The sequence below is a fragment of the Panthera leo genome, chromosome B3, assembly GCF_018350215.1.
Source record: "Panthera leo isolate Ple1 chromosome B3, P.leo_Ple1_pat1.1, whole genome shotgun sequence".
Classification (NCBI taxonomy): Eukaryota; Metazoa; Chordata; class Mammalia; order Carnivora; family Felidae; genus Panthera; species Panthera leo.
Genome location: NC_056684.1, coordinates 14,715,169 through 14,859,347, shown reverse-complemented (window position 1 = coordinate 14,859,347; position 144,179 = coordinate 14,715,169). Strand labels below are relative to the sequence as shown.

Sequence of the window (144,179 nt, the reverse complement as noted above, 5' to 3'; positions counted from 1 at the left end):
GTGAGAAGAGCGCAGAGAGAAGGGTAAATCATTTTATTAGTGTGGATAAAGCCCAGAGCACACTCCGGGCTGGAGTGTTTTAAGATGTGTCTTCAACGGGATGAAAAGAGTTAGGGAAATCGATACGGAGTGATTAGAAGCCCCCGGGGTGACGAAGGGGGCCCAGGCTTTCAGGGATTTGGCGAGGCTGAGAAGGGGGAGCAACCCTCGAGGGGGGCGGCCGGACCACCGCCAGGGAGCTCCCGGGCGCAGGCCTCCGTCCCTCCCTACTCGACGGGAGACGCAGGGGCGCGGCAATCCGCAGGGAGTCGGCCGAGGCCCGGCTCCTGCGGGCCGCCGCCGGGGGAGGGTTGCGCGGCCGCCACGGGGCCAAGGGCTTGGGAGCCACGGGCTCCACGCTGCGGGTGACAGTGGTCAGGTGGCCGCCGCAGTGGATCGCAGGCCCGGCGCGGGGACGCTGGCAGGTCCCCCCACAGCGCATCTCTCCAGGCGACCTCCTGGAGTAAAGGTGTGACCCAAAAGGGCTGCATTTTTCCGCCCCAGCCGCGACCCGCAGCATCCTGGAACTTTCTCCTTGATACATCTCTGTCCCTCTCCTCCTTTGATGTTCCTAAAGAGGACGCGGCGGCCCAGCCCCGCTAGCTGCCTGTCCCTCCCACCCACCCAGTGTCTAGGGCGGCCGCCGGGTGGCGGAACCCGCTGCGGACCACAGGGCTAGTGGATTCCAGGTTCGGGGCTCCTGGACAGGTGGGAGGAAGTCTGAGGCCGACGAGGCAGTCGGGGGCTGGGTGACAGACACCAGCGAAGCCCCCAGGACGTCTCGGTTCCCTCCAGGGCGGGGAATTAGCTTTGGGGGCTTCAAGCCACGCTCCAGCGGTGGAAATCGGTCTGTGGCCCCAGGGCTGCGTGCAGGAGCCTCAAGTGGCAGAGGGGTAAAGGCTCGCAGGGCTCGCTGAAGTTAGCCAGGCTTTGGGGGGGAGTTTGCTGGGAGGGTGAGGAAACCTTCTCCCCAAACTCAAGCAGCAAAGTCCTGGCGTGAAAATGGCTTTTCACTTCTAGAAGCGGGCGCCTCGCTGGTGACTGCGAACAAACCTCGAGGCTCGACACAGCTGCAAATAATCAAGAAGACACTAATTTTGGGGGGGGAAGGAGGGGCGGAAGGTGAGGCAAGGGGAGAATCTGATTCGTTTCTTCTTCCTTTTCGGACACCTGGCCTTTTCTTAAAAATCTGCTCTTGCCGAAAAGCGGATAGATTTATTTATTTATTTACTTACTTATTTATTTATCTATTTATCTATCCATCCATCCATCCATCCATCCATCCATCCTTCTTCCCCCCAAATTGCTCGATTTTCTTGGCAGCTTGAGGAATTCAGTTCAGGTCGCCCTGCCTGGCCCCTCAGTGCAACAGGAAATAGAACTTCAGATCCAATTAACCGTTTTCCAGAAGGGGTAGTTATTATTATTAGTTTTCAATATGAATCCTAATGGATTGGCGCAGTGTGTTCAGGTGTGAGGCGATTGGTGCCTGGAATCCCTGGCTCGGTGAGACTCTAATTCTTGCGATGTTAGCTGCAGAGTATCTGGACACTGGACACCTGGACACTGTCAGGACCCCCGGTCTCCATTAACCCTTCCTGGTCTTGGCCAGAGCGGAGGTTAACTACACTCATGTACCAAAGGGGCTGTAGCAAAGAAGGGAGAGAGAAAGGAGGAGGAAGCGGAGGAGAAAGGAAGGAAGGAAGGAAGGCAGGGACGAAGAAAAGAGGGAGGGGGGCGAGGGAGGGAAAATTCGCCCTAGTTGCAGGGATTTTCAGGCTCCCTGCCCTTCACTGGTCTCCCCCACCCCCGTCCTTCCTAGGAAAGCAGGTTTCCATTCAGAGAGACAACAGTCTCATCCATCAAGGAAGCTCACTCCATGAAGGTGGACTTTAGGGAATAAGAAAGCATAATGTAGTGAAATATTTTCTTCCATTTAACTGACCACCCAGTTCCCTTAAAAAAAAAAAATTTCTAACATGTGTACAACAGTAGAGTATTGCGGGAGGGGGTTTAACCCCTCCTCCCCCCAAACCCACTACATATCTTACCTTCTTTCATTTAAGTAAAAGCTAATTTAGAATCTTGCCAGTAGCCAAATTATAGCCACAAGATCTGGATGAGATTAGGAAAATATTCATTCTGCTGGCTTCAAACCTGGTGGCATTTTAATGGGTAGTTATGTAACAGTTATGTGCGTGAAGGTGTATGCACGTGGGTGTGTATATATTCTTAGGGTGTTAGAAGTTCCATGATGGATTAAAGGTTCATATACTCAAGCATTAGATAGAGGCTGTCACTCATGTGTACATGCTGGGGGTCTGGCAGAAAGCAGTGCAAAAAAGAGTTCTGAATAAGCTCCTTGGAATCACTATTGTTGAAATACAAGCTGAAGCAAGTTAGTAATGGTAAAGCTATTGTGCCTTGCAGAATCATAAAAAGGCACTTCAAAGTAAAAATGTCAGTTTTCAGGGTAGTAGCTTTGGCAGGCCACTTAAACAAAAGGTGAGCGTCTTTTGCCTAATGTAGGTGTTTTCAACATTCCACCCTATTTTACTTCTCAGTGAATTGAAGAATTAAAAGAGGAGAGGTGCTACATACAGATGCTAGCATAAGGGGCTTGTTGCCTGTGTAACCAAGTCTCATGTGGGCTATACACGCTTTTAATATTATCGTGTAAGGCAGCTCCTGATGAGAAAGTTCTAAAGACATCTAAAGCCATGTGGACTCCAGTTCTCAGAAGTGGACAGAGTGAGGAAAGATCATCTAATTCCATGTATGTTTCCCCCCTTCTCACAAGAGCCTGGTTATGAAATTTTCAAAATGACAGTTCATTTTGGGTATGTCACAAAAAGCATGAATCAAATGACATCAAGTGCCAGTCATTTAAATGTGAAGGGGTTAGTAAGGCACATATCCAGAGAAATTATTGTTGCTGCTTAGTGGGATCCCTGTACTTGAATCAAATGCAAACAGAACAACAAAGGGGGGTTATCGGATTTAATTTCCTTTAGCCACAAACTCAAGGTGAATTTTGGAAGGAGAAAAATAATGGAAGGAGCAGTTTTTATTCTGTTGGTTTTGAGGAGGCAAAAAGCAAAGTTTCAACATAAAGCATAGACTTAAACAAGTGCATGAGCAGAGACACATCGCCAGGGGATAAAAGCACTATGTGTGAATTTCGAAAACATAATTAATTAATTACCAATTGCCTTTCTCCTCTTAAAAGGCTGATTTCCTGAAATGTTGAAGGGACACATGAAAAAGACAGGACTTCTGTCCAAAATGAAGAGGAAGATGTTTCACATAATGTTCAGCTTCTTGACCACAGGAAGTTTCATCCTGAGAGTTTACAAAGTGTAGTATTTAAATAGAACGCACACTGGCCCTTTTATTTTGAATATGGGATAGAGAAAGCTCCTTTTCCCATCTGTCCATTACAATTTATAATAAATTAATCAACCTTATCTAAGAGATTACGAAGCGCTTGACTGAGGTAAATTGATTTAGATGATATCACTTAAAACAGTTTAAAGCAAAAGTGAAAACATAAGAGGAAGGGAATATTGGCCTCCGTGAAAAATGTCACATTGGGTATTTCCTGACAGGACCACATCACATCATATGTCAGAGGCAAGTTAACAAATTAGGCAACCCTACTTCTTGGCAGAATGTATGTTAATAGCTCATTTCCTGACTCCAAAAGTTATGCAGATTTTCATTTTGCATATACTTTGCTGCCATATTACCCATACAGTTAGAAGGAAGCTAGCATTGAAAAATGTAAGGGGGCTTGGGGGGTGAAGGGGTGGGGCTAAAAAGTAATTTTTTTTCAGTCTCCAAGACTTCATGCTTATTTCCTCATTGATTCTTTTCATAGGATATTGCTTAATTTAATGGCTTTTAAAATCATATACTATCTTGCTGGAGTCTACATTGTTTATAAATAGAAAACAAAATCAAACGCAGATCTTTTTCAGAAAGTGCAATTGACTGTTCAGTTATTGAAGAACTGCTATTTAAATTTCCTAGCTTCTACTTAAAACAAACACGCTTACACACATCTAAACCTATTCTTCTTTGCTAACAACTCTTAAAATTGTTGCGGGCATGGCTGTGGATGAATGTTTTATAGAGCCTTTAACTCTCTTTCTCTTTACCCTGGAAATGCATTTAATGTGTCTTTTGTGCTTACGTGCTTTAAAAAGCATTACTCAATATGCAAGAATTATTCACCCTCTTTTAAAAAACCAGGGAATAAAAAAACCTGAGTCTAGGAAAGAGGTGTGATGTTTACTTTGAAGTTTCAGGAACATACGAAGTTTTCTTAATAAACTAGAAGAAACTGTACCCTAGATAAACCTAAATAGGGCAGCTGTGGGGTACGGTTATACCCGTGTCCTTCCACCTTCTTGCCTTTGGCACTAAGGTATCTGGGTTTTTGTCCTCACACACTGTCTATTGTTAACAGAGTAGGTTTTGACATTAAAAAAAAAAATTCAAGTTGTCTTGCTTTTATAGCTGGATGTATTATTAAATTAAAAATAATATTCATTTCTGTGTTCAAGTTTACATGTCTAGGCAATAATGAGGAGGTGAGATTCTGCAACCCCCCCCTTGCCTCCCAAAAAACAAAAACAAAAATAAAAGCATTACATAAACACACTAAAGAGAGATAAAAAAAAAAAAAAACCAAAAAAAACCAACACCTTAGGATTCAGTGTGTTGGAAATACAAGCACGCTGTTTTTACAACGGAGCTCGTAGTAAGGCTTTTTTTCATCTTAACTCTCCACCAGGATATGACAGTTCGGTTTTATACACAATTTATGATTTTTAAACCAGTTCTAAACAACATATCATCACAGGAGTGAAGGAAGTGACGGAAGATTTGAAAAATCAGCTTCCAAAAGAAAAAAAGAAACACAAATAAGAGGCAGGGCACGGTGGCTCGGGTCGGTTTTTCAAGATGTTATGCGAGTTACACTGAAACATCACAATAACATGCATTCTCACTGAGGGTAGAGCAAGATGATGATAGCAGAAAAAAGGAAGAAAAAGATGCCTCCCCCCCCCCCCCCACCCAATAAAAGCCAAACACAAAAACAAGCCCCAATCCTACACCCCACATAAGAAGCCCCTTACCACTGGAGGGAAAGTTTCTGTGTGACTGTGGGTCCTGCCAGAACTCCCAGTTGGTCTACTTTTTAAACACGCCAGGCAATGGTCACACCCGTCAGCAGCCTGGCCGCCTAGAGAAGGAAGCAAACTGTTCCCCTGCAGATGACCTACCATTTCGAGGTAAACTTTGAAAGCAACTGTTGAAAGTTAACCTCTCCTTTCCGAAGGAGGTTTGCAGAGGCTGGACAGTGAGAGCTGGTCTAATCAATTTTATTATTTTCTAAAGTCATTCCTAACTTTTATGATACTTCCCCCCCCCCCCCCTTCCTTTACTATCTGTCTTTGTGCCTCGAGGGCCAGTGAAAGAACAGAGGGCAGATTCTAGATTGCTTTCAGAGTTTGCCTTCTCTGATGATGGATTACCATGTCAATTTAAACGGCATAGGATTAATTTGTTTCAATGATTTCTCTTTAGGCTGAATGCCAGCCGTTTTTCTATCTCTCTCCCTGCTCTTGAGAACAACAACAACCAAAAAAAAAAAAAAAAAAGCCTTCTTTCCATATTCTAAGTTAGGAGACAATAATGGAAATAGACAAGTTAGGTGTAATGTTGCAACACAGTTATAGGTCTGAGTGTTTTTATCTCTGCCTAAGAGGCTGAAACATACAGTCAGTCACATTAAAATGAAATTGGACTGAACATTTATTCAATAAATACTTGTCTTGTAGATAATCCAGTGCGGAGTGCTTTTGACACATAAGGACTTAATTTGTCTTGGAAAACAAGTTATTAATATGGCACATTTAAACTTGCCACCTACAATAAGGTTATTGAGATCTATAACAAACTCAAATGATCATACACACGTGTGCGTGCGCGCACACACACACACACACACACACACACACACTTACTAGTAACACGTATGTATTTCAGATCACATAGGGACAAAAAAGTTCAATGAAGTTAGAAATGATTCCCTTCATTATGCAGGTAATATCTAACCTTTCCAAAGTAGGAATGTGTCAGGGAGTCTTCTCGTTTGAAAGGTTTCTGAAGTGCACAAGAAAAATGCTGTTCAAATCCTATTTCTTTGCAAGACCAAGTCCATTATGAGGTTGAAAATGGCACAAAAAAAGCACTTAGGTGCAATCCAAAATCAAACACTCCCTCCACATTTTTTGCCTTGACTAACCTCGTAGCCAGAGAGAGCATGTTGCCTGTAGAATAAAGCCAATTTAGGTGAAATAATCTATTCCTAAAGTGATTATTGTATTTCTTTCTCTAATGGGAGGTCCCCCAGCAGATGCAAAGGAATAGGAGAGGATTTTACCCTATGGAATGAATCTGCTGAGTAAATGTGGCTATTTGAACGCGGGGCTACATTTCCATCACCCTCTTTTCTTAATTGCCTCTCCCTTTCTCAGCCTTCTTCTGCACTGAAATTTAACATCATAGTTCAGGATAACAAATTGCATTCTGAATATGAACACAAATGGATCTTACAGCCTTCTCCTTTTCCTAAGCCCTCTCAAAAGCACTGGCGGGCTTTCTTTGAGCAGGGTGTGCTTTCTAAGGACATATGCAATCAGAGGCCAGTGACTGTCAGAACTGGAATCTATGCAATTTTCATTTGTAAAAAAGTTGTTGGTTGTTAACCTTGGAGGAGATTGTGCATCTCTAAGAAACCGAATCTTTGAGAGCTCTCCCTGGGAAATGATGTTACACATGAGCAGAAAATCCAGGCAAGAAAGGCTAATTGAATGAAGAGAGAGAATTAGGTTAAAAAATAGAGTACAATCTAGTATCACATTTTCAGTAGTGTAACTTGAAATGAAGGTGTCTTCAAGTCGCTGGTGATGCCAGAGTGTTTAGATGTTGGCCACAGATGGGAACACCTATTGAAATGTGTCTGAAGAAGATTAATAGGGCTTGTCACTGTTGGGAAAGCACTGCTTTGCTGTAAATTTCTACCAGCACAAGATGAATTACCGATGAACGCTCACTTATCAACCCCATCACTATCGTTCGACACTAAATCAAATTGAGAAGTTATCTGCAATCAGAAAATTTCTTTTTAAAATAGACATACACCTTTAGGCCCCAAGCCCTTTAATAATCCCACTCAGAAAACAATTCCCGAGCCCACGATGCTTCTTTAGCTGAAACAAAATTGTATCTCAATAACGAATATGTTTTTAAGTTCACGTGCAATGGGCAGCTAGTCAATAGCAAAGTTTGATAGTATTTTAACGAGGGTGTGAAGGCTTCTCAGAAGCCTGCGTTTAGTATTTCGTGCAGTGCATTTTCTTTGCTTCGAGATATCTCTCCCCCTTACTTTGGAAGGCAACGAGGAGAGTGGGTGTGCTGTTTTCCTGTTCTAAACCCTGTCCCTGTGAGCTACTCATGATCTAATCCTCTGGTAAGGTAAAATTATGAGAGAACCACATGCTTAGGTAGAGAACAGTAGAATAGGATTAAAAGGATAACGGTGATAATTGAGGAAACGCATCTATCCTTTTATGATTTAATGCTGTTTTATGTCTAAGGTGGCTTACTCGAGAAATAAAACAGTGGCGTTATCTCTTTTATGATCTGCTAACCAAGTCCAGGCAGCCGGAGGGTTTCCAACCTAGGAATAATAATGTTTGAATACGACCATGAACCCTTGGGCTTTCGGAGGGTTCCACCTGTTTATACGTTGTCTCACATTCACAGCTCACTGGATTGTCACAGAAATTCTTCACAGGCCAATACTTTGAATTCCCATTCTGCTGCTGAGTTGACTGAGGCTCAGAGAGTTATCTGAGGCCATGAAGCTAAAGGGAGCACAGCCAGAAGTCTTTTTTTATTTTTAATTTGTTCATGTTTATTTATTATTGAGAGACAGAGCATGAGCAGGGGAAGGGCAGACACAGAGTCTGAAGCAGGTGCCAGGCACAGAGCCTGACGCGGGGCTCGAACTCACGAACCGCGAGATCGTGACCTGAGCCGAAGTCAGACACGTAACTGACCGAGCCACCTAGGCTCCCGACAGCCAGAATTCTTAACTACGATTCCTAGGTTCCTTTCAGGGTCTCTCCGTGGCGAGTCATTATGTAAATGAAGAAGAAGATAATGACAATGAAACTAATAGCAGGTAACATTTACTATAGGCAAGAACGGGAAACTTCTACACGTGTCATTTCATTTCACCTCGATATATTCATATATAAGATATTCATTTTAATCTCTATCCAACTCTCGGAGGTAAATACAGTTATTATTTCCATGATCCTAGAGCCAAAAGAACCCGAGTCTTAACAGAGTTTGGGGACTCACCCGAAACTCACATTGCCAGTAAGCTGGGGACGTGTTCCGCAAACCCAGGAAATCTACATTTCAAAGCCACTTCCCTGGACTATGTTCCCGTTTCTAATTGCAAGGGATCTTCAATGCTATGGGGCCGTCACAAGAAATCCCAGTGATTTTTGGAACGCGAAGTCCCTCAGACTCTGAGACAGTTTGTCATAGCAGAATAGACCCTGGTTTGGAAATAAGGAGACCTGGGTTTAAATTCTAGCTTTACCAGTTACTGTGTGACCTCAACATCTTTGGTTTTTATTTTCCTCATCTCTGAAATGGGAGGGTTGGAGTTAATGAAACTACACACATGGGTTTTGGGTGCTTTCTTCTGTCATGGCGTCTGAGAGGAAAGAAATGAGGACCCGGGGCAGCGGCCGTGGTCTGAGGGGGTGAGGGGGACGAGTAATGTGTAGGGCACTTTGAGAAGGTGTCACTAACATCTCTCCAACTGGAGACACTCAGCTTTGGATGAGGTCTCTGCTTTCCTTCTCTCCGCTTGCTGAGAGCACTGAATACTTAAGACAATGGTAGTTCTTTAGGAAACCAGACAAGAAAACTTTCCCAGAGAGAAGAGGAAAAACCCGAGGTCCGGAGCCGTTAGGTGACTTACATAAGGTCACCCAGCTGATTGGTGACAAGGTGAAAGTAAGCCCCTTTTCTCTCAGCCCCCTAAACCAGGAATCCACTCCCAGTGCCCCGCCCCCCCCAAAAAAACATCTTCCCAATTCTCTGCTCCTCATTCCACAAAAACATACTTCATTTTTAATTTTTTTTAATGTTTACTTACTTTTTAGAGACAGAGCGAGTGAGCGAGCGAGCGCACCAGTGGGGGAGGGGCAGAGAGAGAGGGAGACACAGGATCTGAAGAAGGCTCCAGGCTCTGAGCTGTTAGCACAGAGCCCAATGCAGGGCTCGAACCCACAGACCGTGAGATCATGACCTGAGCCGAAGTGGACCACCCAGATGCCTCCACAAAAACAGACTAGATCATCTGGCCATGGCTCCATTATGACTGTTACTCTATTTTTTTTTTTTTTTTTTTTTTTTTTTTGAGAGAGAGAGCACAATCAAGTGCATGCTAGCAGGGAAGAGGGGCAGAGGGAGAGAGAAAAATCTGAAGCAGTCCCCACCCCGGCGCAGAGAACGACACAGGGCTCGATCTTGAGATCATGACCTGAGCCTAGATCAGGAGTTGGATGCTTAACCGACCGAGCCACCCAGGCGCCCTTCTGTGACTCCATTTTTTGACATGATACGTTATGTGCGTTATTACTGGTTGTAACGTGAGCTCTTCCTAAATCTCTCCCACAAATAACTTTTCATAAAATCTACTAAGTTAACCAGCCAAACAGTCGCAGCTGCTATGAAGAATCACACAGTAACAGAATATGCTGTAATCTCCATTAGGTCACTGTAATATTCCAATCTGTATTTATTACAAGCCTCCTCTGATGTATACATAACCAAACTTGCTAGATTTATATTCTCTAATGGTTCCCCAATGGGAAAAACCTGTGTTTTTTTATCTTCCTTTTCCTGTCCCAAATCACCCTTCCACATACATTGCCTGCTTTGGGAACCCCCGTCTGGGTTTCATCAGAAGTTGCAAGACAAAATGTGCATTATTAAGAAATATAAATATTTTCAGAAGCAATCAAAAGGATGAAAGATTGATTCAGCATGTAGATTGGACCTAATTCGAAGCAGCTTTGTCCTAATGAAAGCTACCGGGATACCGAGTGAGGAGCTCTTGGTGGCCCCCAGTTGGAAATTCAGACTCCTTAGGATAATCTGTCAGGATTGCTCTTGCTAGGTTTGCTGAAATATTTTTTGCGAGGTGTATTCTCTCGTGTCTGGGCTCTGTCACCTTCCTTGCCACCCTTAGGGACTTGTGGTAGTCATCTTTGAGAAATCATGACTAATTCCTTCTCTTTCGAGTTGGGATCAGTGAGTAGCTCCCTTTTTCACAACTCGGAAGTTGGCTTAGCATTAACTTTCATAAGAACACTTTGGCCCGGAGGCATCTGTATTACAATTTCTTTCTTGGCTTAATAAAAGGTATCACATTATCTACCTGGTCAATCTCTATTGGCTTTCAAAATAGAGACATGGAAAAACCTAATAAGCCTCATTAGGATATCTGCTTTAAAAACAACAGGCTGCCTCATTTAGCATGTTGCTTTGAAATGTCCCAGCAGAACTGGGTGGTCACGGCTTGAATACAGGTATTGCTAATTTGGGATCTTTGTCAGTCTGGTAACTCTGGGGGGGGGGGGGGAAGCCTAATGTGTAGGTGGAATTTTAATACACAAGGGATCAAACCCTGATTGTTGTATTTTGTTTTTGTTTTCTTTCTTTCTTTCCTTTAATCCCACTTTTTGTCCACATGGCCATGTGTGAGAGATGGCTTGATTTTCTTGATATGGTTCACCCATCCCCAGCTGGGATTCCAAAGAAGGCTGAAAATGTCTTTAAAATCAACACAACTCAGGGAGCCTGAGAGAACAAGTTTTCCTTTGTTGTAGGGTATAGTATTATTTGCTGTAGGTTTTTTGATATACATTCTAAATTAGGCCTGCAAAGGCATGCTTCATCTTTAATTCATCACTCTCAGCTGAAAGAGATTAGCAATGTCTAGCACGCACCCCTCGTATGGTGCTGACCTCATCAAGTATGGCCTGAAATTAATTAGCCTCATTCATTCCAAATGGAAAAGGATAATGGGGCAGCATTTTAGACATGACCATCACAAATTGTTTGCAGCATATTTAAAAGGCCCCTATTTTCAAACCATGTAGATTAAAATTCTTTCCAGGGCCAGACTTATCAGGGACTCAGAGCAAAGCCTGGTCAGGTTTCGCGTGTGTACGTTTGTGTGTGCGCATGCGTGTGCGAGGGTGCGTGCCTGCCGGGTTGTTTATTGTGTGTTAGAGCCTGCGTGGAGATGGGTCCGTGTTGAGCTGGTTTCGCTGTCCGGTGTGACACCTGGGAGAGTCGACCAGCCCAAATCTGATGTTTAATGCTGCTTTAAACGATCCAGTAATAGAATACGTTAGTGGATCTTTTTTTGTTGTCGTTGTTACCATGGAGGGGGCACGCCAGCACAAACTTTGCTGCTATTTTCCAGTAAGATGCTATTCATCCTCGAATTTAGAAACAGAAAAGCCTCGTAAAGAAATGCTTAATTTTTCTATCTTGAGTTATTTTTGAAGCTTTCTATGACTTTTCCCAGTACTTATTGTCTGATCATCCTTCAAAACATGATTGAGGACTAACTTGGATTAGAGAAATACTTAAATTTACCATCTTTCTAAGATTAGCTGATTTTTTTTCCCTTTTGGGGATTGACTAAGGAAGGCCCAATTTCTGAATATCAAAACTGCTTTCTTTTCTAGCCAAAAAAATCTTGACCGGGGTTCTTTGGGATTCTCGAAGATGTTGTAAAGTTTATTTTTATGAGCGGTCATTTGGGGACTACAGATTAGAAGAAGAAGAAGAAGAAGAAGAAGAAGAAGAAGAAGAAGAAGAAGAAAACCATGACATTTTGTGTTTTTAGATTTTGATTTTTAAAATGTGGTCAGTTTATGAAAAGGTATTTGCAGTATTTGGGGAAATTTTATCCAGGGCACATTTCTTCAGGGAAAAAAAAAAATTAAAAACATTTAATCCCAGAATAACTTTATTTAGTTAAATGAAGAAATAGATGTTCAAAGTAATGTAACTACAATGCTTCCTTCCACTTAACGGTTGGAGTGAAAAATGCGCTTTGAGGCAAATAATCTTTTTAGGGGTCATTGATATATTAATCTCCATATGTAAGTTATTTAAGATTATTTGGGCTTATAATAAAAGGGAAAGTGGAAGCATGTTGCTGTAAAGGTAGGATTTAGAAATTTCTCTAAGCTCACTCTTGCCCAATCTTCTCATCCCAGAAGGCCCCTTTATCTAATGGGCATATATCATTTATATGTACAAGATCATCAGTCACAAACTGTGAACCTATCATTTTGACATAAAAGATCTATCCTTAAATCTCCTCAAACCTCTAGCATATAATTTGAGGAAATTGGCTAGTTTAAAGTCTGGGCTTCTGACTTCTGGGGGATGAAATGCAAAAATGGAGAAAGCTTAAATTGTACAAATTTGATTCTAAAGTCACAGTTTAACTGAGCCAGTGATAAAAGATGATGCAGATCTTTAAGTGTCCACAGAAATAGATAATTTTGTTAATTATCATCTGGTCAGGTTGGGATCTCATGGCCAACAAACACAGTATGTTATAAAGAGAAATATTTGCCAAAATAGCTTGACTCCTTCAAGCACATGTTACCCCAAATATATTTTCCTTATAATTTTGTATTATCAAGACAAAGAAATGCATGCCTTCGATAATATTGCAGTTTGCTCAAATACCATACAGCATGCCTCAATTTGTATTAAAAAAAATTTTTTTTATCAACTGGGGTGAATATGGCAGAAAACCCATAAATATAAGGATTAAGGCTGCATGAAATTTGAGTTCATTCAAATGACAAACCCTAAGTAAAACCCGGATGAACTTACCAAATTTCATTTGCTATCCACCTGAAACTATAAATCCTCTTCTGGCATTTGAGAGTAGAAAGGAGGTTCACCTAAAATTCAAACCAGGTTTTCCTGAACCTGACCCAGACTCACTAACTTTAGGTACACTGGGGTTCTGTTGTGGGTTCACAGTGAAACTTTCATCCCGCTTTAGCTAATGATGAACAGATGATGCACTGGGGAAGAGAACCAGAAGATGGTTTTGACGTTGCTGTTTGTCTCTCTCTTTTTTTTTTTTCTTCACATTTCCTGTAAATTTCAGAAGTGGGGAAGAATAGCATTTGAAGCAAACTTTCAATGTGTGTGGAAAGATGACCGCGTATGAGAGACAGAGGAAGGACTGACAGTGAAACGTACATAGGATTGTTTGAAAAGGAGGATCCAGATGGAATATCGTTCACCAACATTTCTTGAGTGCTTGCTATAATCAGGCACCGGTCGAAGCACTTTATGTAGGGTGATCCAACACGGTTTGCCATCACAGTACCGGACAAACACTATTATCTCCATTTTGTTGATAAGAAAGAGCAGGCACGGGGAAGTTACGTAACTCGCCCAAGGTTACATTGTTCCGAAAGGGGATTTGAACCCCAGAACGTCTGGTCCTGGGATCTCTGCGCTTCAGCACCTCCTGACCCCACAGAGGGAATACAATTATGGTGTTGTTTGGAAAACAAACCGCCACAGACTAGGAATGAGAGAGAGAGATCTTTCTGTTTTTATTTTTAGTTTAAAAATTTTTAAATGCTTATTTTTATTCTGAGAGAGAGAGTGAGAAGGAGCAAGGGCAAGTAAGGGAGGGTCAGAGAGAGAGGGAGAGAGAGAGAATCCCAAGAAGGCTCCACGCTGTCAGTGCAGAGTCTGATGCGGGGCTCGAACTCACGAACCCGTGAGATCATGGCCAGAGACGAAATCAAGAGTTGGATGCTCAACCGACCGAATCAGCCAGGCGCCCCATTTTCCTGTTCTTAAACTACTGAGAACGGTAGTAAATTTAATGGGAAAAGCCAAAGGAGAGAAAGCTCGCTCTTGTCTAACCTTATCCCAGAAGTGGGAAGGGAGTTGACATCCCAAATCTCCCATAAGCCTTTGCTGAGCTTGCACTTGGAATGCTACATATGTAGAATACCTTAATGCTAAGGTGATAGAGATAAATGGAGTGGAATTTAGAAAAAGTACAAGAACGACCCAGTGAGAGATTGGGGAAGAAAGATGAAAACAAACAAAATAACTAAGTCAAACTTGGAGAAGCATCAGTTAATGTAGAACTCAACAGGATTCTAGACACATTTACAGGAGAAAGGAAGGGCCTAAAAATGTCATGAAGGAGATTGGAAATCGGTGAAACAGCAAGTCTGCGAGAAAAGCAAATTAAGGGAATTCAGATTTGTGTCAATGTCTTGCCGGGTCCATAATGCAAGCTCTGTTTTCTTGGAATACTGAAGCCCGAGCTAGAGATTTCACAGGAAAGACAGATTTTCTTCCCCGCCTTGTGTTGTTGAGGCTTAAAGATAGGCTAAAACACTATGGCTTAAAAACCGTGCCTGGGTAGCTCAGTGGGTTAATCGTCTCACTCTTTTTTTTTTTTTTAATTTTTTTTTCAACGTTTTTTATTTATTTTTGGGACAGAGAGAGACAGAGCATGAACGGGGGAGGGGCAGAGAGAGAGGGAGACACAGAATCGGAAACAGGCTCCAGGCTCCGAGCCATCAGCCCAGAGCCCGACGCGGGGCTCGAACTCACGGACCGCGAGATCGTGACCTGGCTGAAGTCGGACGCTTAACCGACTGCGCCACCCAGGCGCCCCTCGTCTCGCTCTTGATGTGGGCTCAGGTCATGACCTTGCGCTTTGGTGAGTTCAAGCCCCGTGTCGGGCTCTGAGCTGCCCCAAAGCCTGCTTGGGATTCTCCCTCTCTCTCTTCCCCTGCCTCACTTGCACCGTCTCTGTGTCTCTCAAAATACATTTTAAAAACTTAAAAAAAAAACAAAAACAACAACCCCACAATTGCTTTGTATCATCGTAATAGGTGGCAGGCCTCCATAACTTTTATATTCACCTTCTCATTTCATTCTTGTGATGGGTTTGCGAGCTATTTATCACCCACTTTATAGATCTGACAACCGAGGCTCAGAGAAGTTCTGTTGCCTGCCTGGGCTCACACAGCCTGCAGTCCCCCTGAGTGTTCCAAAGCCCGGTCTCTTCTTAGAACACCCCACTGGCTTCTCTCACACAGCCTTCCTAGGGCTTTGCCCAGAAAATGATGTCATAAAACCACTGGTTTTCGGCCAAATTCATTACGGTGCATTACCCTCAAGGAACGTCCCGATAAGAACACATTATGCCAGAGTGAGACATGGGCCGGCTCCTGAATTCTGGCTGGCATCCTCTGAGAGGTGGCCCTGTCTGCTCAGCTCTTGCAGGAGCTTGTGCATGTTAAGTAAACACACCGAAGTCGGCTCGGGTGTGGGAGCAAGTGATAGATGAATGAACATTTGAAAACGGAGTGGAACTCTCGAAGCAGGCCCAAGCCTCCTGTGTTTACAGGCCCCCGAATGGAATCACCTGGCTGTTTATAGGAGTGTTAGCGCTGATGAGAAGACAGCTCACGCTCCAATCTTTTCCCTGCCAAAGGAGAAAAGTTCCAGGTTCTGTAAAAAAGTATGGAGAGCATCGGATTTGAAAAGTGGCAACAGCATTTGGGACCAATTACCCAGATTAAGAGGCAACAATGCTCTGTTTACGTTTTGCAGCCAAGACCCCGTTGGCTTTGGCCCACAGACTGGAGATTGAAAATTATAGCAATTTTGGCCTAACTTGACTTCTCTTTTGACCCGTGTGTCTCAGTGTAGGAAAAAGCAGAGAGAAGAGGTTTGTTGAGGGGTGCCTGGGGGGGCTCAGTCGGTTAAGCGTCTGACTTCGGCTCAGGTCATGATCTCACGGTTCGTGGGTTCGAGCCCCGCCTCGGGCTCTGGGCTGATGGCTCAGCATCTGGATCTTGCTTCGGATTCTGTGTCTCCGTCTCCCTCTCCCCCTCCCCTGCTCATGCCTCCCCGCCCCCAAAAGAAATAAACATTAAAATAAAATTAAAGAAAAGCCTTGTTGCTGTTGGCTGTAAAGTGGATGGGGAACGGAGTATTGTCTTCTAGGTAAGACATTGAACACGTACATCCCTGCATGTGAAAGCATGGGTTCTTTTATCACCGGATCCTCTTATCCAGACGAGGGTCCGACCGGGTATGATGTGTCAGGATCTGGTTTTTCAGCTTGCTACTCCTCCAAAATCATTTTCGCAGAGGAAGTTAAAAAAATAAAAGCTCTCTGACGTCCTTTGCCTGATTCCCACAGCACTCCGGTTTAGCCCCATTTGCCAACGTACTGAGGATTAATCAGTAACAAATGATAGAGTGTGAAATCATGCCATGAGCCTGCACTGCTGAGCATAGTCAGACATAGATAGTGGCCAAGCCATGGCGGGCAACAAAGAGGCACCGTGTGGTCCCCAACTCAGAAGCTGGTAGGGATTTGAATCATTTGGGCTTGAGACTCAGTTTGCTCCCTTTCCAAAGGAGGACCAGTTCCCACTTTGCGCAAACGCGATCGATGATTCCAGAAGTTTTTTGAAAATTTTCGTCCTTCTTTTAACATAATCCTGATGTTAAGGGCTTGACCTTGCCGGGGGAAGGGAACCACAAAGGTCAAACAGCAAGGAGGAGAAATGGGGGGCACAGGCCTGCCAAACGCAGCGGTGTGGAAAAGACAAGCCGTTATTTTGCCGATAGCCGTAATGCGTATGTGCTCAGAGATTTATGATCTAACCGCTCTCAGTACCACATTTAGACCATTGGAAATGTCCCAGGCAGGGACTGAGCTCTTCTTTTCAAAGTTCTATAGGGAGGGGGAGCACCTGGGTGGCTCAGTGGGTTAAGCGTCCAAGGTCAGCTCAGGTCACGATCTCTCCGTTCGTGGGTTCGAGCCCCGCGTCGGGCTCTGTGCTGACAGCTCGGAGCCTGGAGCCTGCTTCGGATTCTGTGTCTCCCTCTCTCTCGGCCTCTCCCCTGCTTGCACTCTGTCTCTCTCTCAAAAATAAATAAACATTACAAAAAATTTCAAACTAGCATTAAAAAAGAAAGTACTATGGGTTGGATAGTTATTTAGATGAAAACGTGATTGACGTGGTGGTCGTGGAGTGTTACGGGAATCTTGGTGTCCAAAGCATTTTCCTCACTCAAGAATCAAGTGTCCACTTAGTGGAGGCTGTCTTCGGAGGCAACTCCTATTTGGTGCCCTTCCAGTCCCCTCCCATGTCAACCATATTTTTCTGATAAAAACTGATCAACAAACAACAGGGATTTTCCTGACCCTGGTTTATCTCAATAATTTACCACTTTCTGCAGTGTCAGAGCCTCCTGACACATACAATTAACTCACAAATTAACTGAGAAATGATAGTAAGCTCTCAGCTAAATGATCTAGTGGCCACGGGGGACCAGACCAATTTTCTAGAATAAGGTTAGGGCTAAGTTGCTCTGGAACAATGCTAAGGTTGGTTGTGTAGAAATAGTTACTCAAGTGTGAGCAGGACTCTAGGTATGAAAGGGGAGATTTTATCTGTCCCTGATTCCATTGGTTACTCAGTCCTGCGATATTTCTTCATCTATAAAGCAGGGGTAACTGGTTTTAAAAAAATGCTTTGGAATTCAAGGCTTTGTAATGGAATCAAGAAGTCATGGCGTCTTTTCCTTTGAAGGAAGCTTGGAGGACACCGGTCCAACTTTTCGCCGAGGCCAGAGGTCTGGAGATGGGCAGATGGTCAGGCTGACATAAAGGTGTGATGGTCTGGGCGAAGGCTGCCAGACTGGTCAAGGCCAGCCACCCAGGAGATGGGAGGGGCAGGGTTGACTCTCTCCAAGGCTACCGCTGTTGGGAGCTTTGTTTTTAGAAATTTTTGTTCCTTCTATGGAAGCAAAAATTCATGTCTCTGGATTATCTTTCTACTGGGTTGGATTCTGTCTTCAGAAGCTATACAACTTGACCTCGTTCCTCTATCATATGACAGACCCTCAAACACTTGAAGACAACTTGCCCTTTCCCCACCCTCTCAAAACCACCACTGAAAAAAAAATGTTTATTTATGTATTTTGACAGAGAGAGAGAGAGAGAGAGCATGCGAGTGAAGGAGAGGGGCAGAGAGTGAGGGAGACAGAATTTCGAGCAGTCTCCATGCTCAGCAAGGAGGCTGATGTGGGGCTCAATCCCACGACCGTGAGATCATAACCGGGGCCAAAATCTGGAGTTGGGTGATTCACAGACTGAGTCACCCAGGTACCCCACCGCTTTTGTTTTATTGGCGAAATTCTCTGCTTCCCACATATGACCCGGACTCGGAGGTTTGGTCTTCTTCGGTTGGCTTTGGTTTGCCAGATTCTCTTAAGTGTCCGGAAACAAATAAAATACTTAGACATCTCGCGACCAGCGCCGTCCACTAGGTCCTGTGACTGGCTTTACACAGAGCCGTGAGCCAGGGAGGAGCCCCCATCCCAGGAGTCAGATCTCAGCCATCTAGGGCTTGTACAGGGGATTTATTGCATTTAAGAACGTCTCATGTTTATCCCCATTAAATTGCATTTTGACTTGGCTTTTTGGTAGCTTACAGAGTCTGTCTCTCTCATCTTTTGTTCCTTTACAAATTGACTCCCACTTTTATTATTTTTTTTGAGTTAGCTCCACCCCCAACGTGGGGCTTGAGCTCACAACCCCAAGATTTAGAGTCGCATGCTCTACCAAACGAGCCAGCCAAAGTGCTCCTCTTTTACAAAGCGTTGCCCAGTTATTGATGTAAATATTGCAGAATCCTGGGTTTCTGGAGTTACTAGGATCTTTGATGCCCCTGGTAATTATACTGAAGAGAGTTACAGGTTTATTTCTTCCATAGGCTCATAAGCAGTGATTAATGGTAGGGTCTCTGGAAGTAGATTTGCCTGGGTTTAAATCCTGAGTCTCCTGATACACCAGATGTGTGACCTGGGGCATGTGGCTTTAACCTGTCTGTGCCTCAGTTTCCTCATCTGTAAATGGAGATGATAATGTAACTATCACCTATGGTAAAGCGAAAGGCACCTAACATGCACTATTTATCGTGTAAAGAAAGTAAATCAAGACAAGATCCCTAAGGACGGGGACCACGTATAGCTGTATCTCCAGAGACTTGTGCTGTGCCTGGAATATATTTGGGGCTAATGTATTGGGTAAATGGACAACAGAGGTGCCGCAGCGTTTTAGACACTGATGCAAGCAGGGAGTGTAATCAACGCGATGGCCTCTAACGCTAACAGATTTTCAGTGTTACTATAAGAAAGATCTTGACGCGGGAAACAGGTTGGATAAGCGCATTCAACCTCAGACCATCATCATGGTGGTGATTTTGCTGCTAAGTTTTCCGTGAAGGATCATCCATGTCATTGTTGTCTTTATTGATGTTAATCTGTTATGCCTCCATTTAGCATGGAAGGCCAGAAAAGTCACATACACACTTAGGTCCAGTCCCCGGTCTCAACTCAGGCAAAAAAAAAAAAAAAAAGAAAGGCTCTGCTTAATTTGCTTGTACCAAGCTGAGAGGAGACACTGTCTATTTTTAGCGCAGGAAGGAGCTCAACCAAAGAATGCTAGCGTCCCTTGGTCAGATCCGCACGTGGTTTCAACTTTTGCAGAGTCCCCAGCATTGGGCAGACTCATTCAGAACTCCATGCTAAAATAAATGAAATGTTTTTAGACATCATCCATGGCCTGGAAGTTTCTGCATTCCCCTACCTCTCCACTAACACCGAAACGAAAGTGCCAACCAACATCAGGGTAGGTCTTGGTTTACGGGCACAGCGACAGAACGCTCCCCTGGGTTCAGCTTCGGTATATGACATCAGGTCCTACTTGGATGGCGAATTGAAATCGTTCGGAGACACCTTCCTCCCCCCCCCCCCCCCCCCCCCCCCCCCCCGTAATTCCCTTTGAACTTCCATCCATGCTAATTTAAACAGGGTCAGTGTTTTCCTCCTTCTATATGACGACAGTGGAGCTCAAAGCATAAAATTCGCCAGTGTTTTCTCCTTTGTATGTGTTCAATAGGTACCCCCGAAGCAATTACCTTCTGGGAGACGTGGGAGGAGCCACTCTGTGGGAGCAGGGGCCACCGGTAATATGATACGCAGTTGTTGTGTGTCTAAAGTGCTAATACTCTTGACAGCAACCATCCTGGAGGGGTGTAGCAAGTCATTTGAAATTTGTACACAGACTGCCCTCTCCATTACGCCTCGCCCATATCATCCCCATAATCTCCCAAGGCAGATATGCTATTACACTCAGCGGGCCAAAGTCGGCCTGTGCTTACATACACACAACTCCCACTGACTCTGTGCCACCGATGGCACTTCAATGGCACTTGTCAGCGGCATAAAATTTAGCCCGGGACAGCCACAGCCACGGCGGGCGCAGCTACACAGAGAGAGACCTGGCCGTGTATGAGAAAAGGCCGAGGAAGAACAAAAAAGCTGCCGGTTTCCATAAGAAATCTTAGCCCCGGAGCATTCAGAACTGTAGCCCGACACGCACCACCCTCTCCTCGTCCTACAGCCTGCCGAGCCCAGGCTGGGAGTTGGAGGAAGCTAACGCAGAGTGGGCATAAAAAAACAAAAACACACAAAAACAACAACAACAACAAAAAAAAAAAAACAAAAAACAAAAGAAAAGACTTTGAAGCAAAACAAAACCTAAAAAAAAAAACAACGCACAAAAGATCTGCTACAGGGCAGACGTTTGCATCCAACCTTATTATGCGAGGGAAGAATTCCCCATAGGCGGTCCTCAGAACATTTATTTATCAAAACGTAAAGGAACACCTTGGAACCAATGACCCTCTTTAATACAGAGTACTTAAAATACCTAAAGCAAGGGCACAAAGATGCCCAGGTTTTGAAATTTGCCAGTTCGTCCACTCGAGTCCCACAGGGTCATGGGTGTTCTTTTTTTTTTTTTTTTAACGTTTATTTATTTTTGAGACAGAGAGAGACACAGCACGAACGGGGGAGGGTCAGAGAGAGAGGGAGACACAGAATCTGAAACAGGCTCCAGGCTCGGAGCTGTCAGCACAGAGCCCGATGCGGGGCTCGAACTCACGGACCGTGAGATCATGACCTGAGCCGAAGTCGGACATGTAACCGACTGAGCCACCCAGGCGCCCCGGTCATGGGTGTTCTGATATAGGAACAGAGGTGTTGTCATGCTCCCATGAGAATTACCGTGTTAGCCCTTTCATGATGCTGTCCACCATGGTATCTACAGTGATTCTCGGGGACCTCTTTCTTGCTCTTCCAGACGTGCCCACATCACCCCTTAGAAACCATCATGTGTCACTGACCTCAAGCCCAGAATGCGGTCAACTCCAGGATTTCGTTTCTACCCTGAGTACCTGCCACTGTCAACGAGGAAGTCGGCTACCCCCAATGGTTGAAAAGGCTGGAGTTTGGCGAGGAGAGCCTCGGCTCGAGTCCCTGCTCCGTGTCGCCCTGCGCGTGCGTGTGGGGTATGTTGCTTGACCTCTCTAAACCCCAGTCTTCTCATCTGCCTCCTGAGGTGACCCATATCTTCTTCATTGTGGTGCTGTGTAGACAACACCAGAAAAGGTTATGCGGAAGCACTCAGCACAACATAAAAGTTCCACTGAATGAATGGATGCAGCTGTCACACTGTATGGTACAAAGTAGGCACTCGGTCAACTCCTCCTCTTCCTCCTCCTCCTTTTTCCTCTTTTTCCCCACCACGGTCTAATAATAATTTAACGCTCACGCAAGCCTATGTATGTTAAGAAAAATACTGCCTTTAAAGAAAATAACTTAAATAGAATTCCATGAATGACAAATGGCCATACATGTACCAGGACACATTTAAAGCCATGCTCCTCCTTTGATGGTTGTTAGAGGGCAGATGAGAATGATCTATTTAAAAGGAAAAGGAAAAAATAAAAAGGGACCGAACTAGACATTCAGTCAAGTGCGATTAATGACTACTTCCAGTGGCTATTTTAGCTGAGTATAGGAGCCTTGCCTCTCTATCAATGTGCAGTGGTGAAGGGAGACCATTTTAAGAAGTTGAACGTTGAATGCGTGATTCATTCAAAGGGCACAGAGATTTTCTTCCTTAGTTTGGGAAAGACCAAAAGTCGGGCGCAATCCTACTAATGCTATAAAAGTGGTATGCTTCCTGATAATGAATTTGGACATAGAAAACTATCTTTCTCCGGAATAAATTTCGCTTCTCTGTCATTTCTTCATTTTTCGGTTCTCATTTCTTCAAGATGAGGACCCTCGTTGGGAGTGGAATTAATCATGTGTTAAAAAATTGCATCACTGTAAAAGACTTTCACTTATTCGAGAAAAGGTAGTCTAGGTCATATTCAAACACTACTGTGTTCTCGAACAGGAAGAAGTGCAATAGGTTAATTTGAAAAGTATGAATAATTCAACGCAGAACCATGCATTTCTTTTTACGTATTTTCCCATATCAAGCTGTTGCTTTGTCATTGTTAAGCAAACTCCCCGTTGGTACATGTGACTTCCTGAGGTCTCTGACAGGAGATGCGATATTGTGTTTATTAGAATAAAGTAACCATTGAAGTTCAATACATGTGGAAAGACGTTTGTACACGCGCGTGTGCGTGTGTTCGTGTGTGTGTGTGTGTGTGTGCAGGACCTGACTCTTTTCAGTTCACAGAGTAATCTTCTATGGTTTGAAGTTGTAGCTAGGAAATGTTGACAGTGAAAAAAATTGGAACAGGATTTGTACAAAGACCAGAGGATTTGTAGGGCACGTGGCCAAAAATTCGGTAAGTCAAGACGACCCTGCAGCCACTCCTACCTGTGTAATAACATCAGCAAAAATAAAACAGCAAAAATAAAAATAAATATAAGTTTAGGTAGTACATTATGATCTAAACAGAAAATAAAATTGATACACACACTCCAAATATACACAATCAACTCTGTAAATGCTCTTTGTCTCATCAAAGGTAACAGGGGTGCCTGGGCGGCTCAGTTGGTTACGCGTCTGACTTTGGCTCAGGTCATGATCCCACGGTTCGTGGGTTCAAGCCCGGCGTCGGGCTCTGTGCTGACGGCTCGGAGCCTGAAGTCTGCTTGGGGTTCTGTGTGTCCCTCTCTCTCTGCCCCTACCCACCCACCTCCCCCACTGCCCTGCCTGTGCTCGATCTCTCTTTCAAGAATAAATATTTAAAAAATAATTTTAAAAAGACAATAGAAAAATAATAAAATTCAAAGCTGCCTTGTGCCTTTCAACTTCATTTCCTTTTATGTAGGGCTGACCGTGGCGGCCTCTTGCGTCTATCTAATTTTGTGTCTGGGAATCTCGTTGAATAGACTTCAGTTTCGCAAAACAAGGTGGCCCTCGTGGCTCGTCCACATTTTGTCTCAATCTTGCACTCAGCGAGGCGTGGCAGATCGTGGTATCGCATCGGCCCGTCTGGAATCCATTTAGGACACTGTGCATTTCCGCAAAAATTAAATTCCCCGTGAAAACTTAACAGGACCAACAAGAGCATCAGAAAAGCGCTTTTGGGAAAAGCGCCAGAAGTTGAGCGAAAAGGAAGGCAGAATCCTTTCTATCAGGGAGAAAGGGAAGAGGGTCAGACAGACCAGCGCAGGGAAAAGCAGGGCAGGAGGAGTGACACGAAGGAGAGAAGGGAGCTAAATTAGAACGAGAGGCTATGTTTATTAATAACCTTGCTGACCCACGGGCCCCTGACGCGAAATACACTGAGTATTGTTGGGACACTCTGCTCTGTTACTCGCGGGAGGAGCAAATGAAACAGTGTCAGAAATTGCACGCTGTTTGCGAACAGATTTAAAAAGATCCACCACAAACAAACAAACACACCAGCCGGAATAAGGTGAAGCCACAGGACTCACACGCTTGAGCAGGCTGCAGACCAGGTCCCGCTTTATTCTCCTGCAGCATCTTGACCTGAGGCTTCCACGATTCCGGCCGACTAGAGTGGAAAACACACAAGAAAAAAATGTTACCGCCTCCATTGCAAAAATAATGCAAGTCCGTTGTAGAACCTTTGGAAATTATGGAAACACAGGTAGAAGTAAAATGAAAATGACCTATGGACCCATCGCTTGAGTAAAATCGTTGCCAACGCTTTGGTATTTTTTTTTTTTTCTTTTAGCATTTTTTTTTGTTTTATTTTTAATTTTGAGAGCTGGGGAAGGTCGGGGGGTGGGGGGCGGACAGGGGATCTGAGGCAGGCTCCGCGCTGATGTTGGGGCTCGATCGAGCTCACGAATCTCGAGATCGTGACCCCAGCCGATCAAGTCCGGAGCTCAACCATCTGAGCCACCCAGGTGCCCCCATACTTTTCTAATCTTCTAACTCTACTTTTTTATGTGCATGCATGTGTATGTTTGAACAGCAAGATTGACTCCTTGCTATCATCCGTTAGTTTGTCATCTGGCTTTCCCATCGGACAAGTCATAGTAAGTATTTGCTCATGTGGTTAAAACCATTGTAAAACATGACTTTTAGGTTGGCGCCCTGTTTCCTCATTTGTAGGTATCGTGACTCAATTGACCTCCCGTTAGATATTCATATTGTTTATCACTTTTTGCTTTTATAAAATCTTTGTATACATCTCCATTTCCTTTAGAAATGACTGTAGGCAAAATTCCTGGGTCGAAGCCTTTTTTTTGGACTAAGATTTGCAGAGCCCAAAGTATTTATGCCAATTTATACTCCCACCTGCAGTGAACGAGAATGCAGAATTCACCAACCATCATTAAATCTCCCCAAACTAAGATAAGAAATTTAGAATCCAATTATGGTTTGTATTTCTTTGATTATTTGTGATGCTAACTTTCTTCATGTTTCTTGGCTGCTTGGCTTGTTTTGTGTGTATGTGATTTGTCTGTCATTTCCACTTTTACGTATTTAAAAATTTATGAAATTGAGTTTCTGTTAAATTGGAAACCTTCTTCGCATGGCTTATTAACTCTTTCACTATCAGGCACTGCAAACATTTTATCCGTTTTATCATTTGATTTTTAATTGTTAATGGATTCTTAAGGTGTGCGTTTATAAATCCAAGTACATAAATATTTTTCTTTGTTCTTCCTTCCTCTGCTTTTATGTTCAGAAAGACCTTGCACATCCCAGGGTCAGAGAGATATTAATCTACATTTTCTACTGGTATTTTTGTGGCTCTTTTTATTTTTTTAACGTTTATTTATTTTTGAGACAGAGAGAGACAGAGCATGAACGGGGGAGGGGCAGAGAGAGAGGGAGACACAGAATCGGAAGCAGGCTCCAGGCTCCGAGCCATTAGCTCAGAGCCCAACGTGGGGCTCGAACTCACGGACTGCGAGATCGTGACCTGAGCTGAAGTCGGACGCTTAACCGACTGAGCCACCCAGGCGCCCCTCTTTTTATTTTTTTAAAAAAGCATTTAAATCTCTCAGTGGTTGGAATTTATTTTGGTCTGTGTGGTAAGAATCTAGGTACTGAAACCTCATTTGCTTACTGATCTAAATCTTGAATGCTATTGGGTCTTTTTCTGTATTTTTAAAATTTTATTGCATTATCTGTACGCCTCCACTACTTCGGCCAAAACTCTCCCTTTTTCTGATTGCAATTTAAGAGTATTTCATAGAGACGCCTGGGTGGCTCAGTCAGTTAAGCATCCCACTTCGTCTTGGGTCATGATTTCACGGTTCGAGCCCCGTGTCGGGCTCTGTGCTGACAGCTCGGAACCTGGAGCCTGCTTCGGATTCTGTGTCTCCCTCTCTCTCGGCCCCTCCCCTGCTCGCACACTGTCTCTCTCTCTCAAAAATAAACATTAAAAAAAGAATATGCTTTCATGTCCAGCAATACAAATTTGTCATCCCTACAATTAATTTCTGGGTTATGCCCCCCTCTTTGTTATTCCGCACGAACTCATCCAGTTCAAAATGTGAGCACAAGTTACGCATTAATGTGTGGGGACTTGAAGTCTTTAATTCTGAGTTTTCTCATCTACCATTTATCTTTTCCTCCGGATTCCTGCCAAGTTGTAGCTTCCATGTGTAACTTCTCACTACAGTCTCAAGTTTATTCAGTGTTGTTATGAATACAATTTCTCTATTAAATTTCACCACTGCAGAGGAACGTTACTTACTTACATATTTTTATTTGCTATTTGCCACTTCACTGCTTAAATTTTTTTTTTTGAGAGACAGAGAGAGAGCAGGGGAGGGCAGAGAGAGGGAGACACCGAATCCGAAGCAGGCTCTGCACAATCAGTGCCAAGTCCGATGTGGGGCTTGAACCCACAAACTGTGACATCATGACCTGAGCTGAAGTCGGATGCTTAACCGACTGCGCCACCCAGGTGCCCCAACCACTCTTCTGTTTTTTATTTAGAGAGTTTGCCAATTGATTCTTTAAAAAAAAAAAAAAATTAATGTTTATTCATTGTTGAAAGACGGAGAGAGACAGAGCACAAGCAGGGGTGGGGTGGACAGAGAGGGGGACACAGAACCCAAAGCAGGCTCCAGGCTCTGAGCTATCAGCACAGACCCCAACGCGGGGCTCGGACTCACGAACCACAAGATCATGACTTGAGCCGAAGTCAGCCGCTCAACTGACTGAGCCACCCAGGTACCCCCGCTAATCGATTCTTTTGGAGCATATAGGTAACTATTATCTGCAAATAGAGCTAATTTTGCTCTCTTCCAACAAATTATGTCATTTCTTCATCTTTTCCTGTCGTATTGCAAATGATTAGAACTTTCAGATTATTTAAAAACATTCTTTATTTGAAATGCCTCTGATATTTGACTATTAAATGTGATGGCTTGAATACATGGCAGTTTTGAAGAACTCTGGCTTTTGGAAAGTGCTTTTGGCTTCAAATGGCAATCCCCCTCGTCAGCCTTCTGTTCACTGGTCCCCTTGGATGACTCCCATCCCTCCCTGCCCAGCACTGAACAAGTCTTACCCTTTTCGGATGCAAAGACTTTCTATCTCTATACAGACAACCTCATCACTTACCTCCTGAAACTTCTTTTCTAAAAACCCACATTCCTCTGGGGGAGATCAATTCTCAGACCACCACACTCATGGCAAACCTGAACTGCTATCGTTTTGCTTAGCACAGCATATGAGACGGCCAGGCTATTTTCTGCCACCTTCAAAGTTAGCGTCTTGTGGAAGATTTTTTTTTTTTTTAATGGTTGCATTTTGAGAAAACGCTCCACTGTTGTCTCACGTAGGAACCGTTTCATTTGCGTTTGCTGACTTTTTTTCCCGGCGAAAAGTAACAATGACCTGGGATTTCGCGGCTGCCGTGCGAGGAGGGTTGGTTCCACGGGGGAGACTGGGAAAAAGTGAGAGCAACGGTTACTCATAGTTGGGGTCACCTATGTGGCGAGAGAAGGGTTGAGCGCTTTGGAGAGGGTCGGGCCCGACAGCCTTGGGAAGCTGAACGCATGGTCTCCGTATTATTCTGAGACCGCATTTCTGCGATTCTAAATTGGGGGTCATTACCGGTAAAACGTTAGGACGACAGACAATGTGTGTAAAGCATCTGGACACTTGGTACCTACCAGGCACTTACGGAGACAAAGTGTAAGCTTCTGGGCACGTTTGAAGGCAGGGGCACAGGCCATGTTATAGCTAACAAAATGGAAAGAAAAGGCCTTTCTCTGCTACACAGAGTTAATTGCAAGCACGCTCGAGGATTTCAGGGTTTAGCCGACAGGCAGTGCTGTGCACCGGGTGGGTTCTCGGGGTTTCCAGTCCCTGCTTTCCTCTTCTCCTCTGCCTGGGTTGGCCCTTTCCATGGAGGCCAGACATCACTGGACCCCACCTGCCGTCCCCGCCTGATCGAGCATGAGCTCTGAATGTTTAGATTTTGAGTGCCTCTGAGCGGGACAGGAAGGGCTCCTCATTTCGATATGAGGGCAAAATAGTCGTTGTGGCCAGGTGCCTGGCATTTAAGAACGTCCTTGTTAGCCCGCCTTAATTTTTCCAGTTTGTTGGCCTGGAAAGCACCCTGATCAGTATCAAACTGAGGTCTTAACAAGGCGGAATGAAGTTTCTCTTCGATGTTTCCCCAAGTGAAGGTAACAATCTGGACTTTTTTTTTTTTTTTTTTTTTTTTGGTTGCTTGGTGGGAGGTTTCTGTATTATTATTGTTTAAAGTCAATTATCCTTTACTCCGTGTTCTTTTTCTGTTGTTTATTTTATCTGTCCTTCTCTCCCAGAGGGGCAGAATTAAGGCCCCCATTTGGTTTTTATTAGCGTAATCATTTAATAGCTCTTCTATAATGCTTTACTTATTGTGTTAATTTTCTGTAGTTATGTCCAGAGGCAGCTTCCTGGAAGACCACATTAAAAAAAAAAAAAAAGATAGAAGTTCTAACTTATTTCTTCTTTAATGGGTCCGGATAGCATTTATAGCGTCAGCTAAGATTATTGAACACTGTTGATTTACAAGATTATTGGAAATATATATAAACTGCCGTGACTATTTTAAATAGGTCTATGGTAATGCTAACAATTCCATTAGTATGGTGCCGGTGCAAACACTACCCTTAGTGTTTCTGTTGATCTGGCTCATCACACCAGTCCTTTGGATTTATCTAGAAGGGATTAGAGGAATGGGTGTATGCCGTTCCCATGCATACCGTGAAAGTCACTATAGTTCTACTGCACAGGTTTTAGCTAAACTCTGGGTCCCAGGGACCACTGTCCAATTGCTGGTGGGATTTTATTTATTTATTTATTTATTTATAATTTTAAAAATATTTATTTATAATAAAATATATATTTTTTTAAAGTTTATTTATTTATTTTGAGAGAGAGAGAGAGTGAACAAGTAGAGGAGGGACAGAGACAGAGGTAGAAAGAGAGAGAGAGAGAGAGAAAATCCCAAGCAGGCTCCACATGGGGCTCGAACTCACGAACTGTAAGATCATGACCTGAGCCAAAACCAAGAGTCAGGTGCTTGACCGACTGCGCCACCCAAGTGCTCCCCATTTTTTTTCAGTCTGTGTATTTATTTTGAGAGAGAGAGAACAAGCCGGGGAGGGGCAGAGAGAAGGAGAGACAGAATCTCAAGCAGGCAATGCACAATCAGTTCAGAGCCCGAGGTGGGGCTCGAACTCAGGAACTGTGAGATCATGCCCTGAGCCAAGATGAACAGGCCAATGCTTGCTTACCTGACTGCGCCTCCAGGCACCCCGCTGGTGGGGATTGTAATGGGAATATCCTACATGGTCTTTTGTACTCATAGAGAAGTCCTCAAATTAAAATGGAGCTTCAGGGCACAGCATAGGCACCGGTAACAAAGACAATGTTTATGATAAATGTGATAGGTTGAGCCCCCATGTTAGGTTGAATGTATGAACGAAATGAATGTCCTGAAGCAAAGCGAATGTGACTTTAGTGATCGGCATCGTGGGTTCTAGACCTGCCTCTGACACCATCCGGCCCTCCACCTGCCTGGGACATGAACTGACTCTAAGGCCTCTCAGGGTCACAGTTTCCTCCCCCCCTATAAAACAAGAAGTCAGGATGAAAGTTCTAAGGTTCCTCCCAGCTTTCACCCCGTGTGCAACGTGCAGTCAGTAGGAGCTCTGTGCATGAGCTCAGTGAGGAGGGATCATTAGCGGGTGATCGAATCAGTATTAGAATGCTTTGCATGGTTTATCGAGTCTCTGGAGACGAACACAGCACTTGGCACAAAATAGGGGCCCATCAATGCTTTTATAATAAATCCATTTTCATGGCGATGCCTGTGTAAAATCCCAGTTTTGAGAACCGTTTCTTGGTCTGGCACAATGGCTGGGAGTGGACGTGGGAACAGCACCGGAAGGAAAGTCACAGGGTCCTGCTGTGTGAGCCTGGGCAAGTCACTTTCTCTCCTTGGGTCTTTCCCCTTTCGTTTGTCCAATAAAGGGGTTGGAGAAGAATCACCAAGGTAGCCTCTAACCTTGCAAGAATTGGCTGCTATGTAAAGCAAACGAGAAGGTTCAGATGTTCCCCCAACAGCCAGTGCCCAGAGCAGTTGAAGTGTATTAGCTGTGATTTAATGCTCCTGGGAAGCAGGACGCGGGTTTGCTACGGGGCTGGGCTGGGAAGGACGGGACAGAAAGGAGATCTGTGTGCTAAGCGTTGGCTGAAATTTTATGCAAAGAAGGAGATGAGGTCTCCTGTAATTGCCTGTTTCTGAGCTACAGAATGTATCAAATGCTGTGTTTAAAACGGTGCGATGCCTAGTTGTTAGCACAGCGAACCACCTGTTTTGTCTGTCTCTATACCTAGCCAGTGGTGGTGATGTTTGAGAACTTTCCTTTCAGGCAGTTCCATCAAAGAGGGGCAGTGGAAGGCGACCCAGCAAAGTCACGACTGAGCATATTTGAAAAGAACAGGGAAGAAGCCCATATACATTTCAATGGAAGTATTTTTAAGGCATTTCAAGGAGGTGTCTGAGAAATAATTATGAAGTTTAAAAAGAAAGAATCTTAACTTTGATCTGATTTTCTTCTGTGAAGCAATTAGGCTCATCGTTTTTCAAGTGCTAAGCTGAAAATTCTAACGGCTGGACCCAAACCCTTTCATTTGCATCTCGTGGGACTTCTATAATTCCAAAAAAAAAAGAAGTTAAAAAATGTATTAAGGTGATTTTGAAGAGGGATTAATGCATAAAGCATTGTGCTGGTCAGCGCTCATCAAGCCCACAGCATCACAGAATAGTGGAGATTAAGAGCTAGATTGAAATTGCGTGAGAGTCCAATTAATAGCACAGAATTAAGAAACCTGTAAAGTTGATTTGACGGAGGGAAGAACACTGTCAAGGTGTGATCTGAATTTTCCCTTGCAGGGAATATATCCTACCTGAATTTTAGTATTCACGGGACTAGCTCTCAAATTAAAATGGAGCTTCAAAGCTGAGCCAAAGGACAAACTAACTGACCTGAAGAATAGCAAAGGAGAAACTTACCATAAAAAAAAGTAATAGATTGAATCTCAATGTTAGGTTGCACTTCTCCTAAATTTTTTGAACATGAAATCCCTCATACTTCTTATACTAAGTGCTAGGCTATCAGTTCTCTCTCTCTCTCTCTCTCTCTCTCTTTTAAGTTTTTAAATTTATTTTGAGAGACAAAGGGAGAGAGTGAGCAGGGGAGCGGCAGAGGGAGGGAGAAACAAAATTCCAAGCTGTCGGCACAGGGCTCGAACTCACAGATGGAGATCATGACATGAGCCCAGATCGAGTCAGATGCTTAACCAACTGAGCCACCCACGTGCCCCAAGACTGTTAGTTACTTGATGGGAGAAAATGGATATTCATTTTTGCTTTCCCAATGCCTGGCACATGGTTCTTAGCACGATATTAGATTTTTATTAAATGTTTATGAAGTAGCAGCATCAAAATATTTTCTTAAAAATTTTTTTTTAAATTTATTTTTGAGAGAGAGAGAGAGAGAGAACAGGGAAACAGAGGATCCGAAGCGGGCAGCCAGCCGACACGGGGCTCGAACTCACGAACTGTGAGATCATGACCTGAGCCAAAGTCAGCCTCTCAACTGTCTGAGTCACCCAGGTGCCCCCAAATACTTTGTTAATTAAACAAAAAGATGTCATGCCATCTCCCCGCCCCCCCCCCAGTTACTAGATCAATTAACCAGAGTTTGTCTAAATTTTAAAAATCGGAAGACTTGAACTTCACAAAAACAATATGGATTTCTGGATTCTTTTGACCGTTCTGAGGGTGTGGCACTATTTGTTCCACAGTTATATATGGTGACAATTAGCTGGGACCCAAGAGCAGGTGCCCCCATTAGACCGGGCTCCTTCCTATTGCCACTTAAACATTTGACTCTAGGATGACTTCACTTTCTTACCTACCAGGCTGGTCCATGGGATAGACACTCAGATAAGGGGAGGATATTTGGTATGTGTTATATTTTTTCCCTTTTTTTAAAAGTTCATTTATTTATTTTGAGAGAGAGAGAGAGAGAGAGCACACATGAGCTGGGGAAGGACAGAGAGAGAGGGGGAGAGAGAAAATCGCACACGGGGCTCTAACGCATGAAACCTCGAGATCATGACCTGGGCTGAAATCAAGAGTCGGACGCTTACCCGACTGAGCCACCCAGGCGCCCCTGGTATGTGTTCTATTGATGTCAGATGTGAATGAGTTAAAGCTCTAACCTTGAGCTTAATGGTTTTCTCCAGCCCGAGACTGGAGACTCTTACGTACTGTGCTTGGAGGGATTTTGTAGTGGGCACATTCCTACGACTTGAATATACCCCCATGGGAATAGAGCAGAATTGGAGCTCTAAATAACCCTAATGATATCGGGTAGGAGCCCATCAGGGAATTGTTCAAGTTTGTCAGAGCATATTAAAATACAATACATTCACATCATCAAAAAGGATACATCAGTCCACCTGTCTCTACATTCCTTTCTGGTATTAAATTTGTCCAGGGACTTTTCAAAATTACACCTACCTCTACTCCCTCCCTTAGTGAATAGACATGTGGAGAGCAAACCAGAATAATGCACATTGGTGAAAAGTCCTATAATTGAAATCATTATTGCTTAAGACACCATTGCTTTAATCAGCCCTATCATAAATCAATGCTTCTCGCAAGTGAAGGTTTGAAATAAAGTGCTCTTAAACAGATTGGGTCTCTTAAAAGGCATGATGCAATTGGGAAGCCCCTGAAAATGGATAAAAAAGTGGTTTCTGAATAGATGCGCTGGTTCTAGCATTTTATCTTCCACTTAATTTTTAAAAATATTACCTGGTCCTTTCTTAGAAATTACATAGTGGAGGCCTGTAATGGCCAGGCCTTTAACCCATTAAAAAAATTTACTCCCAGGAACAGTTAATATTTGACGTTTAATTGCTTTTCCTTGTTGGAGAGGAAAATCTGTTTCTTTCCTTCCTTTCTTGATTGACTTTTCAAAAATCACCTTGTGAGCTATAAAAATGGAGAGGAGTAATTGATTTTCAAAAACTCAAGTGCACGCACCTGTATTTGCATATGCGTCGTGCGTGCGTGTGTGTGTGTGTGTGTGTGTGTGTGTGTGGACATAACAACCTCTGTGTACCAGGAACAGGGACTTCCCCCACAATAACTGTGCAAGGCGGGTGTTACTATTTCCCGTTAACGTGGAGGCAGCGGAGGCTCAGACCGGTTCACTGCTAGCGTTGGGTCACACGGGTAGTAAGCGATAGGAGGCTGAGTCTTTATTTCTCCAACCCTGGGGCCTGCCTGTAGGGGGGTTTCATACCCAGCCGTGCAGGCATCCATGGAACCAGGCAAAAAGGCCATGCCGACGATCCCCATCATTGGAGTAACTAGTCTTCACTAGCCTGTTTAACTAACGCCAGGTTCTGGAATTTAGCAAAGGGTGCCACGCGCCATCCAGAAGCGTCGGAAGAGTCCAGCTGTGACGTGTGCCCTACGCCATTGTGACGGAGCCAGGAGAAGCGGCTGAATGCTCCTTATAAGAGATAGCAACCCAGGAGAGATTTCTCCTTGGAGAGTTTTATGGGGATGAGCGGGGGTCAGATGTCCCCTCATTAGAAAAATGCCCACGCAGGCTTCAGATGAAGTTTTGGGGCTCCTCAGGACTGGTTTCAAGAGGAAGAAGGGGGTCACCAGGACGTTGGTGTGGAAAGGGTGAGGAGAAGCCTCTTTCTGGTTGCCTTGCGTTAGAAAATTTCCATTTCGACCTTGTCAAGCCCTCACCTTTCACGTGTGCTAAATTCACTCACGAAGACCAAAGGGTTCTCTTTCTCTCTTGTTTTCTTCCCACAAAACCAGGTATTATTTAGGTCTCTTGCAAAGCTGCACAGACCAACTGTCCCTCCTCAGATTATGCCTTCCAGAGCTCAGGCGATATGTCTCCTCGGGTTACACCTTCCATGTTTTGTGGTCAGATGTGGGCTGTGTCATCGTTTGTGACTCCAACTTGCAAAGAAAATATTTCTATCTGGGCCTCACCAGGTCTCGTTTCCTCTGGGATTGCTTCTGAGCAGGCTGTCTTCATGCCAGGGGCGGGCAGTCGAATCGCTGGCCTTCACGGGACCACTGGACATCTGGCAGAAAACAGGAAGCCGTGACTTCGCTTAGCCAGAAAACTACGAGGTGTGTGCCCGTCGGATGAGACATTGCTGAGAGGTTGAGTAGGATACTTGGAGAAAGGGCTTGGAAGGAAACTGACAGATGTTGAGGGAATGGAAATTTGTACCATTCACAGCATTTTTTTCTAGATCTGGAAACACAAAAGCTTACTTGTACACGGTCTTTCTGTTATTTATTTATTCCCCCCCCACCTTTTTATTCCTGGTAATGGTGATTCCCATTGTTTACAGGGCAGTTGTCAAAAGTGAGTCTTACAGGGGCGCCTGGGTGTCTCAGTCGGTTGAGCGTCTGACTTTGGCTCAGGTCATGATCTCACGGGTGCGTGAGTTCGAGCCCCACGTCGGGATCTGTGCTGACAGCTCGGAGCCTGGAGCCTGCTTCGGATTCTGTGTCTCCCTCTCTCTCTCTGTTCCTCCCCCACTCGCACTCTGTCTCTCTCTCCCTCGAAAATAAAGATTAAAAAAAATAGACCCACACTTGGAGTTATTTAAAAAAAAAAGGGGGAGTCAAATATAGCTGGGGTATATTATCAAAACCCTTTTTGGAAACTCATTTGGCAGTATGTCAAGACCATAAAAATTTTTCGTAACCCTTGAGCAAATGATTTTACTCCTGGGAATCCATCTCAGTACCAACAACAACAACAACAACTGCTCAAAGGTGTTCTTTACTTTTTTTTTTAATTTTAATTTTTCAAAAGTTTTATTCATTTAAGGAATTTCTACACCCCGCATGGGGTTCGAACTCACAAGCCCGAGATCCAGAGTCACATGCTCCACCGGACTGAGCCAACCAGGTGCCCCTCCAAGATGTTCTTTAAACTACTGTTTACAGTACTTAGAATCTTAATGTAAACCTGAGAATATGGGACATGGAACTATCAAATGTTTTCTTGATGTTGGTTGGCAAATGATGTCATAACATCGGGATAGGATGTGTACTCCTGATGATTACAGATATGTGGGCAAGATATGCTCAGTCATCATAATGGATGACATTTATTGTCTCCTTAATATATGACAGGCGATGTGTCAGATCCTTTGTAATCACTGCCTCCTTGGGTGTGCTCGCCAGATTAAGCCAGATTTTTTTGGTCTCCATTTTACAGATAAAGAGGAAGGTTCACTGGATTATCTGAGGTCGGACTGCTGGGGTGAGAATTGAACCCCATCCTGGTTGACGACAGAGTTTACACTCTTATCTTATCATTCCTCATGACGTGTGGATAATTTTATTTTTTAATGCTTATGGATTTATCTTGAGAGAACAAGAGAGAGCGTGCACCCATGTGTACGCGGATAAGGAGCGGAGAGAGAGAATCCCAAGCAGCCTCCCACCGTCAGCACAGAGCCCTACGTGGGGCTCGATCCCACGAACCATGAAATCATGACCTGAGCTGAAATCAAAAGTCGGGACGCTTAATCGACTGAGCCACCCACGCATCCTTTATGCAGATAATTTTAAGTAAAGAACATATATTAGCCACCCAACCCCCACCCCCAACAGACCCTGGAAAGAAGCCCCCAAACTCCAAACCCCAAACAAGTCAGCACCAACACACACAAATCTGCCAAACTTTGCTCTTCTGGTAATCACACTGAAAAGTACGTAGCAAAGCTTAGACCAAGAGAACGCGCCAAAGTTGAAAAAGCTCATCGGCGACCAGCCAATAACATGCCAGGTGGGTATCTGAAGCAACAGTTACTGTTTAAGTCTTTTCTCTGGATGAGAAATAATTCTCTCCAATTAATAGAATTCTGCCAATTTAAGGAAGTAAATTTTACAAGGAAGCAAATCTTGCATTTAGGTGGGAAAGACTTTGTCCAAAGAGACTTGAGAATTCTCTTGAGGACCAGGCCCTAGAATGGCAGTTCTTAACTTATTTTGTGCGAGAATGCATTCGACAATATTGGTGGCAACTGTGGTGTCTGATTCCGGGGGGGGGGGAAACGTACGTGTACATCTGTGTCGCGTTTTGTTATATATCTGTTTACTTTTGAAAGCTTTCAGGGTCGTGGCTGGGTTGAAGGTTTAAATCAAAATGTCCCCTTGTGTTTTGGCTTGCAGAATGTTCTTTGTCCCCCGACGTGGGGTGGGGGGTGTTGTTTCGCTGGTGCTCCAGACGCCCCTACGGTTTCTTCGGAGCCTCGTCTACACCTGCGACACTAAGGTTTGTGAAGTCAGTCGAGTCTCATGAGGAATTTAGTTGCAATGTGTTGCCGTGAATGCTTGGATTTGGACGCAAGGCTCACGACTGCCTTCTGGATTTTCCATGGTAGGGTGAAAAAAAAAAATGCACGACACACATCACCGAGAATCCATGTCTGTGCCTGGCAGTGTAATCGAGAAAAGCTTTGGAATGCGAGTGGACGGCATTATGAATAGCTTTCCTTAGCGCACCTGCAGAAAGGCACTTCCGTTAGACACACCTTTGCCAAGCGCGGGTGCGTAAGGCACAGTGTTAGACGGATGTGACAAATGGGTGGGTGATGCCTTTGTAGAAGATTCTCCCAGGACTCTGATGGGCTGAGGTTTAGAGATGCCCATACAGCCTCTGGGGGCTAATAAGATTACAGCCGGGGCCCGATAACAGCCCATGAAATATTTTCATCATCAGGATGAAGAAAATTATTTTGCACCGTTTCTGTTGTTCGGAAGTGGCAACATTTTCGGGTGTGAATCCCCCAAAGGACTTTCTGCGGACTCCCTACCTCTTATCCGGGATTGTGCAGTATGGAGTCGGAAACGCCATGGGAAGAAGTCGTTGGGCTGCCTTCTCCAGGAGCTTTCCCTGGGCAGTCGTCTCTGCCCATGTTACGGAAGACGGCAAAAATCCGAGCCATCATGCATCTGGCCAATTATGCAATGCTCCGTCGCGAGGGGAAATTCCTTCCTCACCCCAGCTGGTGAACAGTTATGCCCTGGAGCCCAGGACGGCCATGCCTTGTAACTTTTTAACCTAGTTAGTGTAACTGCCAATATTATTTCTATTCATATAAATGTCTAATCCTTTCTTGAATCTTGCTAGACTATTTGCCTCAATAATACCCTGCGGCAGTGAATTCCACAGGTAGATTATACGCTGTTTTAAGAAGTATTTCCTTTTTTTTTTCATTTTAAATTTGTTACCTTTTAACGTCACAGGATGGCCCTTGTTCTTGCATGAAGGGGCCCGGGGTCCGGGCGTTTCAAGTTCTGCTTTAATTTTTCCAAGCGCTTCGCCATCATTAGAACTCTGTCTTCGTCAGGTATTTTCTGTTTTGGTGTATCCGATCTTGATTAAATGAGATGATTGATGTGAATAGTCTCATATGGCTTTGGCACGTAGTAGGCATCGGAAAAAAGCTCTCCTTGGTATTCATTCCACTTATTGGACAGCTTTTTTTTTTTTTGAGTACCTACTGCGTGCAGGAATCATTGTAAGTATTGGAGGGACAGCGTTGAATGAGACAGGGTCCTTGTTTGAAGGACCCAATTTCCTAGAGAAGACGAGCAGCGACATAGTGAATAAAGGTGAAAGACATGGTCTCCAGTCGTCTTAAGTACTACGAGAAAATTAGAGAAGAGTGGTTGGCAGAGGATGGAAGGGGCCCCATGAGATTGCACGGTCAGGGAGTAACTCTCTGAAAAGGGGCCGGTTAAGCTGGCCCTCAAGCAAGCATCTGTGTGAAATCTCCATGAAGGTGAACCCACGCTCCCAGACAATGCCTGGCAGGAGGTAAGACTCCATCCTTAGTTGTTGGGTGAGTGAATGAATGGAGGTGGAGAAGGGAAGCCTTAGTTATAGAAATCGTCCAGTAAGTTCCCACAGACCCAGGAGTTACACTTCTTGAATCCCGACATTCTGTAACTCCAAAGACCGTCGGAGTAGAAAAAAACCCAGGGAACTTAGTTAGACACCAGTGGGTGTGAAGCACTTTGCCATGTCCCCAGCCACCTCCCTTGGATGACCTTGGGGAAGTCACCTGGTCTCTCCTCCTCAGCCCTGCACCCCCTTTCTTCTCTCTTTCCTGTCTCCTTCCTTGTTTTCTCGGTTCCCTGTTTTTGTCCCTGCCTCTGCCTAAAACTCATCGGTGGCCCCCGTGGCGCTTAGCTTTCCGCTAAGTGACTTAGGTGAGGGCGGCACAGGGGTTGGGAGGGCCGTGGTTACTTTTCTGAAATACTGTCTTTTTCTTTTCTTTTCTTTTTTAAGTTTATTTATGTATTTTGAGAGAGAGCGAGCACGAGGAGGGGAGGGGCAGAGAGAGACAGAAAATCCTAAGCAGATTCCGAGCCGTCAGTGCAGAGCCCCGACGTGGGTCTTGATCTCACAGTTGGGAGATCGTGACCTGAGCCGAAATCAACAGGTGGCCACCTAACTGACTGAGCCAGCCACCCAGGCACCCCTGAAATGTTGTCTATTTCTTAAGGACTTGAAACATGGAATCGGATGGCACTTTTGCCAGCTGAAACAGGGGACTGGAGGTATATTTCCAACAGCGGTTGCTTGCTTTTATTTTGGTTACTGCTGGGTCTTCTGGGGTCAGATTAACCAAACTTCTAGAAAGACAGGGGCTTTGCCTGAATTTCTGAGGCAATCCTTCCCCCACAGAAAACAGAGGCTTTGGTTAAAATGACCTGATTGCCTGCTTGTAGCTTCCTTCCGTGTTCCAGAATATGATAGGCATACAGCGTTTATTCTTTCTAATTGCCCCTTAATTCACTTTTAGTTTTTTCCCATGTAGGCAATTCGAAGGAGAGGCCCGTGCAGCTTTGCACGATAATGTATTAGAAAGGCATTTTCAAGGAATCAATTATTAGCATTGTTTGCACGCACGGTTCAAATTTACTGGCAAAGTGCGTGGGCCTCGGGTTTACGAGGTAGCAGTCTGCCAGGCTCCTTCCGGGAGAAGCCCTGAAATGGGAGAAGTGCCCTTTTGGTTTCCCTCACCCACGTGTCCTTTGCCTTCTTCCTCTCCTTTCAACACCTCCCTCCGTTCCCGCCCCTACAGAACTCTGTGGAACAGCCGGGCCTTTTACACCTTAACGTGAAGACATTTTATGGGTTCTCCCCTCGGCTCCAGGCCGGGCCCCCATGGAAGCGAGGTGTGCAAAGGAATAAATCTTCAATGGTATAATTTTAGACCGTGTGGCAACTGGGAAGGGCGGCTATTTTGGGCTGCGGGGCTTTCTCCTTGACCTGAGATGGTATTACTTTTCCTGCCAGGGGTGCGCTCGGCCAGGCCCGCACGCGGTCCTCTGAGCCACGTGCCTGCCATTGCTGGGGGGGGTGCTGTGCCCCTCCAGAGTTCTGGGCATCTGTGCAAGCGCCTGAATCTGTCCACGTGCACCCACCTAGGTGGCATTTCGAGGTGGTGGCTCAGGCTACCCTTGGGGGCAGCGTCGGTGGGAGACGCTCCCTTCCACTCAGTGAGCGGGGACGTGTCCTGGTCCGGTGTTTGCCCCATCCCTCAGCCTCCATTGCTCAACCAGCCGCTCGGTGACCGTTCTGGGCGTCACCCCCTCTCTGAGCAAGGTGACCGGGCGGTCTCTGCACCCCTCCTAGGAGGTCTTATTTGGAGCTGCACTTGGGGCGTCCTCACAGCGATCCTGACCCCCTCCCCCCGCCCCCCACCCTGCTGTCTTCCCACTCAAGCTTCTGATCAGCTGCAGCCTGCACACCCCTGTCCCGACTGGGGAAAGCGAGTCAGGACTCCCCCACAGCAGGTGGGCGGGACAGCGACCGGAAGATCCGAGGGTGGCCCGAACAACGGTGCTTTCCAGAAGAGGCTAGATAATATCATCACTGGGGAGAGTATCTCGTTCACAGTTGTGGTCGTTGATGTTTGTTTTTGTTTTGTTGTTTGAAAGAGAGAGCGAGCATGAGTGGAGGGAGGGGGAGAGAAAGAGAGAGAGAGAGGGAGAATCCCAAGCGGGCTCCATGCGGAGCTGGGTGCCCCACTCAGGGTTCAATCTCACGAGTGTGAGATCATGACCTGAGCCGAGATCGAGAGTCAGAAGCCCCCGGGGGGCACGTGGGTGGCTCCGTCGGTTAGGCGTCTGACTCGCGATTTTGGCTCAGGTCATGATCTGCACAGGGTGTGAGTTCGAGGCCCGCATCAGTCTGTGTGCTGACAGCCCCGTGCCTACTTGGGATTCTGTCTGCTTCTCTCTCTGCCCCTCCCCTGCTTGCTTCCTATATCTCTATCGAAATAAGTAAAAATAAACTTAAAAAAAAGAGTCAGAGGCTCAACTGACTGAGCCCCCCAGGCACCCCTTGTTCATAGTTTTTACAACCCAAAAAGTACGCCCGAGGCCCAGAGATCCTTCAGGAAGGAGGGATAGTAGCAGCAAAGGACAACAAAAATGGGAACGGTTATTTTTTAAAGGATCTGAGCTTATGTATGCCAAAAAAGAGAAAACAGAAGCCTTCTATAGGTATAAGAGAATGTGGTGCTCTCTTCCACAAGTCCCCTGGCCATTAAAAAAAAAAAGGGGATTTGGGGTGCTGGGTGGCTGTCGGTTGAACGTCCGGCTTCGGCTCAAGTCATGATCTCACGGCTGGTGAGTTCGAGCCCTGCGTTGAGCTCTGTGCTGACAGCTCAGAGCCTGGAGCCTACTTCGGATTCTGTGTCTCCCTCTCTCTCCCCCTCCCCTGCTCGTGCTCTGCCTCTCTCTCTCTCTCTCTCTCTCTCTCAAAAATAAAGAAACATTCAAAAAAAATTAAAAGAAAAGGGGGAGAATTCTGGATTTGAAGAGAGAGAGAGACGGAAAACAGGGTGAGGCAGAGACTGGAAGACAAGAAGAACCTGACTAAGGAACGTAAAATTGTGGAGGGTGAGACAGAGAGAAAACGTATCGGGAGATACGATGAGGTCCGCTGGTGACCCAGGCTGGGGTCGCCCGTAAGGCTTCCCCACCGGCACGCGAGGACTGACGCTGGCCCTCGCCGCAGCCTCGGCTGGGTCCTGCTCACTTCTCACCACATCTCATCCCTGTGCTTCTCTCCTGGTCTACTGGGGGCTCCAAGGCGAGTAACCCAAGGGAGCAAGGTGGAAGCTGAACCTTCCTCTCTGGCCCGGCCCAGGCAATACTTTGTGGGTCCACGAGTGAGGAAGCTCAGCTCAGATTCAAGGAGAAGGCATGCAGACGCTTCCTCTGGATCTGAGGAGTGTTCCAGAAGCTGTGGCTGTGGCTGAAAACCGCCAAGATGTCCAGTCACGACGTCCCCTGTTCTCGACCTTCAAACCTTCTTGTCTAGCTGGAGCTCTGAAAGTCAACCCAGTGATCCTCGCAAACGAATGAAATATCCAGGCTCCAGAAGGGTGGGGCGGTAGAGGGATATGCACCAAGTGGGGTACAAGGTCAGCTCTTGCATGTGGAGAGGCCTGAGGCACTGGGGGGGGGGCACTGGCCTCTTATCTTCGGGAGGGCTTTGCGGGCGAATCAGATGGCTGCGGCTAACATCCCCTAACTCTGGAGTGGGTGTTCCGGCTCGCTTTATCCAAGCCCTCGTGTTTGTTCTTGATACCTTCTTATCTTGTGACCTGTTTTCTCTCCCCCTGCCTCACCTGCATTCCAACCAACCATCCCTGCTTTCAACCACGTTATTCTTCTGTGATCCGAAAGCTGTCTCCATCACTTTCTCTCCCTTGGTCATCACCTTATACTTTCTGTGTGTGGAAAAGACGCACCACCCCCTTCCTCTCCCTCGCATTTGGCTTCTCCGCTGCCCTTGTCAGACCAGTAGCTCTCCCTGCCCTTCTCCATCCCACTCACCTGCCCGCTTGCAAATCTGTATTTTCATTGAGGGCTCCCTCCTTGGGGCCATTGTCTGTTGCCTTCTAACACCATGACTTCCGTCCATGTAGCTCATGCCTTTCTTTGTCTGACTTGTCTTATCTTAGGTGCCGTCTGTCTGGCGTGTCGCAGGGCCATGGCCCCTGGTGTGCCCAACGCCCAGCATATCTGTCAGATACAGTTTTGACATCTTCGCGGTGAAGCCTCGTCCACACCCACGGACTTCCAGGCGGGATATGTTGCTCAGCTGCCCACCTTTGTCTGGTAAGAGTGTCTTATGTCCCATCACCCCTAAAGACATGTTTCCCCCCTCGTCTTGGTCTCTGGTCTCCAAATATTATCCACTATAGACATTCACTTTTAATCCTCATGCAGACTGGGATCCTTTCCTCCTCTTCGTATAAAAGCGATACATACCTGCTGTGGAAAACCTAGAACCCGCAAAAACACCATAAGGAAACAAACATCGTAGACATCAACATTGTTGACCCCTCCATACTCAGCATTTTGATTTGCAACAAAATAGAACCACTATCATCTACGTAGTGGGCAGTGCCTTCCTTCGGGTGGTTTGCTGTTTTACAGATTCAACTGTTTTCTCTTTTTTTAAATGTGTATTTATTCATTACAAACTATTTCAGTTTATTCATTTTGAGCAGGGGAGGGGCAGTAAGCGAGGGGAAGAGACAATCCCAAGCAGGCTCTGCACTGTCAGTGCAGAGTCCGATGCGGGGCTCGGACCCATGAACCATGAGATCGTGCCCTGAGGTGAAGTCAGACGCTTAACCCACCGAGGCCCCCCCCCCCGCCCCAGGCGCCCCCGGTTTGTAGACTCAACTGTTACACATCTACAGTCTCGGGCCCCAGCTAATTGAACCTCTGTGGCCATCTGCTCTCGCCTTAGGATGAAACCGGATGATATTAGGATCTGGAGCCATAACAGCACATCAAGGTGGGAATTGGAATTTTCACTTGGAAGCCTAAAGCTTTATTGGAGAAGGTGGTTTGCAAGAGACAAGTAGAGAAGACAGTTGCTGACAGGCTTTGCTTGGATCCTGGCACTCACTCCCGCGGGGAATTTTGTGCCCTGGTCTTTTATTCGTATCTGACATCCTTCCTCATTGGGGGAGCTGTATCTGTGGGATTCTGGTATTTCCACCTAACAATAGTTGAGAGAGGGGACACTCCTTGGCCACCTGCTCTTTTCACTTAATCATGGTTCATAAGCTTTTTTTGGGGGGGGTGTCGTTATCCATTCTTCCAGATTATAAATTTGGGACAGCTGTGGATGTTTGAATATTTATGGGGAAAGTGGACCATCCTACTCAAACTCTGGCGTTAGGTAGCACTAAGTCCTGCCTGCTTTGCCACTTAGTTTGGTATGTGATTTGGGCAAATTACTTAAACACTCTGTGTCTCAGAGTCCGCATCCGTAACATGGATATAACAATATGGTCAAGTGATGTAATGTATCAAACATCCCCAGGACACAATCTGCCACACAAGTAAGCCTTCAGTAGATTTTTGCGGATGGTTGTACGAATGATCAAAATCCTAAATTGTCTGTAATTACTCATGAAACGACCCCCCAGTTTTTCAGCATTATAATCAAAGCTGTAATGAAGATCCCCAAATATTTACGCATGCTTTTCTTTCATTTGTTTATTTACTTATTAAAAATTAAAAAAAAATGTTTATTTATTCTTGAGAGAGAGACAGGGAGCGAGCAGGAGAGAGGCAGAGAGAGAGGGAGACACAGAATCTGAAGCACGCTCCAGGCTCTGAGCTGTCAGCACAGAGCCCGACGCGGGGCTCGAACTCGCGAACCGCGAGATTGTGACCTGAGCCGAAGTCGGCCGCTTTACCGACTGAGCCACCCAGGCGCCCCATGCATGATTTTCTTGAGAAAAGTGCTGGAAGTTGCATCTTCAGACCACAGATGATGGACATTGAAGAGTTCAGAACTGTCACTGCTTTTGCTGAATTATCTAAGTTGTCTACACCCCAGGCTTTCCCATGTTTTTCTTGTCCACAGTTTCAGAGACAGTGTGTCTCTTTCTGGGTCCAGGATCTGTTGTACGCTCAGCTTCCAACAAAATGAAAACCGGGTCACATCTGACATTTCTTTTATTTATTTACTTACTTGTTGATTTTTACATCGGACACTTAAATGGAGGCTCTTCCGAGTAGATTTCACTCACTCGTTCAGTTATGCGCTCACATGCCAGGTGCAGATTAAGTTTGTGTATAAACTAGGCTTAAAGGATCGGTTTATATTCTCAGAGCTGACTCCTGCTAACTACGGAGTGGGCTTTGGAGCTTTGAGGAAGAGTTCTAGACTGTTCTAAGGAAGTCAGATACTGACCAGGGCTGAATGATCCCTAGGCAGTCTTTCCTCTCTAGAAATAAGAATATTGGAAATAAGAACCCCTTGATCCCTTGACCTGCTGGGGATGATCCACGTTTAGACCCTTCCTTGGCTTCCTGGCTCAGGAAATATCCACACGAGATCCCGTGAGATGCTTCTTTGAGCCATCCACTGTGCTGAGAAAACCCAACAGCCTCCTTGTCTTCAAGGAGCATTGTCTGTTGGACAAGCAGATGTACACACAATTCTAGGTCCAAGTTAAATTTGCCAGAATGGAGGAGGTTCCGCGTAAGGAAATTCCTGAGCCAAGGTCCGCACGGTTAGCCTGATGGTCTCCAGAGGGTGTTGGTTGGTCCAAAGCTACAGCACTTAAAACATTTTTAGTGGCCAGCAGTTAACAACTGGAGATTTCTGTCTCCCTTTGGAAACAAACAAACAAGAAAATGGAAGTATTGGTAATTCCGAGCCCTCATTTTACCCCGGCAGCAGTGAGGAGTGGCTGATCCGTTAGCCAGGGCTTGGGTTCTCTTTTTTAGCACTGTCCCCACCACGTTTGCTATCTGGATGAGCCACGGGCTTATGACCACAGGCTTAGTTAAGGGGCCTTTATGCTTCCCCAGAGAGCTGTGCTAGAAAGGAGGGCTGCAGGGTAAGCAAGAAGTTGCTCAGGCAGAGGGTGGACCACCCATGGCGAGCAGAATAGCATGTGCAAAGGTACTGGGGCTTGGGCACAGAGGCCTGCTTGGGTGGTGACAAACAGATGGGACGGGAGAGGAGTTGGATATTCGAAGGAAGGGACTGAGAGAAAAGAGCTGGGGAGGCATGCCAAAGTAAGGAATTTGGATTTTTTTTTTTTGCTATTAGAACTGGAGCTGGTGACTGATCAAAGAATAGCTACAAAGAGTGCCTACTAACAGTGCCCTGACCTCAATGGTGGCACCTTGCAGAGTACGGCATGTGCAGAACCTCATTACGTCCTGACACCGAGCCCAGGAGACGTGTGCTTTTATTCCCCTCGCCTTACAGATGAGGAAAGACGGATAGAAGGAGGTTGCTTAAGTGACTTCCCCAAGGTCACAACCAGTCAGTTGGCAGAGCAGGAAGGGGACCTCAGGCCTGACTACAGAGCCCACCGCTTGACTCCCAGATGGCATCCGTGCTTCAGAACCACTACCCCGGCAGCCAAGGCAGGCTTGCTTTGGGAGTGGGTAGGAGAGGCCGACAGACAGAGCAGGGGGTCTTAGTGCCTGTCCGCTGCCGTGGCCGGCAGGAGAGCGGGAGGGCCGCACCGAGCAGCGTCCGTGCGGTGCAGAAAAGGGGGTGGATGGGGGATACATGGAGTTAGACCTTCCTCCGTGGGATCTGCCAGCACAGGAGTTTCCTCTTCCTCCTGTGAATTCTCAAAACGCTCTGTGTCTCTTTCCCCGGGCTCCCTCGTGCCACGACCTCATGGCAGCTTTGCGCACCTCGCGGCAGCCTGTAGAGTTTAAGTTCACAAGGGGCAGGGGGAGTTTTGCTTTAGTTGCCTCAATTTCCTTTTTGCATCGCCGAGCACAGTGCTTTCGTGAACGAATGCGTTCCCAAATTATCGCTTTCAGATCATTTCTCCTTACATATGCATTTATTTGAGAAGTCCGCGGCAGGTGAAACACTCTTTTTTTTTCTTTTTCTTTTTTCAAATAGGCAAATCATCTCTTTACACAATCCACTCGAAGCTCTTTGGAAACATGAGGGAAAGTAAGACGGGGAAGTTGTTTAAAAGCGGCAAACCTTTTAAGAGCCAATGTCACATTTATTGCCATAAAATATTTTTCTCTCTCTGTTAGACATCTGGTTCCCATTACGTACAGTATTGGGTACTTGAGTTCACCAGGCATTTTGCATACCAAGCAGTGTGCATGCGAAATCGACCCCCCCACCCCCACCATCCGCCGGTTCGTATTTGTCTCACGCTAGTCAACCCTTCTATCACCAACTTAATTCTTCCCAATATGCTCTCGAGGTTAGTTTGTTCATACTTGGCTCGAGGACCAAATTGCCAGCGTCTGAGAAACGAGGAACTTCATCGTGGAGTCTTTGCTTTGTGTCACTGCGTGGTCCAACTGTATAATCTAGCGGCGAAGTCAATGAAACATCTCAATCTTAAGTCTATATTTCCCGGTAACATTGACCCAGAAATGAGAAACACAATATGGAATGTTTGCTAATGAGTCGTGAATTTCATTATAATTGCTTCCACATTCGGGATAGTGCCCTTAAACCATCTAATCTTGACATATCCTGCAACAATCCCGTGTGTTGTAAATGATTTTGTTTTATTCCTTAGGTTACCGTTAAGGGGCTATTTTATGCTTCATTTCATTTTCTTAAAGAAAACCACACACGTGTGTGCACACGCTCACACACACACACACACACACACACACACACACACACATCAGTGAGGCTTTTGCCCCGATCTGTATGTTTGGAAATAAAATAATTACGAAACCAAAAAGAGCCCCCATCCTTTGGTTCAGAAATAACAACAAACACGTTTAGGAAGAGGGTTGAAATCGGGCCTGTTTGGAGTTCTTAATTCTCTGAGAATTAAAACCAGAATCGAGCAATGCCTCGGCCAGCGGCATCCTGTCCCCTCCCTCTCTGGACTTAAGAATCTATGACTGAATGGACGGACGCAGCTAGCATTCAGTACAGTAATAATGGAAAATTAAATACGACTTTTAAAAACTGCTCACATTATAAAGTGATCTATTAGCATTATATGACTTTAGCACTTAAAGTGACTGATTCTAATTGGACGATTTGGCCCATGGCAAGCATTAAAGAGCTGCAGAATCTTGTGGGTATTTTAAAGTGGATTTTCTTTGGAGGAAAGCTTTGTTCTTGCTCCTGAAAAGGTTGTGCGGAAGAAATCGCTCAGTTCTGGCGGAGCCACAGGTGATTGTGTGTGTGTGTGTGTGTGTGCGTGTGTGTTTTCTTTGGTTCCCGCATCAATAAGGCAAATGGTAAAAACAGTTCTGCATTTTTTCTCCTTTTTTTTTTTTATTAAGGGAAACTCTGTCTTTACAGCTTCTGGATATTATCCTGAAGAAGTAAAGATGGATGGTCTTCTCTGATGAGCTTTTTTAGCAACCGGACAGGCGTTCTTTTCCTGCACCTGGTTGGCATACCGTATCCTGCTGAATCTTTTCTGCGCAAGCCTGTGGGTCACTAAGATGCGGCTGCGGTATCACACCTCGAGCGGAACTTAATTTAAGCACGTGATCACAAAACGAGGGGGTAATTCTCGCGGTATGGACTACCGGAAGCTTATAAACCGAACAGTATTATAAATGGCAGCTTCTTACGCCGAGGGAGTCCTTTTTAAATTTCCATGTTGAAGCCAAACTGAACTTTTACCTCGATCTCCGTGCATAGGAATTTCCCGTGGGTGGTTCTCGGATCTCTCAATTGTAGAAAAACTGCCTACTATGCTTCAGAAGAGTTTTGATCCAATGACCCACATTGTTATGCGCGTAACCCACCGCGGGTTCTTGAACGTGTGATGTAAAAACTCCATGGGGCGCCTGGGTGGCTCAGTCGGTTGGGCGGCCGACTTTGGCTCAGGTCATGATCTCGCAGTTTGTGACTTCAAGCCCCACGTCGGGCTCTGTGCTGATGGCTCGGAGCCTGGAGCCTGCTTCGAATTCTGTGTCTCCCTCTCTCTCTGACCCTCCCCTGTTCATGCTTTGTCTCTCTCTGTCTCAAAAATAAATAAACGTTAAAAAAAATTAAAAAAAAAAAAAAGAAAACTCCAGGAACATGGTCGGAGCACAAACACCAGCCTTATTTGTTTGAAGCATCTCTTTTTAAAATGGCACTTTAATGGTTAAGCATCTGACTCTTGATTTCGGCTCAGGTCACGATCTCTCGGCTTGTGAGTTCGAGCCCAACGTCGGGCTCTGTGCTGACAATGCAAAGCCTGCTTAGAATTCTGTCTCCCTCTCTCGCTGCCCCTCCCCCGCTCGCTCTCTAGCTCTCTCTTAAAAATAAAAAGTAAAAAAAGGAAAACTGGGGCACCCGAGTGGCTACGTTGGTTAAACGGCTGTCTCTTGATTTTGGCTCAGGTCATGATCTCACAGTTTGTGAGTTTGACTCCTGTGTCAGGCTCTGTGCTGATGATGTGGAACCTGCTTGGGATTCTCTGTTTCCCTCTCTCTGCCCTCCCCCACTTGCACTCTCTCTCTCTCTCTCAAAATAAATAAATATTTTTTTAAAAAATACATAAAATTGGCCTTAATTTTTTTTAAAGACATGTTAAGGTAGAAAGAACTTTAAAGGCACGCTGGCTTCTTGTGAGTTTTTCACTAACACTTCCCTGTAGCTTATAATAGCTCTCTCTCTTCCAAAACCTGGAATCTGCAGAAGACAGCAGAAATACCTGTTATTGACCTGAATTAGGATAAAAGGAAAAGAGAAGATAAGATCATAGCCGTCGGCGCTTTGTTTATGAAAACATCATTTTGAGGATGAGCTTGAATCAGACAAAAGTAATGTACCTCCCTCTCCTTCCAGCATATTTGACAGGCCAGCCTGATCAGACCAGGAGAACAATGCCCAGAATTAGGGCATTGCCTTTCCTCTATGCTAGTGTCATGCAGGATAGCATCATTTAATCCTTACGATGGTTCTTTGCTGTTCTACAAATACATATGAAACTAAAAAAATATGTATATAAATAAAAATATGAAGGCGTATGACTATAAGAACAAAAAATAAAAATGTGTTTTTAAAAAAGTTATCCTATTTTATTTGAAAAGTTTTAGGACTCACAGGAAGTTGTAAAAATAATTCAGAGGGATCCTCTGTCCTCTTTACCCAATTTCCCCCTAGGATAGCATCTCATACAACCATAGTACCTTGTCGACATTAGGAAATTGATTCAGCAGTGTTATCGCAGCTATAGACCTTATTTGGACTTAAACAGTTTTTTTTATGCATTCTCTTTTAGGGTCTATATTAATATGGAGAAATGCATTGACCATCAGTGTTAAGGAACATCTCTCACTGGTAAGTATTGATGGTGTAAAATATCCTCAGATGATGTGGTTTTGCATAGCCTGTGGCTGACTCAAGGGGAGGTAGGATTGGTTGTCTTAACGAGGACCCCTTATCCGTGTATTAGTTGACTAAGAAAATAATCAATCCTATAGCAAGTACCAACTGGGGACACAAAGTTGGAGGCATTGACTCTGCTCTCAAGGAACTCCCAGAAGGAGACAGAAAAAGAATCAACACAGAGTTGTATACCACAGAGCAAATGAAACAGCCCCCCATTACTGAGCACTAACAGGTACATTAGCCATAAAGGGATTAAGAGGCATACCTCCCGTTCTGTGGCTCTTACTGTCGAGTGGAGAAGACAAGACCCTTAACAAGTGATGGCAGCAGAGGTTCTATCACAGGGCGGGGGGCTCAAAGTGAGTAGGTCCTGACCTGGTCAAAGGGTGCGGGAAAGTGACTCAGGAGCATGTCCTGTGACCCGCTTTTCAAGATGTTGAGAATGACCGCTTACAGGATCTTTGGACAGCCTGCTTCATTCAGAGCCTATATGGCATCTCCTAGCTCTGGCTGTTGCCTGTGAACGGAGGGCTTGCTACCAAAAGAGCGGTCATTGTTTCTTAGAACTGACTCGGATGCTCTTTGATGTCATGCCCGATACGCCAGATCTTCCCTGCTCAACGCTGGGAGGCCCGGAGCTGGGCTCGCACAGAACAGGGGGTGGAGAGAGGTCTGTTTTCTAGCGGTAAGGGGGATGTGGTTCCCTAGAGCGGGGATGGTACACCGTGACAGAAAAAGAAAACCATTGTACGCTTTAAACATCGAGGTTCCTCATCCAGACTGTCACCGTACTATCATCAGCTAGCCTATTACCAATGTGATTCTGGGCGTTTCCCGCTCAGAAGCCCCTCAGTTGACTTGCGCTGGGCTCCAGGTGGCATCCAAAATTCTTACTGTGGCCTAAAAGGCCCTGCATGGTCTGGCCCAACCTTCCTATGTCCCCGGGCTGGTCACATTCCACTTTGCTTCCAGGTCCCAGGGATCCAGTCTCGCTGGACTGTTTAATGGCCCTTTAACTTGCTAAGCCGTGTTCCACTCCTGGGCCTTTGCCCATGCTTCCCCCTTGTACCTTCATCTGTAACCTCATTCTTCAGGCTTGTATTGTAAGACTTTCTATACTGAAGCGTCTGTCTCTATGAAGTTGCCACCAAGAGTCTCATTTTATCTGTACTGATGCCTCTTGCATGCATTACATATATAATCTTATATTCGATGATACAATTACATATCTGTCTCCCCTATTACACTGTGAGTTCCGTGAGGGCAAGGATGATGTCTACTGTTGTGATTATCTCCTCAACGTTCAATAAGTATTTGTTGAATGATTTATTGAATGGAGGGATAGATGAATGAATGACATAATGATACGGCCCCTCCTTTCTCCCTTAAGTTTAAAGAATGTCCCATCTGGGATTTGGACATATTTATAAACTCTTTGTTTGGGGATCATTTGTTTTGGGTTCACTTCTGAGGTCTTTCTCATGTTCAGGCAGGAATAGCTTTTCGTAGGAAATCATGGCTGAGGTGATTTGGTCTCCGGTTTGGCCAATTCCAGTGGATTCTGTTTTGTGTGTTTTATCTGGTCATTTCAAGGCCACGCCAACAAAGGAGTGGCCATTCCTCATCAATGTCATGGCCATTCATTGGCAAAGAATGGCCCGGAGCTTCTTTGCTGATCTCAGGGCTCTCTGAGCATGGCACTTTGATATGTTGGTGATCTTGACAGTGGGGACATTTCAACAGACAGGTCCAGCACACCCTTGGAAGAGTCGGTAGCTGGATTCTAGATCCAAATCCTGCCTTCACTGGCTTCAGGATGGAAAAGGTCATTATGGATGGGGACGAAGGAGGCTCACTTGTGGATCAAATCTAAGAGGTATGTGGAACAGGGAGAGAGAGAGAGAGAGAAGCCAGGGACCATCTCCATGGAGGAATGATCTTTGAGCTAATTCTAGATTGATGGTCAGATTTGAATTAGTTCTATGGGAATATGTGACAGGAGGTAAGGGTGAGGCAGAGGCAGTGGTGTGTGTAAAGGTCCTGGAGATAAGTCTGATAAGAAGGCTCAACCAAGCCTCTGGAAAATTAGGATACAAACCCATGTCTCTTGAAAAGAGTGGTCTTCCCCCTGTCCCTCAAAGTTGAGTTCTCTAGATAATTTCTTCAATTTTGTGGCTAGTACCTACCTAGTCTAGGCATATGTTAGTAATCAAATGTAGATTCTTTATCTTATATTTAGGTAGGTAGGTAACAATCTGTGTGAATTCCATCCCTTCCCTCCTTTCCTTGTAGGCTTTTATCAAGGTGTGTGTGTGTGTGTGTGTGTGTGTGCGCACGCACGGATCTTTACATTTATTTGTCTATCTTGCCCAGATATAAATGAAGATCACAAGATTTGTTTTTCATAAAAGCTTTGAGATTCTGGAGGGTTACTCCCAATGGTGAATGTGTAGCTAGTATAAAGGCAACATGGCCAGCCAGAAGGAGGTCAGAGTTTGGAGTTAAATGCCTGGGGACAAGGTTCAACTTTGCGATTGCTGACTTGTGACTTTGGGCAAGTCACTTAACCTCTCTGAGCCTCAGTGTCCTCCCTTCCAACTCTGGGGTGACAATTAAATTATTTGCCTCATTTGTCTCATGAAAGTATGCATGTGAGGGGATCTGTTTGAAAGAGATTCAAAAATTATAAGGCACTTGGTCAATATCAGGCATTATTGTTGTACAATAAGTGTATCCTTAAAAAATGTTACTGGTTACTGGAAGTAGGTGCTGTAAGTGTGGGCGAGACCCTTCCAGGCTCAACGTCACTTGAAAGTTTACAATAACGTATTTCAAATATGGTGGCAATGTAACAGCCAGACGTTCAAACATTTCTGAAAGCAATGGAAATTTACATTATGTTGCAGGTTTATCATTTACGTGGCAAGCAATTCAATGTATAAATATTGCGAACGAGAAAGTCAGTCCCCAAATAAAGACTGGTAAAACCTTGTGATTTATAGCAAGAAAGATATCAAAGTGAATTTTGCTGGGATATTCCTGGGTAGCTCATTTTTGTAGCATGTTTGGAAATGATATAACATTAGAATCACTTTTCGGGATATAGTAATAAACTTTCTCAAAAAGTTTTATTTAACCAGGAAGTAGCTCGCGTAACTGGGAAGAAATGCAAACACATTTTATCTGTAACAGAAGACTCTCTCTCAGACATCAGTTTTACAATCTGACAAATCTAAAAATGCACATCCAGGTCAGTACGAAAAACATTAGTGAGATCTTTTTGCTATAAAAAAATGACTTTCTAGAGACTCAGATCGGGTTCGTATTAAAGAGGACAGGGATGAATTTATTCAGACAACACAAGCCCAGAAAACGTTTGGTGGGTAGTACAAACTGGCTTATTGATGAGTGACTGGGAATTAGACTATGGAATTGGAACCATAATTAACATCTGGAGAAGTATAAAACCATAAACCATTTTAGACCAAGGTAGATTTGTTTTGTTCTCTTCTGTTTTTCCTTCTTTCCTATTTCTATCATGCCAGTTGGAACACTCCCCCCCCCCCTTTACTCTTGAGACCCTCATGAATGAAATGAAAACAAATATTAAAAGACTATAGAGGAACAACACAAGTGGCTTTGGAAATGGACCAACTACAAGTGGTTGTATTCATTGGCTTGCTGGTCAATACCTCCGTCAGCTGGTGCATGTAGGAAGCTAAGGAATGCTTTCTTGTCGACTTGGGAGATCAAAGTTTTGGATCTTGAAAAGACAAGACGTTTGGAGTGGGGGAGGGTGCGACACGTTTAAAAATGGCCAGTACATTGTAGGGCTGCCTTCGGCCACCCAAGAGGAGAAATCGAGTTGGTGTTCCGCCACCGACTCTTGGAGCTGAAGGGCTACATTATGGTCAGCTGACCACGGGGGCTCCCGGGGGGGCACAACGTCGCCACGGGGCACTTTGCTACAGTGCCCCGGGGTCTTTACTGATCCTGAGCGCCAGCCACCTCATCCACCCCAGAGCGGTCCAGTAGTTGGCTGGCTCTTGAATATCACAAGCTGGCTTTTACCCTGACTTGAGCAATTCGGTTTTTTGCCTCTTTAGTAGACAGTCTTTTGCCTTGGGAGGTGAGCCCACAGGGAGGGGTTACTTAGGTCGAGCCTCAAAATGCACACACTGCATCTTTAAGAAATAGTTTACTTGTGAATCAGTAAACGCACTAGACAAAGCGGCCATTACTTATGCATTCCTGCAGACCCTGCAAGGTGAAAATGATAGAATAAACATCATATACTTCATTATGATATCGGTTTATACTTCCAGGGTACACAAAAAGAGGCCATTTCATCAAGCTAATTGCCTGAAAGTAAAAGAGAGAGAACTTTAGCTATTAGTCTATTATGGGGCTTTTTTCTTAATCACAAATAGGGGCCGTGTGTCCCTGGGGGGATGTGTATTCTAATTTACAATTGAACTACAGATCAGAGCAATCAATCTTGGGCAGCACTTTTACAGTGTAATTGCTACAACAATAACAAATACAAAAAAAAAAAAAAAAAAAGGAAGAAGAAGAAGAAGGAGGAGAAGACGAAGAAGGCCTAGTGGAGCTTCAGCTTGAGGTGGAGGTATTTCCAGGCACTAGCTCAGGGTGGGAGGGAGAAAAGAACCACAGCAAACATGAATATGCAATGAGGGCTCATTAGCGGCCTAGTGTTGCCATGACGAATGGCATTATCCCCGGCCTGGTGCTGCCTAAACATGAATTTTATAACGACCCATTTATCATGACTTGTCATGAGCTTCTCTACTGTACTTTCTTCCAGCTCACACACCTTTCCCTATTATGACGGTACAATCTTTCCCTTTCCTATTATTGTTTCCTTTTGTATTGACTCCTGGCTCTCCGAAGCGAGCACTCGAATACAGCAACATGCTAATGGGTGATTTGTGACTTCAAAAAGGCGAAGAAACGAAAACTCGATCGGTCATCCCCCCGCCCGCCCAGCGGTCATGTAATTGAGCACAAAGTTAGACTAAACTTTTCAAGACGTTTCTTAATATGGGAGCTTTCGTTTTACCGGAGCATTCTGACACCGCAGATACGTTACAAATTTTAAATGAACCGCATCGCCTTCCTTTCATTCGTTTTGTTCCCATTTGTTTGTTTGTTTTGTTTTGTTTTATCCTGTGGAAAGCTTTTGATATCTTAAAAGTAGAATTCAAAATTAGAGGTATTTTCCAAAGATCTTGGAGCTATGACAAAAAGGTGTAAGATTGAAATGCTGGAAAGGTGTTTTAGTGCTTAGCATTTTACAGGGGTGGGAGCTGATTTCTCACTTAGACACGCTCTTGCGTTGTTGGGAGGAAGGTTGACGTGTTTTTCCGTGACAACTTCCCAGGACATACGCTTTGTTAATAGTAAAAGACAAAACAAAACATGAGAGCAATGTTCCTTGATAGAAACCGTGAGGTCTGTCTGAATATTCGGCAGGACGCGAAACTGCCATATGCAAAGGCTGGAGTCTTTGCCATTGGCCAAGAGGGTGTGTGAGCTGCCTCAAAGTTAAGGCCAACAGTTCATCAAGGTTATGGTTCCCGATTGGCAGAAGTGCCCTAATTGTAATACAGACCCAGCCAGTGGGATCTATGAGTAATCTATTTAGTGACCATAGAGAGAGTAGTACTAAAACGATTTCTCAGTTCAACCAGGTGAAGTTCAGGAAGGACACAGGAACACAGGGGAGGAGAATCTGGCATTGTTTTGCACACCCAGGGGTTATGGTCATTCCTGTGTCCAATTTGTAAACAGTAAATTGCTGGCCAGATCTTTTTTTTTTTATTAATTAATTTATTTATTTGAGAGCGAGAGAGAGAGCTCTAGCACGCGCACGCACACAAATGGGGGAGGGGCAGAGAGAAGGAGAGTCCGAATCCCCAACAGGTTCCATGCCATCAGTGCAGAGCCCGATGAGGGGCTCGAACTCAAGAACTGTGAGATCTGACCCGAGCTGAGATCAAGAGGTGGATGTTTAACCGACTGAGCCACCCAAGCGCCCCTAGCTGGCCAGATCTTTTTTGAGTGTGGCTGTCTCTCTTGTGCCCCTGGATTCCACATTAACAGTCACGATACTTTTATGTAATAATATTTAAACAATAATATGTAAACTTCATGGTAAAATATTTTATTAAAAAATTTTTTTAATGTTTTATTTATTTTTGAGACAGAGAGAGACAGAGTATGAACGGGGGAGGGTCAGAGAGAGAGGGAGACACAGAATCTGAAACAGGCTCCAGGCTCTGAGCTGTCAGCACAGAGCCCGACGCGGGGCTCGAACTCACGGACCGTGAGATCGTGACCTGAGCCGAAGCCAGACGCTTAACCGACTGAGCCACCCAGGCGCCCCTGGTAAAATATTTTAAATGTTGATGATCATGTGCATTTGCAGTTGTGGTTCCAGAGTTCTTTCATGAGATCCTCAGCTTTATTGGGGGCAGGGTTATTATTCCCGTTTTAAAGAGGTAAAAATCGAGGCTCAGTGCTTAAGTGACAAACTCAGGGTCACACAGAACACGAAGGTGCTGAGGCTCACCAAGGCTTTACCTTGCTAGTGCTTCTCTGACCCAAAGTCACCAGAGCAGAAATTGTTCCCAATGTGTCATCTCTTATGGGACCTGGCAGCAAGGGAGTGAGTTTGGGGAAGGAGCCGGTTGAAAAGATGGCCGCCATTTGCATTTGAGAGCTGGTTATTCTCAACGACTTACCAGAATCGAAGTTAGCACGCACATGTCAATTAAAATTCCATCCATTTAAGCTGTATTATTTTTCATCATTAAAAAATGCAGATAGGAAACTTTCTTCAACCTAAAGACTTGGGCACCGTTCTGGCTGGTGTTCCTGTATTTTGAGTCCGTTGAGGACTCAGTATTTTCTGAAGAAAATATCTTTGTGTTTTCCCCTATGAATGAATTAAACAGGACTGTTAGACATAATTTGGTGGGGAAGGGCCTCAAATATTGGCAAATGATATTAAAGAACGTTGTGATTATGACTGAGCAGATTAAGACCATGTCTATATGACAGCAAACATCTGGAGCTTTAAAAACATCTGGGTTTTTGACTCTTATTTATCTGGTGGTTGGCATCATGGACAGAAAGGGGGAAAAAGAATTTAATGCTATTACTGCTGAATTAGACACAATTTTTATATTTAGTTAATCTGCAAATATTAACTAATTATTCTATTTCACATAACATTTAATGAAGAAAATTTTTCCACCAGGCCAGTAAATACCGAGAGAAAGATGTAATTAGGTGATTTAAGAAAAAACTTAGCTTGAGGCATGTTTCAATCTTGGTCATAGTTTATCGACAGCAGTTTCCTTGGGCCAAAATCTTTTTAGGTCTTTGGACACTCTTTTTTTTTTTTTTTTTTTTCTTTCAGGGAGTAGAGTCTCCATGTATTATGAGGATCTGTGAATTTACAATGTGTTTTGACAATAGTAAAGTTTTGTAAACACTTAATAACATATGAGATACATCTAGTAACAGACATTTTCTTTGCCAAGTGAATGATCTGGCCTGATAAAATCAGTGTAAACCCACTCTCCACCCGGCCTCCTGACATGCCCACAGCTGAACCCCCAAGAGGAATGGAATGAAAACAGGTCTTTGGGGGCAGCTGGATGGCTCAGTCAGTTAAGCGTCTGCCTCTTGATTTTGGCTCAGGTCATGATCTCACGGTTTGTGGAATCAAGTCTGGTCAGGCTCTGTCCTGGCAGCATGGAGCCTGCGTGAGATTCTCTTTCTCTCCCTCTCTCTCTCTCTCTCTCTGCCCCACCCCCGCTTGTGCTCGCTCTCTCCCTCTCTCTCAAAATAAATAAATAAACTTAAACAAAAAACCAAACAACTAAAACAGGTCTTCAAAGACTTGACTGCAATGAAAAGCACCTTCTGTGACTGACCTTTTTGGTGATCTCATCTAAAAAAAGTTATGATTATTGAGCATTTCCTCTGTAGCTTATTCTCAATCCAATCAGTTCTAATGAAAATAATCTGCTTGCTTTTTATATTCTCAAGTTTTCGAAATGATTAGCACTTCCTTGAGATAGGCCATTAATTGGACACACAACCCAGATAAAAAGGCTGAAACCCGGGGAACATATAAAAAAACATAAGGCTGTTGCAATTTAAGTGGCTTCAAAAGATCTAATTTGATTTTTAAAAGCAATTCTGCAGATGTGAAAATTAAAGGCACGCAGAAACAAGATATGTTTTAATGAATGTGTAGGTAAGAAACATTTAGAGGTTTCAGTGGCCTTCCTCTGAATTTTTATTTTTTTTTTAATTTAGCGGTTAGGTTGGAAAAACTGAGCCTGCAACATGATAGAAACTGCTGAATTTTATGGGTTGCTGTTTCTTTTTTGAACTGCCCTGTTTTTCTTGCCCACCGTATTTCTGGAACAACTTGGTATTTCCGGGTGCAGATTTTCAATCCTAGTACCCATCAATCAGATTTCAAATTCTAATAAAGTGAAAGGGTCCCTCCATTTGGTTTGTCTTGGCTGCCCCCCCCCCCCCCACCATGAGCAAATTGTATGCTGATTCCTATTAAAAAAAAAGGAAGAAGAAAGAGAAGTGGTGGCGGGGGTGAGGGGGAACCTTCTCGTGGCTCTAATGACATCTTCAGTCATTAATGAGTTAATAAAAATCTCAAAGTCATCTGGGGCTAGATAAGGAGGAAGAAAGAGAAGTATTGTACTATAATGACAGGCTCCCTGACTGCCCTCGGAGATGTCATGGGTCAGTCATGTTAAGAATGTGTGCGTCCAATCATCTGCTGATTTTTATCAGCAAGCCTTCCAGCAGGAACTGACAAGGGCCAGTTTGGGAGTCACAATGAATAAACAATGACTTTTTGGATTGTTGGGGGCTGTGTAATAGAGTGAGGGGTTTATAGGTACTAAAACATGGTGACATTAGCAATCAATATACCAATTACTGGACAAGTTATTGGATGAGGCATCCCCGGGTCCTCAGCCTTCCTGCACTTTGAAGAGGCCTGGGGCAGGCCTCATCTCCTGGGAGCTTGTTGGAAATGCAGATTCTCAGGGCCCTCTCCAAGCTGACCAAAGCAGGAGCTCTGGGCGCGGGGCCTCGGAGGTCTGTGCTCCCAACACGGCCTCTGGGGGACCCTGAGGCACCTTACAGGTTTGGGAATCGAAGTACAACTTCGAGCCAAAGATCCTCACCAGGGCTTATGCTGTCCTCTGTCACCCCTGATGCACCACATGATGCCTTTGTTACTCAAACAAGTTAAGAGGCAGAAGTGTGCAAATAAATGATTTCCTTAAAAAATTAAATGAAGGTAAATCCCGGCTTATCTCTAGAATTACGTCACTCTCCTACGCTCGCACAGGTTTTCTTGAATGATCTTGATGCATGAGTGACTTTGATTCTAGAAACCGAAGAAGAAACATGGCTTTTGAAATCCATTATTTGCAATAGAGAGGAGGGACGCCTGGCTGGCTCAGTCGGTTAAGCATCTGACTTCGGCTCAGGTCACGATCTCACGGTTCGTGAGTTCGAGCCCCGCGTTGGGCTCCGTGCTGACAGCTCGGAGCCTGGAGCCTGTTTCGGATTCTGTGTCTCCCTCTCTCTCTGTGCCCCTCCCCCGCTTGCACTCTGTCTCTCTCTCTCTCTCTCTCTCAAAAATGAATAAATGTTAGAAAAGTGTTTAAAAAAATAAAATAGAAAGGAGAAGTGACTTTGTGAATAATCCTCATAGGCCAAAAATAATCCGTAAGAAAAAAAAAATCAATGTATGTGGAACATTCACTTACAAATGGAAATAATACTCATCTGGGCATTCAATGCCATTCTCTTATTTTTGAGAGAGAGAGAGAGAGAGAGAGAGCAGGGGAGGGGTAGAGAGAGAGAGAGAATCCCAGGCACCAATGGTGCCAAGCCCGACGTGGGACTCGAACCCACTAGCCGTGAGATCGTGACCTGGGCCGAAAGCAAGAGTTGGACACTTAACCGGCCGAACCACTCAGACACCCCTGGAGTATTTCTCTTATCTTGGCTGAGAATCTTACAGAAGGGGCAGCCCAGAGCTTGCTGAACTTTCCAAAGAGGTGGGCTAGTCAGCCAGACAGGCAGTAGGTTTAAATATCTTACCCTGAGTATGTTTTACAGAACAGTTCCGACGCTCGAAACATTAATACAAAAAGAAGTCCGGGTCAAGCGAAAAACTCTAGGTTAAACTGAGTCAAACCGGATGGTTTGCAGCAGAGGCCTCTAACACGTTACCACGCACTGTAAGTCTCCAGGACAGCGTTGCCCAATGGATTTGATCGACAAAACCCTTTCGCGAAGGATAATCTTAGAGAATTAGCGTTTCAAGGAGTAAACTTTAGGAAGCATGGATTCAAATGTTTTAAGATGGCAAACACCTGTGGGCACAAGGTAGTTATTCTCTGTGTTGGACAATAATGGACCGCTTTCTTTGTTATGATTTATTAAACCCTCTGTGTCTGACATCAACGTTAATTACGTGGTGGCTTAAAGCCAACGAGAAAGTTCACGTAACCATCACCAAAGAGTTAAATAAGTTGTCCAGCTGTTGATGGTCAGGTTAAATTATCCCTGAACTTTTGGCATATCTCCCAGAACAGGTACTAATTTAAAAAGAGAGAGAGAGAGACAGAGAGACAGAGAGAGAGAGAAAAAAAAAATCTGGATTTTACTGGTGAGATTCCATTGCGTTTTCACAAATGAGAGCTAATTCCATGGCTACTCCCCGTATGGACCCCAGAAACTCCACACGAAAGGAGATGCGAACCTCGCCTGATCCTGGCGAGCCCTTCTGTTCCCCTTGGACAGTATTGCCCTGATAGTTTCCGCCTCCCTGGGTTCCAGATGGCTGTGGCTATGGGTCCACCTTGGTTTCCACACTGGCTCTTCCTGAAGGTGATAGGTGGTTGGGGAAAGGGCACTAACGGAGGTCAGCCCAGTGGAGATCTTAAGCACATCCTTGGTTGTAAACCTTCCTCTCTCGAAGTTCTTACAGAGCTGCCTGTTCATGCCAAATGTTAATTCTTGCTGGGGACGTAATGTCTAATAAATGTTATGAAAGAATATCATTTTTCCCGTAGAAGTGAAGGTGCTTTGAAGGGCAGGGTAAGAATGGGATTCGTTTCCCAAGTAACATCCGCGGGTCACGTGCTGGCCTATAAATTACTTCTTTGCTAACCCGCCCCCCCCCCCCACCCCGCCTCGATTGTTACACCAGCCTTGGAAGCAATTCTCACATGGAAGGAAGAATGGGACTTAACCGGCATTTGCGAGATGTGCAAAGATGAAAAGTAAACAAACAAAAACCCTAAACATAAGACAACCCCACCCCCCGTGCTAATATTTGTCGTCTTTTTTCAACACGGTCCTGCAAGTCCGCGCAAGACTCAGAACTCATTAGGAGATGTCTCTGAATGAAAAATAATGGGGCAAATTCAGCTTTGGGAGGTCTCAAAGCCCTTATTTTCATCTCCTTTGTAAATATATCCCTGTTGACACCACATGTGTTTCCCAGCTTTGGAGACGCAAGGCCTTTGCTGGAGAGGATTCACTCCACACCCTGGCAGGAAAGAGCAGGGGTTCAGCGTAGTTAACTGAGGTTTACCCACCAACTTGTCTGGTTCGTTACGGAGTGGAATATTTCTCTCCTTTCTATTCTTTGAAATGGTTTGAATTAAAATAGCTTACTCAAGGTCACTGGAGGCATATGGTCCTGCTCAAAACTTTAAACAAAACATTAGTTTTTACAACCTTTTGTAATTTGGTATTGTATACAACATGGTTATATGCAGAGATTCTGTAATCTTTTCAGCGGTGACAGAAATATGAGAAGCAAATTTATAAGCCATTTAGTGAAGCATTTAATCAATTTCATGCATAGGAAATAACTCCGATTGCTTTGCTTTATCAATCTTTCTCTCCGGGAGAACTGCAGTCAACGCGATCTCCAGACACTGGCTGGGGGGTGGAGGGGGTGGGCTTGGGGGGGGTGGGCAGAGAGCAGGGATGGGGTGGGGAGGGGTGGGGAGTGTGCACAAACCTTTCGACTCACTTGAGATATCAGGGACTTCTGAAGTCTGACTAACAGGGCTGCCACAGCATCTCTGAACCTTCTGGAGGCTGTTAATGTATTTCAGAAAGAAAGTACGGGGTCTAATGTTTACAAGAAGTTTTTCGAGGACTTTTACTGCAGAGTTACTCATTAAACACCCTTTCTCAGAGTGACTCTCATGTGCCCGGGGTGGCAGACTGTGTCCAGCTTTAGGCTCAAAGAAATGTCCGGTGGTTATTACTTCCAAACACATGAAAACTAAAACAACTTACACTAAAGCTTACTTCTGAATCAAGGAGTCAAAGTTATGCCTCAAATAACGGAAAAACCCATCACTGTGGTCTCTTACAAGCAGAGATAGCTTAGCATTTTCCAGATTATTTGAATGGTCTTTTAGGGTTCATGGTGGGATTCTCTTCTGAATTGCTTAAAAGATTAATCCAGCTCTTGGCTACATGGTGGGTTAATGTTTTCTTTTCTGTCATGTGCTTGAATCCCTCTTAGAACACTTTACCCCAAACACCATCAGGTTCTGAAGCGAAAAAAAAATCCTGAGGGAGCAGACGACGGTTTTGCAGGAATCACTATCTGCTAAACCATATTAAAGTTGTATCAGCTCTACTTGTCCTCAAAGATTGGAAGTCATATAAAGGTACTGTAGACATAGTTTCTAATTTAGAAAATAATTTGCTTCCACTTATTTCTGAACCTAGAGAAATATTCCAGTGAATAAATTCCCATCGAGATTATTTAGTTCTGATTTTAAATCAGCTCTGTGCATGGATCTCATTTCCGGGAAGACAGGTGTTTCACATCCCCTTTTAAATGTGACATACACAGGGATGTCTCTGCATTGGCAATTCAGTGGCGTGCCATTGGTATTTATTTTGCCGTGTTATTTAAGCTGTGGGGACCGCACGATTACATTGACCAGAGTTGCCTTGGGAATCCTGGATGAAATTGGTAGCTCTAAAGGAGATTGGCCAGTGGAGGTTTGCATGTCTATTGTCTATCTACCTATCTACCTATCTATCTATCTATCTATCTATCTATCATCTATCTATCTACCTATCTATCATCTATCACCTATCTATATCTATCTATCTATCTATCTATCTATCTATCTATCTATCTATCATCCATCTACCTATCTATTATCTATCTATCTATCTATCTATCTATCTATCATCTATCTACCTATTATCTATCTATCTATCTATCATCTATCTATCTATCTATCATCTATCACTTATCTATATCTATCTATCTATCTATCTATCTATCTATCTATCTATCTATCATCTATCTACCTATCTATTATCTATCTATCTATCAATCATCTATCTACCTATTATCTATCTATCTATCATCTATCTATCTACCTATCATCTATCACTTATCTATATCTATCTATCTATCTATCTATCATCTATCTATCTATCTATCTTTCCATTGCTAGTCAACCCTTAACTCTTGGATTAAACCAGTGCTTCACTGACTTTATTTTTTTTTTAATTTTTAAAAATTTATTTATTTTGAGAGAGAGAGAGAGGGGGACAGGATGGGCAGAGAGAGAGGGAGAGAGAGATAATCCCAAGCAGGCTCCGCACTGTCAGCACAGAGCCCGATGTGGGGCTCTATCCTACAAACCACGTGATCATGACCTGAGCTGAAATCTAGCGTTGGACACTTCATCGACTGAACCCCCAGGTGTCCCCTCCCTCACTTCAGAAAGGAAAAAAAAAAAGGCATCATTTTAGAGGAAAGATGTCTTTGGCATAAGAGCAGATATTTGGTGGGGAAAAAAAAGCTCAATTCCTCTGGGCCAAGGTATTTAACATTTTTAAACGAATTTTGAAGCTCAGAGCAATTACCATACACTTACTGTCCTTGTAAATACTAGAGTTTAGAGCATAAGGCTAACACTCTCCCTGCCACTACCTGCAACCTGAGTCGTTTTCTCCAGCTTTCTTGATGTGACCTATGTTAGCAAAGGCTTGCTTTTGTCTTTCCAGCCAGAGAAGCCCTAAAGAGTGTGTCATAATCGGCAACATCTCATTGTGCACTGGCTATTTTCACTCATCAGTGTCTTGGAGGTTTGGGCGTTGTGAGGAGAAAGAGATATACACCATTCTTTCCAAGTGCTTCAGGAATTTTTCAGGGTACGATATACCAATGCCCATCAACGCTCATTGAGTTATTCCTATACGCTGTACACATATCCTTCTACTGTGTTACACTGAATATGCTTGGACATACTTCCTTATGTACTCAAGTATTTCCCATATGCTTCCATGCGTAACACTCCTAATGCTCATATGCTGTCAGTATTTTCTGAGCATGGGCACCTAACGTGGAATTGCTGGGGATGTATATTTTATTTTCCTACTGCCAAACTACCTAGCAATTCTAAATGAAAGTCCTCCTAGAATCTCCGATTCCACTCAATTCTACTCAAGCCTACATGCCACTTGGTCACTCTCGTTCTTTGTTTAAAAATGTTGCCTTTGGGGCGCCTGGGTGGCTCCGTCGGTTAAGCATCCGACTTCGGCTCAGGTCACGATCTCGCGGTCCGTGGGTTCGAGCCCCGTGTCGGGCTCTGGGCTGATGGCTCAGAGCCTGGAGCCTGCTTCCGATTCTGTGTCTCCCTCTCTCTCTGCCCCTCCCCCGTTCATGCTCTGTCTCTCTCTGTCTCAAAAATAAATAAGACGTTAAAAAAAATAAAAAAAAATGTTGCCTTTGCTTCTTCAAGAAGATGGAAACCATCTAAAGAGCTTTCTCACCGAGTTGTCCTCGTGCCACGGCAAGTTGGGCGGGGCAGCCCAGTCACCTGCCAGATGTCTAGAAATTGGGCTTTTCAGGCCCACTGAGGTGGCCGGCTAGTCAGGGATTGTGCAGCATGGGTCACAGCACCGGACCAAACTGAACCCACTATGAATCCTTTTCAAATGGGTTCGGAAAGTCAATCACATGTTTCTATTTCAACCATGACATTGATGCCCAAATCAAACAATTGTTTCGGATAATTCATACTTAAGGCCTGCAGGTGTTTAGCGTTTGAGGAGACAGCCTTGCGACAAAGGTGGTGTTTGCTCAGGACTTACGGCCTGGGAGGGACATTGTTCTGGAACAAGCTGCCAAGAACAACTTTCCTTGTCCCCTTCACTCAGTGAATTTCTGTTCCTCTCTGCAGTACCTCATGCCCATGTTCTCCTCTCCATCTTCATTGCTGCCTCTTCAGACCCTCCCCATCCCCACCAGCTCTTTAAACAATATGGTAGGTCTGTATTTACCCCAGCACACCCTCCTTTTTTCCATGCATTGCATCCGTTAAATCCATGAAACAAATCTAGTTCAGATTAGTTCTTGTTTACAATATTTTCTTTTCTTTATATATTTTTTAATGTTTATTTATTTTTGAGGTGGGGAGGGGCAGAGAGAGAGGGAGGCACAGAATCCGAAGCAGGCTCCAGGCTCTGAGCCATCAGCACAGAGCCCGATGCAGGGCTCAAACTCAGGAAAGGCGAGATCGTGACCCAGGCTGAAGTCGGGCGATTAGCTGACTGAGCCACCCAGGCACCCTTACAATATTTGCTTATTATTCAGACTCCTTATTCTACTGCTCAAGGTCCTCCATGATTTGTCCCCAGATCAGTCTTTTAAAACGTATTTTCTCCTCCTTTCTCTATCTTCAGCTTAGCAAAACAGAATGATCATGATTCCTTCAACCTTGCTCCCTTCCTGCTCTTCCCCTGACCTGGGATGCCATTCCCTGAACTCCAGAGGAGAACTTGTCCTCAAAGTGGGGGACTCGATGTGGCTTGTGCCATCTTCCCCATGTTCCACCAAAACCAGTGTCACCATTGTCTGGGGGGACAGCCACAGGTATTAGCACAAGGAAGGGAAAACAGAAATTGGATGTTGGGTTTGTACTACGTAAAATGGCTGGACTGAGTATAATCTCAACAAAGGTTAAGCAGATTCTACGTGATGGATGGCAATGTGTTTTCTCTCTCTCTCTCTCTCTCTCTCTTTTTTAAGTTCATTTACTTTGAGAGAGAGGGCAGAGCCCAACGCGGGGCTCCAGACCACGAACTGTGAGATCGTGACCTGAGCCGAAATTAAGAGTCGGATGGTCAACTGACTGAGCCACCCGGGTGCCCCTATGTGTTTTCAATTCTACAGCCTACAGCAGAAAGTGAGAATGTAATGAAATTACAGCTGTATGAAAATGTTAGGCTACAGCGTTTCTATTCAGTGCTACCTTAGTGCAAGCATCTAACCAGGAAATGGCCTCCTATGTACCGCAGTGAAGCTTACCCAATGGATATGAATAACATGTTTAGTCTATATTATGTATAGTAATTCACGGACGAAAACGATACTTTGGGGTCGCTTAGTAGAACGTATACTTTCGGTTGATTTTTAAGATAAAGAGCATTGATTTTATATCATTTTCTTCATACTTTTCTTCCTGTTCCCCCCCATCTAACTAATGGTATATATACTTAGGAGTAGCCTAATGGAAGTTAGCCACGTAAATCCTGGCCACGGACCAACTTTTCTTTTCTTTAAAGATAATTGGCAATTATTGGGATTGGGTCTCTAAAAACTAGCTGTTGCAACTTATTTCTAATGATGAAAAATTAGAAGCCAACTGTATGTCCAAGAGGAGTAGACTGGTGACATACACATAGCAGATCAACACTGAAATTGCTGTGAAGGCCGTAACAATATTGAAAACTCTTTTTGACATACCCTTAAGGACAGTGAAATGGCAAACCCATATGGGAACCTAACTCTAGATGCAGATCGCCCATGAACTTTGCCAGCGTGGTAGAGTTGCAAGTAATTTTATTTCTTTAACAATTTATTTCCTAGAATGAAATACTGAGTGGATATCAAAATCCAAGCATTGCACCAGCTGTATTGTGGGGCCCCCCTGGGCTGGAGGGAGAGGATTCCTTCCTCTGTTATCCCAGAATGGCGGCGGCTTTCTCCTAAGTAGGGCAGAGGACGCGTTGCCCTTACAAACAAGGAGAAACTGTACCAATTCTCCTTAAGGAGACTGGTTTAAACAAACACTTGTAAGAGGAACCTGATGCTTCAGCACAAGGGTAGGATTCGTCATATCTTCCCCAGCTACTATAAACACACCCTTGTCTCCTGATCTTGATGGATTGATTATCTTGTGGGGTGGGGGGGCAAAGAAAACTAGCAGATGGGATTGCCAGAGTGCCTGACTAGTCTTCAAGGAACTGTAGAAAATGGGAGATTTACTGGAAATTGAGAGATCTGCAAGTGGTGATTTACTTTCCAAAATATTTCACAGGTGACTTTGGGAAATGCTTGAAACACTCGATAGCCCATGAATTAGATGCGGAGTTTCAACAGGATTTAGGAGAAAATCTTAATTGGATGTTTGGTAATTTTTTTATCAGAGGGTGAAGGAGATTTAGAACGTCAGGCTGGGAAGGGAGTTGGGGATAGAAGCAGAGATCATGTGGGTCCCACATGGGTTCACTGAGAACACTCTATGTCAAGCTGACTTATTTTTTCTGATAAGGTGAATACATAGCAGGCGAGGGATGTTATAGACCAGTACTCTTCAAACTGTGATGTGTAGGGGCACCTGGGTGGCTCAGTTAGTTAAGCGTCTGACTTCGGCTCAGGTCATGACCTCGAAGTTCATGAGTTCGAGCCTCGCATCTGGCTGTGTTGACAACAGACAGCCCACTTTGGATTTTCTGTCTCCCTCCCCTTCTGTCTCTCTCTCTCTCTTAAAATAAATAAATCGACTTAAAAAAAAACCTGTAATGTGTGGAGGAAGTTGCTTAAGGATTTTGGTAAGATGCATATTCTGAATCAGAGTGCCCAAGATTTCTCATTCCTAAAAGGCTGCTGGCCCAGAGACCATACTCTGAGTAGCAAGGCTCTAGACCGTGGGCCCCAAATATGGCTTGTTAAAAACCAGATTCCTATTCTGTAGGTCCAAAGGTGCTAATTCATTAAGCACGAGACTGCAGTTTTTCAATTATGATGTTCTCTCCTAAGAAACAACAGCTTTCGACACTGCCTAGCAAGTTACAATATCGTTATAGTTTTGATTACAGCCACTTAGGTATATTTCTAACTGGTTAGACTATTACTCAATCTTTGATGAAATGAATTACGTCTACCTCTGTACAACTTCTTTATCTTGTACGTACTTTTATTACTGCATAATTCATCTTTCAGTTTTGAGCGATTCAGCTTCTCCTATACATGCCCTCCTTCTTGCCGACCCTTAATGGACTTTGTATGCTGTTACTTCTCTCTGAACCGAGTCGGGCATTGACTTGTGCTGTGTCCCTGAGCTTCAGAGGCTCATGTGGCCAATGGCCATGATAATACTTTCTCTATCTACTTTGACGAGGAACAAATCAGAAGAAGCCCGAAAGAGTATCCAGAGCTTGATGTTACAAATCAGGAATCTTGGGTTGTAGGCTGTTCTCTGTCAGATCTGATGTGACCTCAGGCACAAGTGACTTTGTGTCACCAATAGCGAGAAGGTTGTAGAAAGTATGAAGTGCTAAAAAACTGTGTTTTTTTTTTTTTTAGTATTCATGGTCGGAAAATATATTTTTTTAATTGGCAAAATTAACACGCCAAATTGAGCAGCATTTAATTAATATCATTAATATTTCCGTGACTTCTCTCCATTGGCTGTGTTTTTTGGTGAATGCCTACAAGAGGAATCCAATAGATAAGCATCGTTTTCACCTGACACATAGGCTAGATTTCCCCCTATGCAAGATTCTAGCTGGGGACCATATTTTTTGGCCCAAGTTGCCACCATGGTATGTAGAGATCGCTCTCTTTCATGTTGCGTAAGCCCATTGTGACAGCACAGTGCCAATGGCACCCTCCATTTGTGTTTGACCTAGAGTTCCCGTTTTCAATCCCTCTTTGGCTTTGGCCAGAAAAAGAAGTCAATGATTATGTGTCAACTTCGCTGCCTCTAGGGCCACCTTCTCCCACTGGTCTGTGAAATCAGCATTCCTGTGATGGTATCTCATTTATAACATTCTTTGCCTAAACATCAGTGGATTTCAGAGAGAAGAAACACAGACAACTAATTTTTTAAATTAAAAAAAAAGTTTCTTTTTTTTTTTTTTTTTTTTTAGGGTGAGTCTCTCTAGCTGAAGACATCTACTGAAGAGAGTCCAGCTAATTACATGCAAGGATTAACTTCTCAAGGACCCAGAAAAAGGTCAGTTGGAAACGGTAAAGGCCTGAAAGATAGGATGGGTTAAGAAGATGGGCTCCAATGGCCTGGGCTCTTATTCTAACTTTCTTGCTGGGTGATGGTACATAAGTTAGCCTACCTCTCTGGGCCTTCTTGCTGGGTGATGTTAGGTGAGTTAGCTTGCCTCTCTGGGCTTCTGCTTTCTTCTCTGTACAGTGAGGATTAAAGGAGGCAATCGATTCTATTAGAATCTATACTGATAGGAGCAGAAATATTTGTTTGGTTCCCCAGTGTCCTCCAAGTGCCCAGAGAGGTTCTCTGCACATAGTAGGTGTTGGATGTTTACTGAATGACTAGCTTCCTTCCAGAGTGACAGAAAATACGTAAGCCTTTTTCTGAGTTCCCTTCTCAACTTTCTTCACATTCTCTCAAAGTGATGCTTCGTCGGAATATTCTTATTGTTCTCTAGCAGTCAAATGGCCCCAGTATTTTGTTTACCGTGCCAGACCAACACTAGTGGCATAGTTAAAAGTCTAAACATTCCGTGGAGTTTCACATCCTCCAAAATGTTTATTGATTCAAAGAAAGTAGATGCAAATATTTGAAGCTTCAACCAAGTTTAGGCTTCTTTTTTTTTTTTATTTTACTGTTTACAAAACAAGGTATTTTATGGATGTAATTTATACATCGAATAGAAGAGGGCTATTCCCAATATTATCTTTATCTTCTAGACATAAATAACAAACAACTCCAGTAATCAAAATTTACTACAATTGTAATAGATTTTGGCAGAGTTTATGGATTGCATACCCTGCTAACATAACGCCGACTTCCAAAGATAGAGGCCAGGATTTTTAGTTTGGCTTTGTTAAGTGGAAAAAAAAAATCTACTACTGTATTTGTAGCTTTTACTACATTCAAGAGATTAATTTTCATAAATAAAATAGTTTATACCGGCTTCTAATCAGAAAGTTGAAATTATCTGAGGCAATGGAACCACTAAAAACTTGTATACTATGAAAATATTTCAATAATTAATGCATGCTCCATCTAGAGTAATTGACAGGAGGTCATAAACGTAATGGGCCATCTGTGTTTGATTTGTATGTGAAAATGCTTAAAGGGATAGGCAGGTAATTCAAGCTTCTCTGGCAAGGAAGATTTGTTCCAACTCCTCCAAGAAACAGAGCCATTTACTAGGGGGATTTGCTTTCTTCTTTCTTAAAGTCTTTTCCAGATTTCTGCTGGAGCTACGCACTTTTCCTTGCTACTTATTCTCATGCAAGAATCTCCTTTAGAGTTAGTATATGTGGATCACAGCCATCCTCAACAATTCTCCTTGGTTGTCCTGGCCTTTTCAATAGGAACTTGAAAGCCATATGTCTGATTAAAAAAAAAAAATACCAGAGGCTCACTCCAATGCTGTGACTTTACCACTGATTTCGCTCATTCTGACCACTTCCAAAATTTATTTCGCAATTTGTCCTCTTCCGTCAGTTAAAAACCACCTTGCTTATATTTGTAAACAAAGAGGAATAGGGCTGCTAGGAACCTTAGCAGCATTTTTGTAATTCAGTCCTTTGGGAGCGGACCAGAATCACAGTATTTCAAGGTGGAAAATGGTCTTGGTGAACATCAAAGGAGGTTCTAGAATTCTCTACGCAAGGACACCAAAGAGCGTTCAATAATTGCCTACAAGGCTGTCCTGAGATCCAGACCCACAAGTTCATCCAAGAGCACCTATTCAGCTGGCATTTACTGAGCATTTATCATCTGCCACGTGTTGTGCTAAGTAAGCAATGATTATGCTGAAAGCCACGTTGTTTGATGGGTTGAACTAAACCAACAAGGTCCCTGCCTCATGGATCTTACATTCTAGTAAGTGCAACTTTTTCCCTAGACATCTTATAGACACCACGAACGCCATGCTAGAAACCTAAATGTGCCATCTCCCCTAATTACCTCCCTTCTAAAAATCTGTTTCTCCTCCCGTATGCCCCAGTTTGGGAAAATGTGCCACCCAGTTGTTCCAGGCAAAAACCCAGGATGATCCTAGGCTCTTCTCTTCATCTTTCCTCTTCACCAGAGCAACCCACAAGCTCTGTCCGTGCTAACGACCTACCACTGTTTGACTCTGCTCCCTTTTTTCCATCCCTAATGGTAACACCCTTAATTAGGTTCTTTAAAAAAATTTTTTTTAAAAAAATATTTATTTACTTTGAGACAGAGAGAAAACAAGCAGGGGAGGGGCAGAGAGAGAGGGAGGTGAGGATCCCAAGCAGTCTCCGTGCTGTCAGTATAGAGCCTGATGCAGGGCTGGAACTCAATGGGCCGGGCCAAGAGATCATGAACCGAGCTGGTATCAAGTCGGACGCTTAACTGACAGAGCCACCCAGGCGCCCCACCCCATCTTCATTCATACATATACATATGTATGTATATATTTGTCTGGAATATTGCACCAGCCTCCAGTAATGCTTTCTTACCAATCCAGTTTTCATACTGTTGCCAGAATGGTATTGTTAACATAAAATGCTAACATCATTCTGGCATTTCCTTGTAAAAGGTCCTTCCTGGGACGCCTGGGTGGCTCAGTCAGTAAAGCGCCGACTTTGGCTCAGGGAATGATCTTGCAGTTCGTGAGTTCGAGCCCCATGACGTGCTTTGTGCCTAAAGCTCAGAGCCTGGAGCCTGCTTCGGATTCTGTGACTCCTTCTCTCTCTGCCCCTCCCCTACTCTCTCTCTCTCTCTCTCTCTCTCTCTTTCAAAGATAAATAACCTTTAAAAAAAGTTTATCCTAAAAGGCCCTTGCTGCAAGAGTACTACAATTGCCTTGGAGACAAAACCCAAACTTTTTAACATGGCCAAAGGACGACTCTTGCAAATGTGGGCTGGGCCAGATTCTCCAGGGCCACCTCTTGCCACATATCCTGCTCTGTAGTCACATGGAAGCATGTCCCCTGACCACATGATGGGACGTTACTACCTTTGAACGTATAGCTCCCTCTCCCTGGAATCCTTGTGTCTTCACCCATCAAACTCAACTCAGACAGTTGATGCCTTTCTCTTCCACACAGCTGCCCTTTCTTGAAGCTTGCCTCAGTTATTAGTGGCTCCTATTGGAATATTCTGGATTCGCCTCTATGGTAGGTGGCATAGCACAGATCTGTCTCCCTGTCTCACAAGGTCACATGGGCCTGCATATGGGAGATGTATTGAATAGAATGTATTGAAGGATATTCATCATGTGCCCAGCCTTGAGCTATGTCTGGTCTAACACATAACAGGGTTGAAAGCCAATTCTCATATTTGTCTTTAAGTGGGACTGGCAGAAGATGGTTACTCTCTTCTTTCTCCCATCCTGTTATTTATTTGAAACTGATTGTTAAATCACTCCCAGCCTTCTCTTTTCCAGGCTAATTTTTCTCCAGTGTCTTTGGCTCTTGAGTACTTCTTAATATTCAGCTATGTCCGTCTTACAGCTCTTATATACAAATACGTGGCTCTTAATACTTTTTACCTACGCTCTTCAGGTTTTCCAAAAAGCTCTGAGAAAGATACAAGAAAAAAAAATCAATGCATTTTATTCCGGTTTTTGAAATACAGGAGAGTTTTTCAGTTCCACTATGGCATTCTACACAATGCCAATTGGCTAAATAAAAATTAAAAAAAATCCCCCAAACCCAATTCTTTATGTTTTTGACGTGAGGAAGATAGAGTATCTGGATGTTGAACTGAAAGTTTGGTTTTTCAGATACATTTTTGGTTTTGAGCAGCCACAACCCCTCTCTTTCTCTCCTGTAAAAGTCAACAAAATACCAACTATCCTGATTTTTTTTTTATATATGTTAGAAAGTGAGAGAAAGATGACGAGCGGGGGAGAGGGGCAGATAAAGAGAGAGAGAGAGAGAGAGAGAGAGAGAGAGAGAGAGTGAATCTTAAGTAGGTTCCACGCTCAGTGTGGAGCTCGACGCAGGGCTCAGTCCCACGACCCTGGCTGGGATGGTGACCTGGGCCCAAATCGGGAGTCGGACGCTCGACCGGCTGAGCCAGCCAGGCGCCCCATCCTTCTGATTTTTAATCAGAAAATATACATATAAAATATAAATTCAATAAAAAATCTAAATGCGGATCTTTACTATTTCCTGAACACGTGTTCATTTTCATTGATATATAAAGTGCACGTTTGGAATGGTAAGGAAAATGAGAACTTTAAAAACCGTTAATGAGCACAGTTAACTATATATTGAAGCATAGGGGCAGTTTGCATAGGAGAACTCCAGTTATACCAGGAAGAAAATGCAGCAGGCGGGTAAGGAACCTGCATGTGTGATTGTTTCCAACACTGCTAAGGGCACTCAGTGTCCTGTGCTGTGTCGGATGCCCCTGGAAGGGGACACAGGAGCGTGATGTGGGTCAATCTTTGTTCCTCTTCTTGCACTGAGCTTATGCGGCTGATTTTGCCTTTAATGGGTAGGACTAGTTGTTCTTAATTCCATGCTGATGATCTGAAGAATTTTAATGTATTTTTTCTATGTATTCAAACACTAACCCCCCCCCCCCCCCAATATTAAACAGCCACCGACTTTGCCACCCAGATGTGTAGAGTTCAAAACAAATAACAGTGACAGGCCAGAGGCAACTCAGCCATCTATCAGACAAACGCACAGCCTGATGAGACAGAAGATTAAAAGCTTAAGTGGGGACAGTTTGAGCTGATTGAGATAGGTGCAGCTGTGTTTTCCACCAGAATCTAGGTTCTTCTATTGTTTTTGATATTAGGAAAGCCATGTATACTTGTTACAGAGAAAACTTAGAATATGTAAAGAGCAAAACTAAGAACATCCTTAAAATGAGTTTTCCTTTCCATTACAAATAGGCTGTTGGGGGGACGCCTGGGTGGCTCAGTCGGTTGAGCGTCCAACTTTGGCTCAGGTCATGAGCTCACGGTTTGTGAGTTCCAGCCCCGCGTCGGGCTCTGTGCTGACAGCTCGGAGCCTGGAGCCTGCTTCAGATTCTGTGTCTCCCTCTCTCTCTGCCCCTTCCCCGCCCATGCTCTGTCTCTCTCTCCTTCAAAAATAAATAAACATTAAAAAAAACAACAAATCAGCTCTTGTGATCCCATTCGTATATATCCTTTCAGTACATAAAATCATATCCTGTTCCACATACACAGATCTATTTATTTGGTATTATTTTTATGGCTTCAAACGATTCCATTTTCTGGATTTACTAATGTGTATTTAACAATTCACTTTTATTAAACATTCCGGTCATTTCCTGTTTAAAATTATTTTTTAGGTTTACTCATTGTTGAGAGAGAGACAGAGAGAGTGAACAGGGGTGGGACAGAAAGAGAGGGAGAGAGAGAATCCCAAGCAGGCTCCGCACAGTCAGTATGGAGCCTGATGTGAGGCTCGAACTCACGAACTGTGAGATCATGACCTGAGAGCCAAAACTAAGAGTTGGACACTTAGCTGACTGAGCCACCCAGGTGCCGCAACATTCAGGTCATTCCTAACTTTTCTCCCTGTCAACATATTGCTCTAAAATGTATGTAGTAAGACATCTTGATTGGCATAATCATCTCAAGAGGTTGATGTACTTGACTAAGAAACTATTGTTTGTTGAGAAGGCATATTGTGTGCTACAAATCAGTTCATGTATCTTTTTTAAAAAATTTGGGACCTATAGAAGACTGAGAATAAGATATGAGTACATCAAGTTAACATGAGTCTTTAAGTTTTTAATGTTTGTTCATTTTTAAGAGACAGACAGAGAGACAGAGCATGTATACAGGCAGAGAGAGAGGGAGACACAGGATCTGAAGCAGGCTCCAGGATCTGAGCTGTCAGCACAGAGCCCGATGTTGGGCTCGAACCCGTGAACCGTGAGATCATGACCTGAGCTGAAGTCGGATGCTTAACCTATTGAGCCACCCAGGCGCCCCAGCATGAGTCTTTGTTTTAAAAACTTGGATGACATGCCTTGTGAACAAACCAGTTCAGTGTTTGAAAATGATAGGTAAAAAAATGTTTGGGGGCACCTGGCTGGCTCAGTGAGAAGAACATGTGAATCTTGATCTTGAGGTCATGAGTTCAAACCCTACGTTAAGTGTAGAGATTACTTAAAATACATAAAAACTTGAAAAAAATGTTTAGAAAATGGGGTGGATATTTTACAGTGATGTGGTTATAATAGGACAAGGAGTAGACTTTGGAGACCAATGGACAGGTGTTTGAATCTCAGCTTTCTGACTGGGCTGGTCATGACTCCTTGAGTCCAGGCTGTATGTAGGTGGGAACACCTAACATTATACTTGGCAAGAGTTGGCATTCTTTTAAGTTGGTGGGAAGAAGTAGGGTCTCAGAACAAGAAGAGGGTAAATGGAAGATGGGGAGGAGGAGAGGATAAGAGTGTGAAGGAGATACTAAAATGATTCTGTGTGCCTGAGAAATGGGGAGAGGATTTGGTATCGTCTCCAAGTGCAGTACTGTAACTGAACCCAATGATAGTGATGATGATGATGGTGGTGGTGGTGGTGATGATGATGGTGATGATAATGGTGGTGATGGTGATGATGGTGGTGATGATGATGGTGATGATAATGGTGGTGATGGTGATGATGGTGGTGATGATGATGATAATGGCAGTGATGGTGATGATAATGGTGGTGATGGTGATGACGATGGTGGTGATGGTTGATGATGATGATGATGGTGATGACAATGGTGGTGATGGTGATGATGATGGTGGTGATGGTTGATGATGATGATGATGGTGATGACAATGGTGGTGATGGTGGTGATGATGGTGGTGATGATAATGGTGGTGATGGTGGTGGTGATGATGATGATGATGATGGTAGTGTAGTGGTGATGGTGATGATGATGGTGATAATGGTGATGGTGATGATGATGGTGGTGATGGTGGTGATGGTTGATGATGATGATGGTAGAATGGTGGTGATGATGATAATGGCGGTGATGGTGATAATGGTGGTGATGGTGGTGATGGTGATGACGATGGTGGTGATGGTTGATGATGATGGTGATGATAATGGTGGTGATGGTGATGATGATGGTGGTGATGGTTGATGATGATGATGATGGTGATGATAATGGTGGTGATGATGATGATGGTAGTATAGTGGTGATGGTGATGATGATGGTGATAATGGTGATGGTGATGATGATGGTGATAATGGTGGTGATGATGATGATAATGGTGGTGACGGTGACAGCTAAAGTAGAGCATTTACATTAATGATGACGATACCAGCTTGTACTTCCACAGCACTTTTTATGCCAAACAGGGTCTGTAAGTACTTTAAATACATTCACCATTTATTCCTCACCACACCCTATCGGACCTGGCTCCTCTGCTTGCTGGAAAGATTACATAGGTTAACATAGGTAAAACACTTAAAATAGTGCCATAAGTGTTTGTAGATAAAGTCCGCCTTTCACTGAGACACAGAGAGGTTAAGCACTTTGTCTAAGGCCACACAGCCAGTCAATGGCAGGAGTGGGGTTAGAACCCAGCCATATGGCTGGAGCCCATGCTGCCTCGAAGAGATCTCTGGCCACGTGGGACAGTGATAAGTTGCAGCTGCTCCTGCCCTGACTTCATTTCACCCACAAAATAAAAACAAAAGAGGTGCTTCCTTTCTCCACAAGAATGGCCCTGAATGCTGAAGTTTTCCAATCACGGGAGCTCAGTGGTCAGCTGGTGGTACCATTACTGCTGCATCATTTCACCTCGTCTGACACACGCCACCCCTGTGGCCCTCTTTGGGGTGAATTGGGTGGGAAGGGCACTGTTTTGAGAGGATTGGTGGAACGTTATGTAGCAAAGTGGAAACAAGATACAGACCCAGCCTGTAGAAATGTCACCATTATTGGGAAACGATTTAAACGTTCCTTAAATAATCGGTTCCAGGACCACTGAGTTAAGACTGAGCTAAGGTTCTCTGTTTCTTGTCCTTTCCCCAGCTCCTCTTCCCCTTACCTTGCTTCTGCCCAACTGTTTACCACCTCAGTACCCTGCTCCGACTGAAATGATAATATTAATAACAATAATGCTGGGAACTCACAATTATGGAGCTCTCATTATGTGCCAGGCACATTCATGCATTATCTCATTGAATCCTCATAACAGCCCTCCGCGGAAGGAGCTATTTTTTTAAGACCTACTTTATATCGGAATAAATTGAGGTTCTGAGAAGGTACATCACTTAGCTGGTAAACGGATAAGGTGGAGTTGGAGCCCATCTCTATCTTGCTTAAATCTGATGCTAGATCTTCTCATCATCCAATGCACCAGAATCACCTGCACTGAGTGTCCATTTTTCCAGCATCACCTGATCCTTAAAAGGTAAATGGTAGGCGTACATAGATTTCCCCGAGTTAAATGCTCTAGCAAGTGTTTTTGCTTTCCACGACTTAAAAAAATTTTCCATAACATTTTAATTCTACCACGGGCAAAAAGCTGTACTGAGTAATCTGGGGACACAAAGAATTATTTAAAGAGGAAGATGTCCTAACCTTTGTGAGATATATATATATATACATAAAATTTATAATACAAAGGTGGCAACTGTGGAGGTGTGATGTTCAGCTACAAAAGTGTAGTTATAATATATTATGAGTGGGATGCCTGGGTGCTCATTCGGTTGGGTATCTGACTGTGGCTTAGGTCATGATCTCGTGGTTCCTGGGTCTGACCCCTGCATTTGGATCTGTGCCGACAGCTCAAGTCTGGAGCTTGCTTCAGATTCCGTATCTCCCTCTCTCTCTGCCCCTCCCCTGCTCATGCTCTGTCTCTCTCTCCCTCAAAAAAAAAATAAACATTAAAAATTTATAATATAGTGTGAGTATACACTTACAACATGAGACATTGAAGCAAACTTTATTCAGGAAATAACTTGTATCCCAAAATTGGGATCCCTTATTGTTTGACACAATAAGGATTCAGAGTAAATTTTAGAAAACTCAAATCCAAAGTAGCATAACAAAATAGGAATGTAGAAGGAGGGAATTAATAAGATAAAACCTAAAACTAATGAAATAGAAAACAAACATAAAAAGGGATACGTAAAATCAAAATTAGTTTTTTTGAAAGATTGTTGAACTAGATGCACCCTTGACAAGCTCGATAAAGAGAAAGCAAGATAAATACGACATTATTAAGGAATATAACCACAAAGATGGAGATAAGAAAACTTACTGGTAGATGTTATGTACAATTCTGTAGAAATAAATTTGGAAATCTAGAGGCAGTGGAAAATGCCCTGGTAAAAATAAAAATTCTTAAAGTAATTATTTTAAGAAACACGAATAGACCAATTATTGTAGAAGTCATTGGAAAGAAAAAGATCTATCACTAAAAAAGGCACCAGACCTAGACGGTTTTACAAGTGAATTCATTACATTATTTGTTTGTTTTTGTTTTGGTTTGTTTTTTTTTAAACAGAGAGAGAGAGAGAGAGAGAGAACGAACGTGCAAGTGCAGGAAGGGCAGAGGGGGAGGAAGGGAGAGAATCTTAAGCAGGCTCCACACTCAGTGTGGAGCCCCATGTGGGATCTCATGACCATGAGATCATCATCTGAGCCAAAATCAAGAGCCAGACACTTAACCAACTGAACCACCCAGGCACCCTGCATTATAGTTTTGAAAATCGATTGCAGTGTTATATAAAATCTATTCGACCATAAAAAGGAAAGATACTAAAATAATTTTCTGAAGACAGAGTCTTAGGACAGTACAGAATTTGAATACCAATTTGTATAAAGAATTATGTACAGAATATTAGCAAATCAAATCCATCAGTGTGTCAAAAGCATATGACACCATTACCAGATAGAGTCTATTGCCAGAATATAAGAATGTATCTTAACTCTTCCAATTTTACATAAATTGTGGGAAGACTTCCAATCACTTGTAATGGATGTGATGGTGGCCCATGAATTGTTAATGTCTAATTCTTAAATTTTGATTCTTGAATAGTTTAGAGATTGTAGGAGTGAGGCTGGGAGGGAAGGGGGACTTTGGGGGGAAAGAGAAGGAGTCATTTGGCTTTAGGCAAATGCATTAGTTATTTGTGCTGATTTATTTCATTTTTAAGCGATGCCAGTTGAAGAGAGGAATCATAAATAAAGAATGACCCCTTAAGGAATACCTACCATGTTCTAAACCCTTGGCTAGGTTCTCTGCCTACAATGTCTTTTAATGGTTTAGTCAGGTCTGGGTTAATATGCAAACAGAGCGCATACATGCACACTCACATCAATGGAATGCCTTCTAGAAACATTCGTTCATAAAGGAACAAGAACAACGTGTCATTTTTTTAAAAAGTTAGTTAATAGAAGGGCTTATACATAGAACATTATTATTGAAATAGGCTGCAAAGAAACACTTGAAATACTTTACTGACAGATGCCATTCACGAAGCAAAAGAGATGATAATTTTAACTGACATGTAAGTTCATAGATCCTGGCAATTATTTAGAAGCTCATTAAAATGGATGGGGCGCCTGGGTGGCTCAGTCGGTTAAGCATCCGACTTCGGCTCAGGTCACGATCTCATGGTTTGTGGGTTCGAGCCCCGTGTCGGGCTCTGTGCTGGTGGCTCGGAGCCTGGAGCCTGCTTCGGATTCTGTGTCTCCCTCTCTCTCTGCCCCTCCCTTGCTCATGCTCTGTGTCTCTCTCTCTCTCAAAAATAAATAAATTAAAAAAAGCAAGAAACTCATTAAAATGGCTTTGCTGGTTGTAGCCATGGGGACACTAAGGCTCACGCTGCAAAGACTTCTTGGCTCACCCCGGTCTGCTTAGGCTGCCTTAACAGGGTAAGTGTCCTCTTCCCCTGTGGTAAGTGTACCACCTCTGAATGGAGAATTTTCTACTCCCACAATCCCAGGGCTGAAGCTTTTCTTTTCTATCTAGCACAGCTGTATCTGGAGACACTTGGGATCCTGGGGAGGTTGGTGGGTCCCAAGAGAAAGGAGGAAATCTCTGGGCGGGTTTTTGTCACGAAGCAGTCTCCCAATTGTCCCTTTGAGAATGCTCTCGGCTTCATTGGTCTCTGGCATTGCCTGGGGGATGATTTTGAGGTTTCTTTCTTCTGTTTACCTCGAGAAAGGAGATTCTCCGCTACGGTTGTCTGCCCCGAAAACCTGGTGCCTTCCTATGGGGAAAGGATCACTCTTTCTCACGGTGCACAAGGGCAACAGAGCAGAGCTCTGGCTAAAAGATATGGCTAAGAGAATTTAAACAAAGCAAACTGTGGACACCTCAGACACGAGACTCGGTAACGTACCCAGTTGGAATGATAGCTATTAGGTCAGTGGCTGTATGTCTATCCTATAAACAAGGATTATAAAATTTCAACAGGGCTTTGCCTCCCAACAATTATGTCAGCAGCCAATGATGATCACGAGACAGCTACCCTGTCTTTCTGCTTCATCACTTAAAGTGACAGTATCCAGCTTTCCTCTCCGCATCTATCATACAGACACATTGATTTCCTTTCTGGGGAAACACATATTTCTTTTCTCCTGCTAAAAAGATAAATCTGACAGATTTTAATCAAATGTAGTTGTTCACAACTACAGGAATTCGTTCAGTGCCACATATGAAAACAAAAATACACTCACAGCGAAAGAAGGAGTTTTGGGCCGAGTTGATTCGAAGAACACACTTGTATTAAAACGTGCACACACACACACACACACACACACACACACACGGCAGTGAAGCCTAGGAGTTAGTTAATATTTTTCAAGATGGTATATCATTTGTAGTGACATCAGTAAATGCTGGTCTCCATTCACATTTCCATTGAAACTATGCTGTCCAAATTCTCTGTTTAAACTCCAAGATGCTGGAGTATTGGGTCTTGGTCTTTAGAATGAAGTCTTTCCCAGGATGAAAGTTGTCTTTCAGATCATAGAGGTATGATCTAGAAAGATGGAGAATCTGCGTGTCTCTTATTCAACAGGCTCTCGTCAACAATGAGTATTGTTGAGCCGGTATGTGGCTATGAATTGGTAACTATGCTATGAAGTATTTCTACTATTTCATAATGTGTTTCATATGCATTGATCCTGAGTAGCTTTTGTTATTCTTTTCAGTGTGTCTAAGGAGCGCCAAGATGCCAAATATGTTTTTTCTCTTCTGTATTAGACATTTAATAAGCTGATTTTTTTCTTAATTTTTTTTCATATAAAAAACTCTGTGGGAGAGACACTTAAAATCAACAAAGCTTGATGTTGTTTTACATATCATTCATTGCGTGATTCACTTCTTCTCTATAGGTTGTACACAAACGGATTTTTTCCAGACTTTTCTGAGGTTCATTCATTTTTGAGACACACACACACACACACACACACACACACACACAGAGTGTGAGCGGGGGAGGGTTAGAGAGAGTGGGAGACACAGAATCTGAGGCGGGCTCCGGGCTCTGAGCTGTGAGCACAGAGCCTGATGCAGGGCTTGAACCCACAAACCGTGAGATCATGACCTGAGCCAAAGTCGGACACATAACTGAGCTGCCAGGTGCCCCAATACACAAACTGATTTTAAATGGCACTTTTCTAAATATGCGAATCTTTGGCATATGTTGTCTTTTCTTCTCAGTAGAGACATGACCGAGGATGGAGAGATTGGTTGTCTCTTGTTCACACCTAGTGGCAATGTCCTGCCCAGAGATCTGGGAAGAATGTGTCTTATTTCAGCTAATTTTGAGAAGTGAAGAAAAAGAATCCGCATCATGAATGGAAATGTACAGATACAGTTTTCATTTACCATCGATCCAATTCTGCCTTACAGAGTCCACTGTCTCAGTAAAGTTTTTTTTGTCCTGTCCTCATAATTTTGAATATTATATTAAGATACATGACTCAAGAGTAATTGTATTTTCAAAAGTAAAATATTGAAAGGACAGTTATTTTAATAATCCTACATATCATCATAGTGTGAGTATATGTATATATGTGTGTGTGTGTATTTATATGTATATATATGTGTGTGTGTGTGTGTATTTATATGTATATATATATATGTGTGTGTATGTGTGTGTGTATTTCACTGGGCAAAAATAGAGAACCTTATCTCTTCTAAATGTGAGCTTTAAAAACTTCCCTTAAGTGTGCTTCCATTATCATTTCTAAGTTTGTGAAAATTACAAAACATTATTATTTATATGACAATGTGCCCTCTACATGAATTGCCCACAGTGCATTATTGGGTTAACTTTGACAACCACTTTGGTTTAAGAATGAGCTCACAACTCTGATATTTGTCTGTGATGTGCCATATATATATATATATATATATATTTTTTTTTTTTTTTTTTTTTTTTTTTTTTTCTGAAAAGCATAGGGTGATCTGGGAAAAAGGGAAGAGTGGCTAAATCAGAAATTACCTTGCAAGAATAATATTAGAAGAGCTTGGCATTTAAATTGTAAGAGGAATAAATTAACTTCTTCAAGTAAAAAGTAAGAAAAGGAAGGCAGTAAAAGTGGGTGAACTCATTCACTTGGAACTCATGGTGTCCTCGTTAAGCCTCAGCCAAGAAATTGGCGGTTAAAGATTTGTCCCAATTTTCATCTGATGCTGGTGTCATTTGAAAGTTTCATCCAAAGTGAAAGGCCATCCTGACATAGGAAGTAGGTGATTGTTCTCCGGAAAGAATATTTGTGATGCCCCGCACCACAGCCACTAGAAGATACGAAGGCAAGCACAAAATATTACCTAGATCATGATTTATACATGCTGAACACACAATAAACTCGCCACCCTCTTTGCCCCTACAGAAAATGCCCCCGCCTAGCCAAAGCTCCAGCATAGTGTTTTGAAGCAATATTCCTCAAAGTTTGTTCTTATTTACAAAAGGAGCAATTCATTTTGTAGGACATTTCAAACTGGCAAATGGCCAACAACAATTTTGACCAAAGCTGGGTGCAAAAGGTACCGCAAAACCCAAAGCGGAAAGAGTATTTAGGGAAGATGAAAACAAAAGGGAAGATTATTCATCCTTCCATATGGCTTCTTAGAGCCATTCACAATTATGTATGGTTTATGGTAGTTTCTATAAAATTTTTTTTTCCATTGAGAAGGCAGAAGACTGAATAAGTTTTGTGAACGCATCACAAAAGAAAGAGAAGAAATTCAGAATGACAATGGGATTTAGCTGATTGTTTGAGGATCTGTGCGTGATAATGACACTGTTAACCGGGAGAATGGAGACTGTGATCTCATTTGTTTTGCCAGAAAGGGATTTTAAGAACTTAACCAAAAATTAAAGTCTCTAGCGGGATGCACATAAACAGCAGCAGTCCTACCACAATTATGCATCTGATTGAAAAGGTAGAGTGTATCAGAAGTCTCAAGAGCCGATGGTTGGCTTCGTAGCTTGTGTGCATGGAAATACACTCACTTCAAGGGACAGGAGGGGGTGCCTCTTGACTTTTAATTTGGTTCAGGTCATGAGATCAAGCCCCACATCAGGCTCTGCACTGACAACGTGGGGTCGGCTTGGGATTCTCTTTCTCCCTGTCTTTCTGCCTCTCCCCTGCTCTCGAAATAAATAAATAAATAAACTTAAAAAAGAGAGAGAGGAGATAATGTGGGGCTTTCTCAATATGTATTTAGATAAGCTATTACAAGACACAATTAGACCCATATTGCCATGCCACCGATTCACGTCCTTGGCCTCTTATAATTAAACTGTAATATCTAGAGACATTTGAGGGCTAAGTGGGATTCTTGGAGCTTTCATAGTTCATTCCCTAGCTGCCAGATGAAGACTTTTTTTTTTTTACACAATTCCAGTCAAATTGCAAGTCATTTTACTCGTCAGATTATTCACAGATCTTCATACACAGCCCCACCCCCCAACACACAACTACTTGGCAAATTCCAATCTTGTGTCTCCTTTTTTTTTTTCTTTTTAAAGTAATCTTTACCCTCACCGTGGGACTTGAACTCATGACCCTGAGATCAAGAGTAGCGTGCTCTGCCGACTGAGCCAGCCAGGTGCCCTCCTCCAATCTTGTGTCTTAAAGATGAATTTTTCATAACCTCTTTACTTGCGCCGATGTTCCATTTGTGTTGGGAATAATTCTTGGAGCCCTTTCGAAATCCCTAAAACGGGGCGGTCAAAGCGTGGCAAGGCCGTACACGAACCTTGGACGTGAAAAGACCCTAGACTGAGTTTCGGTGTGGCCAGACTAGGTGTTGGATCTCCGACACGTCACTGACACTTGTAAGCCTCAACTTTCCCCTACGGAAGATGAGAACGACAGCTCCTACCTCGTGGAAATTGCGTGTGCTAATGTAGCTGACGTATTGAAGACATTAATGTAGAACTTGCTGGATCACAGCTCATGGGGGACAGAAGTAGAAAGTGGGAGAGAAGGCCTTGTGGCTTTGCGACCCCTCTCTATCATCGCCACCCTGTCCCTTCTGCCCATTTTTATCAACAGTGCTGTAAACATGGGCATCAGACAGATTCTCGTGTGTTTTCCTTGTTTCTGCCTGACACACTCCCCCTGCATCTTGTCAGAGACCACTCTAAATCTGGAACCTCAGAACCTTAAGAAATGAAGTCTTCTCTCAAAAAGTGCGGCTTCGACAGAGGAAGTCGCTCTTGGTGTTCCATTTGGTGAAGTGCCATCCTGATGCAACGCACGACACTCTGGAGGCTGCCCGTAGCGGATCCCGCCTCCGAAGGGCCCAGCCTGCCCAGGGATTAGTCACTTGGCTATCTCGCCGGGCAGCTAGTAATTCAGAGATAATCATGTTACCCAAGATGCCATTTAATCTGTATTTGGCATATCTCGAGTTTTCATCTTCATTAATAGAGCCATCAAAGTTTTCATTGGGCCTGACTGGTATTGGGAGCCCTAGTGATTCACCCAGGGGCGGGGGGTGGGGGGGTTTGCAGTTTGCATGGAGAAACTCTGCTTGCCAGATGGCAGCTGTTAATCTGCTTGCGTCAAGAGAGTGTGTGTGTGTGTGTGCGTGTGCGCGTGCGTGGGGGGGGGGGGGGGAGGCTAAGCTCTCCTGGTCCCTAGCCAGTAGGACTGTCCCTCACCTCTGATTACACATCGCTGTCGGCCAAGCATAAGAAACCTGGTCCCTTGGGGCAGGGTGGGCTCGCCACTCCCTGCTGACTTGAAGGGAGCTTGAGGGAGTGGGTGCCGGACAAAGGGAAGGCCTTGTTGCCTCCAGCCTAGGCCATCCAATCAAAAGATTCCTGTGGAAGACAGTATAGTACAATGGAAGGGTGCTAACCTGGGAGTCAGAGAAACTTGGCTTTAAACCCTGACTCTCTACTTAACTGGCGACGTGAAGTTACACACATCGCGTAACCTCTTGGAGCCTCAGACTCTCCCCTTTACATGATATGAACCTGATGGCGTCACCCTGGTAGGTTTCCCACAAAGGAGTCAGAACAGGGGAGCCAGATGGAGACCCATCCTTTAGCCCCATGACCTGAGTGTCCCACGTCTGAGTGTAGAGCCCGGGGAAGCTCTGATCAGGTCCCTGTGGGGAGGCTGGATGAAGAGGTTCATCGCAGTGTTGTTTGTGGTAATGAGGATGATGGAATCTCAGGGTTCATCAGGGAGCAGGACAGATAATGGGATGCCAAGGAGGCTTCTCGTGCAACACCATGGAACAGTGTGAAGTCATAGAGGTAGATCTTAAAGACTGTGCTGGGAAAGAGAGAAAGAAGGAAAGAAGGAGGAAGGGAAGAAAGAAAGAAAGAAAGAGGAAAGAAAGAAAGAGAAAGAAGGAAGGAAGGACAGAAAGAAAGAGAAAGAAAGAAAGAAAGAAAGAAAGAGAAAGAAAGAAAGAGGAAAGAAAGAAAGAGAAAGAAAGAAGGACAGAAAGAAAGAGAAAGAAAGAAAGAAAGAGAAAGAAAGAAAAGAAAGAAAGAGAAAGAAAGAAAGAGAAAGAAAGAAGGAAAAGAGAGAGTGGGGGAGGGAAGGGAGGGAGAAAGGAAGGAAGCAAGACAAAACAAAGTCTGTGGACATCATTCGTATCAACTGAAAACACACTCAGACAGAACAAGAGAATACTACGTGTCTTACGAAGACACATACATATTCCAGGATATCGTCAAACCTGATACTAGCTTTTATGGAATGGGGGACAGGAAAATGGCAGGGGAAAGGGGATACACAAACGTGCAGTGATAATGAGTTGAGGAGTATGACTTACTCAATGTTCTGCCCCTGGGTCTAAAAGAAAAAGAAAAGGTGACGGAAAAGTTACGGGAAGGGAGAGGATTTAAGAAGAGTGGTGCTTTGGGGGCTTCAGGGAGTGAGGACAGGCACCTGTCTGGCTGTGGAAGGCTCTCCATTAGGGTCTCTTTCTCTCTCTGCCGAGGGTGGGGTTCAGAAGGCTTAGGAAACACGTGATGGGAGAATGAAGCCGAAGGGCCTGAGATACTCATTTGCTCTTCTCTGAATTCTCAATCTCCACAGACCCTGAACTGCCCGAAGGCAGTTCTCTAATTTTTCCAGAATTCTCATTACAGACTCAATTTCTGTGGCTCGGTCACCGTAGAGTTTTAAGAAGGTGTGGTGCTCATTCTTGTAAAACCAGTTGAGAATTTCCTGGATCCCCAACCCTCAGCCCCTGCGTAGAAGTGTCCTGTTCTAATCAATGAGACCTTTGTGTGCAATGGGGCCGAAGGATGTGACTGTGTGAGGAAGAACCACAGGAAACTCCCATCGTTTCTCTAGGGTCTGAAAAAAAAAATCGTAAGTGTGTAACGGGGCACCCTGGGTAGCCTCCTTTTGTTAATTTATGAATTGGAAGACAAATGTGGATTTATTGGAAGAGTGTAATTAAGTGTCACCATGGTACGGATCATAATTATGACCAATATAATAAAGCAGAGGGAGACACAATTTCCCTCCTGAATGGCATCACCCGTAGTAAGCCTTGCCGTCCTCAAAGCTCTGTGTTCATTTCCTTTAAATATAACAAATAAGGCAGCCATAAAATAACGTGATCTGTAAAGGAAGGAGGGGTGATCTGTAATCCACTCCCTGCCTTAGAAGCGAAAGTTTTGAGATAAGATTGAAGATAAAACCTAGCAAGATACCTCTGGGCGGAGAGGCCTCTCTTGTGTCACGCTTCTGGATATGACCAGCATCCCCTTCTTCCTCCTCTTTTCTTCCCTTCCTCCCCGGCCCCCTTCTCTGTTAGCCAATCGGATTCTTATCCCTCTGAAGGTGATGATTTGTTCGAGAAGGGGTGTATGATCCAGGCTAAGCCAGTTCAAGGCTTCCCTGGGACTTCGGCTGGCGACAGAAAGGAGCAAGTGCTCTCCTACCCGGAACAGCCATAGGTAATCCTGTAACCGCTGGCAAACAGAGCCTGGCTGAGAAGAAAGCCAGTGAAGACGACAGGGCAGAGCTGGGCAGCCTCCAGAGTGGGATGAATCTAAGGCATCTTACCTGAGTGCCTGCACTCAGCCATGCTGGAACCTCGAGTTCTCTAGACCCTTCGCTTATGTCAACTAATCAGCTCATCCTTTAGCTTTGAGCTGGTTGAGTTTTCGTCATTCGCACACCCAGGATTTCTGAGCGCTGTGCCAAGAAAGTAAGGTAAATACTGCCTCACCGGGGAGCGTGTGCTCATTTAGCAAACGTTTAGCGGATGCTTGCTCTGTGCCAGAGAGACCCTTTGCATAGCAAAATCACATCTTATACGCATCGTTTTTCGCATGACAAGAACAACTCTGTGTGAATTCAACTTTGTGTGTGTGTGGGGGTGGTGGGTGTAGTTGTATGTGTATCCCTTTTCTTCAATGACTACATGGTAATATGACCATCTGTTGGGTTACCTGGGGCACACCACACGGTGGCCCAATTCATGAATTCTCTGCCAACGCTTCGATTGGCATGAGGGCACCAAGAACTACTTTCGTGCTCGTAGGCCGATGAGCTGTGCGACCTTGGGCAATTTGCTTAACTTCTCTGAGCTCTCCGTGTTTCTCTGTAGAGTGGAGAGAATAATATTCTGTATATCAACTGACGGTTGTTGGTAGTAAACAAACAACTTCGTGTAGAGTGCTTAGCATAGTGGCTGGCACAGAATGAAATCACTCAGCGGGTGCCCGGGTGGCTCAGTTGGCTAAGCGTCTGACTCGATTTCGGCTCAGGTCGTGATCTCACAGTCGTGAGATCGAGCCCCACGTAGGGCTCGGGCTCTGAGCGGGCTGTGGCGTCCACTTAAGGTTCTCCCTCTCCCTCTTCCTCTGTCCCTCTTGCACTCACGCTCTCACTTGCCTCTGTCTCTCTCTGTCTCTCTCAAAAAAAAAGAACCATTCAGTAAATGATAGCCATTGTTAATATTCTCATTACCACAGTCCTCATCACCTTCATCATGGTGAAGGAAGCTGGGACGGAAGTGTGAATACTTCACACGCGTACGGGGCTTTGGCGACCATTCACAAAGTACCGTCTCATCCGATTTGATACAGTGAGCCCACTGCCACGCAATATCCATTTCACATTCTGGCTTCTCGCGAGTTGACAAGAGCGATTTTTTTCGAAGGTTTCCATGATATTTGGCAAGATCCGCTGAGTCTACTATCAAATATATGGGGCTGAGAAATGCATTCGTTTGGGCAAAAACTTAAAAAAAATAAAAAAAGAAAGAAAGAAAACATTTCTAGGACAAATGTGGCCCGGCACTAAATATCTTGAATCAAGGCTGGAGTTTAACTGCTTAATAAAACTTCGGTTGCAATTGTTATACCTGTGAAGACCTGGTCGGGGGAGACAAAGTGGTGTTTTGACAAGGACGGCTTTTTCTTTCCCCTAATACACCACTGCTATCAAACAGGAAAGTTTGAAGCCAACTCTTTGTTAACTTCTTTGCTCACTGGTCATTTAAAATAGTCTTAAAGTTTGGACCTCGTGAAAGACTGTGTGTGTTTCATGTTACCAACATGAGCAGATTGTTGAATTTGACGCATTTAAATGTTTCCTTTGTGGCATGTTTTTCACAAAGGCACGCTTTCAAAATGCTAAAATACGGACCCGTTGTCAGATCGCTCGGTTCTTTGCACAGGAAGATGCTTTTGGATTAACAACTGGGCAAAAATCCTTAATTGTGTGGTCGAAGGGAATGCCACGCTTTTGATCCCACGCACCTTTCTAGAATAAGAAAAGGCCTTGATTTACTAATTGAGCAAAACTTGCTCACAATTCTATTTTTGTTTGTTTGTTTGTTCTTGTTTTGGATCAGGGTGTTGTTTTATCCAATTCAGGGAAGACACGGCTTCTTCATTAACTGCTAAGGTGACAGTGATGCTGCGGAAAAAGTCATACAGGTTTACAGGTACAAATTCTAATGATCTCTTGCCTCAAAAACCAAGAACAAACCAACAGGCATATAAGGCAAAACTGTCTTGGGTATTTCGATTATTTCCTCTTGCTCAGAGCTCCTGCCAGAAGCTGGAAGAAAGACTGAATTCAGACTTTTTCTCCTCTGTTTGGGTTGCCCCGTTACTGGGTGACTTCTGATGTTGCAACACGAGTGTTTTTTCATTCTATACCATCGATTGCTGATTGCTTCCGCACCCAGATTGTCCGAGTAGTTTATCGAGAGCAATCACTTCTGCATCCTTCATTATGCATCACAAGGCGCATGCCGAATTGTAGACTTCCGTATTAACACCCATGATTAAGGACAGCAATCGTTAAATGAAGATGAGTCACAATATTTAGGTTTTATGAATTCTTGATGCGTTTTGAAAGACAGGGAGCGGGGTTTTCCTAATGCTTGAGCAATGGCTTAGTTGTAAATTAGGCGTCCTTAGAAGCTATACGAAGATAATGTTGCAGAAGTTTTTGGTAATATGCGGAAGCGGTATGTTAGCGTCGGTGGACGGCCTGTCCCAGAGAAAGGAGCCACAGGGACAGGCTACCCCCATTCAGCTTCACACGGTCAATGAGCGTTTTAGGTAACTTACTGCCAAGAGTTGCGTCAGTGATTCTCAAATTTTACATTTAAACTTAGCAAATATTACTCCTATGTTTCACAGGTGGGTCATATGTGGTCAGCTGGATATTCCATACGCAAAGGGAATCTGTGGGGGTGCCTGGGTGGCTCAGTCGGTTAAGCGTTGCGCTCTTGACTGCGGCTCAGGGGATGATCTCCCCGTCATGGGATCAAGCCTCGTGTCGAGCTCCTCGCTGAGCATGGAGCCTGCTTGGGATTCGCTCTCTCTCTCTCTCTCTCTCTCTCTCCCAAAATAAATACATGAACGTTATAAAGAAACTCAAAGGGAACTTGGATATTTGTAGGTCTCCCTTAGCTGTGGGCACGCATAAGGTGGAATTACCCTTAATTAGCTCTTGAGAGCCTCTCTTGGACACCACAGGACCTCCTGTGCCTGCCTGGTCCCTTCCATCACTCCATCTGGGCTCCACTGGGCTCGGCAGTTCTCCCCTGCAGCTCGGCACGGAGCGTCAGAGTGGCTGTGAGTGGAGTGTGTGTGGGACGGGGATGTCCTTCTGTCTGTGTGTCCACTTTATCACTTCAACCTGGAGGCAGTGGCAGTTTGGACCGGAGTCTCCCTGTGGCTTTCATCCAAATAGACCCTGCCTCTTCCTGCAGTGTCTCTCTCATGCGTCAGACTGAGTTTCCAGCCCTGGGAAAACAGCACCCTTCTCCACGTACCTGGCTTTTCCTGCCTTCATGGACGTCTGTTGTCCAAAATTTTTCTCTGTTAGTCCAAACCCCCAACAACATGGGACATGCACTCATTCAAATAAATGGGATAACAAGACAGGGGGTTTGTGCCCCCCCCCCCCAAGTCTCAGCACAGACATTGCTACTGTTAGTATATTTTATTTTTAATGGATCATTTTGGAAGATGGCCTGAGTGTAGTGGCAATTTGCGCTCAAAGGATAAACAGACCCAGGCATTTCATAAAAAGCTTCTTTTGTGATTTTGTGGCTATGACTGTAGTAGATGCTAAAGAAACTTACTTTTAGTAGATACAGAAAGTGAACGGGAATTTAAAGAAATCTGTGAAAGATCAAAATAAGACGCCTGCCGTGATGGTTTGACAGGCTGGTTCAGATATCAAAGCGACAGAGTGCTCAGGAATCAGTGACTTCTGCATGATATTTGCATAGAGAGAACTTTGAAAAGGTTACATTTCTTTTCTCCTTTCATATTTACTCTGTGCTAAGGTTAGAGGATCTCGCTGGCAATGCTGCCGATGCTATTTTTTGCAAACTCCAACTCAGTGTTTAAATGTAGCAGGATGGAAATTTCGAGCTACCACAATAATAAATATATCTGACATCTTTGTAACTTCCAAGCTGTGCTACGCCTGAGAGTCGCGAAGGCTGGTTTTTTGCCTTGAACTCTGAAGGAAGAAAGAAACTTTTGTTTATAAATTTCAGAGATTTTTGTCTTTGCACTTACCGCGAAGTCAGATGTAGATATAATCCACTTTAAGCACTTTGGGCAAAATGCCAAATATGCCTGTTTTTTGATAAGGGGGAAGAAAAAAAATCCCAACTTTGTGTCAACACAAATCCTTTACACCGCGTTGCGGTGTATGACTTCTGTCGGTCAAGCTGGGATCTGGGCCATCTTTCTGATCCATTTTAGTTATGCCTGATTCTAAATTGAGTTATACAGAATTGAACTTAACAGGACCCGGTTTCCATATTCTTTATCCCTCCTTTCTAAAGATGGAAAATTTTATATGCCGATTTCAGTGAAATGATCTAAGGGTGTTCAGAATCAAAGATGATTTCAGTTGTGCTTCAGCGTGGCCTATATTGTACTCCTTTGCAAAGATATTCGGTAGCAGAACGATGTTGCATCTATGCGTGCGTATTTTTTCAACTGCCCATGCTTAGATGTGTAAACTAGACTGTAAGTGCCCCGAAGGGCAGGGTTGTGTGGGGGTGTTCATTTTGTTAGCCCCGTGACACCTGGTGGAAGGCTTTTGAGAAAAAAAAAAAAGCCAGTTTATGATCATGTAGTCTTTATATTCCCGAAGATGTCTGTCTGTGACTTTTCTTACAACCATGTGGCGGTCAAGAGTTAGACGCTCAACCAACTGAGCCTTACAATCCTTATTTCTTGTTTTAAAAAAAATTTTAACTTATTTTTGAGAGAAAGAGAGAGAGAGAGCATGAGTGAGTGAGGGGCAAGGAGAGAAGGAGAGAATCCCAAGCAGGCCCCACACTGTCAGCGCAGAGCCCCTTGCTGGGCTCGAACTCACAAACCATGAGATTATGACCTGCGCCGAAATCAAGAGTTGGATGCGTAACCAACTGAGCCACCCAGGTGCCCCACAGTCATTATGTCACAGACGATAAACTTGAGCTTCAGAGAGAGCAATTTGTGATTCCCTCCATGTCTTTTACTCCACTTTTCTTGAGCCGTTTGACAGTGGGTGGAAGGAGCATCACTAGACAAGGGTGATGGGGAGAGGGCTGCTGGGAAATGGTATGTCTGAATCCCTGTGTCAGGTTGGTGGCAGTTGATAGAAGCCTTCCTACAGACCACAGGACTTCTCCATCGCTGTGGGCACCTCCCGTCCTGGACTGGAGGGAGCATCAAACCATATTCTCAACAGCCGCGAGCAAACCTCAGCATGGTTGGCGGTGAGGTTTTTAAATGGAGGTTAGTGGAAATCCATCTCTGGCCTGAAAGTGGTCTCCAAGTGCCTGCGGTGTGTTTTTCCTTAAGTTTCAGGGTCAGTCTTGGAGTTGCTGGACCGTCTTCACCTCATTTTTACTTGGTCTTGCTCACTGTAGACCGAGTTATCACTCAGATAGACAGGAGGTCGTACTGGGAATGGGTCGACAGCGAAAACAGGACCGGTTGGGCACGTGCTACCTTGTATCTTTGGGTTACAACTATTTATAAAACAAAATATGAAAACTAGAACTCTCAGAGTTCCAGTGAGAGACTTAACGTTTAGGTAAGTCTCGCACGTAATTCTGGGTTGGACAGTGTAACAATTTGGCTTGCCCCGTGGCAGTGTGCTATGGGCTAATACATTTCCATCCAATTCAACAAATGGTTTAATGAGCACCCGTTACAACAACATGTCAGGTGGCTGTGGGACAAGGTGGGAAGTGACAGGTGCACTGTCCTTGTCTTCATGGAACGTATAAGTTTAGTGGGAGTAGATGAGAAGAAGGGAATGAAGGTTGGGTTCATGTGATGAAAGAACAGCCCCATGAAATGGGGTCATCTTTTTCAGAGAGGTGAGTGTGCTGGAATTTTCTGCTTATTTCAGAGTGTAGATTGCCTGAACTTTTTTTTTTGTTTATTTATTTATTTTGAGAGAGAGAGAGGGAGAGGGAGAACGGGGAGGGACCGAGGGAGGGAGACAGAAAATCCCAAGCAGACTCCACACTGTCAGCACAGAGCCTGATGCAGGGGCTCAATCCCAGAAATCCTGAATGGTGAGATCATGACCTGAGCCAAAATCAAGAGTCAGATGCTCAACCAATGGAGCCACCCAGGCGCCCCTAGATGGACTCAACTTCTTAATGCCCTCACAGGTAGGCTCTGGTCTTAGTAGCTATAAAATCGTGTGAAAGCGTCCTGACCTCTTTGGAGCACAGTTGTGTCATTTGTGAAACATAGGGGTTAACGGGATGATTTTGTGACTACACGCATCATTGTGCACATTGCATAAGGTAGAGAAATGTCAAACGTCAAATCCCTGTGCTGCACACCTGAAATGAAGATAGCACTGTATGTCAACTATGCTTCGATTGAAACAAACAAACAAACAAATAAATAAAAAAGTCTTTTTCAGTGAAGCATTGAAGGCTCTTGCTCTAAAGTCAGGAACAAGACAAGGGTGTCTACTCTCACTACTCTTACTTAACACAGTTTGGGAAGTCCTAGCCAGAGCAATTAGGGTGAAAAAGAAGAGAGGAGAGGGGAGGAGAAGGGAGGGGAGGGGAGAGGAAGGAAGGGGACGGGAGGGGAGGGGAGGAGAGGGGAGAAGAGGGGAGGGGAGGAAAGGAGAGGAGAGGGGAGGGGAGGGGAGGACAGGGGAGGGGGGAGGAGGAGAGGAGAGGGGAGGGGAGGAGAGGGGAAGAGAAGAGAGGAGAGGAGAAGGGAGGGGACAAGAGGAGAGGGGAGGGGATGAGAGGAGAGGGGAGGAGAGAGGAGGAGAGGAGAGAAGAGGAGAGGAGAGGAGACGAGAGGAGACGAGAGGAGACGAGAGGAGAGGGGAGGGGATGAGAGGAGGAGAGGAGAGGGGAGGGGAGGAGAGGGGAGGGGAGGAAAGGAGAGGGGAGGAGAGGGGACGAGAGGAGAGGGGAGGGGAGGAGAGGAGAGGAGAGGAGAGGGGAGGAGAGGGGAGGAAAGGAGAGGGGAGGAGAGGGGACGAGTGAGAGGGGAGGGGAGGAAAGGAGAGGGGAGGAGAGGGAACGAGAGGAGAGGGGAGGAGAGGAGAAGAGAGGGGAGGAGAGGAGAGGGGATGAGAGGAGAGGGGAGGGAAGGGGAGGAAAGGAGAGGAGAGAGGAGGAGAGGAGAGGAGGAGAGGGGAGGGGAGGGGAGGAGAGGAGAGGAGAGGAGAGGAGAGGAGAGAAAAAAAAATAGAAAGAAAGAAAGAAAAGATCCAAATTGGAAAGAAAAAAGGAGAATTGGGTGTACTTCCACATAATATGATCTTGTATGTGGACAATCCTATAAATTCCACCAAAAACGTCTTAAAAAGGAATCCGGTAAAATTTCCGGATACAAAATCAATATACAGAAATCAGGTGTGTGTCTATACACTAACAACAAAATACCTGAAAAAGAAATGAAGGGGGGTGCTGGCTAGCTCAGCTGCTAGAACATGGAGGGTCGTGAGTTCAAGCCCCATGTTGGTAGGTGTAGAGCTTACTTAAAACCAAAAAAAAAAAAAAAAAAAGAAAGAAATGAAGAAAACAATGACATTGGCACCAGAACCAAAAACGAATAAAACACTTAGAAATAAATGTAACCAAGATGAACGATCTCTACCTAGAAAACTATATGACTTTGATGAAAAAAAATTGAAGAGAACTAATCAACAGAAAGATATCCCATGCTTCTGGATTGGAAGAATATCGTTAACATGTCCACACTACCCAAAGCCACCTGTAGATTCAGTGCAATCCCTATCAAAGTTCCAATGGTGTTTTTCACAGAAATAGAAAAAAAACATCCTAAAAGTCCTATGGAACCACAAAACACCCCAAATAGACAAAGCAGTGTTGGGAAAGAAGACCAGAACTGGAAGCCTCATACATGTCCTGATTTTGAACTATATTACAAAGCTATTATAATCAAAATAGCATGGTGACGCATAAAAACAGACATATAGACCACTGGAAATAAATTGAGAGCCCAGAAATAAATTCACACATATATAGTCAATGACTATATGACAAAGGAGCCAAGAATACCCAACTGAGAAAGGGTTGTGTCTTCAATAGTGGTGGGAAAGCTGGATAATTACATAGAAAAGAATAAAATTGGACCCCTATCTATCTAACACCATTCATAAAAATTAACTCCAAATGGACTGAAGACTTAAACCTAAGACCTGAAACTATAGAACTCCCAGAAGAAACCATAGGGGAAAATCTCCTTGACATTGGTCTCGGCAATGAGTTTTGAATCTGACTCCAGAAGCACAAAGAACAAAAGCAGAAATAAACAAGTGGGGCTATTTCAAACAAAAGTCTTCTGCACAGCAAAAGAAGCAAACAACAGGATGAAAAGGCAACCTATGCAAAGGGAGAAAATACTTGGGAACCGTATATATGATAAGGAATTAGTATCCAAAATACTTAAGAAACTCACAAAACTCAGTAGCGGAAAACCAAACAATCTGACGAAAAAGTGGGCAAAAGACCTAAACAGACGTTTTCCCAAAAAAAGACATGCAAATGGCCAGAAGGTACATTGAGAGACACCAAACATCACTACTCATTAGGGAAATGGAAATCAAGATCATAATGGTGTCACCTCACACCTGTTAGAATGGCTGTTATCAAAAAGACAGGAGTGATGTGACTGGGTTAAGCATCAGTTGCTTAAGTCGGTTGCTTAAGCGCCTGACTCTTGGTTTGGGCTCAGGTCATGATCTCGCCGTCGTGGGACAGAGTCCCACGAGGACCTCTGAGCTAAGCGTGGAGCCTGCTTAAGACCGTCTCTCTCTCCTCTCTGCCCCTCCCAACTCACACTCACACAACAACAACAACAAAAAACAAAAACAAAAGCAAAAAAACCCCCAAAAACCCAAAAGGCCAGAGATAAGTGTGGGTGAGGATGTGGATAAAAAGGAACCCTTGTGCTTTGTTGGTGGAAACATCAATGGGCAGAACTACCATGGAAAACAGTTTGGACGTTCTTCTAAGAATTAAAAAGAAAAGAGACTGCCCTATGGTCCCAAATCCCGCTTCTGAGTATGTATCCAAAGGGAATGAAATCATGATTTCCATGAGGTGTCTGTACTCCTGTGTTCATTACGGTATTCTTCACAAGAACCCACATGAAAAAAAACAACCTATAAGTGCCTGTGGATGAATGGAAAAAGAAGCTGTGGTATGTATACATTTCTGGGAATCTAACGTGCACACGTAGAAATAACAGTGTAGCCACAAGAAAGAAGGAAATCCTGCCATTTTGGACAACACGGGTGGGCACTGAGGGCATTGCTTTAAGCGAAATACGTCTGATGACAAAAACAAACCTTGTGTGATCTCCTTTACACGTATAGTCTAAAAGACCTGAACCCATAGAGACAGACGGAATGGTGGTTACCAGGATCTTGGGGCTGGGAGAAATGGGGAGATGTTGGGCAAAGAATGCAAACCTCCAGTTATCAGATGAACGAATTCGGAGGGTCTTATGCACAGCATGGTGACTAGAGGTACTCAGAGTGGCTATCAAATGTCCCTCCGCTGCCGACAAAAGAGCATTGGTAATTATGTGAGGTGATAGGGAGATGCTAACTAACCCTGCTGTGGTAATTATTTTGCGGTATATGTAGGTGTGTCAAATCATCACCTCGCACGCCTTAAAGGTACACATGTTACATGTCAATTGCCTCTCAGTGAAGGAAAGAGGGTGGGAAATCTGTTCAACCTGAAGTATTTTTGTCGTATTATTGCAATAGTTAACATCAATCAAAGGCTGCACAAGTGCCAGGCACTGGACAGGGGGCTTTTCCAACACGGTTACAGTTTTTAAAAACTTAAAAAAAAAAATGTTTATTTGTTTTGAGAGAGAGAGAGAGATGGAGAGAGTGAGCGAGGGAAGGGCGGAGAGAGGGGGGGTACAGAGGATCTGAAGAAGGCTCCCTGTTGACAGCAGAGAGGCGGATGTGGGGCTCGAACTCACAAACCCTGAGATGGTGACCTGAGCCGTAGTCGGATGCTCAACCGACTGAGCCAGCCAGGCGCCTCCACGGCGTTGTTACATTTTAACAGTAAATTTTGTGAATCGCATTAGAGAACCATCAAGGGAGCGGATGGCTTTGCCCAGATATATTTCTGGATTTAAGATATTTGAGATCCTTCAGTGGGAACTTGCATCAGACCTACGAGCATCTGCCTGCTGTTTACATAATATCTGTATGTAAACTGTTTGTCCGTGGTGAAAAACGATCGCTCTGAGAGCTTCCGTATTTTAAAAAAAAAAGAGACTCTCTCAAGACAAGGAAGCAGTTTTCCAGGCAAAACAGTCTTTCCATCTGTCATAGCTACTGATTTCAAAGGGGACTTACGTTTTAAATGCCCCATAGCCACCCGTCTCCGTTAGGTATCTCCTTTTGCAAAGTTGTTTCGGTCTTTGCTCCTTTGCGTCGTGTTCCGACACGGTTGAGCTTAATTGCTGCGTGCGTTATTAGGCGGACGTGGTCTTCAGCTACCTGCCTGGGGTGAGTGCACATCCCTTTCAGTGACGCGAGGACGGGGACGTGAGCGATGCCCTTGAAATAGGGCAGAAATCACACGCCAGGAGAAAGCGGTGCTGTGTCTGATGGGCCACTAACGTGGTGAACTGGTGAACTAACCAGAGATGGTGATGACCATAATCACGATGACGGTGCAGGTGGTCGTGCTAGCGGCCAACGAGTATGGAGTGTGCCAGAAACGTGGAGAATTGGTTTGTTTCACTATTTTATTTAACCCTAACAGCAACCAAGTGAACTTGGTCCGAATATAGGCACTTACGGAGGATAAAACTGAGACTTCGCATTTGTATCCACGTGCTATTTAATTTTTTAGCATTAACATTTTTTAAAATATTTGTTTATTTTTGAGAGAGAGAGAGAGAGAGAGAGCACAAGCAGGGGAAGGGCAGAGAGAGAGGGAGACAGAATCCGAAGCGGGCTCCAGGCTCCGAGCCGTCAGCACAGAGCCCGACGTGGGGCTCGAACCCACCAACCATGAGATCATGACCTGAGCTGAAGTCGGAGGCTCAACTGACTGAGCCACCCAGGCGCCCCTGTATCACGCCGTCAGCTACCAGACAAGCTGGGATTTAAACCCAGTTCACTCTGAATCCAGATCTTTGGTTCTTAGCTTCTGAATCGAACTCCTTCGGGCCACCTGGGTGGCTCAGCGGGTTGAGCGTCCAACTCTTGATTTTGGCTCAGGTCATGATCTCATGGCTTATGAGCTTGAGCCCCACGTCAGGCTCTGTGCTGACAACTCAGAGCCTGCTTGGGATTCTCTGTCTGCCTCTGCCTCTGCCCCTCCCCCCCCCCTTTCACTCTCTCTCTTGAAAATAAATAAATAAACATTAAGAAAACAAAACAAACCCAGAGCTCACTATTAAAAAAAATAATAATAAAGGGAACTCATTTAAGACTTTGGTCCTAGGATTCCTTTCTAAGAGATGAGGTAAGTCTGCGACCCAATCTTTAATTCTATCACGATTTAAATGGAGTTCTAATTTATTACCAATCACTAAATAGGAAATTCTCTCAACGTCAAGCCATTGGGAGAAAGTGAGGTTACATGAATGTCACAAGTGTTTCGCAGGCAAGCGTTCAGTCTGTGTGTGGGCAGGCAGCGTGAGGCAGAGGAAAGGACCTGCGTGTGAGGTTGACCTTGGGGGGACTTGGCCCCACCTGGCCAACTGTGTGATCTTGGCCAGTCATTTACCCTCTCTGAGCCTCAGTTTCCTTCCCTATAAGATGGGGCTAAAAATACCCACCTGAAAGGAACGCTGAAATCTTTGGAGATCATAAACTACAAATCTGCACCGCGCCCGGCAAATATAGCCCAGCGACATTAGTCCCGCTCCATAAAAGGCAAGAAGTGATTTCATTTTACTTTCCTGCTTACAAACCACCAGTTCCAGTCAAGCTTTTGGGACAAAACTCTAACTCCTTACCTCAGCCTAAAGGCCTTGGAGCCCCGCTATGGAACCAGCCTCCTCTTTAGACATTCTCCCTCTCACCGGGCTCAGATGGGCCAAGCATTAGTTTTGCACCCCAGGATCTTTGAACATGCTGTGTCCTTGGCTGAAAATACTCTTTCATCGCTTTATTAACTTACTACCCCCTTGTGCTTTAGGTCTAAGCTCAACTATCCCTTCCCCAGGGAAATCTTCCCTGAAGCCTAGAAAACGTCAGTCCCCTCCTTATCTACCCCCGGTGCTCCTTCTTCTTTGGGGTACCGCTCACAGTGGTAAGTACTTAATTCATCATGAATCTGTCTTGTCACTAGGATGTGACCTCCAGGAGGGCAGGGGCGGCATTGACCCCGTGTTCGTGTCCAAATCCCAGTTCCTGGCATGGGGCCTCATTCACAACAGGTGCTCGACAAGCTTTCACTGAATGAATGAAAAAAAAAAAGAATAGGGGCGCCTGGGTGGCTCAGTCGGTTAAGCGTCCAGCTTCCGTTCAGGTCATGATCTCGGGGTTCGTGGGTTCGAGCCCCGCATCGGGCTCTGTGCTGACAGCTCAGAGCCTGGAGCCTGCTTCCGATTCCGTGTCTCTGTCTCTCTCTGGCCCTCCCCCTCACTCTCACGGTCTCTCTGTCTCTCTCTACGAAATAAATAAACATTAAAAAAAGAAGAAGAAGAAATGAGTGGATGAATAAAGGATTACCTTATTTTAAAGATTCCCCTTGATGTTTCCCGACCCGCTTTTATTAAAAGAAGACCGCAGGGTGTAAGCCGCGGAGACTTCTAGCAAAGGCACAGGTTTTTGCCCAGAGTGGTGGGCTTTTCACTCTTGAGGAGGACGAGCCTTCCCTGGGGACCGTGTGTTACCTGTGGCGCGACAGGCACCTCGTGTCCCCAGCAAGCTTCATTCGGTCTGGCCGGAGCGATACACCGGATGAAAGAAACCTACCACGTCTCTGACACCGATGCTCCGTTTTATGATGGGAGCAGCCGAGCTGGGGCCGGCAGGTGCGGGCTGGCCTGACCTGGGCTCTGTGGAGAATCATTAGAGTCTCCTTAGAGATGCGGATTTACTCTGTGTTTAATCAGCCACAGGCAGAAGACGTGGCTTCATTTCAGCTCGACGAGAGCCAGATCACAAAAGGAAGATGGATGGTCAACACTATTAGTTCATCACTACAAGCATATTGTCTTAATTTGAAGGAACAGCCTAGCACCCGGGCTAATCCAGGAGGACAGTGCAATATGGCCAGTGCGGAGGGCCAGCTAAGCTTAACTCTCAGCGCGCCCCTTAAGGAGAAGCTCTTATGTGTTTTCTTAATTACTATTTTAAGGGAAGTGAGAACCATAAAATGCATCCCTCCATCACTTACGAAATTCCCCCGCTTGGAATTCAAGATGCTTAAAGAACGACTTTTTCCTTCCCTGAAATGTCTGGATGTCCCTCCCTATAAGGAAATACTGCGGGGGCGCCTGAGCGGCTCAGTCAGTTAAGCATCCTTGATTTCGGCTCAGGTCATGATCTCACGGTTCATGAGTTCGAGCCCCGCGTCGGGCTCTGCGCTGACAGTGGGGAACCTGCTTGCGATTCTCTCTCCCTCCCTTTCTGCCCCTCCCTGGCTCTCTCTCTCTCTCTCTCTCTCTTTCAAAATAAACAAATAAAAACTTAAACGCTCGCCTAAGAAATGCCAGAGAAGGGATTTTTACGCCTGTGTGGGAGGACTCACACATAATCTGAACTCCGTGTCCTTGCCGAACCCCTCCCATGTGAAGCAAAAGCAGATAGCGCGTAGCTGGGGCCCTTACAAACAAGTGGATGTTTTAGAATCATTTGGTATGTGTCACATCCGTGTTTTCATTCCATCCCCTGAGCCTGAGCACAAAGAGCTTTTACAGCCCTCCCCGCCCCGATGACTCTTTTCCAGATGTTCTGAAACAACATCAACTGACCCAGTTTACCCCTGAGAGGTTTATAAAGGTGCATTTATGGAGCGCCTGGCTGAGCGAGGCTGAGATGCTAAGTACTCCCAAAGTGAAGAAGAAACTTAAGAGGCTTAGCGATGGATGTAGAAATATTATCATCAATCATCAGCCATCGGGGTGATAGCGTCCAGTCCTCTCTCACCTACAGGCACAGATTTCGGCGTCGGGAAGTGAAGACTGCGCCGTCGAAATGCGCGGTCTTGGCACATTTAAATGTGGGCACGACGAGGCCAAGGACCTTGTTAGCATAAAACCTGAACACGTGTCACTTGCTTTCCATGCTGCACAGGATGGAAAGGAGATCACACTTGCAGAAGTCAGAAGGGGCACGCCAGGGTTTTGTACAACAGACCTTTGCGCGGAAGCCGGACCGCCGGGACAAGAGAAGTCATCATGTGTGGGCGGGAGGTTGTTTCATTCCTAGGACACGGGCAGCAGCCTCCAGAGCAGTCCTTGGGATCAGAACCCAGCTCTTCGCCTACGTAGCGGAGGCGAGCCATTTCTCAGGGAGAAACAACGCGCTGTCTTACGTGCGGTCGTACGAAAAGTGCCACCAATTCCCTCCAAACGCGGGCATCGGGCACCGCGTCAGAATCTGGCAAGAAGGTGGGGGAGTTCTTCCCCAGCACATCTGCCACGTGTGTGTAGACGGCACTCGGTGGGAATGGGCCCCCTCCCCAACCGCCAAGGTAAGCGACATGCCAAGGCCTTGATGCGCAAGGTACTTAACGTTCCATGGGACGTCGATCCCCTACTGGCTGCCGGCGTAGAATGAAAAACCTTCCCGGCCTGACTTCTGTTATCACTGGCACCGGACAGGGTGCAGGCATCTCGTTGAGGTACTTTGCACGTGAGAGGGAAGGTGGACTCGTGTAGGAGGCTCTTATTCCCTGCAGATCTCGGAATGCCTGCTGTTCAGCAACCGTTCACCCTGTGAGACCTGAGACACGCCACCAACTAACAGGTGATGGTCCTTTCGCTGAGTTCAGAAATGGATGCCCCTTCATCTGTGGAAAAGCTGGGGAGTCCCGGCCAGCGCCGGACCCGCTTGTCTAGCACAAACCCTGGGGAGGAAGCGTTCGTTCCGACTTTGGTGTGGACGTGGGCATCCGCTCAGCAGAGGATAAACCACACTCTGCTTCGGACACTTGTGGCGTGGGACACTAAAGACCGATCGTTTTGGGGGTCCGTTGGCATTGCTGGTGTTTTTCGATTCCGGCAACGGATCTGCTCCTAGTTGGAAACACCAGTTACGTTACCCTTATCTTAACATCCTTCAGCGCCGGTGTCGTTAGTGGTCATCCAATTAGCTGCTTCCTTCGATTTCAGGTCCACTGACAGTTCGGGGTGGTTTGAGTTGAGTGGGGTGGACAAAGGGGAAATTGGCGATTTCCTCTGCCTCCTGCAGAGTTAATCTCTCGTCCAGATACTGCTAAAACATCTCTTTCAACAGCAGTCTTTCTTCCTAGTTTAGCAGCATAAACGTACAGAACAAGTTTCTTCTTTACAATGCTCTAACTCAAAGTCCCAATGATAGATGATTTCCTGATCCCGAAGAAGACACTTAAACCCTTATGCTTCTTTCAACAATTTATTCCAGTTTGAACAGGACAGTCTATTTCCCATTTTAGCATGGAGCAGTCAGGTTATGTGTGTGCAAACAAAATTGTCTGGCATCTCTACAAGCGTGGGGTGAGAAAAAGGACCCGGAAAGTACGTTGCCAGCCAGAACTATTACTCTCTTGTGTGCACTTTTCGATACTTGGGCATTTTTCTCTGCTCTTGTTTTTGCTTTTTAATTTTTTTTAACATTTATTTTTTTATTTTAATATTTTTAATTTTTTAAAAATGTTTATTTGTTTTTGAGACAGAGAGAGACAGAGCATGAGCAGGGGAGGGGCAGAGAGAGAGAGAGAGAGAGAGAGAGAGAGAGAGAGGAAGACACAGAATCTGAAGCAGGCTCCAGGCTCTGAGCTGTCAGCACAGAGCCCGACGCAGGGCTTGAACTCCCGGACTGCAAGATCATGACCTGAGCTGGAGTCAGACGCGTAACCGACTGAGCCACCCAGGCGCCCCACGTTTATTTTTGACAGAGAGAGAGAGAGAGAGCACGAGTGGGGAAGGGGCAGAGAGAGAGAGTGAGACAGAGGATCCAAAGTGGGCTCTGTACTGACAGCCGAGAGCCTGATGCGGGGCTCAAGCTCACAAACCGTGAGATCATGACCTGAGCCAAAGTTGGATGCTTAACCAACTGATCCACCCAAGAGCCCCTCATTTCCTCTGTTCTTAAAAGCCCTGTCTGGGTCTGTGGGGAGAACAAACTTTCTTACCATGGATCCTGGGATATTTTCTTAGTCTCTTTACCCCAGTGGCCCAAATAAAGGCCACTTCTAGTTTTAATCTTTGCATTGTTTTGTTATGCATCAACCCCTCCCTTCCCGGACACCCCCGCCCTGTGTGCCCACCGAAGAGCCATTTGGGTTGCTCACGTGGTCAAGCTGACCCAAATCCATTCCAACAAATGTTTTACTTTCGCCTAGTAGAACATTTGTTACGAGGAACGTGTTCTGTCCTGCCTGCTACATCTGAGCTGCTGAAGTGTCACTTCCCTGGCAATTATTTCCATGAGGAAACGTTTGCAGCCATCTTCAAAAAGGGGTCCCCCTTCCTTACTCCAACAAAACACACAGGAAGTTAGCACATGCATTTCTAAAATCCTTTTTTACTGGAGCGCCTGGGTGGCTCGGTCGGTTAAAGGACTCCTGATTTGGGCTCAGGTCGTGATCTCACGGCGTGTGAGTTCGAGCCCCGTGTCAGGCTCTGAGCTGCAGAGTCAGCTTGGAATTCTTTCTCTCTCTCTCTCCCTTTCTGCCCCTCTCCTAGCTCATGCTCTCTCTGCCTCTCTCAAAATACATAGGTAAACTTAAAAAAAAGTCCTTTTTCCTTCATAAAAGTCATCTCTATTCTTCCTTCCTGATCAGCAGGGAGAGGTATATATGCCCACACTCTCTTATATAATTTGCGTTATATAATTTGCTGTATGTCCTTGGCCCGCACAGGCTCAAAGGGCTATAACGCATTTGAGCGTAGGAGTGATTTTAACAATCTCGAGACAAGTTTTCCAACTGGCAGGTCTTTGGGGGAAGCTGAGAGCTACCCTTTCCATGGGTGCCTGTCAAGGGAGCAGCGAGAATCAGAAGCAAATGCTCTCACGTTCACAGGATGCACTGACAGTCCAAGTGTCCAGAATCGTCCCCAGTAAGGAACCCTCCCAAAGGCTGAGCCACGTGAAGTCTAAAGAGGGATCGCTGTCATTCGGAAAACTTGTATCAGCTTCCTTCTGCGTTGCCTGAACATCGGTGTCATCTGGGTAAAGTGTTTTGAGGAAAATTTATGCCTCCTCGCAAAGAAACAGCTGTGTATCGCCACAGTCACTAACTTTTGAAAGATGTTACAGGAAGGTGTTCATTTCAAGTCAGTTGCTTCAGCTACAGCTTTCCCGTCATGTTTTAATATCATGGCGTCTCCTTCTGGTCCCCTAAGTGTTACCTGGTTTCTCTGGAGGAGTGGGGGAACCCAGGACCCATAAGTTATGGCTCCTATTAAGAGGGTTGGCTGGACGTGTGGACAACGTGTCAATAATTATTTCTGGCGGGGCCTTAACAGCAGAGGAAGTGCCTCCGTAGAGTGGCTTATTTTAACAGAAGACAGATATGCCTGACCCGGGTTTTATGACAGATGTCAAATATATCGAAGTGTGTTGTGAAGCAGATCGTCTTATTGGCAAAGAAATGAAAGACCACCAGGAAGATGGATGGGAAGCTTTCCTCAAGGGGTTTCCCGTCTCCTCGCGCAGGTACGTGAACTGGAAGAAAGGCCAACTGGCAGGCGAGAGGGGAGACTTCAGGAAGTAGTCTGAACTTCCCTGCCTGTTGGTGACGCTTGGGAACAAAAGTCCCCGATCCCTTGGAGTGATGTTGGGGCAGTGAGTAGTGGGCGGGGGGGCAGGGCGGGCACTACAGCGATATGAAAGAGGCCACCCCAAGAGCGATCACCTCCTGACACACGATCCTCTAGGCGCCTTCCAGACCTGCTCAAAAAATCTTGGTTCTCCAGCCTTCCCTCCTGAGCTCCGTTCAACAAAGACATCTCGAGAGTCCACCATGTGCCAAGAGTTGTGCCCGGCATTAGAGATTAGTGCTAAATACCACACGTTCCCATCAGAAACCTCCCACCTTCCTTCTTCTGGGTCCTCCTTCCTTGGGGAGAAACGGGATCTCAGGGTCACATATTAGCTGCTGGGTGGTCGGAGGTGAGTTGACTCACTGGAAGGCGAGCCTCATAGAATTAAGAGGATTGAACACGACAGCGTCTTTATGCTTGCCCAAAGACTAGATATAGAAACTATAAAGGGGAAGCAATGGCCTCTCCACTGTTTACCTTTTATCCATAAAGACTGCTTTTTGGGTAATTTGTATCATCTGCTACCAAAGTAGCGTCATTAGATCACAAGCTTTCTATATCCCCGAGCCCTGAGCTTCCTGAATCAAATATGATTATCAGGAAAAGGTGCCCCTTGAGACAGAGGGATGACCAAAAGGCCTTCTTTCCTCCAGGTGGGTGGATCCAGCACCGGGTGTTGGGCTTGGTGGAAGCTGGATCTCACTTCACACAGTGCTGGGCACAACGTGCATCCTGGGTGAGCGTTCTCGAATCGATTTATTACGGCCACGGCTGTCCTAGAATGACAGCCTTCAATTTTCAAAGACGTGACTTCAGTCATTGGCAAGACATAACGGATAAATTATAGATAAAATGTAAAAAAGCCACTCCAAGAGTATCCTTTTTTCTTAAGAGTGTTTTCTTCGTCAGATTCCGTGCTGAGAAAAGAGTACAGTAAAACCTTGGATTGCGAGTAACTTGTTCTGGGAGTGTTCTGCAAGACGGGCAAACCTTTCTAATGAATTTTATCTTGATAAACAAGCAACGTCTCCCAATAGGGAGATTAGCTTAGGGAGAGTAGGACCTGACACCGAAGGTCACGTGATCACAACCGAGCCAATGGCCCTTGAAATTTGCTTTGATATGCAAGTGCTTTGGATTACAAGCATGTTTCCAGAATGAACTGTGTCCACAAACCAAGGTTTTACTGTATTTCCTTCTTTGTGGGTTTGCTGGACATAAACTGTGACAGGTGGCTTCCTGGTGACCATGCACTACGGGAGTCAACAGTAGCATGGGTTAGGGAAAAGCCTGGATCAACAGTAACACAAATTATTGAGAAAGGGTATGAATGTCTTTACACCCAGGGGACTCCCCACCATGAGGTAAGGGGGATGAAATAGAGACATGGAGATGACTTGCCGGGAAAGTTAGTTGTGATATAGAGTGTTTGTTGGCTTTACTACTTTTCTTGTTGCAAATCCGATAAAGATAGGTCGGATGCTAAATGTAAAATGCATAGTAGACAGAAGGGCTGCACAGACTTCTGTTTTGCGTTTTTATACAGTCCTGCTTTATCGCCCACTCTGTCCTGTAGCGATACCACGAAGAACAAGCTTAAGAAAGCCGATCTTGTGCCTTGGCTAGGTTTTCCCCTTCATCACCTGGGCTTTTCACCACGACTGCCTACAAACAAGAGATTCTGTCAGAGGGGAAGTGGGAGCCGACTGGTTTCATTCATTTCATCCTCCGAGCCGGCTGCCAAGGTGGTTAAAGGCTTTCTCTACGGAACAGAAAAGGCAAACCTCCCTCGAAGGGAAAAGCAGGATCTTGTCTCACGTAAGAGACAGGAACAGGGTAAGAACTGAACTGAAGAAGGAATCGCTCTGTATGTGAGACTCTTGCCTTTAAGCGAGGCAGTAAGGACAGTTTTGTGGCTCCTATGGAGAGAGGAGTCACCGTAGATGTCTCTCTCTTAGGCGCAAAGGAGAAATGATTTTTTTTTGTTTGAATCTAGGAAACGTAGGATCTGTCACTGAAAGGAGGAGCAAAATGGCTTTTATTTTTTTCATTTTTTTAAAGGTTTATTTATTTTTGACAGAGAGACAGAAAGACAGAGCATGAGCGGGGAAGGGACAGAGAGAGAGAGGGAGACACAGAATCCGAAGCAGGCTCCAGGCTCTGAGCTGTCAGCAACAGAGCCCGACACAGGGCTTGAACTCACAGACCGCGAGATCGTGACCTGAGCCGAGGTCGGGCACTCAACTGACTGAGCCACCCAGGCGCCCCAGCAAATGGCTTTTCAACCACAAGAGAATTCCTCCGATTCATATTCTTTTCTTGTCTTTATTCCAATCCCCCCTCTCTCCCTGCTCTTTTTATTTCAGTCTGAATTTGTATTAAATTCGTTACGTGCTCTTAAGGGAGAGAGGTCTAATCGAGGTGTAAGAGGCTATGAATTAAAAAAAAAAAATAGGGAGGGGGGTAGGAATTCACCATCGCTTCACTGAGCTAGACTGGAGCTCATCTTAAGTGCTGTTCCTTCTTTCAGAGAAAAAGATAGCTTTCTCCTCCAGGAAGCTCTGTGTCTCAAAGGCCTTTATTAACTTGATCTTTGGGAATAGTGTTTTAATTTTTTTCCATAATCATCATGCAAATTGATCATGATAATCTCTGGAAAGGAGAAGGAGGGAACCAATGGCCTCATTAACTCCAACCCTGGGAACATGCATGCTCCTAAGAGCTGGGGCCCGGACCCCCCGACGGCTCAAGTCTTCTTTGTGTGTGACTTCGTCCAGTCCCCAGTGCAGGCTGTGGCTTGTTCCCTGCCTGGCTTGTTTAAATTGCTTCATGCATCTGACTCCCTCACAAAATAATGGGAAATAATTTGAAAGGTCCCAACCTTACGAAAGAAACATTTATGTTCTGCTAGATTCCAACGAGAATTTCTAACTCTCCTGTGACGGAGCCAGACCATCCATGCCCAGGTTGTATCCAGACCTTATCTTAAAGACATTGTGGTCTCAAATTGCTAAACTTTGGACAATAAATTGAGTCAGCACATTTAGGTGGCTTCGGATGCATACTGCTGAATGCTGTTCTGCTGAATTAGGAGGGCTTTTTTGTTTGTTTGTTTTTAAAGAGTGTGTTTTAATTTTCATTTAACATGGAGAATGGCAGAGACAAATAGATCTGTCCAAAATACACTGAGTAGCTGATTTTTGAGCTGGTTATTAATTTCTTGTAAGTGGTTCCTCTTTTTATTTCTATAAACTGTAAAATCCAGGAGAAGCAGAATCAAATGTGATACACTCTTATTGAGAGTGCCGAGCAAGGTGTTAAATGGTTTTAAATGCTGCCTCATTTATCCTCCTCTGACAGGTCCGCCTCATCCTCAAAAAGGATTCGATGCAACTCTTTGGAAATTAACTTCCTCAGAGCCAAGGAGAGCTAGACTGTTTCCCAGTGGATTGTGTCCTGCAGTGAGTAGTAAGGAAGCTGCCGTTCCTCTTGGGATACCTCATTGGGTACCATATACTTCCGGGCAAGGGCGTGGACTCCTTGGGCGTCCAACATTGTGCCTTGTGCACACTAGTGCCTTCCACTGATGAGTTGTATCTGGGGCTGACAAGTATATGGCTTCCTCTTTTGGAGAGGATTGTCCCCTCCCAGGGAGGTACAGATGCAGAGGGTGCTGATGAGGTTGGGGGCGGGGAGGAATAAGCCTACCGCTAGGTCGATTAGATGACCGAATCTAGCCTCTTGAGTTAGAGCGGGGCCTTTGGTACCTCTCCCGGGGGAGATAACACCCCTTCATCTCAGCTGTCACCCCTACAGCTGCGTGTTCTTTCAAGTCGATTTGACCGGTCATGAGAAATTTTGTAACAAATATGCATTGACACCTGCCATCTCGAAGGTACTGAATGAGAATACGACGAAATGGACCTGCAATCGACATTGGGTGAGTTGCTGCCATACGCTAGGTACTCCAGATGCAAACATAAAAGGGCCTAATAACCTCGTTGGGAAGGGGAGCCTGTGAACAAATGCGTGCAATGTTAGAACGATGGCCCACAGCGGAGCAGCACGGAGGAGTGGCTTGAGGAGAGCTTGAGAGCAGTGCTAACGTTTGAGCTGGGTCTTGAAGTTGTTAGGAAAAGTTCTTCAGATCGAAACATCGGGGAACAGACCTTCTGTTCTGAAGGGGCTTCGTGTTTAACTCGACACAATGAGTATGTGATCGCCTCGGAAGGAGCCATGAACACGGCTAATTGGTAATTGGTTGAGGAAGGTGGTGAATCATGCGGCTGAGCTGGCATGGCAGTGAATGTATCTGGCAGGACGGTATTTTCTCAAGCTATCCTTCGAAGAATACTGGTTCCTTGAGGTGGTAATTGGTATTGTTTGTGAAAACATGGGGTTTTAAGGCCAAATACAAGTAGGGAACGCAGGGTTAGGCTGTTGGATGGGGTTCTTTCCTGCAGGACTTCTCAGGGCCTTTAATATATGACTCTGCCTTATACATTTCCAAGAGCTTGTCTTTTTTTTTTTTTTTTTTTAACTTTTTAACGTTTTTTTATTATTGAGAGACACAGGGAGACGGGGCAGGAGCAGGGGAGGGGCAGAGAGGGGGAGAGAGGGAGGGGGACACAGAATCCGAAGCAGGCTCCAGGCTCTGAGCTGTCAGCACAGAGCCCAACGCGGGGTTTGAACCCATGAACCTCGAGAACATGACCGGAGCTGAAGTTGGACGCTTAACCGACCGAGCCATCCAGTTGCCCCTCCAAGAGCTTGTCTTAAACCTATTTGTCTTTCCCTATTCACAGTGTTTTCAGAGTTCCACGGATCTCACGGTGGGAAATACATCTTTAAGGCAAGAACAGCTGTCAGCTGTCTTTACGAAGTGAACAGTTTCTGGGGTACCTGGGCGGCTCAGTTGGTTGAGCGTCCGACTTTGTTTCAGGTCACGATCTCGCGGTTCGTGAGTTTTGAGTCCTGTGCTGACAGCTCAGAGCCTGGAGCCTGCTTCCGATTCTGTGTCTCCCTCTCTCTCTGCCCCTCCCCCCCCACCCCGATCTCTCTCAAAATAAATAAACGTTAAAAAAAATTGAAAAAAGAAGTGAATAGTTTCTACTTGAGAAACTGTGGGCACCTGCGAGGAAGAATACCAATTGTGAGAGACTGGGTGCAAGGTGGCCTGTAACCAAGTTGTTAAAAATCTTCTGGGCAGGGGCACCTGGGTGGCTCAGTCGGTTGAGCGTCCGACTTCGGCTCAGGTCACGATCTCATAGTCTGTGAGTTCGAGCCCCGTGTCGGGCTCTGGGCTGATGGCTCAGAGCCTGGAGCCTGCTTCCGATTCTGTGTCTCCCTCTCTCTCTGCCCCTCCCCCATTCATGCTCTGTCTCTCTCTGTCTCAAAAATAAATAAAAAAAAAAAGTCAAAAAAAAATCTTCTGGGCAGAAGAATGTAAGGGTCCGAATCAAGGCACTGAAGACGTAAAGGAGGGAATGGAACCGAAAGACAATTAGCGGGTAGAATGGATACTCTGACCAAATGGGGGTGAGTGACAAAAAAAAGTACTCGAGGGTTACTCCCTGGGGTCTAGTTGGGAAGCTCGGGCGAAGAGAGATTTTGAGTAGAAGGTGAAAAAGTTGGTTCATTTTGGGCTGTGATATAATTGTGGTGTCTATAAGACCAACAGCGTTGATCGACTCATTCGGTAGTTGGAGAAACTAATCTGTAGCTCAAGATACACGTGGACATAACTTTACCTTTCTGTGATGCTTCAGATGACTCTTTGCTATCTAGCCATGACTTAGGAATCACCGTAATTAACATTAAGTGTTGCTTGACCGTAAATGTATAGAGATGTAGGTTGTAGAGAGCTGTGTTTAATAGAAAGCTGAAAACAAGCCATTAACTAGATTTACTAATAGGTGCCTTGCCCAGGAACAGTGCATCGGGGGAAAAAAAAAACAAGCAAGCAAACAAAAAAACATATAAATTAATATGTCAAGAAAAAAAAAAAAAGAAAAAGGAAGATACAACCCTTGTTCAAGGAACTTATTATCTTCAGCCTATAGAAGATATGACAGGTGGCCAGATTACCTGTGTTAGGATCATGGACCTTTTGCTTGCTATATGACCTTGGGCAAGTTAGGTAACTTTTTAAAGCTTGGATTTGCTCCCTTGCCAAATCATCTTTGCAGAATATTAGTATCCTCCTCATTAAGGAGTTGTAAGGATTAGCTACGGCGAAACAAAAATTGATTTCCTGTATTTTGATGGTGTACAATAAATTTCTTTAGGAAATAATGTGTGCATTGTGATCTATTTAATAAATTTTACTATTGCTTTATTTGATTTCCAGTTAATGCCAAATAATAACCTGTCTATTTGAATTGCAAAAATCAAGCTGGTTTGAATTAAAGAAGTGTGAAAAATTCTTGGGTTGGCAAAATACGGTAACACTTCCATCAATTAAAAATAGGTAAAATGTGTTAGAAATCATGAAAAGTTCATGCTTTAATTGAACCGGCTTTTTCATGAGCCTGTATTTTTACGCAGCTTAATGAAACAAAAATTGAAACAGTGCCCATTATGAAATCTGCGTTAATTGTTATTATTTCCAGAAAGTTCACATGATTACAAAAAGTTTTGCTGTCATGCCAAGTAGAAATGTACAGTACCTGCCTTTCATTTTCTCTGGATTTCTTTTTGGTAATAAAGACCAACATTCATTTTGGCAAACAGAGCACTCGCTAAATTGAAAACTTCCTTTAAACACGCTCGAAACTTTTGACATCAGATTGCCAGAATTGCAGGGTATTTTTGTCAGTCTGACAAAACTTTCTTTGTTCCTCCTGGCTTCATCAACAGCAAGAGTTTCTCCACTTACTGTTACTTCAATACCATCATAATCTTAAATCTCTTTGTGCTAGAAGGCACTGCGATATTAATTAACAATATAGTCTAATTATTTACCCTCGTTGGTTCATACAAACCCCTACAGTATAATCATTAGACTCCCTGAAGGGGTTTCACGGTATTTTGGAGTGAAATAGAAAGGTTTGTTCCTGACTTACACTGGCTGACGAGTGTAATTAGATATAACCTACAATTCACCGATAGGTCCCTAGATCAAATATAACTTATCTGGGCAGTGTCCAAAGATAGGTGCTGATGTTGATGGACCACGGCTGGGCAGCACACATAAATGAGTGGGGCTTTTAATTTACCTCCTGGCATCTCGGAGAACATTCCAGGGGTTTCTGGAGACAAAGGGAAAACAGAGGGTGGCCAAATCGGTCATTCATTTTAGACTGTTCTCAAGGCAAAGCTTCACAAACCACGCCTAAGAACGGCTCAGCTGGCTGAAAGTGTTCTGTGACCCACTCTTCTGGCTTAAGCGCTAGCCTAGGGATGCAGAGAAATCTTTTCTAGCTGTAAGAGGTGCGGTGTGAAGAATCCTGGGTGTGCCTGGGGCTGAATCATCAGGGCAGGATGCCTTCTGGAAGCACTGCAGAGAAATGTTTCTAGGCCCGGCAGGGTGGTCAGATCTGTGTGCAAAACCTTAATGCCCTGGGGCTTATCTGGCATTAACAAAAAAAATTTTTTTTTAACGTTTATTTATTTCGAGAGACAGAGACAGAGCGCGAGCGGGGGAGGGGCAGAGGGAGCCGAAGCACAGAATCCGAAGCAGGCTCCGGGCTCTAAGCCAGAAGTGGGGGCTCGAACCCACAAACCGTGAGATCAAAACCTGAGCTGAGTCAGACGCCTACCTGACTGAGCCACCCAGGAGCCCCTTATCTGGCATTTTGTAATGAAGAAAAGGTTTCTTCCAGAAGGAGACTCAAAGCATTCCTTGGTCTCCACAAATATATCTTAGAAAGAGTGGTAGTAACAGAACTGACGTCGTGGCATAATAAAGCCCCAATGTCACCCGACCCCCCCCCCCCCACCCCTTAAAATCCGAATCAGTGTCTAAGAGCCGGACTCAATTTGAAACCTTGGATTGGCTGGCCCGAGCAAGAGGCAAGCAGCACAGGCCACCGCCTGAAGTTGTGAAAAGAGTTTGGTCAGTGGGAAACGGTAGCAACAATGAAATAATCTTTGATTCTAGACACTGAAGCTCATCACAACTCGGGGCAGCTTGAACCGCCCGTTCGTTGACAGTATGAGAGATGAGAAGAAAAATCTAGTGTGGGCTAAATCCGGAAGACTCTGAGGATCTCGAATATTCTTCTGAAACGCAGAAAACAAATGGTGTGGTTTAACCTACATAAGCAGCTCAATAAGGAAGGTTCCTCGGGAGACGGAAGCGGGGGCGGGAGGGGCAGGTATCCGCCGTGACTCTCCTGATTGAAATCCCCCCTGAAATCTTGGTCAAGGAGAGGTAAGAATTGAGAAAAGAAATGTGCCCCGTTTCATAATTCGACAGGTGTTAGCAGCCAGGAAGGGAAATCAAGACGTGATGCCTCCCGAGGGGCGATCTGTGAATAGGAAGAGGGATAAAGCAATCAGAGATTGCGGTGTTTGGGTTTCTGCCTGCGGAGAAATGACAAATGGAATCCTTGCCAGCTTGGAGGTTCTGACTCACAGAAACATGAGACGTCACGTGAGCTATAAAGGCAAATAGAAAGAGTTGTGTAGGCACCGGAGAGGTTTTGTTTTACAGCGTGTTAATCTTGATATTGGGGGATTGGTCTGGAAGTTGCTTGAATCTGCTGGAAGGTATCCCAACACACCCCCCCCCCCATCTGTTCCAGGGGATAAGCTGCCCATCCGTGCACTCGCTTGACAGAGTTTCTGGAGCTCCTACTATGTGCTGGTCACTGGGAGGAGTAAAAACAGATGTGTTTCTGACCTCACAGGGCCGGCAGTCAAAGGAAGCGTCCGGGAAGGCTGTCCCACCGGGAATTTGTGGCCAAAGGTGGGCACAGTCTGGGGTGTGAAGGAGAGGCGGAAAGGCCCGTGTGGGCCAGGGGCAATATTTTCTTTTGGCCATTAAGAAAGATGAGAAGCCATTGAAGGGTTTTATTTAAAAAAAAAAAAAAAAATTTTTAACGTTTATTTATTTTTGAGACAGAGAGAGAGCATGAACGGGGGAGGGTCAGAGAGAGAGGGAGACACAGAATCTGAAACAGGCTCCAGGCTCTGAGCAGTCAGCAAAGAGCCCGACGTGGGGCTCGAACTCACGGACCGCGAGATCATGACCTGAGCCGAAGTCGGCCACTTAACCGACTGAGCCACCCAGGCGCCCCTGAAGGGTTTTAAAGTAGTGATACGATCAGATTCGTTTCCACAGGTTCTCTGCCGGCCTCCCAACAGCGTTCGCTGACTGCCCCCTTCCCCCCCTCGCGGCCATGGCCGTGGGTGTTTGAACAATCTCTGGAAATGGATGAGGGCCTCAGAGTGTTGGTGACAAGAAACTGGAGTAATGGAGAGGGATGGAGAGAGGGTTTCCTGGGGTTTGGACCCTCATGACCTCCCAGCTGGACCGCACAGTTGTTCCCTTTGATAGTCCTGGGTCTGATGCGTTCCTCTCCTGCCAGACCGGTCTTCTCAAACAACTGCTCCCTGTCCGGAAGCCTTCCCTAGCTCCCTGGTGCTACAGTTACAGACCTCCCTAATGCAGCAGCGAGGCCCTCCGTGGAAGGGTCCCTGTCAGGCTTTCCTGTGCGGTTATCCATGATGTTTACACAAATAGAACTTCCCAAACTGGTTCCACGGACTGCCAGTTCAATGAGACGATAACTGGGCCTCTGTAGAAAAATGGGGGGCCTACCTGTCAAATGAATTGGTAAAACAAAGCCAGCATTATAATTATATCCTGTCCTCGAGATTCCCGATGCAGTTAACCTCACTAAAGGCTCTGATAAGTCCTGCAAACTTTTGTTTGACTTAGCATTTCCCAAGCACAGTGAACATCAAATCCCTTTTCTGTGCATAACAAGCAGGGGCACCATGTTGAAAGGTTTGGGAAACACTACCCTAGCTAACCTTCTCGCTTTTGCCACGTTGGTCTATTTAACCCCAAATATGTCTTTCGAATTTCTCACGGCACGGCTTTCCTTATGCTGTTTCTCCTTTTGCAAAACTCTTCGTTATCCTCTCCCTCTTTCTAAGCACATCCAACTCAATCATCACCTCCTTCGTGAAGCCCAGCGTGATGATCCCAGCTCAGCTGGATATTGCTCTTTCCCTCGATTTAAAAGCACTTGGAGACTGGGTTGTTTGGGATTTATTTACTGCCTCGTCTTGTTCCCTTTTATGCTTTCCGTGTTACTCTTTCCATCTTTACAGTCACGGAAGTCGCTTAAAAAGCTCTTGGAAGGATGCGTGGTCTCCTTTTTTTACATGGAAAGGCAAAATGAGGAAAGAACCTGAGTTTTGGAAGCCAACAGTCGTGTCGTTGCTTTGCAGCTCACCAGCCACATGGGGGGGGGGGCAGGTTACCCAGCCTCAGTGTGTTTGAGTTTTCCCATCTATAAAACTCCCCGTTGCTGGGGCGCCCGGGTGGCTCAGTCAGTTAAGCATCCGACTTCAGCTCAGGTCACGATCTCACAGCCTGCGGGTTCGAGCCCCGCGTCGGGCTCTGTGCTGACAGCTCGGAGCCTGGAGCCTGTTTGGGACTCTGTGTCTCCCTCTCTCTCTCTTGCCCCTCCCCTGCTTCTGCTCTGTCTTTCTCTCTCAAAAAATAAACATTAAAATAAATAAATAAAAAAAAACCCCTCCCCGTGGCGAACACTGAATGAGACCGTATATAGTATCTGACATATTGTAAGCAATCAGCCCGTGCCAGCTGCGCTTACTATAACCATCATCGTTGTCCTCATTTACAACTGCTCCGAAATTATTTCTCCTTTATTTGTTATGGTGACTGTACCTGTCCAGCGTTCCAGGACATCAACATCTCTCAATATTCTGATATTTCGGCATCCAGAGAGGCTGCCTCTCTCCCTGCGAAGGCAGAGACAGGTGCACCTGCGGCCCAGCAAGGAACGGTCTACTGCCCAGAGGTGGACGGCCCGTGGCTATAACGACCAGGCTCCCTGGATTTTCTGGTCCACCCAGATTTTGATAGTAAATCCCATCTGCAAACGAGGAAATCGCCCGGTGCTTCTGATTTGTGGTTCAATGCGAGTGCTGTGCATTGTGGGAAGCGGTGTGTGGTCCTCGCTCGTGGCTGACTTGCCTGCCTGGTGGTCTACACGGCCCGGATGTTCAGCGTACCTGCAGCTGTCAATCAGCGGCTGGGCGGAATCAGCATTTTATTTGCTTTCGGTGAGGTTTCTCTGGAATCTTGGCAGGTGATTGTCTCTGTTATGCTAGTCCGGCAACAGAAAATGTCAGGGGTCCTTTTATGCTGAACATGGGGAACATATGGGAATTAAGAACACGCCGAAATATCTGTGCCTCTATACTTTTCACCCCCCCTCCCCCCCCATGCCTATTGAGCACCTGCTATGTGCTGGGCACAGTTACAGGAGGTTGTGATACAACAGCAAGCAAGAGACGACACATCTCTATTGTAAGGGAACTCAAGGCTCGCTGGGGAAGGGAGAAAACAACGACGGCGGCAAAGGAATATATAATGTGCCCGGTGATGTCAAAGCTACGAGATAAGAGATAACCACAGTAGGGTGTGTCGATGGCGAGTTGGGGAACTCAGCGGAGTCCTCTATGTCCAGAGGAAATCTGAGCCACGGTAGGAGGGGAATGTGAGAGGTGCACGGGCTGAGGAACTCCGAAAGGCAAAAGGCACGAGAAGAAAGCCGAGATAAAGGGAAAGAGTGGCTTGATGGTGGTAAAGAAACAGGCCGGGTGTCCCGGCCAGGTCAAGGGTGGATTTTATCCACAGAGGGAAGCCACCGGTGGGTTTGAAGGGGGAGGCATTGCGTGTGCGTTTTTACAAGGTCCTTCTGGCAGGGTGGGGGGTGGGCAATGGGCTGAGGAGGGTCCGGTGGCTATGGAGAGATGGGTTGGGGCTACGACAATAGTTCGGGGAAGAGAGGGGTGCCGGGTTGGGCTAGGCTGGGCTTTCTCAACCTCAGCACCACTGACGTCTTGCCCTGCATAACCTGCCTTCCGGGAGCTGTCCTGGGCACGGAGCCCTCTCCCCGGGCTCTACCCACTGGAGGGCAGCGGCGTCCCCTGCCCCCCTGCCCCCCAAGTTGTGACGACTCCAGGCAGATGCCCCCTGCGACGTAGACTTGTCCCCAGTCGAGAATGGCTGGACTGGGCAGGTGACGGGGATGGTGGGAAAGATCTGAGAGTGAGGAGGTGGAGTCTGAGGGGTGGTGGGAACGAAGAAGGAGCAGAAGGGAGAGAGGGGGGCTGTTGGTGCCCAGGTGGGGGAGGGGAGGCTCCCTGAGGACCGGGCTCACGCAGGTCGGTCCTGGAGGCGGCAGCGCCGGGGGAGCCCGTGAGCCCCCCCTCGCAGTGGAGACGTGCGCAACAAGTCGAATCCCCAGGCTCGCTGTGCAGGAGAAAGGCCAGGATGGAGAGACGGGTTTTAAACTTGGTGGCTGGTGACTGGGGCCACGGAAGAAGGGCTGAACCAGGGCCGAGCCCCAAGACACCGGGTCAAGGACGGCATCCAGGAGGCCAGCTCCTTGGGGGGACGGACGACCGCCGGCAGGGTGAGGCTTGGGGGCAACCTGTGCATGCCTCGGAAATGGCAGGTGTTCTGGCGTCCAAACGCAGCCCGGCTTCGGATCCCGGTTCCGCCGCTTCGCCCCACGTGACCTGGGGTGCACCAGGGTGCACCTACGTGCCCTGGGTCGTCTTTCGAGGCCTTGTGGTGGCGCCGGGAGAAGGGAGAGGCGGTGCGGTCCTGAAAACCTGGGACAGCGCCTGGCGCACCGCGGATGCTCGGTAAGCGCTAGACGTAGGAAGAGACAGGGGGGGAGGCACATCGCTGCGCATGGCGCGGAGAGAGGGAGACGGGGAGGGAGATAGTCTCTGCCGACGTTCACCTTGAGCCCTTGGCAGCGTGCCCCGGAGCAGGAGCGCCTCAGCCGGCGTGCCTAAATCGGATCGGCTGTAACTCTACACAGCCCGGAGCCGACCCGCCCGCGGGTGATGGAATGAAAGGCGTTGTCCTTCCTTCGGGACAGGTGCTCAACTGATAACACTTTAGAGGCTCAAATTCCAGAGCTCAGTTGTTTGTTCTACCCACCAGTGAGCCCAGCTCAGAACACCTGTAGGCTCGCTTCGTGTGATGCGCCAACGCCTGTCTTCTGTGCAGCTCTTTGCCAGCCGTCAAAATAAGCCCCGACGTCCCCCGGGTCGCGGAGTTACGCACGTGGCCGTGAGACAAGCCAGCGTGGGCACAGCCCTGGCAGCCGCCGGCGGTGACCTGAATCCCAGGGCCCCGGCCGAGATGCTTATGTGATTAACGCCACCGGAGTCAGATATAAACTAAAATTAAATATTTTCGAGAGAGAGAGAGAGAAACTTGCCGACACACACATAAAATTCCCTATTAGTTGTGCTGGAGGCCTCGCCGTGTGGAATCGATAAAAAATGATTTAGGATGGATGGTTTTCGGCGGCCGCTGGCGCTTTCAGTCTTCCAGAAAGAAGTTAAAATTAATTTTAATATGTTGATGGTGCTTATTGATGGTAATATTCATAATAAATATCCATCGGAAACATTCTCTGGCACATCCATGTGACAGAGAGGTCAGGAATGTTAATGACTGTCGCCACGACAAAATGCAATTCAGTCAATTACTTTAATTAAATCTGAAACTACTTTATGCCTTCTCATTTATATAGTAAACTGATAGTGGGGGGAAAGGGCATCATCCGTATCTGGTTCATTTGGGGAGTCCAAAGATGTGGTCTCCGATTGTGTTTTAACGTTTTGTAGCTCTTACATCCTTGTGGAACATCTAAGGTAATTATGGGTCTTACGAGTAATGCTGCTGCTTCTATAACGGAAAAAGAGGTGGAGATTTTCTTTTGAATGCAGTTTTATAGAAGGGGAGCTTTCCCTTCACAGATGCTAATCTTGTATTTACAGACTGGGGTATATTGGCTAGAGCCAACATTCCAGGGTAAATGGTAGAAACGTCTACATTTCAGTGAATCCTTTTTAATTATATTGTTTGGGATCAGAAGAAAAGGAACACAGCTGTCTGAGGTTCTCACTGCCACACAGGTTCAAGGGCTTACGGCTCACTCAGTCGTTATGACCGTACAAAATGCCTTTTTTTTTTTTAAAGTTAATTGTGGTGTCATACAAAACTGTGTTCCTTATGCATTTATATTGTTCAAACCTGGGAAATAGAAGGGTGAGAATTTTTAAAAAAAATTTTAATGTCTTTATTTTTAAAAGAGAGAGAGAGAGAGAGAGAGAGAGAGAGAGAACGAGTGGGGGAGGGGCAGAGAGAGAGGGAGACACAGATTCGGAAGCAGGCTCCAGGCTCTGAGCTGTCAGCACAGAGCCCGACGTGGGGCTTGAACTCACGGACCAGGAGGTCATGACCCGAGCCGAAGTCGGCCGCTTAACCGACTGAGCCACCCAAGTGCCACCAAGGGTGAGCATTTAAAAAAAAAACGAGTCAGCCAATCAATTAACGGCTCATTCAGTCTTCCAACAAATAGCTAGTTAGTACCTACTATGTGCCAAGAAGTGCTGTGGGCATCCAAATACGACGGTGAAGCACCCAGATGAAATCCGGTCCCTGCCCTCAAGGGGCTCACATTTTAGTTGGAAGGAAATGAGAGCACAAGCAAGTAAACTTTGTGGTACCAGATAGTGGCAAAGACACTGAAAAAAGACAACAAAAGGCAGCAGGATGCTGGTAGGGGCAGCAACTTCTCCAGGTTCGCTTAGCTCTGTCCCGGTTTTAGCACAGACAGTCCATCCTGGGAAGCCCCCTAGTTCCAGGCAGACTGGGATTATTGGCCACCCTCAGAACGGGAGAGAGAGTGACCGAGAGGCGAAGGCCTCTCTGGAGAGGTGTCGTGTGGGACGGAACAAGAATGATGCGAAACTGTGGTCTTCGCAAATCTGTAGAACCATCGGGGATGAGACTCACCCCCTCCAGATGGCCCAACAGGGGATTTGTTGCTTGGAGAATATGAGTAAACATGGAAGGAGTGTTTTCTGTGGGCCAGATGTTGTAAATATTCCATCTTATTTCATTTACAAATCAAGTGGTAGGCCTTAGTATTCTCAGTTTACAAGCCGGACATAAAGTGACTATTGTGAAGTCTTGAGGCTAATAAGTAGAAGCGTCAGGATAAAACCTAGCTCAGCCCAAGTTCAAAGATCACATGGAGTAGAGTGTGGACGGAGTTTGAACTACTTCGGGAAGGAAGATTTCACTTCCTGCTTGTAGCGGAGGTGAAAACAGATCCTGTATTTCATGGAGCCCAGGCTTTGGCTGTACAGCCCCTTCAACCTCTGCTAAACGGGATTGGACATTATGCTTCATCTACCCTAGATCTGAAAGCTTCTGGGTTAAGCAAGGTCTAAGGCATGCAAAACCTCTTAAAGAACGCAGGGTTTTGGGGGAAATACAAAGGGGCAGAAAGATGAGGTGTGGGGCTTCTGCAAATCACAGACCAGGTAAGAGGCAAAGAACACACACACACACACACACACACACACACACGTATCTCTGGCCTCGTGTTGCCTATGGGCCGATGGGAGGCATATATCTTTGCCATTATTTAGTTTCTGGCATGTGTGTATTCTTTGTCTTTTCAGAGCCGATTCTATGTATCATCTCTTTGGATTTTCCGTTGCAACTGACATGGGTACTTGCATGCAATATGGAACCCATCAATATTTGCTGAAATTCAAATATTTGGAGGATTAGCATGGGTATCCTAATAAATTTAAGATTATAATTTTAAGTAATTTTCTACAAGAGAATGTTTGGTGACTCACTTCTGGGTTTGGCTAACAACTGTTTTGGACTTCAAGAAGAACAACATCCTTTGCCATAGTTACATTTTAACTCAACCCATGCCATGATTGCAAATTTTGAAGATATGCCTTTATTTAGATTGAAACGCAATTCTGTGAGACATCAATTCTGGAAAGGTAGATTGCAGACATAGCAAAATTCACCCCTCCATAAAAGCAATAAGAATCCTGGCAAAAATCACTAAAAGCAACTTTTTCAGGGCTCTGGAAATTAACCAAAGGTTTGCAGTAATCCGAAGAGTGTTTATTCAAGAACGATGGCTAAATCATGTACGAACGGTGTGTTGGGGTCCCTCCAGTTCTGTAGTAGCCTTGAAAACCATCAGCCTCATAAGTATGGTAGCTATAAAAACAAGTAGCCTAGCAGCCGCTGAAAGAGGAAAATGGTTTTGAATCTCCCCAAAGACCCCTTCCCCAGAAAACTCTCACCATTTGACCTGTCTCACAGTTTGTCTTTATTTGACCTGACTCGAACCTCACTCTGTACAAATAGCCTTTTCTCTGGGGTGTTTGTTAAAAACAATCAGTGGCATTGTTTAACATGGCAGCTCTCAGAGCTGCTGACTACAGTTGGAGCTACCAAGAGACTAAGCAGAACATTAACATGGAAAAACTGGGGAATGAGACGTCCACAGAGGGTTTTGAAAAGCTCCGATGTATTCTTGAAAATCTAGAAGCCCACATGCAAGTGCAGGGCTAGGTGCATGCCCACGAAAGACCCAAGAAGGCTCCAATTTCTCGCCTCTGGTGACCTGGAGTCTCTGTGTAAGCAGGAAGTGAAGGCTAAGGGGTAGTTCTCAGCTCCGTGGCTGAGCACTGAAAGTACCTTTGCCTTGGCAAAGGCGGGGAGACTTAGCTCAAATCATTTAAGGAAATCTCCTCTAGCCACGAGCCGACCCCTTGGGAGCTAAATAGCGACTTCACATGACATAGACTGTAGACTTCACAAACGTGTTTCAAGAAAGTCACTAAGCAAACAAGCAACATCAACTAAAAACTTCAGCAACAATAAACTCAGGTGAGGGTGGAGGGGGAATCTTATTTCCAGAGGGGCCACTTCATATTTTTTAGAAAAACTGTCCAGTTTTCTGGTTTTTAAGTTTTAGATTTTATTTTACTTTTGAGAGAGAGCGAGAGAGCGCACAAGCGGGAAGGGGCAGAGAGAGAGGGGGACAGAAGATCTGAAGTGGGCTGTGTGCTGACAGCAGCTAGCCCGATGTGGGGCTGGAACTCATGAGCTGTGAGATCATGACCTGAGCTGAAGTCAGACGCCCAACCGACTGAGCCGCCCAAGTGCCCCTAAAGCGGCCCAGTTTTCTAAAGAAATAGGAGAGTATGGCCCGTACCCAGGGGAAAAAATAAGTGAAAGAAGCTGTTCCTGCAGTAGACCAGATGTTGGACTTAGTAGACAATGACTTTAAAAGAACTAAAGGAAATTATATCTAAATAATTCAAGGAAAGTATGGGAATGGTGTTTTGCCGAGTAGAGAATATTAGTGAAGAGATAGAAATTATTAAAAAAAATAACCTAATGGGAATTCTGAAGTTGAAAAGTACAAAAACTGAGATGAAAGATTGGTTAGAGTAAGTTAGGATGTTGATTTTAATATCACTAAGGGCAACTAGGAACATAACAACAACAACAACAACAACAACAACAAAAATAGTAAAACAAGCAGCCAGGGCATTAAAATAGTAAACTGTAAAATATCAGATTAACACAAAAATGACAGTCATGGATAAATCGTACAACCAAAAAACACAAAAGATATATAGAGAACAAATAGCAAAATGGTAGCTGTAAATCCTACCTTATCAGTGATTACCTAATGTAAATGGACTAACCACTTCAATCAAGAGCCGAGGCTGGCAAAATAGGTAATAAAAACATGATCCACCTATATGCTGTCTGCAAAAGAAACACTTCAGAGCAAAGACACAAATAGGTTTAAAGTAAAAGGGTAGGAAAACGTATACCAGGTAAACAGTAATCAAAAGTGAGTCGGGATGGCTATACCAATGCAGATGAAATAGACTTGAAGACAAAATCTGTTACCAGATGTAAAAAATGACATTTTACAAAATTAAAAATATCAGTCCTTCAGGAAGACTAAACAATGATAAACATATTACTTCCCCATGCTGACGCAGGATCCCAAAATATATTAAACAAAAAACTGACAGAATTGAAGGGCAAAATAGACAATTTAACAGCAATAGTTGGAAATAAAACTATTTCTATTTGAAGATGACTGATCTTGTTTACAGAAAATCTGAAAGAATCCACTAAAAAATACTAGAGCTAATAGGTGAGTTTTGCAAAATATAAGGTCAATAGGCAAAAATCAACTGTGTTTCTATGCACTAGTAATGAAACTAGTAATGAAAATTCCATTCTTAATAGTGCCAAAAAGAATAAAATATTAAGAAATAAATTTAACAAAAGAAGTTCAAGACTTATATGTTAAAAACTACCAAATCTCACTGGAAGAAATTAAAGAAGATCTAAATAGTTGGAAAGGCATGCCATGTTCATGGATTGGAAGACAATATTGTTCAAATAGTAACACTTCCCAGATGGTCTACAGATTCAACAAATTCCATTCAAAATCCCTGCTGCCTTTTTTGTTTGCTTTTTGTTTTTTGCTTTTTTTATGTTACGTTAATTGACAAGGTGTTCTTAAAATTTAACCAGAAATGCAAGGGACTCAGAATAGCCAAATGATTTTTTAAAAAGAAGAAAGTTAGCACTCACATTTCCCAATTTGAAACTTAGTGTGAAGTACCATTAATGAAGACTGTGGTTCTGGAATAAGGATGGACAATTAATTAGATCAATGGAATAGAATTGAAAATCCAGAAATAAATCCTAACACATACAGTTAACTGACCTTTGGCAAGGAAACCAACATGATTCAATGGAACAAAGAAGAATCTTTCTAAAAATTGGTGCTAGCTCAACTGGGAATACATATGCAAGAATGAAGTTGGGGGGGGGGTGGTGCCAGGGTGGCTCAGTTGGTTAAGTGTCTGACTCTTGATTTAGGCTCAGGTCATGATCTCACAATTCGTGAGGTCAAGCCCCACATGGGACTCTGTGCTGACAGCTCGGAGCCTGCTTGTGATTCTCTGTCTTCCTCTCTCTCTGCCCCTCCCCTGATCACTCTCTATCTCTCTCACTCTCAAAATAAATAAAGAAAACATTTGAAAAAAAAAGGATGAAGTTGGATCCCCTCCCCCACAACCATATCCCCAAATTAACTGAAGGTGGATCATGGTCCTAAAAGGAAAGAGAGAAGACTACAAAACTGAATTAGACAATGGTTTCCTAGATATGAACCAAAAAAACAAATAAGGGCAAGTTAGACTTTATTAAAGGTTTTTTTTTTTAAAGCCTTTACACTTCACAAATCACCATCAAGAAAGCGAAAACCCAACCTGCGGAATAGGAGAAAATATTTTCAAATCATGTATAAGGGACTTACATCCAGAATATACAGGGTATTCCTAGAAAGATCACGGATCCAATTAAAAAGGAGCAGGGGGTTTGAATGGACATTTCTCTAAAGAAGATATACAAATAGCCAATAAGGCCATGAAAAGATGGTCAATATCATAGAAAAATACAAATCAAAACCATAGCGAAATTTCACTTCTCACCCACGAGTGTAGCTAAAATACAAAAAGGCAGACAATAACAAGTGTTGGTGAGAAAGTTGAGAAATTGGAATCCTCGCGCATTGTTTGCAGAATCATGAATTGGACTGACAATTTCTCAACATGTTCGACATAAGAATTACCATCAGACCCAGCATGCTTACATGCATACCCAGGAGAACTGAAAACATATGTCCACACAAACATTTCTTCAGGAATATTCTTAGCAGCATTAATCATAAGAGCCAAAAAGTGAAAGCAACCCAGATAACCTTCAACGATGATTGGATCAACAAAATGTGGTATATCCATACAATGGAATATTATCGCACAAAGGAATGAAGTGTTAATACATGTTGCAGCATAGACAGATATGTCACACTAAAGGAAAATGCCACATAGTGTATGATTCCCTTTATATGACATATCCAAACTACACAAATGCATATAGGCAGAAGTTGGACTAGTATTTGAAGAGGTGGGGAGATGGGGAGTTGGGGAGGTGATGAAAATGTTCTGAAATCGTGGTGATGATCATACAACTCTGTGAATATATGGAAAACCACAGAATTGTACACTTTAAAAGGATACATTTTATGGTATGTGAATGGTCTCTCAGTAATACTGTCACACAAAATACTAATATGCTTTCTAAAATTAACTTTTGTAAGAAAAAAAAATATCTCGTTAGGTAAATTTCTATAAGACAAAAGAACTGTGGCAGGGATTCAGAATTGTCCTCTAATATCCAATTTCCTCCCATTTCTCCTAGTTTTGGTCATAAAGCCATTTAACTGGACTATGTTTCCCAGCTGCCCTTGCAAGTAGGTGCAGCCATTTGAACAAATTCTGGCCTGTCGTCTAAGAACGAAATGTTTTGTGAAACTGCTCTGTTGTGCTCTTAAAAGGAAGCTGCTGGCTTCATCCTTCCCATCTTAGGTGGGCTGAAATGTGAGCATGAGAGTGGGGAGCCATCTTGGAATGGCCGTCAAGAGCAATCATGAGTCATGAATCATGGGCATGACAGAAAATAAATGGGCCATGCCCTAAGGCATGACAGAAAATAAAATGGAAGGGAGCTGGGCTGCTGGACCATCTTGAGGAACAGAACCTTCTGAACCACTCTGAGATGGGAGAGAAATAAATTCTACCACATATTGGCCTTTGTTATTTTGGGCACTTTTTAAAAAAATTGTATTTTTAAGTAATCTCTACACCCAAGATGGTGCTCGAACTCCCAACCCCAAGATCAAGAGTTGAACGCTCTTCCAACTGAGCCAGCCAGGCACCCCAAAACTTCATTTCTTTTTTTTAAGTATTCTCTACACCCAATGTGGGGCTTAAACTCAAGACCCCGATATCAAGAGGCACGTGCCCTACCACCAGGCACCCCTATTCTGGACATTTTTAAAGCAGTCAATCCGATCTAATTTATATAATAACTCTTTGGGATGAGATCATGGTAATTTCTGTTAAAGACTGTTCTTTCTGTGGATCTATGCTCAAATGGTTTCAAATAAATAACTCTGAGGGTACAGGATAAACAAGGCACCGTCCTTTTCCTCTAAGGGTTCAATAGTGGAAGAATTTGTGCGTGAGTAGCTAGTGGAAAGCGCAAAAGATATAAAAGCAGAGATTCAGATAGAGTTTTGTGGAACTACACACGAAATTGTCACTGGAGGAAGATGGAGAAAACCGAGTGGGCACGAGTTAGAAAACCTATTGGCCAGTGGATGAAGGTAACGTATTTTTTTTGTTCCATTTCATATGCTCTTTTTCTTTTAAAACTTTTTAAATGTTCATTCATTTTTTGAGAGAGAGAGACAGAGTGTGAGCAGGGGAGGGGCAGAGAGAGAGGGAGACACAGAATCTGCAGCAGGCTCCAGGCTCCGTGCTGTCAGCACAGAGCCCGATGCAGGGCTTGAACCCACGAACCATGAGAGCATGACCTGAGTCGAAGTCACTGCTTAACTGACTGAGCCACCCAGGCTCCCCTCAGATGCTTTTAAAGAATATGGTTTTGTATCTTGATTATTGGAGTTACTACTGCTTTCAAGACCTGTTTTTTTAAAACGTTTATTTATTTTGAGAGCTAGAGACAGAGGGAGAGGGACAGAGAGAGAGAGAGAGAGAGAGAGAGAGAGAACCAAGTAGGCTCCACAGCGCCAGCACAGAGCCCGATGTGGGGCTCGATCTCACAACCATGAGATCACGACCTGAGCCACAATTGAATCGAATGCTTAACCAACTTTTTTTTGTGAAAGACTCTTAGAGCTGCAGAAGAATTCAGAGATAGTCCAGAGAAGTTCTGCACACCCTTCACCCAGCCTGCCCTAATGTTGACCTTTTCCATAACCCTAATCCTGATACTAATCCTGATACTAAGAACGTAGCTGCATGTGTATATATAAAGTATAAAACCATTAATTGAACTCCAGCCTTCATCAGATTTCACATTTTCCCATATATATATATATATATATATATATATATATTTTTTTTTTTTTTTTTTCCCCCCCTTTTCTAGCATCCAATCCAAGATCCAAAATCACACTTGGTCTTTAACTTGAAATTCTCCTTTGCCAGATTTACATAACTGGCTATCCACAGAGTACGGGCCCCCGTCCATCTGAGATCAAGTCTTGTAAGGCTGAGTATTAAGGATTTATCGAATGCCCGCCGTGGGTTCTAGGATGCTAGTTACTAGCCTTCCCTTCAAGGGCACGGTATGAACATTCCATTACGGGCCTGAAAGAGTTAACGCGTTGGCAAGCCCTCCCTCCTGGCCTGGGCGTCTCTTCCCTCGGTGAGGGCTGCGGACACATTAGGCTCCGAGTATGTATTTTCTTTTCCTCTCTGTTTATGTCTCTGTTTTCTGTAAAGTGGCCTAAACTACAGCGGTATCTACCGGGTTCTCTGACAATGGCATCATTTTCATTAAGAAGATGAAGCCTTGCGGGGCAATTAACTCCAAAAGGGGTACAAAGCAATAGCGAAGAGATACTGGCCCGTGGTACTTAGCACTTAGCTCTGAAATGGAGATAAGGCCTATCAACTCGGGGTTGTGTTTAATGTTCGCTGCGGCTTCCACACCACAGCTACAACCTAGCGGTCACCGTGTTAACACTCCCCAATATCTATTACAATTAGTTTTTGATTAAGAGGCCTAACATGGCTTTTGAAGCCTTTTATGTTGTGTCAAATGGCCAGTGATGGAGTGATATGTGCGGACACCTCCCAGTAACAAAGCATCTTGTAAAAGGTTTCAAGTGAACTATTTTATCATCCTAATGGAAACCAGATGACTGTAACTCCCCCCCGCCCCCCACCCTTAATTTCAACTATTTACTGAAGAGTCCTTGTTTGGAATTACGTAAAGATTTATTCTTACATGACGACCTCATGCATTAAGTATTGCTGCTAACAGAGCCACTTGGAATTTGGGAAAGCTTTTTAAAGATGACTGGGGCAGTTTTCACGGGAAATTTATTTTCTTTTACTTTTTCCTTTGATTCCGGAAGGAGAGGACACCTTTGCCTTTTTTCCGCACCCCCCCCTCACCCCCCGAGTATTTCATTATGATTTTAATTGTTGGTTAGGAGGCCATTTTCTGTGGAGTTATGCTTTCTCTGCCGGGGTTTTTAGTCAATAGTCTTAGTTTATTCTTCAAGAGAGAGGTCCGTGGAATTTTGTCAGGAAAGAAAAAAAAGATTAAGATTTAACCTAAGATTACGTTCTGTGTGAACGTCAAATACACGTTATTTTCACAAAGGTATATGAGACTCAAGAAAGTAGACTAATTTTCAAAGTCTCATGATCTATACATATACTTGTAAATTTAATAAAAATAGTATATCGATAGGACGTACCATGTGAATGTGAAACATACTAGTGTTTTTCATGACTGTCTTTCTTTACAGTCTTCGTGGCCTGGGCCATACTCCCCTTTGAACCTCAGTTTTGTGCTTTATGGTCCGGGGTTGGACTAGATGCTCCCTGATTTTTCATTCACCTCTGGAAGTCATTGGTTCTGTGACATCAGATGTTCCGGAGAACTCTGAGCTCAAGGCACTCGTGGGAAGGTAGTGTGGTGTATGGGTTCAAGCCGGGGTGACAACTGTGTACCCCCTGGCATGGTACCCACCTGACTGAGACTCAGATTGTCCCCACGTCAAATAAGGACAACATTCTCTACAATCAGTAAGTAAAATCTGGTATATAGAGTGCCCGGTAAATGGTGGCCTGTCAATAATTTCTATCTTCCTTCTTTTCTTTCCTATTCTGTCTTGTTGCATATTGTCTAGCACAGTTTGAATGAATGAAATGATCCTATCTGTCATGCGCATCATTCTATTTGAAGCGTTTAGTGAGCCCTTGTTACGTGCTGGGTGTCCTCCTGAGTGAGCCTGAGAATCCCAAGGTTAGAGACAGAGTCCTTGCTCATAAGCAGAGGGGGCCATAGACAGTAGGTAGGGAATTTTAATGGAGTCAGAATGAGATGAGTGGAGGAGAGATGACCACCTACTCCAGATTGCAGTTGGGGCTTTGTCACTCATAGGGTGATTCTTTTTGCACATGGTCCCATACATCAGTTCAGGTCGTCTCCTCAACCACCCTCTGAGCCTAGCGGGGCAGACATCATCACCTCCGTTTTACAGATGGGGGAGCTGAAGAACTGAAGTTCTGGATCCTTTATAGCTGCGACTGATCAGATTCGTAAGATCCTTTAAAATCAAACTGGCTGCCATAAATGGCGTTGCCGTGAACATGTGCAGAGATTTGGACCAAGAAAGAAAGCTGTAGCAAAATCACTTAGTAACATCCGACTTATCAGGGTCTTTTTTCCAAGTGTTTTCCTCCAGGGTCCATTCATTCCATTCATCTATACGTTCATTCAACATTCATGTGCTGCTTTCCACACACAGGGTTAGGTGGTAGGGGTTCAAAACTTGAACTTGGTAGCCCTTGCATTTCATGAGTTCATGGCCTGGTGGGGACGTACAGACACCCATGGTTCCCTGTGATTGTAGTGCAGCAGTGGATGATGAGACAGTTAGAACGCAGAGAGAGAGAGAGAGAGAGAGAGAGAGAGAGAGAGAGAGAGGAACCCTGGACAGAGTGGGGGGGGGGGGTGAGGTTTTCCGGAAGAGAAGACACTTGAATTTAGCTGAGTTTTCTGGGACAAATAAGGAATCGCCTCTGTCGAAAGTGAGGGTGATGTGGCTAAGGCTTCAGGCTAAGAGAGGTGGGGAGAGATGAGAAAGCATGGCACATGGGGTCACCTGTCGACGGTGAGGAGAAACCACGGAGAGGGCGGGGCTGTGGTGAAGCAGGGACAGACACCATTAGATGGACACCCGTGTCCTTCCACAACCTGTTCAGGAACAAAAGCCCGGGCAGCCTCTGCAGTTCATGTGCAAGTTTAACTCACATGTTGCTAGTACCTTCTACCTTACCTGATTTTCTTACCACTTCTTCTCGAACCTATCTCGTTTGCTGCTTTTGGCGAGTCTGGTTTTATAGTCAACCTTAGCAGTTGGTTAGAGGCTGTTATTAGTATAACCAACCTTAAATAATTTGATTTTCAGGTTGGCTACGTCACAATATCTCCTGTGGGCTCGATGGTCAAACTACACATTTATTTAAAAATTGGTTTCTTCACGTTATATTTGAAAGCGGTGCTACTCACTCATCTGTAAAGCATTAGGCTCTGTGTATAAAAGTATCTCATTTGACTTTTATTCACAGAGTTCTAAGGGTAAGGTTTAGGTCCTGACAGATATATCAGTTTTCTATTAAGTCTATTGTCTTATTTTATTAGTTTTCTGTTTAAAGAAATATTTTTATAGAGAACAATATATTTGAAGGAGAGGAGAGACTGTAATAAATTTGAAAGATGCTCTTCTCAGTAAATTTCCAGAGATTTGTGTTTATTTATTCATTTTAAATTTAGATAAAGGGTTTATCTTTTTTTTTTTTTTTACTTTTTTTCATGTTTATTTATTTATTTTGAGAGAGAGAGAGAGAGAGAGAGAGAGACAGTGTGTGAGCAGGAGAGGGGCAGAGAGAGAGATGGAGAGAGAATCCCAAGCAGGCTCCATACTGTCAGTGCAGAGTTCAATGGGGGGCTCGAACCCACAAACCATGAGATCGGAACCTGAGCTGAAATTGAGAGCTGGATGCTTACCAATGGAGCCACCCAGGTGCCCCAAATTTAGACAAAGTATTTAGGCTAGTGTGGCCTGTGGTAAATGGGTATTGTTTGGGCTAAGGAAGGTTTCAAAGAATTGTCAACATTGAAAAGTCCAGAAACCTAGAAATTTCACAGGAAATCTGGTTTCCTTCAAAAAAAAATGTGATGCCATGGACTCATAGGATAACAGTCTGTGGGGCGAAGGCACATTCATTCCCTGTTCCTTACAGTCCTGGGAGGCCATCTCATTCATGAAGCCTCCCTGCCTCCCTCTAACCCCACCCCCCTCCGCCCCACCTTTGGCTTCATGATTGCAGCTCGGGCTTGGCATTTCCCAATTTAAAAAAATGAAACTTATATCCACACCAAAAATTACACACGGATGTTTACAGCAGCTTTGTTTATAAATGCTGAAACTTGGAAGCAACCAACTTGTCCTTCAGTAGTCCAAGGGTTAACCCATGGCGGATCCATACAATGGAATGCTATTTCACATTAACGGTGATGAACTATCAAGCTATGAGGAGACAAGGAGGGACCTTAAATGCATGTTACCAAGTGCAAGAAGCCAATCCTTAAGGCTACATGCTGTATGATTCCTAGTATATGACATTCTGGAAAAGGCAAAACTCTGGAGAGAGTCAAAAGGTCAGTGATTACCAGGCATTGGAGATTGGAAGGATGAATGTATCTGCAGAACACAGAAGATTTGTAGGGCAGTGAAAACACTCCATATGATACTATAATGACGGATACATATCATCACATATTTGTCCAAACCGATAGAATGTGCAACACCAAAAGCAAACCCAAATGTAAACTATAAACGCTGGGTGATAACGATGTGTCAACGTAGATGCATCAGCCGTAGCCAATGTACCACTCGGGTGGGGGATGTTGAAGTGGGGCAGACTATGTGTTGAGGCAGGAGATATATGGAAATTTTTATACCTTCCTCTCAATTTTTCTGTGAACCTTGAAAAAATGTCTTAAAAAAAAAAAAATAGAGGTAAATGCCAATCATCACATGCAAAACCCTTTCCGCTCAGAAGTTTTTTTTTTTTTTTTTTTTTTTTTTTTTTTTTTTTTTTTTTTAATTTTTTATTTTTGGGACAGAGAGAGACAGAGCATGAACGGGGGAGGGGCAGAGAGAGAGGGAGACACAGAATCGGAAACAGGCTCCAGGCTCCGAGCCGTCAGCCCAGAGCCTGACGCGGGGCTCGAACTCACGGACCGCGAGATCATGACCTGGCTGAAGTCGGACGCTTAACCGACTGCGCCACCCAGGCGCCCCCCGCTCAGAAGTTTTAAGAGAACACACGGGCCTGATAACGGACAGACCTGTTACTTTGAGAGCCCGTCTAGCTTAGTGAAAAAGTCAATTTCTGGATCAGTTTTCTAGACTACTATGGAAGGAATGCAAGGGCACAGTCAGTGATGGGCTGAGTGTAACTTTTCGAATAAGTGGTCCCCCGGAAGTTTTCCCCACGATCCCACTCCTTATCGTGACCCTCTCAAAACTGGTTTTTGGGTGTGAATATGCGAAATGTAAACATGGACCAGTAATTTTTCACGGGGGGGGGGGGGGGGGTGGAGCTGGTGTTTCTTGGCACCTAGTTTCCTGAGCTTGGTTGAAAGTGCTAAGTTTTTCCTGGTGTTAATTATTAATGTGACCTGTTTATGTACCAGTTATCCGGCTAACCATTAATATCTGTTTACTCATTGATGACCTTTGCAATTTCGTACCTCTCTCTTGGCTGTAAATGTCAATCGTTTGTTTTTTTTTTTTTCTTTTTTCGTATGTTCATGTTCCCTTCGTATCTACCGGTTGCTTCCAGCAACTCCTTCACAGAGGAAAATAGCAGGAGGCAACATAAATGTAATCTTTACATACACGAAAGAAAAGACAAGAGCTTTTGATCTAAGAGGATTAAAGACACAGGGGTGCCTGGGTAGCTCAGTTAGTTATGTGTCGGACTTTGGCTTAGGTCGTGATCTCATGGTTCGTGGGTTCGAGTCCCACGTCAGGCTCTGTGCTTGGCAGCTCAGAGCCCGGAGCCTGCCGCAGATTCTGTGTCTCCCTCTCTGTCTCTGCCCCTCCCCTGCTCATCCTCTGTCTCTCTCAGTCTCTCAGAAAAAAAAAACATTAGAAGAATTTTAAAAAGAGAGAGAATTAAGACGCAGAACTTTCCTTTTTGCAAATGCAAAGATCCCTGGCCTGGGGTGGGGGCGGTGAGGGTGGGGCAGAAATTCATAAGAAAAAGAAGTTCTTTTGCCTCTGTGCTTTAGCAGAGAGAAAACCAAGGAAGGGACTCTCAACCGGTCCTGGGGAATGGAACCCAATTTTCTTTTCTTTCTTTTTTTTTTTTTTTTTCCAAAATGTCAGGATAAGCTCTTGCACAGTCAAGCAAGCCTGCAGGATTTATCTCTAGTCCCCCAATCAGTCTACATTAACCCCAACAGTAGCGAGACATTACCATTCTGCTCACTTGTAAATGGCTAAAGCTGAGATTAAGCAATGCGGTTGGATTAGGGCTGCAAGGGTGACCTTAATTTTACCCATCATTGGAGCCTGTGTATATTTGACTCGTCTTAATTGCATTTACCTAATTTAAACAGACAATAGCAGCCCCAGAAATTTTTTTTTTACCCCCCAAATAATCAGAAAAGGAAGAAGAGCTATTTTTTAGAAATTAAGCCCAGAGCACTCTAGCTATGGCCACTGCTCGGTTAACAAAATCAGCCGTTTTTTTTCTTTTTCTTTTCTTTTCTTTTCTTTCTTTCTTTTTCCTTTTTTTTTTTTTTTTTTTGCTTTGCTCCATTAACATACCAGCACAGGGAAGGACCCATTGAAATATTATTATCTTTGCATAACAATACAATTTGAAAGTCTCACGGTGCCTCTTTATTGAAATGTTTTAAAATATTAATATCATCCCGGCCATAAATAACCATTATGGCATTCATAGAGATTAAAGTTTTGAGATATGCCCTAGGTGTACATTCACATTTTCTCGTTCACTGAGTTCCAACTTCAGTAAAATTAGTTTTTTTAGATACAGCCCTGCACACTTGCTGTGACTGTCACTTCGTGTTGAATTTATCATCTAGAATTTAAGGCGGAAGACTGGGGAGCAATCTGTCACAAGCGATTGTGTTCGTAATCTTTGAGGGTTGGGATGGGGGCTGGGGAGAAGATAAGCATTCTAGAACGCCGCTCTCCAGCGCGGAGACCATTCATTGGGCTCCAGCCGCCGGGGCGGTGAGGGGATTTGCGTAGACTGTGTAATGCGTTTTCTTCAAGCCTGTCTCTGTTGGACGGTTGTGCTGAACTTGACGCACATAAATGCCGCTCAGGTTTTCTTGGCTAAATGATAACTCAGCTTGTCTTTCCCAGTGAGTTCCGGAATAAATAGAGAGATGGGCTACACGTGGGGTGTTGTGACTTAGAGCCTCTAGTGTCCTCGAATAGACAAGCAGACTCGATTGTGGTGCCCGCACAAAACACAGACTTCCAAGGAAAGTCGCGGTTTCCTTGGGGAACCGCGGTTTTATGCTACCTCTACGATGACGTGAGTTGAAAAGCCGTTGGAAGTCAAGGTGAGGACTTGACTTCCTGTCAGTCCCCTGCATCCGGGGGGGGGGGGGATAAATGGTCCCCAAACACATCATTTCCCTTGGAGACGGAATGTGTCTTAGGGATTTTTGACATGATAGGGAAGTGGGACAGTTGAGTTCATTCTCCATCTCTTTGAACGGGTACATTTTGCGCTGGGAACTGAGCAGAGCATTTCCCCGAGACTGCTGTTCGGTGCTGTTGGTTGTCCCTCTGAGGTGCAAAGCAGGCATTTCTTCGCGACCTCTGGGTTTTGGAAGCCGACTACTCTTAATAGCTTCCCGATCTCTATCTGGGTATCAAATTCGGAGGCTTTGAACTTTGCCAGTCCGAATCCCACATTTACATTTCCTCTTTAGGTCCCCTGGTCAACGAGCTTCATTGACACATGCAAATTTTCCCTCGCAGGTCTTATTCGAGGCAACACTGGAAATTTGGGTTTATGGAATCTGCCGGCAGCTCTGAGCCGTCTTGGCTTCCCCGCTGTTGGCTTGGTCCGGGGCCCACGATGATGTAAGCTCTGTGTAGCTCAAAACTCAGATTAACTGCTGGAGCAGGATCGGGAGTGGGCTTGGGCCCCAGGAGCCTTTCAGAAGGGTGGATGGGGAGTGGGGAGGTTCCTCGCCCGCTGTGAGACAGAGGTTACTGTTGTTTGTGAAGTTGTGAATGGCTCCGGGCCATTAACTTCTGCAGGAAACCCGTGCTCCTTCTCACCCTGCGGTCTCCTTAGGGGCTCTGGCCCTGGGCCCCCCCAGGTGGATCCTGGCATTATCCTATGTATAGCACTCACCACCTTGCACTGGAAGGGCCCCCTCAAAGGTCTCTGTTCCAATGAGATCCCGGCTGGCTTGAGGGCCGGGACTCCTCAGCGCCCAGCGCAATGTCTGACATTCAAGGATGCTCAACATCTGGGCAGCTGTGGGACTGAGCAGGACTAGCCGGTAGAATGATAACAATAATTAATAATAACCTTCTGCTTCCTGCCCCGTTCCTCCACGATGAGAACTGCTGAACTAGGTGATTTCTTTGTCTTGATCTTACAGGTGAGAGCCAGGCTCGGGAACAGTTGGTGGAATGTTTGCTGAGCCTCTCGGTCTATTCCTAGTGGCTAGTTATCGAGACGTGACTTAAAGCCACCCTCTTTGTGGTCTAGCTGCTTCCCCGGGGTGGGGGGCGGCTGTAGATGGGGGCCACAGTCTTGCTAGGAGCCTGGTCTTCTCCCCTTCCCTCCCCTCCCTTCCTCTCTCTCTCTCTCTCTCTCTTTCTCTCTCTCTCCATTCACAGTTCCTGGCCTTTCCCTCTCTTCCTCTTGGCTGGCACGATCTCCCTCCAGAGCGTGCGGCTCTGGGGAAACAAAAGCCAGGTGCCTTCCCTTTGTCCTCTCAACACGGACCTCCCCCGAGGCAGGGGCACAGAGGGCCCTGGCTTCCTCTGTAGAGCAGAGAGCCGGCAAAGGCCGAGATAGGAGCACAAATTAATATATCAGTAAATTATCCTGCCATGCTGACCTACTCTCTAATCAGGAGGACAGTGAAAACACGGGGAGGATGCCAGAAAAGAATCCGGAGGAGGAGAGGACCTTTGGGAGGCTTCAAAGTCTGAACTCTTCCCCTGAGATTTCACGGAGCGTGTGTGGGAGGGGGCAGTGCCCGCTGCCAGGGGAGTGACAGGCAGAGAGGTGAGGCAGAAGGAAACGGAGAATAAAAGGGACCTACGACAGAGAAGGCAGGGCAGAAAAGGCAGGTAATGACAAATAACTGAGAGGCATGCGTCACTGAGAACTTACCATGTGCTAGGCACGGCCTGTGGCCTCTGACTGTACCGTCAGCATCACTGCCACCTGCCCTACTAGACACGGTCGCTGCTACCCCCATTTGAAAGATGAGAAAACTGAGGAAATAAAGCCTAGCGGACGTTCTCAATTTCCCACATCTAGCAAGTGATGGGGCCGGCTCTTCGGCCAGAGAATCTGAGGCTCACGTAACCCCTCTCCCGTCGGGCTCCCCATTGACAACCCTTGTTCTGATAAAACAGTGGTGCCAGAAGTGAATTTCATCTCAGCTGGCGAATTTGGTGGTGGTAAGGGGGGCCTGAGCACATACCCGTTAGACCAAGAAGAAATTAAGACGGTAAAAGAAAATGAGGCTCTACTCCCAGGACTTCAATAGGAACGGAAGTTCCCAAGTGAAAGAATAAAGCAATCACATTCTACAACCAATGAAGAGGTTCTAGAAACATGGCCTCATTGACCCTACCCAGCCCTGTCAGATAGATCAGACCCGAGAATTAGAGACATTAGAGAGGATGGACATTATATAGGTCCATTTTATAGATGTGGAAATGGAGGCCGAGAGAAATTGAATAAGAGGCAGATTTCAAGACTGAACACGGGTCTGTCGGTTTGTAGTTCGATGCCGACAGGTGGGTGGGCGCTATCTGTCAAGGTGACGGCCCAGGGAAGGGGAGGAATAGAATATCCGTTGACAGCCCAGAGAAGGGGAGGAATAGAATATCCGTTGACCCTGTGCAGGCTGCTGGGCTCACTCTGGAGAAATCCATGTTCAGGGCCAGATGGCGGGGATCATACAGCGGAAGGAAAGGGAGAGTTTTAGGGGGTGTCCATTTCAAGCTTTCGATTCAGCAGAAGAGGAGAGAGCGTGGAGATTCGGGATATGAAATAAACGTCGCGGAGGAGAGCAAAAGCAGAAAAAAGAAAAACGGGTGCAAAACCACTAGGCGAAGAGGAAATACAGGAGGCACCGAAAAGTGGCTTCTGCGCGTAAAATGTTGGCATGCGGTTTGGAGAAGAAACAGAGGGTGAAATAAACTAGGGAGTGCCAAGGGAAGGAAGCGGAGAGGAAAGCGATCATGTGGACGATTTAGAAGGTGTTCTCAGAAGCTAGAAACGGTGCCTGGAATTGGTTCGAAACAGATTTTTGTGCAAAGGGAATTATCAAGCGTGGGGGCAGGAGAGGAAACACCTGTGTAAAGAAGCGTGTGAGAGAATCAGAGCCACGCCTAGACCAGAAGATGCGGGCAGACCGATGGACATCATTATGATGAGAACAGAGAATTGCATCACTAGGTTTCAGCCAAAATATGAGAAAAAAAAAAAAAGGCGTGGAGTGGGAAAAGGAAGGGAAAAAAACAAAACAAAACAAAAAAAACAACAACCCCCAAACCAAAAACCAAACACCAAAAAAAACCAAAAAACAAAAAACCACCCCACAATAAAACCCAATGTTCTTTCTGTTCAGAAATGGCTAGAATCATCATAGAACTGTTTCAGCCTTAACTACTAGGCCAACATTTCCTGAATGTGTCTGTAATAGCCCCTCCCCTTTTTAAATTCTATTTTTTTTTTTTTAACATTTATTTATTTGTGAGACAGAGAGAGACAGATCATGAACAGGGGAGGGTCAGAGAGAGGGAGACACAGAATCTGAAACAGGCTCCAGGCTCTGAGCAGTCAGCACAGAGCCGACGCGGGGCTCGAACTCACATACCGCGAGATCATGACCTGAGCCGAAGTCGGACGCTTAACCGACTGAGCCACCCAGGCGCCCCTTAAATTCTATTTTTTAAAGATCCTCTTTAACATCTTATGGAACTATTCTTTTTCTTTAAATTTTTTTTAATGTTTTATTTCTTTTTGAGACAGAGAGAGACAGCATGAGCGGGGGAGGAGCAGAGAGAGAGGGAGACACAGAATCTGAAGCAGGCTCCGGGCTCTGAGCTGTCGGCACAGGGCCCGATTCGGGGCTCGAGCCCACGAGCCGTGAGATCATGACCTGAGCCGGCGTCTGATGCTTAACCGACTGAGCTACCCAGGCGCCCCTATTTATTTAGTTTGAGAGAGGAAGAGACAGAATCCCAAGCAGGCTCTGTGCTGTCAGCACGGAGCCTGATACGGAGATCTGTCTCATGAGCCCTGAGAACATGACCTGAGCCAAAATCAAGAGGCAGACACTCAACTGACTGAGCCACCCAGGCGCCCCTCTTTTATTGGTAGCATTAACATACATTAACATAGGCCTCTTTTGCCCATAAATTCATCCTTCCAAATTATAGTCTGTTTTGAGTTTCCCATGGTGGGTAATAATTCTTCCCACTTTTGCTGTTTTCACGGTGCCTGTCTACGTGTGACATCTGGTCAGGTAGGAGCCGGAAATCCAGAGTTGTTAGCATTTTCCCAATATCCGTATCACAAGACTGTGGGTGTTGGCTTTCGGGACTCTTCCAGGAGTACGTACGGAGGCCTGGTGCCCTGAGGCTCCCACAGCTATTCGACCGCCCTCAGGATTTTTCCTGCTTGCTTCCTTGATTCTTAGCTTCCATTCAGAAAGCAGACTTTTCCGGCTAATTGACCTCTAAATAGTCGAAGCATGCTTGTGTTATTGCTGCTAATATTGGCTTTGCATAAAAGCAACAGAATCAGCCCGCAGATTACACACTACAGAGGTCCTTTAAGGAAACAGTGGATCCAGAGATTAGGCTGCGTATTTTTGAGGACTTTTTAAAATTTGTATCACGCACACATGCTCATCTGGTATCTCTAACAGTGGCGAGCCTATCGTTTGTCGGGTGACAGCGGACCGTGGTGTGAGAAACGCATATGCCGACCTACCGGCGAGGTGCAGGAGGCCAGGAACCCGGCCACGATCAAAGACATTCTTTCTACAACTCCACGAGGCCAGAGCGCAAGCCCGCTTGTGGCCTCTCCGCTGTTTTCCCCAAGTGAATTTGACAGAGACGTCGCACGGTGGAGGTTTCGGCGCCTTTCGTTTTCGGCATCTTTGTGTAATAAACTACAGACCCAGAATTTAAACGATGCAGAAGTTAAGGGGGGCCTCTTGCTGCGAGGTGAACGTAGTAGAAGTTTGAAGTTTGAAGTTTTGAAGTTTGAAGACGTTCCCATCACCAGCCCCAACAGTTATACCCCAGACGCTTCTTTGGGTGAAACTAAGCAAGGACGCTTGAACCCAGACAGTTGCTTGGAAGGACGACACAAGTTAACACTAAAGTGACTGCCAGGTGAGGGGACGTCATAGTGTCACTTTGCGCTACACTTGAAGCACTTTGGTTCACACCAGGCATGCCTTTTACCCCTCCCCCACCTCCATATCTGATCATGAAAATTTTCTTTGGAAGAAGAGAATTTACCATGAAAGGTTTTGAACCGTGGAAGCTGAAAGAAGTCGACAGTGAACACCCATGTGCCCGCCACCCAGGTTCCACACTGCACATTTGACTCATGTTGCTCTGTCCCGTACCTTGTCATCTGTCCGTTCTTCTGTCCGACCGTGCGATCGCATTGATGTTTGCGTTTGCGATTGGGGACACGTTTCAAAATAGGTGGCGGGCGTTGATACCCTTCCCCCCCCCCAACCTTCCAGCATGCAGAGCATTAAGTAGAGTTCAACATTCGTTGACAATATTTTGGGGGGGGGGGTGGTGACAGATACAGTGTCAGGTACAAGTTGTAAGCCGCTCTTTAGATTTAGTGTGACAAGTGTTTACAACTGTGTGATCCAAATGACTGTCAAACTCTGGAATATTTCCATTGTCCCAGAGAGTTCCTTTATGCCCATCCCAACCAATCCCTGCCTGTTCTCCCATAGACAACCCTGGTTCTCGTGTTCATTTGTTTCTTTTTTTTCCCCCGCCATAGATTAGTTTTGCCTGCTTTAGAATTTCACGTATACACCATCATATCATAAGAACTCTTTAGGTAAGGTTTTGTCACTCAGCGTAAAGATTTGGAGATTAATCCTTGCCACTGGGTATCTGGCTAGTGTATTCCTTTTCGTTGTTGAGACCTATTCCGTTGTGGGATTGTAGCACTGGGTGCCACTTTAAGAAGGATAAAATACACGGTACCAAAGAAATTCCAGGGAATAGCTTACAAGATAAGGAGGGGTTGGAGGAGGGAAGGGGATTTGAAATATTCACCATAGAAAAAGAGCACATTTAAGAACGGACATGAGAACTGCCTTCAGATATCTAACATAGGGGTCAGCAAATGTTATTGGTAATGAGTCAGATAGTAAATATTAAAAAAATTTTTTTTTAATGTTTTATTTCTTTTTGAGACAGAGAGACACAGAGCATGAGCGGGGAAGGGGCAGAGAGAGAGCGAGACACAGAATCCGAAGCAGGCTTCAGGCTCTGAGCTGTCAGCCCAGAGCCCGACGCGGGGCTGGAACTCATGAACCGAGAGATCGTGACCTGAGCCGAAGTCGGACGCTCAACCAACTGAGCCACCCGGGTGCCCCATATAGTAAATATTTTATGATTTGCTGGGCCATAGAGTTTTTTGTTGCAACTACTTTTTTTTAAACACTTATTTATTTTTGAGAGAGAGAGAGTGAGAGAGAGAGAGAGAGAGAGAGAGAGAACGCACATGTGCATGCAGGTGGGAGAGGGGCAGAGACAGGGAGACAAAGGATCCAAAACAGGCTCTGTGCTGTGAGTGAAGAGCCCGATGTGGGGCTCGAACTCACGAACGATGAGATCATGACCTGAGGCGAAATCAAGAGTCCGCAGCTTCACCAACTGAGCCACTGGTTTTTTGCTGCAGCTACTTAATTCTGACCTTGCAGTAGAGTGAAAGCAGTCACAGTGTGTAAATGAAGAAGCACGGCTGTGTTCCAATAAAACTTTATTTGTGGCTACTGACATTTGAATTTCATGTATTTTCATGTGTCATGAAATATTATTCTCTTTTTGATTGTTTTTTTCAACAACAGGAGCACTTGAAATCCATTCTGAGCTCATGGCCCATACAAAATCAGACCATAGTTTGCAAACCCCTGATCTCAAGGACTGTCAGACTGAAGAAGGAATAATTATTGCTCTGTTTAAGGCTAGTGGGCAATACGAAGATTGAAAGAGGCAGCTTTGGCTCAGAGAACTAAAGATCTTTCTATTAAGTAGTGTTGAAATATACTCCATGTCCTTACCCTGCCTCTCTCCCCTGTCCCCACTGGTGCCATAGGGCTAGAGGGACAGGATCCAGAACTAGACTTTTCTTTCAATTCCCCAGCTCCTCTCTGTCCAGCTGTGTGACCTCGTGCAAGTTATTTAACCCCTGTCTGTTTCCACCGATTCCTGCATAACGTGAGAGCCATTACAATGATTCAGGAAGTTAGTATATACAACATCCTAAAAACAGTGCTGATTTGTAGTCAGTACTCAAGGTACTTAGTCCAGTGTCTGTCACGTGGCATGTATGAAATAAGTGTCATTATCATAATAATGATCATCATTACATTGTTCTTGCTATTACCACTGAGATGCTGGATAGGCATGTATGAGAATTTTGTTAAAGGAATTCCTACTTTTCATGGTAGGCTGAGCTAATAGATGCTTAGATGCTTTCCAGTTCCAACAATCAGTGTTCTCTTTATTTTGTGCCTGAGGCCTCAACCCTGGGACTCAAGCACTGTTGAAATCCGAGACGAAACAGCACAATATTTTAATCATTAATGTTAGCTAGCCTACACCATGAGGGAAAAGAGAGTTTTGTTTCTACTTGATCTTTCCTGATCTTGGATCTTGGGCTTACTCACCACAAAGACTTGCGTGGAGGTGGACTGGTAGTGGTGTTGCTTTAATGTTTTTCTTCGTAGGAGACACTGAGAGGAGAGATCTTTGCTTTGTGATGGGGAATGAGTGACATCAAAAGCATTAAGCAAGGGCATGATTCTTCCCGTGAGCTGTACTCACCTATTAGGCAACGCTGAAGAACTGGACCACTGTGGGGGGTGATGGGAGATCGGGTCTGGGTCTCATGGACATTGTGGGACTGTGCCCTGAGCCGCCATGATTGCTGCTGCCTGTCAGGAGACCAACAAAGGTAGAGTTAGCTACAGCGGACGTCCATTGGCACTTGCCCGTCTCCCCGTTGTAACTCTCGTCCGACATTGTTGTCTTTGTTTACTTGGTCTCTGACATTTGTGTTTCTAAGCCTGTTTATCTTTACTGGTATCTGATCACCTCGCCTTGTTTTTCTCCATTTCTGGCTGGAATGACAGGCCCCACGTCTAGGAGTCCTAAGCACAATACACGGTCACAAAAAGAGCACCAGAAGAGACCCGGGGGACCACTTGGGGCAACATATTCACTTTCTAGATGAGAAAACCAAGGCTCAGATAAAAATAGAACCTCATGAGATCCTCATGGCTTCCAGGCCAGTGCTCTTTTCTAAAAAAAGAAAAAAAAAATTTAATGTTTATTTAGTTTTGAGACGGAGGGAGACAGAGTGTGGGGAGGGGGAGGTGCACAGAGAGAGACACACACACAGAATCTGAGACAGGCTCCAGGCTCTGAGCTGTCAGCACAGAGCCCGATGCGGGGCTCAAACCCATGAACCATGAGATCATGACCTGAGCCGAAATCGGACGCTCAACTGACTGAGCCATCCAGGCACCCCCTAAAAAAATTTTTTTAACGTTTATTTATTATTGAGAGACAGAGAGACACAGAGAGTGAGAAGGGGAGGGGCAGAGAGAGGGAGAGACCCAGAATCTGAGGCAGGCTCCAGGCTCTGAGCTGTCAGCACAGAGCCCGATGTGGGGCTCAAACCCATGACCTGTGAGATCATGACCTGAGCTGAAGTCAGTTGCCCAACCAACTGAGCCACCCAGGCGCCCCAACCAGTGCTCTTTTCATTACGCCATGTTGATCTTTGTCTATAAGCATGATCTGGTATGGAAATGGGTTTGGAGGCATGAGCCCCACATTCACGCCTGAAATGCAAAATTTTTTGCGCTATTTCCACATAAGAACATGCTAGAACTGGAATGATAGCCTCCATTATATTGAACATTCACAGATGACATTAATCAATAGTAAATATTAAAGCCTAACCCATTTTTAAAACCTTGTTTGGGGATGTCTTTATTCTTACATATATTGGAATCCCAGAATGTGACGTTGGTCTCAACCTTTCTGTAACTCCAAAAGCCTGGTGGGAAAGAAAGGAGGCGACGACCCCAGCCAACCTCAAGAAGTTAAGGTGGAAGTGAAATGCAGAGCTTTCTGGTGAGTGACCCTTGCAGCCCTTTGACAACACTAGGAATGGGGATATCCCCTCCTTACCTCTCCTATTTCCACATCACTTAATAAAAACCTCCCATCATCCCATGTGTTTTTTGAAGCACAGACGAATTTGAATTGACTCTTACTACTTTCCCCCTTGACCACCCAAACGGTTCACAGCACTGGAAGTTCCAAGGTTGCACAAAAACAATGCCATAAGGGTTATTTATTTTAGGAGTAAAGCTGGTTGCCTCCTAACTGATTTTCTGAACTTTTTGGAGTTAGCAACTATGGCTTTGAATGCAAACGAATTCTGCTTTTTATAATATCATGGAAAATGACACACGGACGTGAATTACATTGATGAGGGACCCAAATTCCCTTTTAAAAACATAGTATATCTATAAAATTGGAAAGCCATCTTATCCCCTTCTAGAATGTACCTATGCTAATGCCTTACTCATTTACAGAAAAAGT

At 44.8% G+C, this 144,179-nt stretch overlaps 3 long non-coding RNA genes across 8 annotated transcripts in view; all 3 read left to right on the top strand.

Moving 5' to 3' along the window:
• Positions 1-35,695: 35,695 nt before the first annotated feature.
• LOC122221665 lies at positions 35,696-40,147 on the top strand. Its single transcript, XR_006203387.1, has 3 exons — positions 35,696-35,976; positions 36,363-38,013; positions 39,931-40,147. It is a non-coding gene; the product is annotated as an uncharacterized LOC122221665 (long non-coding RNA).
• An 879-nt stretch (positions 40,148-41,026) lies between these two features.
• On the top strand, positions 41,027-110,217 carry LOC122221662. 6 transcript variants are annotated; one of them, XR_006203381.1, is made up of 8 exons: positions 41,027-41,638; positions 42,182-42,338; positions 49,436-49,494; positions 68,839-68,924; positions 89,178-89,270; positions 106,844-107,103; positions 108,628-109,207; positions 110,073-110,217. It is a non-coding gene; the product is annotated as an uncharacterized LOC122221662 (long non-coding RNA). The 6 variants fall into 6 exon arrangements; XR_006203384.1 differs by lacking the exon at positions 110,073-110,217 and having other exon boundaries at positions 108,628-108,735; positions 109,084-109,771; XR_006203383.1 differs by lacking the exons at positions 89,178-89,270; positions 110,073-110,217 and adding an exon at positions 104,526-105,160 and having other exon boundaries at positions 106,894-107,103; positions 108,628-109,771.
• Positions 110,218-128,726: 18,509 nt separating this feature from the next.
• The window catches only part of LOC122221664, a 15,982-nt gene continuing 529 nt past the window's right edge, over positions 128,727-144,179 (top strand). The window contains exons 1-3 of the long non-coding RNA XR_006203386.1: positions 128,727-129,051; positions 143,589-143,705; positions 144,173-144,179. The exon at positions 144,173-144,179 is cut by the window's right edge and continues 100 nt beyond it. This is a non-coding gene — a long non-coding RNA (uncharacterized LOC122221664). The remainder of the gene's footprint in view (positions 129,052-143,588; positions 143,706-144,172) is intronic.